The sequence below is a fragment of the Neomonachus schauinslandi genome, chromosome 10, assembly GCF_002201575.2.
Source record: "Neomonachus schauinslandi chromosome 10, ASM220157v2, whole genome shotgun sequence".
NCBI lineage: Eukaryota > Metazoa > Chordata > Mammalia > Carnivora > Phocidae > Neomonachus > Neomonachus schauinslandi.
Genome location: NC_058412.1, coordinates 39,407,385 through 39,546,759, shown reverse-complemented (window position 1 = coordinate 39,546,759; position 139,375 = coordinate 39,407,385). Strand labels below are relative to the sequence as shown.

The 139,375-nt window shown below is 49.8% G+C and overlaps 6 protein-coding genes across 12 annotated transcripts in view; 4 read left to right on the top strand and 2 right to left on the bottom strand.

The window, feature by feature from the left end:
- Positions 1-43,019, top strand: part of TCF7L1 (transcription factor 7 like 1) — a 151,521-nt gene extending 108,502 nt beyond the window's left edge. The window contains exons 2-10 of the mRNA XM_044918965.1: positions 22,643-22,726; positions 35,960-36,092; positions 37,117-37,219; positions 37,453-37,536; positions 38,283-38,414; positions 39,078-39,237; positions 39,322-39,429; positions 40,202-40,277; positions 41,625-43,019. Coding sequence (XP_044774900.1) covers positions 22,643-22,726; positions 35,960-36,092; positions 37,117-37,219; positions 37,453-37,536; positions 38,283-38,414; positions 39,078-39,237; positions 39,322-39,429; positions 40,202-40,277; positions 41,625-42,058 — 1,314 coding nt within the window. The 3' untranslated portion in view covers positions 42,059-43,019. The remainder of the gene's footprint in view (positions 1-22,642; positions 22,727-35,959; positions 36,093-37,116; positions 37,220-37,452; positions 37,537-38,282; positions 38,415-39,077; positions 39,238-39,321; positions 39,430-40,201; positions 40,278-41,624) is intronic.
- A 10,584-nt stretch (positions 43,020-53,603) lies between these two features.
- TGOLN2 (trans-golgi network protein 2) lies at positions 53,604-59,327 on the top strand. The gene is made up of 4 exons (XM_021697729.2): positions 53,604-53,666; positions 53,892-54,853; positions 56,042-56,125; positions 57,498-59,327. Exons 1-4 carry the CDS (start codon positions 53,621-53,623, stop codon positions 57,501-57,503), a joined length of 1,098 nt encoding a protein of 365 aa, XP_021553404.2. The 5' UTR covers positions 53,604-53,620; the 3' UTR covers positions 57,504-59,327.
- A 1,905-nt stretch (positions 59,328-61,232) lies between these two features.
- On the bottom strand, positions 61,233-74,071 carry RETSAT (retinol saturase). 2 transcript variants are annotated; one of them, XM_021697591.1, is made up of 11 exons: positions 73,764-74,071; positions 71,550-71,732; positions 70,985-71,226; positions 70,278-70,479; positions 69,618-69,815; positions 67,603-67,722; positions 63,746-63,884; positions 63,403-63,512; positions 63,156-63,322; positions 62,782-62,941; positions 61,233-62,525 (listed from the first exon to the last, which is right to left on the bottom strand). In XM_021697591.1, the coding sequence occupies exons 1-11, from the start codon at positions 73,930-73,932 to the stop codon at positions 62,386-62,388; spliced, it is 1,830 nt and encodes a 609-aa protein (XP_021553266.1). In that variant the 5' UTR covers positions 73,933-74,071; the 3' UTR covers positions 61,233-62,385. The 2 variants fall into 2 exon arrangements, with proteins under 2 accessions (XP_021553266.1, XP_021553267.1); XM_021697592.1 differs by lacking the exon at positions 71,550-71,732 and having other exon boundaries at positions 73,764-74,029.
- A 100-nt stretch (positions 74,072-74,171) lies between these two features.
- Positions 74,172-103,209, top strand: ELMOD3 (ELMO domain containing 3). 3 transcript variants are annotated; one of them, XM_021697593.1, is made up of 13 exons: positions 74,172-74,420; positions 75,037-75,094; positions 76,436-76,722; positions 80,350-80,427; positions 80,902-80,971; positions 85,268-85,336; positions 86,273-86,364; positions 87,766-87,889; positions 88,160-88,282; positions 91,280-91,410; positions 100,949-101,025; positions 101,356-101,483; positions 102,003-103,209. In XM_021697593.1, exons 3-13 carry the CDS (start codon positions 76,669-76,671, stop codon positions 102,203-102,205), a joined length of 1,149 nt encoding a protein of 382 aa, XP_021553268.1. In that variant the 5' UTR covers positions 74,172-74,420; positions 75,037-75,094; positions 76,436-76,668; the 3' UTR covers positions 102,206-103,209. The 3 variants fall into 3 exon arrangements, with proteins under 3 accessions (XP_021553268.1, XP_021553270.1, XP_021553269.1); XM_021697595.1 differs by having other exon boundaries at positions 75,037-75,203; XM_021697594.1 differs by lacking the exon at positions 74,172-74,420 and adding an exon at positions 74,701-74,783.
- A 1,763-nt stretch (positions 103,210-104,972) lies between these two features.
- CAPG (capping actin protein, gelsolin like) lies at positions 104,973-127,235 on the bottom strand. Of its 4 annotated transcripts, none has more exons than XM_021697439.2 (10): positions 127,167-127,235; positions 111,371-111,406; positions 111,015-111,187; positions 110,772-110,926; positions 110,401-110,568; positions 108,863-109,012; positions 108,444-108,536; positions 107,857-107,989; positions 105,943-106,031; positions 104,973-105,140 (listed from the first exon to the last, which is right to left on the bottom strand). In XM_021697439.2, exons 2-10 carry the CDS (start codon positions 111,391-111,393, stop codon positions 105,075-105,077), a joined length of 1,050 nt encoding a protein of 349 aa, XP_021553114.1. In that variant the 5' UTR covers positions 111,394-111,406; positions 127,167-127,235; the 3' UTR covers positions 104,973-105,074. The 4 variants fall into 4 exon arrangements, with proteins under 4 accessions (XP_021553114.1, XP_021553113.1, XP_021553112.1 ...); XM_021697438.1 differs by lacking the exon at positions 127,167-127,235 and adding an exon at positions 117,824-117,862; XM_021697437.1 differs by lacking the exon at positions 127,167-127,235 and adding an exon at positions 117,460-117,550.
- Positions 127,236-136,632: 9,397 nt separating this feature from the next.
- Positions 136,633-139,375, top strand: part of SH2D6 (SH2 domain containing 6) — a gene marked incomplete at its 5' end in the record, with an annotated part of 5,967 nt that continues 3,224 nt past the window's right edge. The window contains 5 exons of the mRNA XM_044918879.1: positions 136,633-136,660; positions 136,878-136,954; positions 137,045-137,156; positions 137,727-137,785; positions 138,441-138,507. Of these exons, the coding sequence (XP_044774814.1) occupies positions 136,633-136,660; positions 136,878-136,954; positions 137,045-137,156; positions 137,727-137,785; positions 138,441-138,507 (343 nt within the window). The remainder of the gene's footprint in view (positions 136,661-136,877; positions 136,955-137,044; positions 137,157-137,726; positions 137,786-138,440; positions 138,508-139,375) is intronic.

The window sequence follows — 139,375 nt, the reverse complement described above, 5'->3', positions numbered from 1 at the left end:
AATGATTTCCCTCTGAGTATTTTTCTGCCACGAGACTCAGTATAACATTCAAATCCTGCCTCTGCCCCTCCTAGCTGTGTGGCCTTGGTGAAATTAAAATCTCCTTAATCTCAGTTTCCTCACACGTGAAATGGGAATAATAACAATACTGAACTCCTAGACTTAACGAGAGGATTAAGTGAAAATGAATCTAACGTCGTATTCACATTTGGGATAAAGGTTAGCCTCCTAGCCGCATCGTAATCAAAACCACACGACACTGTGCCCCACGGTCCTGTGAACCCAATCCTCTGTCCACAGTGTCCCCCGTAGGCCTGAACTAGAGGGGCGTCTGCATTGGACCCCCACATTACTAACCCTCGTTCTCTACCTTCTCTTCAGAGTAGAGCAGCCATGGGGCCCAGGAGCCAAGAAGTGGGATTTTGAGACTCCCTCAGGGCCATCCTCCTGGGTATGTGGGCAGAGCCCCTGGTGTGCACACTGAGGGGGGCTGAGGTGTCCTGGCCGTTCCCACGTGTGGTCCTGAGACCTCGGGGTACAAGATAGAACTGGGGATGGGGGGGAAAGGAGAGGGCGCCAGGTCAGACTCTCCCACTGGTGCCACATTCTGGTCCAGAACTCAGAACTCTAGGTATCCTGAATTTGAGACTAGGGGCTCAAATATACTGGGAAGGTGGATCTGACAAGGTAAGAAGGTAGAATGTATTTAACGTCTTGTTAGCTTAAGCTGTCACTTTTAAATTCGTCGGCATATGGGCTTTCATCTACTCCTGTCCTGGGCCCCACAGATAGTAGGGGTGGGCCTCCTTGTGAACCCCTCCTTCCCCAGAGGCTGACAACCACTGACATCTGAGACTCCCTCCATAGTTGTCTTTAGGAAAACATTGCCCTAGATCCTTTCAGTTCAGAACTTTTGCTTGTTTATGAATAACGTGAGTTCTAGAATAGAGCCCTGCTCTGTGTAAATTGTCCAGGTGGCAACTTGGACTCTCTGTTCTTCAGAGGTCCAGGTCAAATCTCACCTCTTAGCTTTCACTCCCTACTCGAACACTCCATGGCATTTATCACTTGGGACACAAGTCCCGTCTTCCCTGCTGGGCTTAAGGCTGCCTCCCAAGCCACATGGGCTTTCTGTCCCCCACATCACCTCATGCAGTGCTCGAGGGCGCTAGATGCACAGTGAGTATTTGTGGAATGAGGGGTGAGCTCACTGCAGACTAATTAGTGTCCCCTGGGCCTGTGTTGATTTTCCTAAACTGCTGTGTCAGTAAGCACCCCCCCCCCCCATGTAAACCGTTTCAGACGCTAAAGAAAATCAGGCAGCCAGCCTTTAACAAGCCCAGTAAACCCAGCGCTCATTTTTATTATCTTTGGGGTGGGTTTGCATCTGTAGAAAATCTTAGTGTCTGCTGTTGCAAGGCGAATTTTTTGCATTCATGTATTCTTTCAGTGGTTTGGCCCTCTGCAGCAGAGGGCCAGCCTGAGGGGAAATTGTGAAAGAATCCGAGTTTGTCTTTGGGGGTAGAAATTAAACAGCTTCTCTAGGCCTTGCCCTCAAACTTCAGCCCAGTTTACTACTGAAAATTGGCGTCTCAAGGAGTAAAGAGCCGTGGGATAATGGAGACTAAAAATTTGTGAGATTTAGCCATTTTGTTTTCTTTTTTCCTCGGAGAATAATCTTTTGGAAAAAACTTGGATGGAGACCCTTAGAACCACATAATTTTTAAGATGAACTCAAGCCTCAAGCCATGGCTTGATTCCTTTCTTTCTGAACAATGGACAGGCAATGTCGGTGGAGAGCTGAGAAATACAGGCATGCTGAACAGGGCTGACAAGGGGAGGGCAGGGCTGGCTGAGAGCGTTCCTGAGGCCACCAGACTCCTGGAGGGAGTGTGAGGGAGGGGTTCACAGAGGGACAGCAGGTAGACCTCTCAGGGCTCCCCCAAACCGCGGGATTCTCTTGCGTCTCCCACTTCCTGGATGGCTCGTTGTTGCACCTGGAAGTGAGACATCCTTGGAGGTCAGACCTCGCAAACTCACCCCCATGCATTAAGGCAAACTGTGCTCCATAGTGTTATAACGGCATCCACAAGAAGAAATGATGGTAATGGCTATTGGCTCTCCAGCGCCTACAAGGAACCAGCATCTCATGTGCATTTCAGTTTCATCCTCAGCACCGCCGTGGACCCTAGGCACTGTTGTCACCCCCATCTTACAGGCAAGGGGGCTGGAATTTAAACTGAAGAAGAGAGATTGATGTTTCCGATTCATTATTTAAAGAAACCTGGTAGGGGGCGCCCCGGGGACACAGTCAGTTAAGCGTTCTGACTCTCGATTTTGGCTCAGGTCATGATCTCGGGGTCGGGAGATCAAGCCCCACATTGGGCTCCATGCTCAGTGCAGAGTCTGCCTGAGATTCTCTCCCTCTTCCCCTCCCCCTGCTTGTGTGCATGCATCCCTCGCTCTCTCAAATAAATAAAATCTTTAAAAAGAAACCTTGTCTATGAAGTTCAGACGAGGGCCTAGCCATTTGTTTATGTGCTGCCGAAGCGAGCACAAGGGCCTAGCCATTTGTTAACACCTGTTTGAAAGATGTTTCAGTGGTCATTTAGCACGCAGATGCAGGATACTGTGCTGTGGCCTGTTCTATGGATACAGAAGTAAAAACCATCATCATCTTTCTTGCCTTCAGGAAACTCAGGATCACCTCAACCTTTGCGGGGTAGAACAGGTCCATCCAAACGGCAGAACGTCGTCGACTCTGGGACGTAGCAGTAATTCTGCTGGGATTTGGGGATTTTATTCTAATCACTGCACATTTGCTCACCCTCGATGATCACATCTACTGTGACAGGCCCCACACAGGTCTGCTGAGATCCTTCTTGCCAACAACCTTTCTGCCATTTCTAATCACTATCTTTGTGGTTTACGGTTACTGTGTAGTAGTTGAACATACACTCAAAAGTAGTATTATGGTTTCCAACTACTTACAGAATTATTTCTGGGGGGTGTGTGTTTGTGTGTTCCAAAGCCAAAGCTTATAAAATTTACTTCTAGTAATATCAGTAGAATTATTTAAGCCCCTAAAACCCACCATAAAAGTTAACTGTAATACCAGAAGGCGAAACTTCTGACGAAACCTCTGGATTCCCCATGCCTGTGGCCACTCACTGCAGGCATTAAAGGAAAGAGCATTTTCAGTGGGTTTGCAATTATGGAGCACATGTGCTTGGGCCACAGAAGCAACCTGCTGAAGGATCTGCCATCAACACCTCCCAGACTGGTACAAGAGGACACTGTGCAGTGGGGGATGGCTGACTCCAGTACCCGTGTGTCTGGACAGAGGGCATAAGGACCAGAAGATAGGCTTCAGCTGTAACCAAAAGCCAGCCTAAGTGATCGGGGAGAGTAGAAGTAGCTGTTGTCCACGCTAAGAAGGCTGTGCTGTGGGCTCAGGGCTTCCTCTCCTGAGCAACTCTGTCAGTTTCCTCTGGCCTCTGACAAGCTGCATGGAGTGAGGGACAAAGCAGTCTGCAGGGTCAGGAGTTGTGGCTAGGAAGACATCGTGTGCCTCAGGTCTCCAGTAGAGATGCGGGTGGTTCCAGACACTTCCCTCAAGGACTTGTTAAAGGTCCGGGTTCGAAGTCTCCCAGAAAGATTTTCCCCCTATGATGTTGCAGAAAGAGAAAGAGCAAACTGCAGAAGGATGAGCCATTATGGGGGAGCCATATGGGGGATATGTGGCCACTGTAGGGTTTCCTAGGACCCCTGAAAGCAGAGAGCAAGAGTGTGGAGATGGTGCCTGAAGCTGTCCCTAAGCAAGCCTCTAGCACAGCCCCTGTGGATACTACTCGAGGACTGAGGGAGCCTTACTCCTGAGGGCGGGGACTGGTGAGGAACCTGGTCGTTTGTTCCTACTGTGCCCTGTCCTCGCTCTGGATCTCCAGAAATAGCAGAGGCCACTAGAAGGGTCTCAGTGTCTGTCTGTCTCTCTCTCTATGTACACTGTGTGGCTACACATCCTTCAGATGCACCTGGGGGAGAGCAGAGGTCCCTTGGGACCACCTTGCCAGCACTTGGGCCACTGGCCAAAGGTGCCCAGGATGGTGATCCAGCCCCTGGCAAAAGCATGGCACCCTTTTGCCAAAAGCTTGGGGCATGAACAGTGAGACCCTCAGAGAACCGAGTAGTGTGGGGCAACTAGAACATGGAGGGGAGGGTGTTGTGTTGTTGGAGGCTGGGGTCAGGTGGCTGGAGATGCCAAGAGCAGCCTGGGGCCTTCGTGCCCACTGAACGTTTCGTTTTGCCACATCAGGGAGCCACCAGAGGTTTTTTTTTTTTTTTTTTAAAGATTTTATTTATTTATTTGAGAGAGAGAGAATGAGAGAGAGCAAGCACATGAGAGGGGGAAGGGTTAGAGGGAGAAGCAGGCTCCTCGCTGAGCAGGGAGCCCGATGCGGGACTCGATCCAGGGACTCCAGGATCATGACCTGAGCCGAAGGCAGTCGCCCAACCAACTGAGCCACCCAGGCGCCCCCACCAGAGGTTTTGGTGACACAATCAGTAGCATGAACGATGGGCTGGTCTGAGGAAGGGTTGAGGCAGGAGGTCAGTTAGGAGTCTCTGCAGAGGCCCAGGGCAGCAGAGAGGAGGGGAATGATTTGAGAGATGAGCCAGAGTTAGAATGACGGGACTTGGTCCTCCTTCGGATGTGAGGGTGAGGGAAGGAGAGAAGAAACCAAAACTATCCCCAAGTTTGTACAGTAGTCAGGGTGGCTGTATTTGTGGTCTACATTGGTTGTCAGGTGTATTAGTCAGTGTTCTCCAGAGAAACAGAACCAGTAAGGGGTGTGGGTGTACACGTGCATTTACATGCAATTATGGAGGCTGGTAAGTTCCAAGATCCTCAGAGTGAGTCGACAAACTAGAGACCCAGGAGAGCCAATGGTTTAAGTCCAGTCTGAGGCCAAAGACCTGGGAAGCTTGTGAGCCAATGCTGTTGTTTCTGTCCAAAGGCCAATGGGCTCGAGACCCAAGAAGAGCTGATATTTCATTGCGAGTCCAAATGCAGGAAGAAAGCCCATGTCCCAGGACGCCTGGGTGACTCAGTCAGTTAAGTCTGCCTTTGGCTTAGGTCATGATCGCAGGGTCCTAGGATTGAGCCCCACTTCGGGCTCCCTGCTCAGCAGAGAATCTGCTTCTCCCTCTGACCCTCCCCCCTGCTCGTGTTCTCACTTGCACTCAGGCTCTCTCTCTCTCTCTCAAATGAATAAACAAAAAGAATCTTAAAAAAAAAAAAAAAAAGCCCATGTCCCACTTCAGGTTATCAGGCAGGAAGAATTTCACTCAGGAGAGGGTCCACCTTTTTGTTCTATTCAGGCCTTCAACTGATTGGACAGGGCCCTCCTAATTGAGAAAAGGCAGTCTTCTCTCCTCAGTCTACCAATTCAAATGTTAATCTTATCCCAAGACACCCAGAATAATGTGTTGAGCAAATGTCTGGGAACTTAATGTCCCAGTCAAGTTGACACTTAAAATTAACCTTCCCGGGGCGCCTGGGTTGCTCAGTCGTTAAGCGTCTGCCTTCGGCTCAGGTCATGATCCCGGGGTCGTGGGATCGAGCCCCGCATCAGGCTCCCTGCTCAGCAGGGAGGCCTGCTTCTCCCTCTCCCACTCCCCCTGCTTGTGTCCCCTCTCTCACTGTGTCTCTCTGTCAAATAAATAAATAAAATCTTAAAAAAAAAAAAAATTAACCTTCCCATCCCATGTAATTGTTGAAAATGTTCCCCTTTACTTCAAAAGAATGCAGGTTTATAGGATATGAGGAAACTGGATCAGTGCTAGGTTTTGAGAGCATGTGTGAGATTGACCTGCTGTGGCAAGGTATAGAGGAGGCAGCTGGAAATGAGGGGTGAGGGGCTCAGGAAGAAGGTTGGGGGCAAACCACGAGATGAGCGTGATTACCATGTGGCCGCTGACCAGCCCGGGGGTGGGCAAGAGGACACAGTGAGGACTGAGAACACCAGCATTTGAAGGGGTAGGCCAAGACACTGAAGAGCGGTAGGAGGGGGTGAGTGTAAAAACTAGCAGAAAGCGGGGGTGGGGGGGTCCCAGAAGATCGGGGCTTGTTAGGGAAGAGACCTGAGAAATGACATTGGATTTGGTAGTTAAGAGGTCAAGCAGCAACCTTAACAATAACGGTGTCAATGTTATGGAAGCCGGATTACACTGGACCAAGGCATCAGGAGGAGTGAAAAGGGCAAAAGTGGGTGTCTTTGGTTTTTATAAAAAGACTCTAAGGGTGAGGTGGGACCCTGGCCACCTGCACTGGCTTTGCTTCTTTGGGAGGACAAATAGAAATCGAGGAGAAAGAAATTAATGACCCACTCAAACCATGACTGTGAGTTTAATTTAGCATGTGTTTGAGTGACTCTGAGTATGCCTGAGCCTGAGGAATTATTAAGTAGTGTGGGATATTTAAGAATGCAACAGAGGAAATCAAGGTGGATCAAATAGAGAATTTGGCCAATTAGAAAAAAGTATTCGGATGAGCCACACTTACCTAGTCTGGCTCTGTGTGCATCATGGATCTTGGGACAGGGAGAGGTCGTTGTCACCCGGTTCAGTGTTTGCTTTTCAGAGCCAGCGTGAAGGAACCAGGGCCTCAGGAAGGAAGGGGCAGAGATGTGCAATCGTGGGGTTATCAGACGTGGGCCCTGAACAAGGCCTGACCAGTTCCCAGCCCTGCTCCCCAAACAGCTGCGAGAAAGTCAAGTTCTGTAAGCAGCTTCGTGCACTGGCTGTGCCTAGAGTTGGTGTGCTACCGGGTCACTTGGGAGATGACATGAGATTCGAGAAATGTTTTGAGGGCTTCTGAGCACTGAAATGTACCCCCCTCCCCAACCCAACTAGCCTAGCCTTGGATATTTGAAATTCCATTAAAGACCAAGCCCTCGATTTGGTTGGAGAGGTTGGGGAATGTGACACGGCCCCTCTCCCAATCCAGAAACGAGGCATGTAATGTGCTGACGCCATCCGGAATGTTGAAGGAATACAGCAAATTTGCCCAGTAACATCAGCAGGAATCACGGCTGCAGGCACTTCCCGTCTAAGCCCCCCAAGCAAGGGCCGCTCTCAGGTTTTGGATTCTCTGTATTTACTAGAAACTTCCACGTTGAGCCTTATCCACATAATCATTCCTCTGTAATAAAGATAGTTTTCTGGGCAAGGATGTAGGCAGGGTTGAGACCAGGGTACCTGGCATCCGGTAGCACTAAAAACCGCTGAGTGGGTAGGCGGGTGGATGCTTGCTCTGGGGGATAAGGAGAGTGTACAAGGGACAGGGCTGCAGATCCATGGAAGCCATCTTTGGAAGAGAAGCCCAAACAGTGTGTAGAACTGCAGAAAGTTCTGCGGTCTGGGGGGGGGGGGGGGGGTTGTTGGCATCTGGAGAAAAGCCCACAAGAGCATCACCTTAAGAGCTTTTAAAAAAACGGGATGCTCCAGCCCTACCCAAGAGACCATAATGGGGACAAGGGACGGGAATCCGTTTTTTAAAGCTCCTTCAGGCAGCTCTCCAGCACACTGGACTGTCTCTCCAGCCCTTCCCTTCTGAGCAGAATGGCACTCGCATCTTACCCCTTTGGGGCCGCCTTCTGTGTTCAGGGAAGGGAAAGAGCAAGAAGAGAGGCCCAAAGTGCAGGGCCTGCAGAGCAGACCCTTCCTCAGCTGAGGAAGAACGCGTGCAGCTGCTGGCCATCAAGCACCCCTGGCCCAGCACATCTTGTCCAGGGACCGGCAGAGATTCCTAAGTGGCTGAGATCACCCTTTTTCAGGCCCTCATGGGGATGGCTAGAAAGAATTGTCAGGGGCAGGACACCATTCAAGGGAAAATAGCACTTAGAAGTTTGGAAATGTGGGACTGGAGATTTGAGTATGGCTTCCACTGTTGGGTTTTTTTCTGATTAGTTTTATCTGTCTTTAAAATTTCTACGCAAAAAAAAAAAAACAAAACAAAACCAAAAACACATTGCATGTATTTGTTCTTACATTTGGAGAGCAATACATGTTTAGTCAAAAGAGGAAAATAAAAGGAACCCATAATTTTGTCATCCAGAGATCAGTTCAGTTCACCTTTTAGTGTATATCCTTCCAGATCTTTCTTCAACACATATATAAAGATATGTTTTTAAAAAGTGGGATTGTACATGTTTTGTATCCTGCTCTTTCACTTAACAGTATGTAGTAAACACCTCTCCGTGTCTGTAAACACTCACCTACTTCATAAATTCAGATATCATCATTGCAACACAATGTACTTAATATCTTTTGGCTGTGATAAACAGCGCCTCGGTGAGCTTTCTCACAGCTACATTTTGCTCAGATCCTTAATTATTTCCTTAGGATACATTCCTACGGGTGGCAGGCCTTTGGAAGACTTGATACATGCCTCCCAATTGCACAAGAAAGGTTTACTAATTTACTCTCCCACCAACGAGGTTTGAAAAATGCCCGTGGTAATTAAAAAGGAGAAAAGCCTTTGCCAATCTGACAGACTAAAAGGATTTAACTCCTTAGTGAGTTCGTCACTTCTTTATCTCAAATTCTGCACACAAATGGAAGTGGAACCCAGAGATTTTCCTTGACTGTTTGGGTAAGTGCCTGGCGCCGAAGGATCTTTCTGTCGGTCCCACTAGGTTTTCCAAGGCCTTTCCCTGATGTGGCTTTCAGTATGGCAGGTATCCCTATCCAGAGCCTTTATTCGTCCTACTCATTGGCCTCGCCTGCTTCCGGTGTTTGCATGGGAACCACCAGGGGGCAGTGTGGAGCTATGAGCACACTCCCCAACAGGGAAATCTGGACTAATACAATCGTTCCTTTGTTGGGTGTTATGACTTCTGCTGGTTGGCATTCATAATGTTGATTTGCTTAGAGTAATATTTTATCCCCTTCCAATTACTTTTATGTGTTCCCCTGTAGCTGATATGTTGGTTGCAAAAAATAACCTGATCCATACAAGCCCCCAAACCTGGGTTATCCTAATCCCAACTCTTCCAGGGGCCCCAGCGCCCTCATCTGACAAATGCCACAATGGCGCTGGAGGCGTGGTGTAGTTGTTTTGTTTTGTTTTTTGTTTTTTCTCTTCCAACACGAGTGTAAACGAGAGGGTTACTAAGAGTGTGGTTTTGGGGATGAGACAGGACTTGGGCAGGTTACCTAAGCTCTTGCTACCTTAGTCTCTCCATCTGTTCAGTGGGGAAAATAGCATCAACTTATAAGGCTGAGAGGGTCAAATGAAATAATACATGGAAATAGCTTGGGCCAGTGCCTGGCACAAGCTAATTCATCGGTAAATATTATCTTTAGAGGAATCTCTTTACCCTTCTACGCAGACAGTTTGCTGTCCTTGGCTCTTGCACCTATGTATCTGCTTGCCTGAAATGATACTGCTATCAGCCAGTATGATTTCAGAAATACGATAGCCCATGGCAGCACTGAGCAACACAGTCCCACTGCCGTGGCCCCCACTACAGAAGAGCTAAGAAATACCAGGTTATGTTTTATAATCAACATATACAGTATAGGGGAAAATATGAAAACTGTTGGAAGCAGATACGATAGCCGTGACTGATTTCATCAGTCTTACTGTATTAAGTAAATGGAGTCTTTATTAGCCAGTAGACTAGAGTGAATGGACAGCCATTGACTCCATCCATTGTGTTCCTAAAAGGTTGTGATTATCACTGCTCTCACCCTAGGCCAACAAGATTAGGGGCTCTGGCAACAACCCCAGGAGCAAGGCCAGTGACGGCCTTTGGCTTTTGAATACATTGCGCCGCGCTGCCCCCCCTCCCCCCACCTGCAACCGGCTGAGAAGCAACACTTGGAGAGAGAAGCCCTTGCATCCCTCATTAACTCTACAACATAGTGTGGTAGTGACCAAGAACCTCTCACAGATGATGTGCTGTGCCATGGGCTTTGAGGATCCAAGGCACAAATAAGTTTTGGTTCCTGTGCCCAAAGTATTTAGGAGGAGGTGATGCAGGATCCATGAGTCTGGCTACGGGCCGGGAAGTTAGTGGGGCAGGACAGTATGTGAATGACCAGGAGGAGGGACTGAGCCAATGCAGGGAGTGGGTAGGAAGCCAATGCAAGGTCAGGGGTGTTAGAAATGGAAGAAAATATACTGTGGCAGCTGGTGGACAGGGCTTAGTGACTCCCTTCTTCCTAGCCAGCGGACAGTGAGGGAGAAGGCGAAGGGAAAGATTTCTCAGGTCTTCACTTGGGAGTGCACTAGACGATGGCGGGTCTGGGTGAGGAGCATTTGGGAAAAAGATAGCGGTGTGTCTTGGAACATGTTGACTTTTGGGTTTGTGTGCAGAACCTCTTCTAGTTCCGAGGGATATCCTCACCCATAATTTGCTGTAGCCTCTGAATGGCCATAAACAGGTGATTCTACAACAGTGTTTCCCTGCTGGTAACTATATGCATCATCTTGGCCTCGTAGCACCTACATTATTTACCTAAGATTTTTCTTTGAGTTGACTCACTTTTTTCCCACATTTTAAAAATGGAGCTTCATTAAAAGCAGCAGGGTCCAAGAAATCGGTTTTCCTTTTTTACATCTACGATGTATATATATTTTAAAGCCTATTAAATTGAATAGTTTAAATACTAAAAAATGGATGTTATTTAGCAGATGTGAGATGGGACCTGAGAAGGAGGTGCAAACACGCTCTCAGGAAGTGAGGAGGAGGAGTCATGTGAGTTTGGTGCTGTGATGAGGTGTATAAACCATCTTTATATAGATACATGGTGTACCCACAATAAATGTTCATTTCCTCTAGCCCTTCCACTGTCCTATCCTAATTTCGGTCCCCTCGCTTCAGGACCAATACAGAATCATTTGGTGGTGCCCTGTGGGTGACTGAGCCATGTGTGCCCATGCACCGCATGCCCACCAGGCTAGGACACAGGAACCCATCCTGTAGGCTCCCTGATCAGGAGTGATGGCCCTGTGTCGGGGTGGCTGGCGTGGCCTTCTTCTTAGCATCCTCCCTGGCCTGTGGGGTCAGAGCGCTCCCCCAGAACTGCGCAACGGCGGAGGGACCTCCTCAGACATTTCCCACTTCCCGGTGCCCAGGAGTGGTTGGCTTTGGCCCGCGCTGGCTGCAGGAGTGCTGGAGAAGGGTTCTGGAGAGAGGCCGCTCCGGGCCGACTGGCTGTTCTTTTGTGTTGTGTGTGTTACTGACCCATGATAAGCACTTCCTGTTCCCATTGATTATACACAGATCCTGCTTCCTTTCTCCTCAATACCTGGGATGCTTTCCAGCTTCTCCTCCCACAGAGGAAAATCCGTAAACTTCAGAATTCCCAGGCCTGCTTCTTGGTCAATGGGCTTCATGCAAGTCATTATTCTTTTTGCTGTCCAGTCACATTCTTTGTGGCTCCTTCACCTCTGTCTGGAAACTTAGTTCCTCATTGTGCCAGCCTAGAGACAGATATTCCCGAGGCCTGGTTCCTACCCTCCCTTCTTACTAGCCAAAATATCTCTATCTACCTTCAGGCATAAATCAGACTGAATAAATAGACTGCACCTCCCAGATCAATTTTAATCAACTGGTGGCTGCTTGGTGTATTGGGTTGAAGATTCAGTGTCCACCAGGGCACAAGAGGGGGGTGTGTCAGCCTTCATGCTCTGTATTTGCTACCCCAAGATTCCAAGGTGAGATTGAAGCTTCTCGAAGACCAAAAGCATGCTCTTACACCCTTGGAGTCATGCCGTAACAGTCCAAAGCTCTGTATCCTGTTGCTTCGTGACCATGGGAAACCCTAAATCCAGAGGCTTCCAGCAGACTTGTTTTCCCCCACTGTTATTTATTTTTATTTTTTAAAGATTTTATTTATTTATTTGACAGAGAGAGAGGGAGGGAGGGAGACAACACAAGCCCGGGGGGAGAGGCAGAGGGAGAAGCAGGCTCCCGCTGAGCAGGGAGCCCAATGCGGGGCTCGATCCCAGGATCCTGGGATCATGACCTGAGCGGAAGGCAGATGCTCAACCAACTGAGCCACCCAGGTGCCCCAGTTTTCCCCATTTTTTAAAATGAGGTTGGTAATACCTGCCTTATCTTTATCTAGGGGTCATTAAGATGAAATGAGATAATTCATATGAAATGCTTTAAAAAGTAAAATGACTACAGAAGTGTATCTTGCCTGTGTGACCCAGCTCTCCTGCTACCTCCTGCGAGAAGTTTTCCAGTTTTTCCGTGAGCATCCTGCCCACCATAACCCATCTTCTGGGAGCCTGCCATTTGCTGACTTACGTTCTCGTTATTTCAGTGCTTAAACAAAATCTCCCCTGTGGCATATCGTGCCCAGAAACAGTTACCTTGTGCAGAAGGTGCCCATGTCAGATCAACGGAGTGCTCTGTGCAGAGCCTTCACGGCATCTCGGTCCGCTCTGTAAGCAGGCAGTTCTGGAAGAAGGGGAAGCCACCTGCTACCTTTAAATAGCTCAGTTTTATCTTTTAGAAAGATACTTCTAGGGGCAAGTGATGAATGGACTAGAGGAGATGGGGAGGGAGACAGATGCAGTGGTGACACCAGGGGGCAGGATTTGGGATACCTTCATCTCTATCTAGCACCCTGTTCTTTGATGTGGAGGCTGGACATTTTGTCAGTCTGAGGCAAAGTAACGTGCATCACCACCCCCTTCAGCCTGGCTTGCTACCGCCTAGCGCTTCCTAGACAGAGCCTGGAGCAAAACTGAACCAGAGCCAGGAGACCAGAAGCAGACCAAGGGCTCTGCAGTAGCCCCGCCACAAAATGAGGAGGGCCTGAATCCCTAAAATCTAGAAAGAGGCCTAGAATCCGTGGAACTTGTTGGCCAACAGGAGGTGGGGGAAGCCAAGGCATGAAGGCAGATTTTGAGCGTTCCAGTTGGGAAAACTGAAGGCAGGGGCTGGGGAAGGAAAATTAAGCAAAGATTAATTTTTAATAGCTTTGCTTGTTACTCTTGCTGTGATAAGCACGGTGCGTTGTAACTCATGAAGAGCCACGGAGAGGGATCTCTCCCCGCCCCCTCACCTCCCTCACCCCCACTTCCTCTGGGCCACACACATCTTTTGTCTATCCTTCAAATCATTACCTGTTCACATGACAATTCCCAGCCTCACTTAGCAAGAGAAATGCACATTGGAACTAGAAGGAGCTACCGTTTTTCACCTGTCAGTTTGGCAAAGATCAGTATGTTTGATGATACTGTGGGCAAGGCTATAAGCTCTCTCATATGTTCCTGGTAGCAGTGTAGGCCGAGAAATTTGATAATACTTCCCAAAACCCAAATATACGTACCTTTGACCTAGCAGTACCCCTCCCAGCTGGGAAAGGGTCCTACAGCTGTGTTCCTACGTGAGCAAAATGATGAGTGTTGGGGGACATTCACTGCAGCAAAGACCGGGAAGCATTTAGATGTCTGTGCATCTGGGCTGTTCGTAGATTATGGCCTTTCTGTACAGCGGATACCATGGAGCCGTTCCCCAGAATGACTCAGCTCTGCTGTGTTGCTAGGTGATCAAGATGGGGTGCATACGTGCAGGCCAGAGAACAGGGCACAAAGCTGTGCAGGGGCAGAGGCTCTTCGGGCCAAGTCTGAGCCCACCGTGGAGGCCGGGATGGATGATCTTCCCCGAAGGGAGGGGGTGCTGCCCGTGTACAGCAGAGATGACCATGATAAGGCCCAAGGCAGAAGGGGCAGGAGAGAGGATCCAGCAGGGTTCCGCTGAGGGGAAGGAGGGCCGGGTGTCCAAGGCCACTTCGTACCAAGAAGCTGCTCTGTGGTGTGTCACCATATATGTCAGGCAGGGAGCACAGAAGCTGCCCGGGCCCAGCAGACCCCAAGATCACAGGCAATGTGAGAAGCAGCCTAGACTGAGGAGGCCTGTGGTTCTGGGCTTCAGAAATGAGGACCCAAAAGCAGTTTGGCTTTAAAAAAAATAAAAAAAAAATCCTTTGGGGGCAGAGGTTCCCGGCTCCTGCATCAAGATGTCGGGTCTGCTTTAGCCGAGGCCCCCACATGTCAACCTGCCAGGAGTCCGTGGCCAGAGCCCCCCGCAGCTCCTGTCCGCTGCTGCCCAGCCAGCCCTTAGCCTCTCTTGCCAACGCTGCCGGCAGGGACCCACCGGGTGGCCTGGAATCAGCCCTGGTGGGAATACTTGCACTCCGGATACCAGCAAAGGCTACAAAGCAGGGTTTGTGTCTGTGCGTTTGCTCAGAGAGCTGGCTGTCACACATGTCCTAGCACACCCCTGAGCAGGACCTCTCTGCACGAAGCACCCAGAGAAGAGTGACGGTCAAACTCTCTGTTACTTAGCTCTTCCCTGGCCCTGGGTGGGTAAAGTGCAGGTGAGAGGCTCATTGAACAGAAGTAACTTTAAATCTTAAGGACCGGGCGCCTGGGTGGCTCAGTTGGTTGGGCGGCTGCCTTCGGCTCAGGTCATGATCCTGGAGTCCCTGGATCGAGTCCTGCATCGGGCTCCCTGCTCAGCGGGGAGTCTGCTTCTCCCTCTGACCCTCCCCCCTCTCATGTGCTTGCTCTCTCTCATTCTCTCTCAAATAAATAAATAAAAAAAATCTTAAAAAAAAAAAAAATCTTAAGGACCACACACATATTTCCTAAGAGCTCTCCATGTACTCAGCCCTTTGCTTGGTCCTTTCCCAAGTGGATGCTGCATGCAATAAAAAAATTCTGCCAGGTGGTAGGTGCTATTATTCCCACATTACAGGTGAGAAACCAGAGGTTCTGAAAGGTGAGGTAGCCTCCTCAGGTCCACTGCTTGTGAGCAGGGACCAGCGAGGACTCCTGAGTCTGTTTATTGAGTCTCTCCACACATCTCCACTCCCAGGAACCCACTGTGGTGTAGACAGACATTCCATTTTTTTTCTTCCAGGGGAGACCATCTGGCCAGGTCCCTGCCTTCAGGCCACTGAAGTAAAATACCCCCATTTTAAAGGTGAAGTGATCAAGGGGCGCCTGGGTGGCTCAGTCGGTTGGGCGTCCGACTCTTGGTTTTCGCTTAGGTCGTGGGATTGAGCCTTGTGTCAGGCTCTAGGGAGTCTGCTTGAGGACTCTCTCCCTCTGGCCCCTGCCCCCCACACTGTCTGTCTCTCTCTCTCTCTCTCCTCTCTCAAATAAATAAGTCTTAAATAAAGGTGACATGATCGAGTCCAGAGAGGTTAGAACAAGCCTGGAATCCTGGTCTCTTGCTTCCCACACTGTGTCCTTCCACCACTGGAAATCGGCCTCGGAGGGGAGCCAATTTTTAAAAACTAACCTTTGGTCAACTCTGGTATGCAGAATTGCCAGATTCTCTGAGTTGGAAGAGGAAGAGAATAGTTTAAGGCCCTCCAGGAAAGAAGGGAATGGGCAGGGAATAGGTGTTTATGGGAAAACTGAAACCTAACCAACCCACTCTTATTTTTGAGTTTACTCTTCAGTCATGAAATATCTTTAGAGTCCCTCCGCTGCCAGTGCACAGGAGGGACTCCAAAAATATTTGCTGACCTAAATGCTGTGACAGGTGCTTCAGAGAAAAGTCATTTTGTTGGTTTAAAAAAACACTGCAGAAGTGTGGTTCTAAATAACTTTTCCAAGGAAAATTATGTGTGTCTTATTACATGAAAAAGTAGCTCGTATTAAGACATTTTGGATTTATTTGTAACAACCCACCTATTAGCAAAATCTTAAGAAGGAACCCCACCTTCTACAAATGAGTGAAACGAAGAGGGTGACTGTGTTTGGGCTTTAGTGTCAGCTGCAGAACGAAGCAAAGGTAGAAGCTACTCCTCTTTAGAAAAGAAAATAAGGGATAAGAGTGTAAACTTTGCTTTTTATACTTCTGCTCTTGGAACTTCATCTAATCCATCATGTTTGGAAACCAGTTCTAAATACTTTCACTTTATCTTCAGTGATTTCCTGAAACGAAACATTTGCTCTTAGTTGGGAGAGTGTTTCTGTCTCCCCACTAATGAGCCCATTGCTCAATGTTGGTAGACTTTCAAATTTAGATCAACTTGTGTCCATTTTGACAGAAGTTAGAGGATCTTAAACAGGCCTCCAGGAACTGACAGGGTTGGGTGTCACAGCCTCCAAGCTGCATTTCCAAATTCTTGGCAAAAGAAGGCCAATTAACGTGAGAACCAATCACTCAAGGGTGAAAAGAGCGCCGTTATGTGTGTTCCACATCTCTAAAGGATTCAGAAAGAGACTGGACAACCCAGTGTTACAGACGTGGAATAAGTGCTTAAGCTCAAGATGGGACAGGGTCTGGACACATCGTGAATGCTGGCTTCTGGGCAAGGAACTGGGGATGTGGACGTGACCCTTGAGGAGCTTATAGTCCAAAGCGTAGACAGAATTTGCAAATGGATAACAACAACACAGCATGAAGAATGTCATGGGAATACCAAGCTCAGCTGAGGCACAGAGGTGAGAGTGCTTTACTAGTGCTCTTTGTGGGGAGCTGGGAAGGTGACCTTGGGACAGGGTTTTGAAGAAGGGGTTAGAGTTTCCTGCAAGTAAAGGATCCTCCAAGCTGGGGAGCAGCCACGCAAATGGCAGAGTTTAGTAGGAACTTGAGTGCAGTTTAGTGTTAGGGTTTAGGGGAGCCGTGAGGGTTGAAGCTGGAAGAGGATAGGTTGGCCCCGGATTGCTGGGGAGTTTGGGGGCTCTATCCCTTGACCCCAGCAGCCAACCAGGAAAGGATTTTCAGCAAAGAAGAGATCTGATGAGTTAGTTATATATATATATTTTTTTTGGTGTTTTGTGTGTTTATGTGCTCCGTGCCCAAAGTGGGACTCAAACTCACGACCCTGAGATGCAGGATCACGTACTCTACTGTCTGAGCCAGCCAGGCGCCCCCTGATGAGTTAGTTTTTAGAAGCTAAACTCTTAACAGAATTTGGGGGAGCCATTGCATTAGTCCTGATGAGGAATGATTAATTACATCCCCAACTGTGGCAGAATGGAGAGTAAAGAGAAACTCATCACTGGTTCACATTTTTTTTTCATTTATAATACGATTCTTCATGTTAAAATACTGCGTTTTGCACAATGTCCTTGTCACTGTGTGGTGGACAGCCGTGTGTCTGCCTGTGGGCTTGGCTTTCTAGCCTGTTTTCCTGGGTGGCCACACGCACCACACAGTTTCCTAAGAGGGAGGTCTGGGAAAGCCCTCTTCTCTATTCAGGGGGGCCTGGCTTTGGGGTCCCAGAGGGTCTGTTTATCACTGGAGACCAGAGAGGCAGGAAAGACTGGTCATCTAAACTGGGAGGCTTCTGCTGTGGAAACACAGAAACCGTGAGAGGGGAAAGCTCAAGGGAAGGCCCTTCTTTCTGCTGCAGGCTTATCGTGATCACCACGAAGTGGAAGGAGTTCTGTGGGGCGGGGTGTTCTCACCTGGGAAGCCTTTGGAGAGGACTGGTTTCCTTGCTTCCAACTGTAGCGCACTCCTTCTGGGAGCATTGCTGTTGATTGTGTAACCTGAAGCTTTGCTTCCTCTCTTGCCCGGGCCCTGCCTAAAGGGTTTTCTGTGAGAACGTGTGAATGGGAAGAATGTGGGCGTTACCCAGAGTCCTGTAGCGGCCTGTCCACACCAGCACCACAGCAAGCTTGGAACGGGACAGATGGAGTGGGGGGGTCGCTGCCTTCTGGGAGGTGGAGGGTTAATCTCCGTAGCTCATTGGCAGTTCTGCCTCTGTCCAGGGCATGCTGGGATTTCCTCCCAGCTGTTTTACATCATGAAGATTTGTATGTTGGGGAAATTCCAGGGCACAGCTGCAATTAATCTGCTGCACAGTCTTCAAGCTAAGCAGGGATCCTGTAGGACCGAACCTCTGCCTCCCTGCAGGAAAGGGGGTTCTGGCTGTCTGTCCAGTGAGAGCACCCTCCAGGGAGACCCTTCCCTGGGCCCTAGTCGAATGGAAATAGCCCACCTGGCCAAGTATTCACCCTAAGGAGGGCACTGAGGAGGGGCCAAGAAGGAGAAAGGGACCCAGAGCATAAAGAAAAAGAGGTTCAGTCCCCTTTATAAATCATAAAGCCAAAATAACACTGATAGCAACGCTTGATAAAGATAGCACAAAAAAGAAAACTTTTGCTCACTCTTACTTCGGCACGTAGAAGTAAAAATCTTAAGACACTCGTGGTTAGCATTCCACAATACAGTGCAAGAACGAACAAGCCACCATGACCAAATAGGGTTTACCTGGGGAATGCGAGGGCGCTTTCGTGTAAGAAAAATCTATCCCCGTGTATCCATATCACAACTGAGGCAAATAAGAGAAACCACATGACCGTCTTGGTAGATCGGAGAGCGTTCAACGACTATTCGAGTGAAAACGATTTAAAACCAGGAACAGAACCATCCTTCCTTAATGAGGCCAAGACGGGTTCTAAGCCACAGCCTCCGTCTGCTTAACTGTGAACCACGACAGCACGGTTTCCCCGAGTGTGTTCTGTGGAACCCCAACCCCCAGAAAGAGTTTCCCAGATTCAGTAAGAGTGGGCAACTGCGTCTCTGTTCTGTCTCAGAGTCACGACGTACAGTGGCATATTGAGCAGCCTATGTAACTCAAGAGTGGTTCTACTCACCATTTGGGTCTGGTTTTTTCTTCCTGTTTTGGGGTATCAGAAGAGAGACTTGTCCCACAGACAGCATCCCATGAGTGACAGCCGTTGCCATTGCTTGGTCATCGGTTCCCTCGATGCCGCCAGGTTCCATGTTCTAAACTCCAGAGAGCATCCCCAGCAGGGAGGTGGTTTCACTCTGCTGCAGCCTGAGCATGATACAGTGGGCAGGAGCCAGTTGGGGTCAGCCGGATGGAGCCTAGACTGGGCTTGGAGAAACCAGCATTTTTAATTTGCCCACATGCCATTACCATGCAAAGAACCTATGCTCGGCCACACCTCTCTCAATCCCTAAGGACATGCTCCCACCAATAACTGGCCCCAGGGTGATTTGTGGGGCTGGATGAGAAGTGCAGCCAGAGTTTTATTGCCAGTAGACATTGGGTTAGGCCTGACCAGCCTCAGCTGCACATCTCTCATGCTGAGGCGGGAGAGGAGCAGAGGGGTGCTGCTGGCCCCTGCTGGCCCCTGCTGCCCCAAGTCATGGTCCTGGGAAGCTCAGCTGTCCCTATTCAATGCTCCGTTCTTCAGAACTGCAATCCAGAGGCATTTGATAGCTAAGCTACAGCGGGTTCCAATGCCTTTTTATAGGTCTTCCCCTACCCCCACCCCCCTTCATCACTTGTTTCAAAATCTTAAAAAGGCAGAACAAGTTAGAATGGGGGGAAGGGACAGTCCTCCATTTCGCTGTTCCCAGACTGAATCCTTACTTGCACACCTGCACCCCTACGCCCCCCCAGATTGGCTGGTGAGGGAAGGGTCCTGGGCCAGATGTCCACTGTTCCCAGAACCGCTCTCCCCACCTGTCTGACCGATCTCTATGGGGCCAGACTTCGGTGGTGGATAAGGCTAAAGATCTTCACCCACTTCGAAGCTTCCAGGCCTCAGTTAAAGCCAATGAGTGAGAGGGAACCCTGCAGAGCAAAGAAGACAGTGTGGTCTCTTCCACCCACGGGCATTCCAGGCAGCGGGTAGGTAAGACACCAAGCCTGTGATGGACAACCGAAACCAGTAGCTCTTACTAAAAGCACTTGCTCCAAGCGTGTGTGTCTCTGTGCATGTTTGTACCTTGAGAGCCCCAGTTCGAAGGCAGACCCTCATGTAGCTCTTAGTATATGAGGTACCAGCTCCTCAGCCACTCAAGCAGGGACTCTCCGTGAGGGACCGTTTGGCCGCTCCAGGAGACATTCGGCAGGCTGGAGACGATGGTTTTGATGATCGCAAACGGGCAGGAGACTGGGAGCTACTGGCATTTAGTAGGTAGAGGCCAGGGAAGCTACTTGACACCCTGCCATGCACAGGGCAGCTCCCACCATATCCAGTCCCAAATGCCTGTCGTGCCGTGGTTGAGAAACGCTGCACTCGACTCCCACAAGCCTGCTCTGCCTCACAGCCTGAAAAGGTCGCTGATAATGTTCTCTCCCAAACTAGGATTCAGGGGGATTCCTCTTTGATCTAAGAACCTCCCTGGTAAGCCAACAAGAATGAAGAGTGTGCAGTGTGTGCCTTTAGGACTCCAGCTAGGAAACCAGATGCTGGTAGAGCTGGTGGGTTTCAGGAACCCTTCTACTGTGTTTCGTGTTGGGGTGGATTTGGGACACTTCTCTTTAGCACGTGATATTTGTGATTGTAGCTCACCTTCAGGAAATAAACAGAAATGTTCAGGGTGTTAGTGCTAGGGAAACATCCCTACGGGAGAACATTAATGTGTAAATATTCATCCAGCTTTGAGGTGGCCAGCCCTGTGTGAGACAGAAAGGGAGAGAGAAAAATCCAGTCTGGGATAGGGGTGGGGTTTCAAGAAGGTGATGCTATGGAAAGTGTTATGACTCGCGTTGTAGTGAACAGTGTGGGGTTTGAAGTCAAGGAACCTCAGCTGCAGCTCCCCTCATGAAGTCGGGCTAATCACTCACCCTGTGTTTACCTCCATTAGCGCCTCCGAAAATTTGGGACAGTCACCTCTACTTACAACAGCAGGGTTGTTGTGAAGATGAAACCAGTTTACATGTGTGAAAATGCTTTGAGGGGCGCCTGGGTGGCTCATTCAGTTAAGCATCTGCCTTAGGCTCAGGTCATGAACTCAGGGTCCTGGGATCGATGACGGTCTTCCCACTCAGCAGGGAGTCTCCTCCCTCTCCCTCTGCTCCTCACCACCCCCCACCCCCGCTTGTGCGCACGTGTGCTCTGTCTCAAATAAATAAATAAAATCTAAAAAAAAAACAAGAAAGAGGGAGAGAGGAAGGAAGGAAATGCTTTGGAAACTGCCCGCATGGCACAAATGTTATTCACTGAGGACATGAATTTTAACTAATGATTCCAGTATTTGTCCAGTCCTTTTAATTTGCCAAAGGCATTGAAATCCCAGTTAGTTCATCTAGAAAGTATAGGCTCTGCGTAGGGAAAGAAATGGGTGGGGGTGGGAAGGGTCAGCAGAACGCAGGGGCAGAATGATACTCAGTATGGCAGCAGGGAGGGAGGAAGGGGCAGGTACCAGAGGGCCTGGAGTGGAGACTGTCCTTATTTGTAGGGCCCCTTAAATCCCCTCTTTCGTTCCCACTTCCCAAGCCTCCCACAGCCAGGCCTGCTTGGCCCATCCACCTGCTATCTGTGCGGCCCACTGGCCCTCTTTAAATGTGTCCTAGGGTTATTATCCTTGCCTCTGGACATTGTTTTGAAAGCCCAGACCCTGCCTCTCAGTCCTTGTTTGTGGGTGATGAAGAGCAGAGGGGCACCACCCATCCTACTTTTCCAATTCTGGGCACTTAGCTCAAGGCCAAATCACGATTTCTTTTTCCCTGGAATTGAATGACCAGAGCAAGGGAAAACTCAGAGACTTATTTCTGTCTCTCTGTAAAACTCTTCCTGGAGGCAGCATTTCTTATTGGAGGTGTAACTTTCAAAGTAACCTCAAGAATTCTGTGAAGAGGCTGCATAGCTGGTCCATTGCCCAGAAGCACCATATCAGTGTTGACACCAAGACAACAGGTGTGCTTTTGCCCCTGGCGAAGACTAATGGTTTGCTTATGGAAATGATAGCTGCCATTTATCACATGTCTCCCACGTGGGAAGGGTTGTGCTCTGTACTTGACATTGTCCCTAATCCTAACAACTGGCAAAATTATGGACCTAGCCTTGCCTTACAGATGAAGAAACTGAGACTCAGAGTTGTTAAGACACTTGTCCAGGGTTGCACAGCCTGGCAGAGTGAGACCCTGAACCCATGAGCATTTGACTCTGGAACCCAGCTGGGCTCACCCCAGGGCCCCTCCCCTCCTCCCCACTCATCCTCTTCCAGGCCCTCGCCAAAGACTGCTGTGCCAGGGTTGAGGAGAGGCTTTTAGTTTAAAGAAAGTGTGTGAGCATGTGTGTGTGTGTAGAGGGTTTACTATTGGGTTTGGATTAGTACAGGGTAAGCTACTAGATAATCTTCTCAGGGTTAAGAAATGCTATAGCTAAAAGTTAAATCAGCATTGTTGAGTATGGACAGATATTACCCATGACCCTTCGAGTGTCGGGCAGATGGTTTTAATTCATTCACTCCCCAGATACTCCTGGAGGCCATGTCCTAGGGAGTATTGTGTGTGATGCTATAAGCGATGGGGATGAAGGGGGCAAGATCACCATCTGGGAGCCCTTGGTCCCTTGATGAGCCCTGCTTGTCCCATGACTAGAGCAGGCAGAACTTGACCCTCGGTGATCAGTTCTTTGGACACTTTGGCTGGTTGTGCTGTTTTGCGTGTCCCCCACAAAATGACGGGGGGGCGCTGGTGGTGGTAGGGGTGACTATAAGCATGTGCTCTCCCTGGAGATGATCGCCTGGACGCCGACCAGGGAGGAGCTCGTGCAGGCGCGGTGAACCAGCAGTACCCTAACTGCAGAGCTCCTCCTCTGCTCACTTGGGGGTGCTCGCGAGACCTCCTCTAACCAGCTGCCTTGTGTTTTCTGTCCCCTGTGCAGTACCTGCAGATGAAGTGGCCCCTCCTCGATGTCCCCTCCAGCTCCACAGTGAAGGACACCAGGTCACCATCCCCAGCACACTTGGTAAGTCTGTTTCCCCTTCAAGTGCCGGAGGGACACTGTCACTCACCTCAGCCCATGGCATTGCATCCCCTTGGCCTTCCCGAAGCTGATGGGGCCTGGCGGTGCTGCTTCAAGTGTGTGTGCCTCAGGTGGAAGGCTGAGCGGTCAGGGGTGGAGCGGGTTACCTGTGTGCTCTTCCGCCCCTCCCACCTCAGCACACACGCACCTACCACCTGGGATGGATGGTGTGTGATTAGAAATGCTGGCCCCGCCCTGCCTGGCAACCCTGGTCCTTCCCGCCACCCCCTCCCCCTGGGCCACCCAGGCAGCGGTGCTGTCCTTTCCCTCTGCTGGAGCTCCTTCTGCCTTGCCACTTCTCCTCATAGCTGCAGATGATTATGGTTGAAGAGGCTCTTTCTGTATAAATCCTCCACATACTGTACAGGATTTATAGAAAAGAATTAATTAAAACATATGCAAACAAGAACCCCAGCAGGGCCATGGAGGCCTTTGTGCCAAGCCCTGTGGCAACTCGGGCCCCAAAGGAAGATCGGGATGGTCCTGGGAGTGGGGGAGCAGTGGGGTCCAAGCAGGTCTCGCCTCTCCGGGGCTTGCAGGGGACTGACATCCAGAAGAGATGGTCCTGGGATATTGCATTCTAGGACTTTTTCTTAGGAGCTTGGGCATCCCTAGTCTTAAGACCCACATAACCCCGCAAGCTAACTGGTGTTATGCACTGTACAGTGAGCCTCAGAATCATAGAGGGTGCAGCTAGAAGGAAACCCACTGGCATGACCTACGCATTTTACAGACAAGGAGACGTGGGGAAACATGGTGTTGTTTATTTTTTTTTTTTTAAGATTTTTATTTATTTATTTGAGAGAGAGAGAGCACGAGAGGGAAGAGGGTCAGAGGAAGAAGCAGACTCCCTGCTGAGCCGGGAGCCCGATGCGGGACTCGATCCCGGGACTCCAGGATCATGACCTGAGCCGAAGGCAGTCGCTTAACCAACTGAGCCACCCAGGAGCCCCGAAACATGGTGTTGTTTAAAACATTGTTATGGGGCGCCTGGGTGGCTCAGTCTGTTAAGCGTCTGCCTTCGGCTCAGGTCATGGTCCCAGGGTCCTGGGATCGAGCCCCGCATCGGTCTCCTTGCTCAGCAGGGAGCCTGCTTCTCCCTCTCCCTCTCCCTCTACCGCTCCTCCGCTTGTGTGCTCTCTCTCTCTCTCTCTCTCTGTCAAATAAATAAATGAAAATCTTTTAAAAAAATAAATAAAAAATTGTTATGGAAAATTTCACCCGTGCCCTTTACCCACATTCCCCCTCGTACTACACTGGGTTGTTTTTTTTGTTTTTTTTTTTTTACACTGGGTTGTTTTAAAGTAAATCCCAGACATATTATTTCATCTCGTTCAGAACATTTTAAGATACCCTGACAGCTCTTTTTCATTAAAAGCTTAGAGTCTAGTTGAGGAGAAAGAAGATGTAAGTAGAAGATAAATAAAGGCTCGGTGAGCCCGTATGATTTGCAGTAATCGTGCGAACGGCTTACAGAGGCAGAGCCCTTGCAGGTTTATAAAGTACATCATGTGTAGTTCTCAGGTGATGGTCCCTGCCGTCCACTGGGGAGACAAGTGGGGAGAGCTGTTTCCACCATCTCTGGGAGAGACCAGCAACTGTGTTGGGAACAGTGAGCTGTGTGGTGCGGGCTGCCCCTGAGAGGCTCTGTGGCTGCACACCAAGGCCTGAGCAGCCCCAGGAATAGGCCAGGGTGGTGTCTCTGGTCCCCCAGGGTCCCATTTGGGACGGCCGAACGCAAGGTCCCAGTGCCCTCTAGTGGTCAGTCGCGGTGGCGGACATGGCACCCCACATCCACCCTGCCACAAACCTGGCCTGTCCCCTCCCGGCACAGCTGTCTCTCTACAAGTTTCTAGTCTTTGCTCATCCCCCACCCATCCTGCAGCATCGCCCAGCCCACTCCAGCGGACCCCGAGACGCAGGGCCCTCCCTCCACATACTGTCTCTGCACATTGTCTAAAATCTCCATCTACTTTTAGAGGAAGTGAGTTCCCTTTCAAACGAGCATGGGTACTCATTGAGCTTCCCATCCTTTCGGTTGCCCAGAGCCATCCATCTCTGAAAAATAAAATAAAAACCCTGGGTCCAGCCCTCCTCCTCCTGCGAGCATTATCTTATTTCCCTTGCGGGAGTTCACCACCGGCTTCTTCCATGAGAGCCCGACTCCCACCTCCACCACCGCATCCTTTGTTCTGCCGATCTCCTGCAGCCTGGCTCAGCTCGGCAACTGCCACCTCGTGCCCGAGTACAAGCAGTGCCCCTGCTGTTGCTCAGCGCAGGTGGGCATCTGTCAGTTTTTACAGCCCTCTGCTTCCTGGACTCCTCCTTTCACTCCACCAGGCTCCTGTACGCAGAGATACTAACAGTTCTTTGCCCTCTCCAAGCTTTCGTTCTCTTTCTAGACTCTTTTCCTTAAGGAATTAAGGTACCCATTCTCACTTAGTGAGTGACATAAAGATGTATGAAATCCCTAAACTCTCAACAAGGTTCCATGCCTGTAGCTCCAACAGCCAAGCAAACATTCATCCGTCGCAGGAATGTTCTCCGCAGACGCTAATTCAGCGTGGTGGTGGAGCCAGGGGCTCCTTACTTTGTCAGACTGGAGAAGCTTGAACAGTTGACACATTGCACTGTAGATAACAAAATGGCTCATTTTCTAGTAAATTGTGGATTATCACACTGTGTATTCTAATATAGAAAAACAGAGGGGCACCTGGCTGGCTCAGTCAGTGGAGTATGTGACTCCTGATCTTGGGGTCGTAAGTTCGAGCCCCACACTGGGTGTAGAGATTACTTAAAATCTTAAAAAAAAAAAAAAAAACACAGCACAGGGGCACCTGGGTGGCTCAGCTGTTAAGCGTCTGCCTTCGGCTCAGGTCATGATCTCAGGTCCTGGGATCCAGTCCTGCATCAGGCTCCCTGCTCAGCAGGAGACTGCTTCTCTCTCTTCCTCTGCCCCTCCCTTCTGCTCGTGCTCTCTCTCTCTCTCTCTCAAATAAATAAAATCTTAAAAAAAAAAAAAAGCTGAAACATACCTCAAAAGCTTAAGAAACATGTATTGGGGGAAACCTTAACGTTACCTTGCAATGCTACAGATACGGAGAAGACCCCCATTCTCAGTTTTCACGTCGGAGCGTCTCATTCCGATTCTGAGATATATGTGTGTGTAGGAGCAAAGCCTGACACAGCCAGGGAGCACCATCTATGTGTCGGAGGGTGTTAACACCGTGGGCTTGAACCCCAGCCCTGCCTCTTCCTATTGGTGCAGACTTAGCCAAGTGACTTCTTCTCGCATTGCTTTGGTTTCCTTGACTATAAAATGGGAACCAGAAGAGCACTTGACCTCAAGAATTGTGTGTAAGTGAGCCCATGCGTTGTGATGATTTTAGAATTGTGCCTGGCCCAAGGTAAGCCCTCGGTGATGGTCAGCTCACTGCTGTTGCTACCACCACCCACCGCTGCTCTTTTTAAGACAAGGAAAGAGCGATCAAAGTACTCTTTAATGAGCAGACCGAGAGGTGATGAGGGCCTGCATTAGGGGCCAGCTCAAGTGGACAGATGGAAAAGGTAATAGATAATGAGCCCTATAGAATCTCACATCTACTCTGCCAAGGTTATGATTTAATAGGTCTGGGGTGGAATTGTTATCTTAGTTTTTTAAGCTTCCCGGGAGATTCTAAGGGGCAGGATGGAGAATCATTGCCCTAATTGTAAATCAGAGTCGAACGGGAAGAAGGAGTTAGAGACGATCCCAGTTTACTAGGTGCTCGCTTCTCGAAGCTGGAGCTGTAAGCAGGACTTGGAGGTTTCCGGGGGTAGTTACGGAGGTCTGGACACTGGCGTTTTTATTAGAAATTTGAAAACACTCAATTAGGAGGTTTCATTTAGAATCACAAGCAAAATATTTTAAGATGAGGTTTGCCCTGAGAGAAGGGCAAATGAAGGAAACAGCCTGCATACTTGGCAGAGATTTAGTGAGTCATGTCAAAGCTGCCTGTCAAGGAAATGTGTATAAACAAGCCCTAACCGGGCCAGGGTGGGGATGGAGTTAAGTGTTATTACTACTTGGATTTTATGCTTTAAAAACAAGCTCTAAGAATGGAATAGCTGTGATATTTTATATGTAACGACTTGTAATATCTGATCACTGTGATCTCCTTGCATGTAGACTGTTATCCAGACCCCTCGCTGTGGCCCCCATGTGCCTGGCCCCCGTCTTTCCCTCCTCTCTCCCTGGAGTACTGTGCCCAGCCACACAAAACAAATAGATGCACTTCTAGAACATAACCAACTCAAAGATAGGAATCACGTCTGCTCTGCTCACGTTCGTTTACCCCGTGCCTGTTAGAATGCCTAGCACAGGGTAGGTGATAACGGAACCCCTATGGATGAATGGAAGAATAACTCATCAGGGGAAAGGTGATAGAGCCTATAAGCCCCTCTCTCTCTCTCTTGCTCCATTCCCTCTTCTCATATGGGACCTTTTTTTTTTTTTTAAGTCTTTTTTGAAACCATGAAGGTAAGGCTTGTGCTATGTAGAACACTTGGGAAGATGCCAAAGTGCCCAGAAAAAGACCTACACACGTTTTGTGATACAGCACTTCATTCTCTTCTGTTTGTGCATGCACCTGTAAGGTGCTTTCTAGAAGATGACCAAAATGCTTCCTTTAAATAGTAAATACCCCGTTTTGCCGTTAAACATCGGGCTACTCTCAGAAACAGGTTACCGAGCCTCGTGTCCAAGGTCCGCTTGTCAGGCCAGTGCCTGGAAGCCCTCCTTCTGAAGAAGGGCCGCCTTGCTGCTCTGCCTTTGAGCCGAGAAGTCTGGCTTTGCTGAGAATGCCAGTTCTCAATTTAAAACATTTATTGAGATGTCCCTTTTAAAATTGCACAGAGGGGGCGCCTGGGTGGCTCAGATGGTTAGGCGTCTGCCTTCGGCTCAGGTCGTGATCCCAGGGTCCCGGGATCGAGTCCCACGTCGGGCTCCCGGCTCGGCGGGGAGCCTGCTTCTCCCTCTGACCCTCTCCCCTCTCATGCTGTTTCTCTCTCGCTCGCTCTCTAAAAAATAAATAAAATTAAAAAAAAAAATAAAATAAAAAAATAAAATAAAATTGCACAGAGGTTCTCCATCTTCTCAACAGTACACCTGCTGTGGACCCAAAGCACTTCAAAACTCACCCCATAGCCTGTTGCTGCTCTGGTCTGCCTCCAATACCTATTTCATTCTACTACACAGTATTAACTTTTTATTTTGACTAATTTTTAAACTTGCAGAAAAATTACAAGAATAATACAAGGAACTCCCATATGCTCTTTATCCAGATTCGGAAATTTTGCCCTATGCTTTGCCCCTCTCTCTCTCTCTCTCTCTCTCTCTCTCTGTATATATGTGTGTGTGTGTATACATCCACATATATGTATGGATTTTTTTTTTTTTTAAACAATTTGAGAGTAAGTTGGAGACATTGTACCCCTTTACCCTTGAATACTTTGGATGTATTTCCTAAGAATGAAGATACTGTCTTAGAATGACCACAGGACAATTATCAAAATCAAGACATGAACATTTCATATTCCTCTCTAACCCACAATGTATATTCAGATTTGGGCAAATGTCCCTAATAGTGTCCATTACGGCCATGTGCTTCTCCCTGGCCAGAGCTCAATCCAAGATCACATGTGGCATTTACTTGCCATGTCCCTTGTCTCCTTTGCTGTAGCAGGGTTCCTCAGCCTTTGTCTTTCCCGACTTTGACATTTTTTGGGACGCACAGAGCAGCTATTTTGTAGACCATTCCCTCCATTTGGGTTTGTTTGTTTCCTCATGGTTGGACTCCAGTCATGTGTTTTTGGCAAGAACCCTACTGCACTGATGTCGTGTCCATTCGTCCCCATAGCGGGGATGTCAGCTTCAATCATTCAGTTAAGGTGGTGTCTGCCATGTGTATCCACTGTGACCTTCTCTCTCTCCGCTTGTAACTAATAAGTGCTCTCTGTGGGGAGAGGCTTTGAAGCCACGTAAGTGTCCTGTTTTTCATCAAACTTTGATGATTACCTACTTCCATCCCCTTGTTAGTTTCTGCTACTGAGCATTTAGCTTTGGGGAATTCTTCCTCCTATCTTCCCGCTCATGAATCTTACCGTAGAGCAGAATGGACATGGTGACAAGTCCAATCCACGCATTGATGACCCTCACAGAAAAGATGGCAATGGATAGAGAGGCACTAAAAAAACCAATCGACAAATAGTGTTCTTGACAAAGAGACCAAGCCAACGAAAACGATAAAAGGCAATAAATAGAAGTGAAACTGGGCTTTAAAAACAGACACTTGAATTTATAGATTGGAAGAGTTCACCTGAATTCTAGAAAGGAAATGAAAATTGGCATTCACCTATGGCATCCCGACAACGATTTGAATTGTGAGAGTTTAAGCATTTTTTCCTACAAGCATTTATGCAGGAAAAAAAAGGGCCAGTGTCAAAGAAACAGAAGTAAAGGTAACATCAGGGTTTTCTTTTGCCATTTGCGATGCCGGCAAATACTGGGACAGGGAGAGTTTTGATAAGGAGAGATTTATCCCAAGAATTTTATGTGCAACCCTATTTTCAAGGACCTCAAAAATATGGCCCTGCTTAGAAGGACCCAAAACACATTCCAGTTCCCTAAACATTCTCTCTCACTCATTGCCTGGCTTTGTCTTTACGTCTTCTGTGGCTTGCCACCTATGAGGAGCTCAGAAAGCATTTAATACGGTAGTAGAGACCCTCCTGTCCTCATTTTCTTCTCTGCTCCAGTCCACTGGCGTCCTTGTGGCTCCTCAGACATGCCAAGCATCTCACAGCCACCATGCTGCTATTCCTTCTGCCAAAATGCTCCTCCCCCACCTGTCCGCGGGCCCCGCCCCCCACTTCCTTCAGGTGTTTATTCAAAAGTCATTTTCTCCTCAAGGCTTTCCCTGTTCAACCCCTTGCCCCTGACTTAGTGTTTCTCCTTAGCGTTTCTCAATATCTAAGACATTATTTTTTAATTTTGCTTATTGTCCATCTCTCCAATTAGAACATAGGTACTATGAGAATCGGTATTTATGTCTAAATAGACGAGTCTCTAGAGCATTCGCAAGACCCGGAGCAGTACCTGGTGTATAATAGGTACAACAAAATAAACACCTGTTGCTCCCCACCCCGCCGTGGTGAGACAAGAAAGGAATTTATCTGGTTACTCCTATTGCTGTGATTAGTGTTTTCTGTAGGACCAGCTAGTTCAGCACTTCATCCATGCGATCAGAGGCCCAAGATTCTTTCCATCTCTGCTCGATCAGCCTCCAACCCTTTGGCTGCCCAACTCAGTGCCTGCTGTGTAGACAGTCTCCACAGACATTTATCCAATAAATAAAAGTGTGGGTTTCCATTTCTCTCAGCAGAGGAAAATTCTGTATAGGAAACATACATTCAGACTTCCTTTCTTTAATAAGATACAATGACAGAATGGTAAGGAGTGTATGTTTTGCCTTTCAAGTAGTATTTGTTAGAGTAGAGAGTGTATGTGTGTGTACATACAGAGAGAGAGAGAAATGAGGTCCCACCAACTTAAATTAGGTTCCTCTGTGGCCCTAGTTCTACTATATATAAATCTTTCAATCTTATTTTCTGTACTACCAACCGGCCATCTCCCTCTGGAATATTTTACTAATTTTAAGAAAGACATGGGGGTAATTTAGAGACAGATGGTCAGAAAATAGTGAGGAGTCCAGAGACTGTGGCCAATGAGGGAAACAAAGAGAAGACCTCAGAGAACAAGGTATTTCTCTTCCAACACTTGATGCGCTCTCATTAGGTAGAGGAAATATTTATTTAAGTGATATGCTGATGTATAGGGATAGGAAAGAATTGTGGAAGGAGCTTAAGGAAGGATCTCCTAGGACCTGCAGTGGGACATATACAAAGAAAATTGTTCTCTGTCCAAGCTTGAGCAATGAATTCAGTTGGTTATCTCTAAAAAGCTGTGCAGACACAGGATGTTCCACTGAGGGTAGGGGGTGGGAGTGAAAACACCGTCCCTTATGTCTTAATCTAAAATCATTAAGAAGAAGTTCATCTTTACTCTATGGATAATGTGAGGGGATCGACGGTAGGGATTTCACCTACTTGCTGGTTTTCAGCGTACTGCAGTTCACCTGAGCCCAGCTATGTGGATTTACACATTACTAACTTTTAACTAAAATAACCCATAAGGAAATATATAGGTAGCTTCAAAAGATTCCCGCAATATCCTTAAATTGAAAATATTACTGCTTAAGAGCACAAACCACCAGCCAGCAAACAAAACACGGCAGAACTGATACTTTTAGTTATATGACCAAAAAAATTTGGAGACCCCTCCCCCCACCCCCGGCCTAACTAATCATCTGTCACAGATAGAATCGGGGTAACACTGAACATTGCGGCCGGAGCCAGCAAGTCCTTGGAAACCCTCCTTCTTGGGCCATTGAATGTTCTCAGCAGATAGCCCTGCCTTGGGGGAAACAGGTCCCCTTCTGGCCCCCACAGAGAAGGTCGCCTCCAGCAGTAAACAGCAAATGGATGTAGGTAGAACAGATTTCTTAAATGTATAAAATCAGATACAGTCAGCAACCCAGAGGACTCTCAGTATCTTCCCTGGGCAGTCTGTTGGCGAGTCTGTGGCTGCTTGTGAGTGGTACCACAAAGTGAAGGCTCATCTTTGCCAGATCTACAAAACTTTATCCTTCTGATATCTGAAATCAGGATTGGGAAGAAAAGAGAATAGTGTGGGAACAGTAGGAGCCAGGAGGCTCTGTGGAGGCCCCCAGCAAGTTCCTGAGACAAACAGGAGAGGGATGGAGGAGAGGGGCCTTGTGGAGAGGTGGTTTCTCTGTCTATGTTGGAGCTGTGTGGTGCTAGCTTTACTTTGACCTTGAATTTAAGTCCTGAATGGTGGGAGACAAGGCATTGTTTCCTCGGGGACAAGGAATTTAAAGAAGGTTGGCTTGCACCAGCTCTAGAAACAGACTAAAATGTTCGAGAAGCACTTGAACTGGAAAAGGGTTGGGTCTGCGTGACTGCAGAAGGATTCAGGCCCGAGATGGCTCTGAGATGCTCTCCAGATAAATCTGGCCTCGGCTACAGTGCTGAGTGAACCCTGTGCCTCCGCCTGCGCACATTGTTTGTGCGGGGTTTTCCACTGAGAGGTGTAGACTGGTTCCCAGCATTCCTACCCTTGGCCTGAGTGTATGCTGTAGACATCCTGCTCCTGAGGGTAGCTGAGGAGAGAAAAGAACGGAAACTTTTACTGGAACGGTAGCCTCCAAGGAGAGCCTTCCCTGGGTCAGCTCCAAAGAGAGCAATTCTCGATTATCGGTGCCAGAGGCTGCCTCTTCCCAGACTGACTTAGGAAGAGTTTACCCTCCTTTCTCTTTCTGTGAACCCACCACCTCCCAGTCCATTTTCTAGACAATGATGCCACCTAATGGGAACGAAGAATAACTCACAGAGCATTTAAGTGAGGATACTTACACTTTTTAATGTAACTCACATTTCCCGGCCTTGTCTTTTGCTACCTATTCAGTGCTGTGCACCAGCTTCTGATGGGGCCAGACTCAACAGCACATGGGCAGTCAGGGTTTCATAATGCTAGAAAGTATGTTTAGATGGGTATACATACATACATTAAAGAATCACATTGTACACTTCAAATATATTACACTTTTATTTGTCAGTTATACCTCAGTAAAGCTAACAAACGGGGGTGCCTGGGTGGCTCAGTTGGTTGGGCGACTGCCTTCGGCTCAGGTCATGATCCTGGAGTCCCGGGATTGAGTCCCGCATCGGGCTCCCTGCTCGGCAGGGAGTCTGCTTCTCCCTCTGACCCTCCCCCCTCTCATGCTCTCTCTATCTCATTCTCTCTCTCAAATAAATAAAATCTTTAAAGAAATTTTAAAAAGCTGAAAACATTAATTTAATAAAAGATGGTTATAAATTATGTAAATCGATAAGTAAAAAACCAGATCTATAAAGAAGTAGAAATGAATGGAGATACACCAAAATGTGGGTTAGGCTAGTGTGATTATGTTTTCTTTTCTCTCTTTTTTTAAAGGTTTTATTTATTTATTTGAGAAAGAGAGGGAGAGCATGAGCAAGGGCAAGAACAGAGAGGGAGGGAGAGGGAGGGGGAAAGAGTCTCAAGCAGACTGCATGGAGGACGGAATCTGACGCCCAGCTCAATCCCACCACCGGGAGATCATGACCTGAGCCAAAACCAAGAGTCTATCGCTTAACTGACTGAGCCACCCAGGTGCCCCTGATTGTGTTTTCTAAATGCTGTATAATACAGTTTGTATTTCTTTCTTCTGTATTCACCATAAGTATCCTTTTTAATATAGACAGTAATTAAAGTTGGAAAATACAGAAATAGAAACAAGAAAAACAAAATTACCCATAGTTCCACCACTCAAACATAACCTACTGTTTACATTTTGGTGTGCTTCTGGTCTTTTTTTTTTTTTTTAGCAACTAGTCTTTTTTTTTTTAAACATAGAGTTTTATATATTTTTTAAAAATTGTAATCATTCTGGGGGCTCCTGGGTGACTCAGTTGGTTAAGCATCTGACTCTTGATTTCGGCTCAGGTCATGATCTCGGCTCAGGTCGTGATCTCAGGGTCATGAGTTCGAGCCCCACATCAGGCTCTGTGCTCAGCACAGTCTGTTTCTCCCTCTCGCTCTCCTCTCCCCACTCACACACACTCTCTCTCACACACAAATAAAAAAATCTTATTTTATTTTATTTTATTTATTTATTTGACAGAGAGAAACAGCGAGAGAGGGAACACAAGCAGGGGGAGTGGGAGAGGGAGAGGGAAAAGCAGGCTTCCTGCTGAGCAAGGAGCCCGAGGCGGGGCTCGATCCCAGATCCCAGGACCCTGGGACCATGACCTGAGCTGAAGGCAGACACTTAATGACTGAGCCACCCAGGCGCCCCCAAATAAATAAAATCTTTAAAAAAAAAATTGTAATCATTCTGTGTAATTCTTTTATCATTTATTATCACTTTAATAATAATTCTGTTGCTTTTATGATACTAAAAATCATCCTTTAGACAAAGCTGTTTCCAGGAAACCCAAATGCATCATTTAGATACATTAGGTTCCAAGAAATCTGACCTTAAAATAATTTCTATACTCTTATTTGCGCTATATGTTCATGTACATGGAGACACCTTCGAAAGCCAGCAAGGAAACAGGGGAAAAATAATTTTAGAGTTTGTAGGCAATGTCAAAGGAGCCCCCGGTGGTTGGGAGGTGATAGGAAGTTGTTCCAGTCGGGTCCCAAAGCGCCTGGTCATGTGCCGGCGCCACCTAGTGGTTACGGTTATGAACAGTCTGAATTCTCTGCCTCCCATCTGCGGGTCTGGGAGCTGGCATCCTGGTTGGGGACCTTGCTCCAGTACCCTGCCTCTTGTCTCTGCTTAACCGACTGGAAGTAGAGCAAGAATACTGTCAGCACAGATACATAAACGTACAGATTGGAGTTTGCGTTATGAACACCAAATGGGCACCATGAGAAAGGAAAAAAGGGTTCCCAGAATCTATGAAATGAAAAATTCAAATGGGAAGACAGCAGTTTGGAATTCTAGCCCTTGGGCTGCCTGCAAATCATTATCCATCTTGCAGATCTCTTTTTAGAGCAAATCTCTTCTCCACTTGTAACTCATTTACCTTATTATGCAAAAAAAAAAAATGTATGTCAGTTCTTTCTCTCTGACAGATATGTTTTGATTGGGCTCTTGGGGACGCAGGTATTACCAGAGAAAACCCTCTGGTTTGTTAGAGCCACAAAGGGCCGGTATGAATCCAATTCTGCCATTTATTAGCTCTGTGTTCTGAGCTAAGCCACTTAATCCTTCGGAGCTCAGTTTTCTCATCCCGCAAATGGGGATAATCATAGCTAATGTGCTAAGTTATAATAAGGAGCAGATGTATTGCCTAGTGCTGTGCTTATAGTGGGGTGCTCAATACATTGTAGCTCTTTTGGGGCGCCTGGGTGGCTCAGCCAGTTAAGCATCTGCCTTCAGCTCAGGTCATGATCCCAGGGGCCTGGTATCAAATCCTCGTCAGGCTCCCTGCTCGCCCAGGAGTCGGCTTCTGCCCCTCCCCCCTGCCTGTGCACTAGCTCTCTCTCTCTCAAATACATAAAATCCTTTTTAAAAATTGTAGTTGTTGGGCACCTGGGTGGCTCAGTTGTTAAGCGTCTGCCTTCGGCTCAGGTCATGATCCCAGGGTCCTGGGATCGAGTCCCACATCGGGCTCCCTGCTCGGCAGGAAGCCTGCTTCTCCCTCTCCCACTCCCCCTGCTTGTATTCCTGCTCTCACTATCTCTCTCTCTGTCAAATAAATAAATAAAAATCTTTAAAATAAATAAATAAAAATAAAAATTGTAGTTGTTTTTATAAGAAAACTCCTTATTGTTAAGTCAGATGAGATTAAAACAATTTAATCCAGTTCACCAATTATAGGACACACAGGTTTTTCCCATTTTCATATCTGAAATCAGGGTGCGTCAATGGCATGCCAGTGTTTTTCTTCTTCTTAATAGTTCTATAGAATAATGGTACTTCTTACATTCGCTGGTGTTTTAAAGGAAGAATGGTAATTAGGTAGCAGTGTTTGAAGTGCTACAGAGAGACCTGTTTTAAGTGCTCTTGGATTGTGTCTGAAAAGCCTGAACATGACAGCTGGTTCCATGAGGTCTGATGAGGACAGTTCCCCACTGGTCTGTTCCCAGTCTCAGACTTGAACTTGTGAGCTACTATTTCTATGAAATCTATTTGGAAAGGGTGTGTTGAACCTTTTAAACCTCACTGAGGTTACACAGAGCACAGCTGATAATTCAATAGCCTGGAGCATTTAGCACCGCACAGCATACATGAGGTGAATGTATGTTGTTTTGAAGAGGGGATTTTGGAGGGTGGGTGTAATCCCTCCTCTAATTCTGTTGGTTCTTTCCCTGATGTGTAGACTGCTCCTTTCTCTCCAGGGCTGTCTGAGGGCTGGATGAGCTGTTGTGTGGAAAATACCTGGCACGTATTGAACACAGTATATAACAGCAGGTTGGACTCTGTCTTCTTGGCAACTGTGCCTAGTCTTTTTCTCTCTGTCTTTCAGTCTAATAAAGTTCCTGTTGTTCAGCCCCCGCATCACATGCACCCGTTGACGCCCCTCATCACCTACAGCAACGACCACTTCTCCCCTGGCTCCCCTCCCACGCACCTCTCCCCAGAGATCGATCCAAAGACAGGTGAGTCATCCAACGCTCAGGCTGGCCCCCATGCAGAGCTCCAGTGGGCCAGGCTTGTCTTCTCGGGGAACATCACGGCCCTGGAATCAGGCAGCCCTGGCTTCAGGTCATGTCTCCAACTCCCAAGAGCCCATTACCTTGCCCACCAACGTTAGCCTTTTCATATTTTTCATCTGTGTTTCCTGTGTCCCTTTCATATCGTAGAGGCATTGTGAGGATAAAAGGAAATTATATGAGGCAATGCACAGGGCCTGGCTCCACAGTGGAGAATCTCTTAATACTTTGGGGGTGGACTGAGCTGGATGTGGCGGGAAATCTTCTGCATTGACCTTGAAGTCTAGCCCAGCTGTGGGCTGTGTCTCTGTGCCTCCCTTAACCAAGACCTTTGCCTTATACTGAACATTTTCAAAAGTAACCAGTCTGACCCGTCTTCTAAGTATAGCTGTAAAGCACTAAGGTTGAGCTGGCTTTTATTTATTTTTTTTAACTTGTTCACCAGAGCTGTCCATCCCAGGGAGACATAGCCTCATCAAATTCCCAGAGTGGTCATGGCTCAAAGCATTTTTGGAGCCCCTGTTTAAAGAGAAATCACAGTTACTGTAAGTTACAGATAATGAGGAGGACAAATGTGGCATAGAAATGCAAAGTTTACTTCTCCATGAATGGGGTAGGTTTTGAAGAGGAGGAGGAGTTAGCAGATGACTCTGGGGGATATCTTGGGTCTCTCAGTCCAGGATTTCGAGGCCCTTTCTTGGATGACTCCTGTATAAGCAGCTGGAAATTACTCCTAATGACAGAGGTGGGATCCAGGTAGCCAGAGAGAAGCCGTGTTAGTCCTGCCTTCCCTGAAAATGTCCTTGACCCCAGCAGAGCTGGGGAGGTGACAGGGCCAGGGTACTGAAAGAAAGGCCTTCCAAGCTCCAGCACGCCTGGGGACATAGGGCAAGGGACTTCCGGTTTGGTGTTAGTTCCAGGTGCTGTGGTAGGGCCAAGGAACAGACTGACACGTGTCTCTTTGAAGCAGGAATCCCCCGGCCCCCTCACCCATCCGAGCTGTCTCCATATTACCCACTGTCTCCTGGAGCTGTTGGACAAATCCCCCATCCCCTCGGCTGGCTCGTCCCACAGTAAGGAAACTCACCGCCTTCCTTCCTTATGCCGAGCTCTGCCTCCTGTACCTGCAGCAGCACCCCCACCCCCCACAGTGGGGTCCTCTCCCCAAAGCCCATGGCTCTTACTCGTACTTCCTCCTTCCTGCCCTTTATCATGCTTTCTTCCCAGCCCGCTCTCCTTCCCTGTCCTGAACAGTTCCACCATAGCCAGTGTGCTGACCAGATGTCCTTGCTCCTGGCCCTTCTAGGCAAGGACAGCCCATGTACTCCCTCCCTCCTGGTGGTTTCCGGCACCCCTACCCTGCCCTCGCCATGAACGCCTCAATGTCCAGGTGAGTCCCGGGACTGGGTCTGGGAGCATGACGTGGCCTTGTAGAGAATGGCCCTCTACGAGTGTCCTTGCCATTTCTGACCATTCAAAACGCTTTCTCTGGCCCTAAACTAGGAGGCATGGGCTCACCTTTCCTCCCCACCCCTCTTTGCTAAGGGACCTCCTCGTGCCCCGTGGTCGGAGTGGAGACCACAGACTCGGCCTCACTCCTTCCCCACCTCTCTCAGGGAAGAATTTCAAGGCCCTAGCCCTTAGCCTCCCACCACGTCCCCCCCACGTGCTAGGCTTTGTGGCACTGAAGCCAGAGGCTGGGAGAAGATGACTTTTTCCTGAAACGATGTCAGGAGAGGGAACAGTAAAGGGGGCTTCTGTCTCAGGGGCCAGATCTACGTGACAGTGGCACCTCTGGTGACAAAGGAGGTGCAAGCCCCAGCATACGCCCTTATTTCCCCATTGTGCCCCCTGGCCTCTGGCCTGCTCCACCTTCTTTTGCGTTCGGTTTTCATCCTACCCGCTTCCAGCATCAGATAGAGGAGGCCTGCGCATTTGTGCGGGAAGGGAGGTTTGTCGGGTGCTCGCGGGCCCGTGAACGCGCTCCCAGTCCTCAGAGGCTGCCTTGGCAGAGGTGTTTGCCCAGCTCTGCCGCCAGAGCAGGCGGCCACCACGTCCTCTGCCGGGTGACAGGCATTCAGCCCGAACCCCTGTGTCGTCCCTTGTTTCCCACATGGTACACAGCCTGGTTTCCAGCCGGTTCTCTCCTCACATGGTGGCTCCGGCCCACCCTGGTCTGCCCACCTCAGGGATCCCCCACCCCGCCATCGTCCCCCCCATCGTCAAGCAGGAGCCGGCGCCCCCCAGCCTCAGCCCTGCCGTGAGCGCGTGAGTATCAGGCGGCCGGGGTGCGGGGCGGCCAGTGTCTGAGCAGCAAACGCCGTGTACTTGGCCCCCCCGGGGGCCTTTAGCAGGCGGCCAGCAGCCTCCCTCCGCAGCATCCTCCTCTCTCCTGGGGATTGCTCCCACGCTCGCTGAGAGCCCCCTTTGCGCACAGTTAGGGGAGTTTGACGGGATTTGGGGGCCGAAAGAGAACCCGGGAGCGCTTTTGGCTTCCTTCCCCCTCCCCCACACAGGGGAAAATGTGAGCCCTGAAGGGAGGAATTTCGCCAGGTCACACTGTCACCAAGGCCAGGGCTTTGTCCGCTGAGCCATACAGCCAGCGGGGAAAGCCCAAGTCAGCGCCCCCTGGCCCAGGAGACCCCCTCTTGCTTCTGCCCCCTCCCTGTCACCTGTGGCCGGCGCCCCTCCCCACCACCTCTGCTCCTTCCTCAGGGAACTAGCCCCTCACAGGACACGCCTGAGGCCATCCCGCGGCTGGGAGCCGCTCGTGGGGGTGCTCAGGTGCTGCGAGCAGCCTGACCGGCCGAGCGCCCGAGCAGCTCCTGGCCGGTCGCCGGGGGCAGGCGGCCCTTGGCCTCAGCGAGGGGCGGGGGTCGCGGCCCGGGTGGCCACCGATGCGCGCTAACCGCCAGCTTTGTGCCTTCCCAGGAAATCACCCGTCACGGTGAAAAAGGAGGAAGAAAAGAAACCCCACGTGAAGAAGCCTCTGAACGCCTTCATGTTGTATATGAAGGAGATGAGGGCCAAGGTGGTGGCTGAGTGCACCCTGAAGGAAAGCGCGGCCATTAACCAAATCCTGGGAAGGAAGGTAAGGCCCGCTCTCGGCCTGGGCCGCGGGGGCGGCGTCCCCTGCACTCCTCGCTCCCTGTCACCTCTGACCCTCTCTCCGCAGTGGCACAACCTGTCCCGAGAAGAACAGGCCAAGTACTACGAACTGGCCCGGAAGGAGCGGCAGCTTCACTCGCAGCTCTACCCGACCTGGTCAGCCCGGGACAACTACGTAAGTGGCGCAGCGGGCCCGGAGAGCAGCCCCAGGGAGCAGGAGGCGGCCCCACTTCCGAGGCCTCTTAGGGCCCGGGAGGAGGCTGTCTTTCTCCTTCCGTTCTCAGGAGATCAGCAAGGACGTGGCTTTGGCGTCCTAAGGACCGACGTGAATTTGTACCCCTCTCATTTGAAGTGGACTCAGCCCTTGATTCCATAATTCAGGACGCCGCGCGAGCTGTGTCCGGGCTCTGGTTGGGGGGGGCGGGTGTTGCAGGCCCAAGGGCTCCGAACCTGGGGCTCAGAGAGCGATGTGGGAGCCCCGGCTGGCATTGCTAATAACTCCTCAAAACTAGACAGGTTTTTGTATATCTGTTCTCATTTGCTTTTTATTTCTGGTAAGGGGCTTCAGAGCTGTCTTAGATTTTCGGTGGGGCCTGAGTCCCCTCAGAAAAGATCAAGAACCACACTGTTCCAGGGCGGGAAATGGAAAAATAAGCCCGCGGGCACTGAAGGGATGAGGCCTTCCAAGAAGGCCAGGACCCCAGGTTGGAGGGAAGAATCGAGTGGGGACGGGAGGGCACCTTCCAGCAAGGCTCATTCTGCCTCCTCAGAGGCTTCCGTGGGTGCGTGACCTGAGCAGCTCCCCTCCGCCGCCGGCTCCCTCCCCCAGGGAGGGGCAGGGGCAGTATGGGCCATATCCTGTCCTCCCCCACTTCGTGTCTGGGAGTCCCCCCGAAAAGCCAGTTATTCTGCCCCTTGGTTACCCTTTCTGTGGCCATAATTTTCAGGGTAAGAAAAAGAAGAGGAAGAGAGAAAAACAGCTGTCACAGACACAGTCCCAGCAGCAAGTCCAAGAGGCAGAGGGTGAGTGAGTCCTTAGGAGGGCACCGGCTCTTCTAACTGCCATCACGGTGGCACCTGTCGTGCATCGTTCCGGGGTCTCTGTAGGGTTCAGCGACAGCGCTGTTTGATCGTAGCTACCATTCTCAGGGCCTCTGCCTCATGGGAGCCTCTTGCATACTCGGGTGGGTGTTATTATCGCCCCCTTTTATTTATTTATTTATTTATTTAAAGTTTTTTAAAATTTATTTGACAGAGAGAGACACAGTGAGAGAGGGAACACAAGCAGGGGGAGTGGGAGAGGGAGAAGCAGGCTTCCCGCTGAGCAGGGAGCCCGATGCGGGGCTCGATCCCAGGACCCTGGGATCATGACCTGAGCCGAAGGCAGCCGCTTAACCGACTGAGCCACCCAGGGGCCCCTATCACCCCCTTTTAGAGATGATGAATAAAGAGGCTTAGAGAGGGTGGACCTTCCCAGTCACTCTGCTTGTTAAATGGCAGAGGCAGGATTTGATGCCACCACTTTCCCACGTCAAAATGTAGGCACTTTTCAATTCATTTGAGTTGCATCTTATTTGAGGGTTCTAAAAATCGATGTACCGGGCAAAAATGAATGGTATCTGCAATTATCTTTGAAATTCCTTCAGGAGCGGGGCACGTGAGAGATGGACATGCCACCTATTCGTGAACCAAATAGAAGCAGGTGTTCCTCCAAGGTTGGGTTGGTTGAACACCCAAGGAAATACTTTGCTTGGTTTCGGGGTCACTTTGTGCCAAAATTATGTACTGCGTCTTTTCACACCGGAATCTCACCTAGCATGGTGACCTCTCATCTCGTGCTCACTCTGGACATTACAGAACTGCTGGTACCAGCTAAAGTGCTTTTAATCTCTTTTCTCTCTCTCCCTCTCTCTCCCTCTCTCTCCCTCTCTCTCCCTCTCTCTCCCTCTCCGTCATCGATGTGATTTGTATATTTATTTACGTAGGCGTACACATAAGTGAAGGATGTACGTGCTGCACGGTCCCTTGTATACCTCCCCGCTCCGCAGGTGCTGTGCTATCTCCCATAGCACCATAAGCCAGAGATTTTAAAGCAAATCGAATGGAGATCCGTCTCCAAAAGGCTGAGATTTAGGCAGGGAAGGGGATGATGTGACAGCCTGAGTTCTTTTCCCTCCTATCAGATACCGAATAGGTCTTTGGCATTTTGGCATTGCCCCTTCTCAATGCTCTAGGTGTCCCCCAGTGCGGCTTCCTCATCTTGAAAGCCTGGATTTCGTGCCCCTGCCCTTCCCTCCCGGTAGGCGTTCTTGTGTTCCGCCTCACTCCCAGTACTAGCTGCTCAGTCTTTCTTGTGTTTTGTCCCCATAGGTGCTCTGGCCTCCAAAAGCAAGAAGCCATGTGTTCAGTACCTGCCCCCTGAGAAGTCCTGTGACAGCCCTGCCTCTTCCCACGGCAGCATGCTGGATTCCCCGGCCACCCCCTCCGCAGCCTTGGCGTCCCCAGCTGCCCCCGCGGCGACGCACTCGGAGCAAGCCCAGCCCCTCTCCCTCACCACCAAGCCGGAGAGCCGGGCCCAGCTGGCTTTACACTCGGCTGCCTTCCTGTCAGCCAAGGCGACAGCCACTTCCTCCGGCCAGATGGGCAGCCAGCCCCCGCTCCTCTCCCGGCCGCTCCCCCTCGGGTCCCTGCCCACAGCTCTGCTGACTTCTCCCCCCTCCTTCCCGGCCACGCTCCATGCCCACCAGGCCCTCCCAGTCCTCCAGGCCCAGCCTCTTTCCTTGGTCACCAAGTCTGCCCACTGAGCTGCCCCCTGACCTATGCAGGCTGTCAAGTGACTCGTTGAGTAGTAATGATTCAGAAGAAAAAAGAAAAAAAAAAAGGAAACTTTATTGGTCAATATTTGACCACTCTGGACTGTTCTGTAAAGTGACTGGTAGCAACAGCACTTTACGTTTTGTAGATGTAACCAGTAGCTGATCTTAAGGCTTTTTTAAAAAACAAAACAAAACAACAAAAAAAAAATCTTTAAAAGAAAGAGAACTGAAAAGTAGTGTGTTATTCTTTTTCCTGTACGTGCAGTGGTGGATGGACCTGGGCAGAAGACCCCTTCCTCTCTACCTCTTTCCCTTTCTGCCCTGCTCCCCCTTCTCAGCGCTCCCACGTGCCCCCCTCCCCTTCCTGGTCCACATGTCGGCCATGGCTGGACTTCTAGCCTGTTACCTCTTCCTCTAGATCCCATTCCTGGACATTCCCTTTGACCTCACCAAGTTTTTCTCCTTCGCTCAACTGCCTTCATCTTCGTCCTCTGCCCAGTGTAAGACTGTCATCACATGAGAAGCCACCTTTGCCTGATTTGTCTTCACCAGCGTCCCCTTTCCCTCAGTGGGCCCTCACACAACAGCCTCCAGCTCTGGGTGGGCAAAGAGGTCCTCTGAAATGGTTCTTTACCACATTGAAAGGGATTCAAGGTGCCCGCCACTTTCTCGGTGAAGAAGTCTCTGTGCCACCCCCTCACCAGTCAAGACCTCCCCTCACTGTCCCAGAGTGGCAGATGGGACCCGGCCCCAAGGCCTGGCTCTTGTCCCCTGGGTCAGTGCTAGCACAATCTGCCAAAGGTCTAAACGCCCTCCTCCCTCCCCCTATCACCTCACATGCTTCTTCTGTGTGTATTTCTTTTTGTTTTTATGGGGTTTTTTGGAGCAATTTAAACTTCCAGTTGTTTATTTTCACAAAAGAAAATAAAATTGCAGTTGCAAGACCTTTTCTGAGTATTTCGATCCTTTTGTTGAATCAAGCCCCCATCTTCATAGCAAGCCCTGTGCTAGATTTTTGCAGGGGGTTGGAGAGGAGAATACGAAAACATGCCTGACAAAAATTCAACCCAACTTCCAGCCTCAAATGTACAGAGACCCGTCAATATCGATAACTGAGATCCAAAGAGAGTAATCTTTATTTTTCTTTGTTTTCTTATAATTGCCAAGATGTAAGGGGCATCCTTTGGTTGTTTTGCATGGTACCTAGCATGGCAGTTTCTTTTATAACAGCCTTACTGAGCTATAATTCACATAACATGCAATTTACCCATTTAAAGTGTACAATTCAGTAGGTTTCCGTATGTTCAAGTTGTGTATCCAGAATCACAGTCAATTTTAGAACATTTTCATCACCTTGAAAAGGAACCCCAGACCCTTTAGAAGTCACCCCCATTTCTTGCCTTCACACCCTGCAGTCCCAGGCAACAACTAATCTATTTTCTGTCTCTGGATTTGTCTATCCTGGACACGTCATTTAAATGGAATCATATAGGGGATGCCTGGCTGACTCAGTCGGAAGAGCATGCAATTCCTGACCTCTGGGTGGTGAGTTCAAGCCCCACATTGGGTGTAGAGATGACTTAAATAAATAAAACTTTAAAAAAAATAATAAATGGGATGATACAACATATGGTATTTGTGTGTGTGCATGGGTGTGTTGGGTTTTTTTTGCTTTTAGTAGGCGCCCCGCCCAACGTGGGGCTTGAACTCATGACCCTGCGATCAGGGTCATAGGCTTTACTGACTGAGCCAGGCAGGTGCCCCATATATGGTCCTTTCTCACTGACTTCTGTCAACCTACTATTTTCAAGGTTCATCCACGCTATAGCATATATCAGTACTTCATTCCCTTTTTTATTTTTTACTTATTTATTTTTAGGGGGGAGATGGGGGGTGGGTGGGGGTGGGTGCAGAGGGAGAGGGAGAGAGAATCTTTTTTTTTTTTTTAAAGATTTTATTCACTTGAGACACAGAGATACAGAGAGAGCATGAGCAGGGGGAGAGGGAGAAGCAGGCTCCCCGCTGAGCCAGGAGCCTGATGTGGGGCTCCATCCCAGGACCCTGGGATCATGACCTGACCCGAAGGCAGATGCTCAACCATCTGAGCCACCCAGGTGCCCCAGTGGGAGAATCTTCAGCAGGCTCCACACCTAGGGCAGAGCCCCACATGGGGCTCCATCTCACAACCCTGAGATCATGACCTGAGCCAAAAACAAGGGTTGGACGCCTAACCCACTGAGCCAACCCAGGTGCCCCTCCTTTATTTTTTGATGGTAAAATATATGTGACATAAATTTGCCATTTTAACTATTTGTAAATGTACAAGTCACTGGCACTCATTCCATTCACAATGTTGTATCACCACCACCACTATTTCCAAAACTTTTCATCCCCTTGAACAGAATCTATATGACCACTGAGCCATTACCCCTCCCCCCAGCCCCACTCCCCCCAGCCCCTGGTGACCTCATCCACTTGCTCATTCCATGAATTTGCCTATTCCAAGTAGTCCGTGTAAGTGGAATCCTAAACTATCTGCCCTTTTGTGCCTGCCTTAGCCCACGGTTCTCCAGCATTGTCCGCATTCTAGCATGGATTAGCATTTCATTCCTCTTTTTTTTTTAAGACTTGGTAAAATACTTCTGTCTTCGCTTGCCATTTTTACGAGTACTTGCCAGGTTTTTTTTACCCCACTCAAACATAGCTTTTTTTTATTGTGGTAAAATGTATGTATAATATAAAATTCACCATTTTAACTATTTTTAAATGGACAACCTAGTGGTATTAAGTACATTCACAACATCATGCAACCATAACCACTGTCAATTTCCAGAATGCTTTCATCATCCCAAACACAAACTACCTGTTAAACATTAACTCCCCAACTCCCCCTTCCCGGAAGACTTAGGAACCTCTAATCTACTTTCTATTTATGAATTTGCCTATTCTGGGTACCTCATATAAGTGGAATCATACAGTATTTGTCCTTTTGCGTCTGGCTTATTTCACTTAGTATAATGCTTTCAAGGTTCATCTACATTGTAGCATGTGTCAGAATTGCATTCCCTTTTATAACTGAATAATCCATTGTGTATATAAGCCACATTTTGCTTATCCACTCCTCTATTGATGAATACATGGGTTGTTTCTACCTTCAGGCTATTGAGAATAATACTGTCTTGAACATCACATGTAAGTATAATGTTTGAGTCCCTGTGTTCAATTCTTTGGGATATATACCTAGGAGTAGAATTGCTGGGTTATATGATAATTCTGTGTTTTAACTTCCTGAGGAATTACCAAACTGTTTTCCATAGCAGCTGCACCATTTTACATTTCAACCAGCAACATGTGAGGATCCAGTTTCTCCACATTCTCACCAACACATTTTTTTCTGTTTTGTCTGTTGTTTATTAATAGCAATCCCAGTAGGTGTGAAGCGGTATCTCAATGTGATTTTGATTTGTATTTACCTAATACCAGTGATGTTGAGCATCTCTTCATATGCTTATTAGACAGTTGTCCCAGACTATTCTATTTGTTGAAAAGACTATTCTTTCCCCCAGTGAACTGTCTTAGGACCCTCATTGAAATCAGCTGACCATAAATGTAGAGGCTTATTTCTGGATTTTGAATTCGACTCAATTAATCTATATGTCTTTATGCCAATACCACACTGTCCTAATTACTATAGCTTTGTAGTAAGTTTTAAAGTTGGGAAATATTGGGGCACCGGGCCAGCTCAGTCAGTAGAACATGTGACTCTTGATCTTGGGGTCATGAGTTCAAGACCCACATGGAGGATAGAGCTTACTTTAAAAAAAAAAAGTTAAGAAGGGTGAGTCCTCCAACTTTGCTCTTTTCCAAGCCTGTTTTGGCTCTTCTAGGTCTCTTGCATTTCCATATGAATTTTAGAATCAGCTTGTCAATTTCTGCAAAGAAGTCAGCTGAGATTTTAATAGAGACTGTGTTGGTAGATCAATTTGGGGAGCATAGTCATCTTAATAAAATTAAGTTTTCCAATCCATGAATATGGGATGTCTTTCCATTTATGTAGGTCTTTAGTTTCTTTCAATAATGTTTTATAGTTTTCAGAGTATAAGTTTTGCACTGCTTTTTAAAAAAAAAAAAACATATTTTACTTTTTTTTCTTCTTCTTTTTTTTAGTGTAAGCTTTATGCCCACCATGGGGCTTGAACTCACAACCCCGAGATCAAGAGTTGCATGCTCTACTGACTGAGCCAGCCAGGTGCCCCTGCCTCTTTTTTCTTTTTTTTAAAGATTTATTTATTTATTTATTTATTTGAGAGAGAGAGAGAGCACGAGCTGAGAGGGAGAGGGGGAGGGAGAAGCAGACTCCCCACTGAGCAGGAAGCCTGATGCCAGGACCCTGAGATCATGACCTAAGCTGAAAGCAGATGCTTAAACGACAGAGCCACCCAGGCGCCCCTCTTTTGTTTTTGTTTTTTTAAGATTTTATTTATTTATTTGACAGAGACACAGTGAGAGAGGGAACACAAGCAGGGGGAGTGGGAGAGGGAGAAGCAGGCTTCCCGCTGAGCAGGGAGCCCGATGCGGGGCTCGATCCCAGGACCCTGAGATCATGACCTGAGCAGAAGGCGGACGCTTAACAACTGAGCCACCCAGGCGCCCCTCTTTTGTTCTTTTTGACAGTAAATGGAATTGTTTCTTAAACAATTTCAGTTTCTAGATTGTGTATTCCAAATGTATAGAAATTGATTTTTGTATATTGATCTCACATCTTATAACCTTGCTGATCTTGTGTGTGTGTGTGTGTGTGTGTGTGTGTGTGTGTGTGTTTATTTTAAAGTAGGCTCATGTCCAACATGGGGCTTGAACTCATGACCCTGAGATCAAGAGTTGCATGCTCTACCGACTGCGCCAGTCAGGTGCCCCATTGCTGAACTTGTTTTAATAAATTTTTAGAGGGGCCCCTGGGTGGCTCAGTCATTAGGCATCTGCCTTCGGCTCAGGTCAAGATCCCAGGGTCCTGAGATCAAGCCCTGCATCGGGCTTCCTGCTCAGCGGGAAGCCTGCTTCTCCCTCTCCTACTCCCCCTGCTTGTGTTCCCTCTCTCGCTGTGTCTCTCTCTGTCAAATAAATAAATAAAATCTTAAAAAAAAAAGATTTTATTTATTTGACAGAGAGAGAGAGTTAGCGAGAGCAGGGACACAAGCAGGGTTGTGGGAGAGGGAAAGGCAGGCTTCCCGCCGAGCGGGGAGCCCAATGCAGGGCTCGATCCCAGGACCCTGGGATCATGACCTGAGCCGAAGGCAGACGCTCAACGACTGAGCCACCCAGGCGCCCCAATAAATAAAATCTTTAAAAAATAAATAAATAAATTTTTAGAAAAATCCTCAGGATTTTTATATGCAAGATCACATCATTTGCAAATATAGTTTTACTTCTTCCTTTCCAATCTGGGTACTTTTTATTTCATTTTCTTGCCAAATTATCCTGGCTACTCCCAGTACAGAGTTGAAGTGGTGAGAGCAGACATCACCGTCTGTTCCTAATCTTAGAGGGAAAGCTTCCAGTCTTTTACCACTAAGTATAATGTTAGTTGTGAGATTTTGGTATGATGCCCTCTTTCAGGTTGAGAAAGTTCCCTTCTTTTCCTAGTTTGTTAAGTGTTTTTATCATGAAGTGTTGCAAGGAAAATTTAAGATTTATTAAAGGTCCTTGCTACCACTCCCTTAAACCAAAATTGGTGTGAGTTAGGGGTTAGTGCTGAAATCTGCCTTCTCTAATCCTATTCCAGTTAGAAGCTCTGCCTAAAGAAGAACCACACAATCAACTAGGTACCACAATTGATTTGTGATGCCAAACATCAGCCAGACCTTCTGTGCCGCTCATTGGTTATTATACTTGACCTTTGTCAGCTCCTCTCCAAATCCCTTCAACAACTCCATGTCACCATTCTCAAACCCCCGACTCAATCCCTACCTTCCCACTCTTGAAGACTGCCTTGCCTCTTAGAATATCAAGAAACTTGAGGCTGAAATGCTCCATTTTGATCTCCCACATCCCCACCTAAATCTCTACTCACCCTCTAACCATTTTAACTGCATTTCCATGGGTCTCAAAGGTCAACCTGTGGTTCAATCCAAAGTCAATGGCTCTGCTGCACCCTAGACCCAACCCTTCATCTCTGGCCTTGTTCATCTCTGTACCTTGTAATCTTGGTCACTTTGTCTAATGAGTTCTTCCCCTCAGTCAACAAAAAAGTTCAATCCTCTTACACAACTTGAAACCCTCTGTTTCACATGCAAACTTCCAGAAAAGGGTAGTTACTACTTACCTTCCGTTCACTACTTATCCCACTGCATACAGGTTTTGCCCTCAACACTCTACTGAAATATCTAACTCCTTATCTTACTTCAACTCCGTGCTATATTTTAGTCTGTTGATTTCACTTTCCTCATAGAAACACTCAGTTCTATGACAACTGAAAGCCCTCAAAGGATGCTGAGTAAAGAAACAGTGTTAAACGTGTCCCAGAAGACAAGTGACATGACTTAGTTGTAGCACTAAAACTACAAAGAAGACCTGTAGGGAAGAGTTGTATGTATGGTTTTGCAACTTGCTTTATTTTCAGTTAATAATCTATCATATGTACATAGACACCCATAAAAAAGGAAAAACCAGCAAAATATTCATAACAATAGCTCTGGACTACAAGGTATTTTTATTTTCTTACTTTGGCTTATCCTTATTTTTAAAATTTTTATATAATGAACATATAATAATAATAACTTTGGGGAGTCTTAATTATATGCTAGATACTAGGTTAAATACTCCATATGAATTATCTAATTCTCAACACTTTTATTCCCATTTCATAATGAAGAAATTAATACTTAACACAGGTAAATTGCCCAAGGTCATGTAAACTACTTGTGCAATAAACATTAAAGAATAACAGTTAGGGACTTTTTCTCCTACCAAATTGGCAGATGAAGAATACTCACTGCTATTAAATGTTGGGTAAGACACCAGCACGACCTTAAGCAAGTTACTTAATCTTTTTGAGGGTCTCCCTCATCTTAAAATGTACCTAGCCAGTACCTGATAATAAATAATAGTTACTACCAGTAGAAAACTGAAAACAATCCAGATCTCCAGTAATAAGGGAACTGTCACAAAATTTATAATAAATTCATATATTATTATTTTTAAATTTTTATTTATTTGAGAGAGAGAGAGCAGGGGGAGGAGCAGAGGGAGAGGGAAAGGGAGACAATCTCTGGCAGACTCCAAGCTGAGTGTGGAGCCCAAGGCAGAGCTTGATCCCAGGACCCCGAGATCATGACCTGAGTGGAAACCAAGAGTTGGATGCCCAACTGACTGAGCCACCCGGGTACCCCTTATAAATGTTTTTATGAAGCCATTAACAGTCATGTTTTTTGAACAATATTTAATTAGGAAAATGATTTCCATATTTACCTTTGAATGCTGTGCTCACATTTCCAACTACCTCCCTGACTGCTTCATCTGTCTTATAGGCATCTTAAACATACCACCAGAAGCAAATTCATTTTCTATGCCTATCCCCACAAAGTTGGGCTCGCCACACCATCCTCACCATCACCCCTTGCCCCCATATCCAGTCCGTCTCCAAGGCCTGCTGGTATTACCTCCCAAATTTATCTTGAGTCTACTCACTTTTCCTTCCATTCTCATTGTCCTTGAGTTAGTCCTACTTGAACTGTTGAAAGTCTGCTGATTCTCTCTCCACTCCAAGAGTAGATTCTTCAACCTACAACCAGATTAATCTTCAAAAATTCACAACTTGGGGCACCTGGGTGGCTCAGTCGTTAAGCATCTGCCTTCAGCTCAGGTCATGATCCCAGGGTCCTGGGATCCAGCCCCACATCGGGCTCCCTGCTCTGCTCAGCGGGAAGCCTGCTTCTCCCTCTCCCCCTCCCCCTGCTTGTGTTCCCACTCTCACGCTGTCTCTCTCTGTCAAATAAATAAATAAAATAAATAAAATTTCACAACTTGATTATATCTTTCCTGTACTTAAACCTCTTTTGGCTTCTCATTACTGTTAAATAAAATATAAACCCTTAGGCATGGCCCCCAAACTCTGCATACTTTCACTTCTCTACTCTCCTGACTACTCATGTGGACACCAGGTCAAGCTTAACAATTCTATTCCCTTCCCTACACACACACTCCTGCCAAGCCAATATCCTGTAATGTTAGCCAAATATTTATTTGAGGGAGGTGAAGAGAATTTTCTTTTAGAAACAGATTCATTTACCAGTTCACATCCTTTAGCCAGAGTAGAATCATTTCTAAAATAATTTGGTAAAAAATTTCTCTGTGATCCTTTTTTTTTTAAAGAGAGAGAGAGAGCGTGGGCATGCGTGCAAGCAGGGATGCGGGTGAACGGGAGAGGGAGAGAGAATCTTGAGCAGACTCCCTGCTGAGCGTGAAGCCTGACTTGGGGTTCGATTTCAAGGCCCTGATATCACATTCTGAGATCACAACCTGAGCCAAAATCAGGAGCTGGTCGCTTAACCAACTGCGCTGCCCAGAAGCCCTACTTCTCTGATTCTTACTCTCTCCTCAGTAATGAGGATGTGTGTGAGATTTTCTTACAACAGAAAAACATTGGGAAGCATATTAAAGGGTTTTTAAATAACAAAATACTTGGGTCCTGGGGCGCCAAATAAATAAAATCTTAAAAAAAATAAAAACAAACAAACAAAATACTTGGGTCCTGAAAACTGTATCTCTATGCCACGTACTATTCCTTGAAATTCTGAAGAATTTCAATTGACTGGAACTGCATGACATGTAACCTAAATATTGTACTCAACAGACTACAGAGGAGTGTTATTTGCCCTGGCGGCTGTAGTCCTTTTTGGTGGGATTACATTTCAACCTGAGTTAACTGGAATATTTTCTTTTCTTTTTTTTTTTTAAAGATTTTATTTATTGGGGCGCCTGGGTGGCTCAGTCGTTAAGCGTCTGCCTTCGGCTCAGGTCTTGGTTCCAGGGTCCTGGGATCGAGCCCCGCATCGGGCTCCCTGCTCAGCGGGAAGCCTGCTTCTCCCTCCCCTGCTCCCCCTGCTTGTGTTCCCTCTCTCGCTGTGTCTCTCTCTGTCAAATAAATAAAATCTTTTTTTTTTTTAAGATTTTATTTATTTATTTGACAGAGAGAGACACAGCGAGAGAGGGGAATACAAGCAGGGGGAATGGGAGAGGGAGAAGCAGGCTTCCCGCGGAGCAGGGAGCCCGATGCGGGGCTCGATCCCAGGACCCTGGGACCATGACCTGAGCCGAAGGCAGACGCCTAACGACTGAGCCACCCAGGCGCCCCTGGAATATTTTCTGATATACTTTTGTGTCGCACAAAGACTTACATTCTGGACAACTCCCAGATCATTTACTCCTAAATGTAGCTTTGCTCCAGCCTCACTCCTTGCCATTTTCCTTATTCTCTGTTATCTGGCAATTCTGTTCTCATCTTTAGACTTCCAAAAAATATTAGGTTCCCACCTGCTTCCAGGCCTTTGCACATGCTGTACACTCAGCCAAGAGAGCTCATCCTCTTCCCTTCAACTTCACCTAGGAAATACCTACACTCTCTGCTCCTCAGCTCAAAGGCCCCTTTCTCAATAGAGCTCACGGTTTCTGCACTTTGCTTTCTCGGCATTTCTTAGAACGTGCACTCACACAGACACACACACACCACACACACACACACAATTTGCGTAAGTACTTGATTAATATTTGTGTTCCCCACTAGATTGCATGCTCCATTAAGTTAGGACCTATCATTTTTTTTAAATAAGATTTTATTTATTTGCAAGAGAGAATGAGAGACAGAGAGCATGAGAGGGAGGAGGGTCAGAGGGAGAAGCAGACTCCCTGCTGAGCAGGGAGCCCGATGTGGGACTCGATCCCGGAACTCCAGGATCATGACCTGAGCCGAAGGCAGTCGCTTAACCAACTGAGCCACCCAGGCGCCCAGGACCTATCATTTTTAAAACCAGTCTACAAAGCAGCTAACCTGGCAAATGATTATACAACGATTTAAAGCAGCAATTAATGTATAAACAGTACTTTAAACAGTGGGATACAAAACTGTTTATCCAATGATACCAATTTGGAGGAAAATGAGTATGCATAGAAAAAAGAACAAAGAAATACACCAATAAAGACGGAGGAAAAAATAAGTACATTTGTATTTGTTTAAAAAAAAAAAAAAAAAACACTAGGGGCGCCTGGGTGGCTCAGTCTTTAAGCATCTGCCTTCAGCTCAGGTCATGGTCCCAGGGTCCTGGGATAGAGGCCCACATCAAGCTCCCTGCTCAGAGGGAAGCCTGCTCCTCCCTCTCCTGCTCCCCCTGCTTGTGTTCCCTCTCTCACTGTCAAAATAAATAAAATATTTTAAAAAACAAACAAAAACACCAGTTGGTTAAGTGTCTGCCTTAAGCTCAGATCATGATCCCAGAGTCCTGGGATCCATCCCCATGTTGGGCTCCCGGCTCAGCCAGGAGTCTGCTTGTCCCTCTTCGTCTGCCTACTGGTGCTCTCTGTGTGTGTCTCTCAAATAAATAAAACCTTAAAAAAAAAAAAAACCCACTAGAAAATAAATAAATTATTTTTTAATAATAAACTGGGATTTCTCCTTGGCGGGGTCGTCTCCCGTGGGAGACGTCTCCCAATAAACTAAGTGGTAACCTGTAGAATGGTAGGGAGCAAGAACTTTCTGATGTATACTTTAAAAAAAAAAAATCTCACTTTGACTTCTGAACCACTAGGATGTATTACCAAATCAAAAATATTAAAATGTTTGCAAGACAGAAAACGCACTAAAACTTTAATAGTGATTATCCCGGAAGAGTGGGATAAAGATTTTGTTTTCTATTTCTATAAATACGTTCACTAAATCTTATACTCATGAATATGAGTAACTTTCATGACCAGAAAAAGGATGTACTTTTTAGAAAAGATCTTTGGGGACCTCGGAGGGCAGTCCCCCTGGGGTCGGGAAAGAGAAGCTGGAATGGGAAGGCTCCCGCTACAAAGATGACGGGATGAGTTTTTTTTCCAGATCGGAGAGACCTGAGCGCAACACGTTTGTGAGCTACGAGCAAAGAACAACGAGAAAGGGAGAAAGTTAAAAATGTGAAGAGGATGGAGCCGAGGAGCCGGGTCGAAGCGACCTCAATCCCGTGGGGCCATCCGCCGGCCAGGGAGCTCTGGCTCTGCCAAGACTGTCTCGGAAGTACAAGGGAAAAGAAGGTAAAATGGAGTGACGTTTGTGGCGGCGGCTACGCAGCGAAGAAACCTGGAAAAGAAAGAAACCGTTTGACGCCCGAACTGAGCTACGCAGCCCCAGCCGAAGCGAAAGAGCGGAAACACCGTCCAATCCGGCCCTTTCCTAAGCCCCTCTCCTCGCCTGGGCGTGCGGCGGAAAGACGCGCACAGGAAGGGGCGGAGCTATGAACACTAAGAGTGCGCGGACGGATCTCGCGAGAACAGTGGGGGCGGAAGCACAATCAGTGCAGGATGCGGTTCCTGGTTGCGTTGGTCTTGCTGAGCGTCGCAGCGGCGGGTAAGACCCCTACCCACCCCCAATAATCCTACTGTTACCCTCAGGCCCACCGTCCTCACCGCGGCCGGGTCGCTCTCTGAACTCGTTTCTTCCCTGCCATAGCCACCCCTCCGCTTGCCATCACTCACCTCCCCCGTTCGCTTGTTGCCTCGGTCTCTTCTAGCTCTGAGGGCTCCCTTCTCCTGGCCATCCTTTCTTCAGTACCAACTGGTTTCTCTATTTCAGTGATCCGAACACAAGAACAGTCTGGCAAGTTAAAGCTGCAGTCCACGGGAGACGGCCCTGCCAAGAAGGCCGAGCCGCAGCCCACGGGAGACGACCCCGCCAAGGAGAAGGCCCAGCCGCAGCCCACGGGAGACGACCCCACCAAGGAGAAGGCCGAGCCACAGTCCCCAGGAAAAGGCGCTGACAAGGAGATATCCCGGCCGCAGTCCACGGGAGAAGGCGCTGACAAGGAGAAATCCCGGCCGCAGTCCACGGGAGACGACCCCGCCAAGGAGAAATCCCAGCCGCAGCCCACGGGAGACGACCCCGCCAAGGAGAAGGCCCAGCCGCAGCCCACGGGAGACGACCCCACCAAGGAGAAGGCCGAGCCACAGTCCCCGGGAAAAGGCGCTGACAAGGAGATATCCCGGCCGCAGTCCACGGGAGAAGGCGCTGACAAGGAGAAATCCCGGCCGCAGTCCACGGGAGATGGCCCTGACAAGAAGCTCAAGCCGCAGTCCACGGGAGAAGGCCCTGACAAGCTGGTCTCCAACCCCTCCTCTGATAACAAGGAGCCCACCAAGCCTGACTTAAACATACCAGCTGACAAAGATGCCTCTCTGCATGCTTTTAGAAGTGAATCTGGGGAGAGAGTATTACTAGACTCGAAACCCACTTCTCCACAGCAGGAGAGAGAAGGCAAGTCTTCAGAGCTTACAGATGTGGAGCCCAAGAAGGCCAAGGAAGGGGTTACAGAGCCTGAAGAAGATTCACCATCCAGAGGAGAGAAAGAAATGCCTGGCCTTGCCTCCAGTGAGAACCGTGAAGGGACACTTTTGGATTCCAGGGGTAGAGGGAATGATTACCATTTTAAGGACAATCTTGGAAGTGCTAGTGCAGAGAGCAGCCACTTCTTTGCCTATCTGGTGACTGCAGCCATTCTTGTTGCTGTCCTCTACATTGCCTATCACAACAAACGGAAGGTAAGTCAAGAATTGCCTTAAGAAGAGGAATGGGATTTCCTCCACCCTGAAAGTTTGGTGTGTGGGCCAGTATCTCTCACTCATCTGCCTGTGAGCACTGGGGATTTTAAGACAGACTTCAGTTTTTCCTCAGATTCTGCTAGGGCTCTTTACTCTCATTTTATAAATCAACTTCTTCCATGTCAGATTCCTTTGAGTACCCTCTGCTGCTGCATTAGGTGCCAAGTGAGGACATTATTATGATCTGACCTAAATTGGGATCTCCTCCCATAATCTTAAATTTAGATCGTTTACTGCCTCAGAGAACCTGAGTACCTGACAGTTTGTAAGTAGAGTACTTATCTTCCTGTTTCCACTCTGAAGATTGTGCATCGTCTCTAGTTTCTTTTCCCAAGCTTTTATCTTCCATCTGCAATGGCAGAAAGAGTGGTTACATAGTCTTTGACATCAACAGCAGAGAGTCCAGAAACTATCTTCTACAATCAGTTGAGTTTCTGATTAGAAGAATGGCCAGAAATTGCATGGATACACTCATCTTATAGCAGGGTTTGATGTGGAGTAGTATCTGTGTTGCTTAGCAACCACTCTGATGACAAAATGATTGCATTTCTTATTGAGCCCTAAGAATTTAGTAGTTTCTATAGCCTGGTTAAAATTGGAGAGTTCAATTCATGATGTCAAGTATGCCTATGGCTGTGAGGAATGAGGGAAGACATTTAATAAGAATGGTGTGTTCCTTATTCTACATCCAAGTGCTCATCACACAGGAACCTCAGATGTGAAAGTGGTAAGGTTAAAATGAAACAAGGTGTGGGGAGAAAAAGTACATTTGCAGATAAGAGATAATTATTGCTTGTAAGTAAAAAAGGAGTGTCTTATCCTAGAGCTGTCGGGCGCAGTTGGCAGATCTTTGTGCTCTTGAGTAAATCACACAGACTCCCACAAGCTAAAGCCCAGAACAGTCTTCCTTCATCTGTCATTTCCTGTTTGGCAGTATAAAAGATTCTGATGTAACTGGAGGCCCTGTCCTCCTGAAAACTTATCATTTAAAGAGGCCTCTTTGTGGTTGTACTGCTCTTTCACTGTCAGGGTCATTAACAAATGTACTACTAGGTGGTGACCTCTGATTTTAGAGACTGAAATATGCTATTGTAGAATCACCTGTTAATTTCTTTTTCCTTTCCCCAGATTATTGCTTTTGTCCTAGAAGGAAAAAGATCTAAAGTCATTCGGCGCCCAAAGGCCAGTGATTACCAGCGTTTGGACCAGAAGGTAAGGAAGGGAGCCCCAGGTGTGCGGGAGGGATATGCAGTCTCAGGCCCAGCAGTGCGCTTGCATTTGACAAAGAGGCAGCAGCTGATTCTGGGGTGCTGCCGCCATTGCCCCGCCCTTTGCGGACCACAAAGCAGAGACATCCATTATATACATGTCTGCAACATGAGAGCTAGAAGAGGCCTTCATGTGTTCTACATCAGCTCCCTCCCTCAACAGATGAGGAAAGTCAGGCCCAGAAACATGCTTTTTCCCCCCGAAGTTCCTACTACAAGTTTGTGGCAAAATCAAGACCTGATGGCAAGTCCCTAGGCACCTGTCTTGTGCTTTTTGCACTGAACCAGCACTATCACAAATTTTAGTAGGCACATTAACCACCCTGGGAATTGTGATGAAAAAGCAAAATCTGAATCATTACATATCGGTTGGAATCTATGTTTCTACATTTCTAGGAAGTTCCTAGGTGATGCCAAATGCTGAGGAATGATGCGTCAGGTAGCGAAGCATTAGACTACACTCCCTGCATACAAATGAGTCCAGAAACATAAAGGCCTCCAACTCCCCAGATCAGCCCGTAGCACCATGGACTAGGTTTCTTGAGTGCGGCCGACCCAGGCCTGCCAGAAAGCAGAGGCTTCCTTCCGCCCCACAGTGCAGGAGCTGAGCAAGACTCCCCAAAGGCAGCCTGTCTGAGTGGGAACAGGGTACTTCCACTGCCTTTTGCTGCCAGCATGCACCCCTCCTTTCCCCTGCTGTGTGGGGACAGTCAGGACATTGGTAAAAAGTGGTTGGTGGCCTGACTGTGAGTTGTTCCAAGACTTCTACAGGGAACACAGTTCACGTGTACAGTCCATGCCAGCAACAGAATAAGCCCCTCTGAACACCTTTGCTAACTAGCCCAGTAGGTCAGCTTCACAATTTAGCCCTGGCCTAGTACCTTTCCAGATAATTGACTTTAAGCATTTATTTTCCTTTCATTTTTTTTTCTAATTAAAAAATGCACATGTAAACAATTCAAAACAATACAGAATGGTACAAAGCAGAAGCCAAGATTCCTATATTCCTTCCACCAAGTGTGCATCATTCTAGTGTATGTTTGATTTCAAACTGACTTTTTTTTTTAAAGATTTTTATTTATTTGAGACAGAGCATGAGCAGGGGGAAGAGGGCAGAGGGAGAGGGAGAAGCAGGCTTCACACTGAGCAGGGAGCCTGATGCAGGGCTGGATCCCAGGATCTCAGGCAGACGCTTAACCAACTGAGCCACCCAGGCGTCCCGATAAGATCTTTTTTCCCCTAAGATCATAGCAGTGAGGTGTATTGCTCTGGAAAGAGATTAATGTTACCAATGAATTGTGTTGCTCTTGTTTCAGATTTGATTTTTCCATTCTTGAGAACTTTGTCCTCCCTGCTGGTTTGTTTTTAAATCAAGAGAAATGAAGAAAAAAAGTACTGTGACCTAAGAGACACCCCCTCCTCTAGGATTTGGTGGCAAGTCTGGGCAGGCAGAGGCGGGGGGATTGCTTTGATTTTTGCACCTGCACTTTGGTGACCTTGTATGCCTGTGTCCCCATTATCTCTCCTGGTGTCTTCTATCCTTTCCTCCTCTGATTGTGAATAGAGAGAGCATGTGGGAAGCCAGCTGTGACCAAAGGGAGATCTCAGCCCCAGGCAGGCTACTGCTGCTGACTGCCTTCCCTTGGGCATTGGCCATTTAGTAGTTATCCCTTGAAAAGAGCATTGTCCCACCACTATTTATCTTTGTAGACCTAGGAAAACTCTCTGCAGGATGAGGTGTTCTTGTACCAAGGCCTCTTACTTTGGGGGGATGTGCCCTTTACAAAAGATGAAGAGGTGAATGCTGACGGGCACAGGGCTACTTTAACACATAACTCTCTTCAGAGGCTCCAGCAACAAACCAAAACAGCTTTTAAAAAGTGCTTTATTGCCTGTAAGTCCAACCTGTCTAGCATAAGTCCTTCACATTTTTCCGATATTTTCATATTAAGACAAAGTCAATTGCCATTTGGTTGTCCTGACTGAACTTGGGGATTCTGGGAGTAAAGCTGTAAAGCCATGGTTCCCGTTATAGATTTTTTAAAAATACAGTTATGATTATTGAAATACTTTGTTCTTCTATACTCATAATTGTAACAAACTTTTTAAAATAGGGTAAGCTCAGGCTTCGCATAAGATGTGCAGGATGGTTTTTGGTTTTGATCTGCATTATTTCAAAGGGCTTTTATGGAAGGTTTCCCACAAACTCTGCATTGCCTTTGTTGCCTAAAATAGACAAAATAGACTTGTAATCAGAAACGAACTGTACTCTCTTTTACCTTAATCTAGTAAATGGTTCTCTCATCCGATATAAAATGCCAAGGGTAATTAGTAAAAATTCTCTTCCCACCCCATGTCAGACGTTATTAAAATTTAAGAAATTCAGGGGTAGCTGAGGTAGTGTCTTGGATCCTGCTGTGGCTTGAAGTTTTCCTTAAATCTGCTCTAGTTGTGCTACCCTATTATAGCCTAGAGAGAGTTGTTTCTGCAAAGAAAAATGGAAATCAAATAGCTGATCTCAGGGAAAAACAAAGAATGTGGGAAGTGAGGGCAGTGGGATGAATTCTATGCTGTTGAGGAAGCCAGTCTGTAGAAGGGACCAGCCTGTTGTCACATTATCTTGCACCTTGCTTAAAACAGAGCATGGCTTTGACTTGAGATTTATGGAGATAAGGAATGAATGAATGCTCTTGGCATCATTCTCTCTACCTGTGCACCAACCTCATAATGTTTTCCTCTGTCTAGGGAATTTTCTCGCAGGCTCTCCTAGCATTCCATAAAATCACGGTTCCCCTGTCTACCTCTCATGGCCTAGAGAATCAAGCTTTTATAGACTCCAGCGTTCAGGCCTCTGTAGATCTGCGTCCTATCCAGGCCAGAGGCTCCTCTTGTCAGGCCCATCTAGGCTTCCGTGCCTTTTTGTTCTTGCTGTGTCCTCCATTCCCTGGCTTCCCATGACTGTTCTTTGGTTAGGGTACACTCCCTTCTCTTCTCTCACCTGTCTCCCCCAATGTTCCTTCAGGGCCCAGCTCAGGTTTTTCCAGGCACCTTCTTCACTGCCCCCACCACACAGGGTTGGCTCTTTCCATTCTACTCTTTTTTTTTTTTTTTTTTAAAGATTTTATTTATTCACTTGAGACACAGAGATACAGAGAGAGAGAGAAAGCATGAGCAGGGAGAGAGGCAAAGGGAGAGGGAGAAGCAGGCTTCTCGCTGAGCCAGGAGCCCAACGTGGGGCTCAATCCCAGGACCCTGGTATCAGGACCTGAGCCGAAGCCAGACGCCCAACCATCTGAGCCACCCAGGCCGCCCCTCCATTCTACTCTTTAACTTAATAATGCCAGTCACAGATTTTGCAACTCCAGCAAGAAAAAAAGGGGGGCAGACATTATCTGATGTCTCTACCTGGTCTCTTCCCCAAAAAACTAAGCTGCTTACAGGAGTGCCCTTGGCACCATCTGCGTATCTGCCTACAGTATAGTGACATTCCTTAGGTACTTCAGGAGTTCAGTGTCAAGGAGACATTTTCTTTGTTCAGGACATAGGAATGTGACTTAGTTGTCTCATACAGCTCTTCCTGGCTACTGGTTGCTGTCCCTTTTTGATGGATTTTGCTTGTAGGGAGGAGAGCAGAAAGGTTGGTTTCAGGAACCAAGAGGGTGGTTTGCATCAAGTGGATGCAAAATAAGTATTCTGTGGAGTCCACATAGTTCCATTTTTTTGAGCATCCGAGAAGTATTGTATCTTGTGCTAAAGAAGTATGATAGAATTTAAGTTTCGCTTTAGAAATTACACTGAAGGAAATCTCTCACACCAGTGGAAAACTTGTTTTCTCCGTAGTTGTCCTTTTGAAGATAAACTATTGGAAGCTGGTTTTCTAGAGATGATGTGGAGGAGGATGAGCTGGCTAAGGCATCTCTTGGTGGGGGGGGGGGGTGGGGGGGCAGGTAAGCACATGGAGCCATGAGAGGCACCCCTATCCAGACAGCTATGTGCTTGCTTTCCTGCCCCAGCTTTTGGTTGCAGGGTGATTTCTATTAGGAGGAATCGATGCTTTAGTCATGGATGTCAATAGAGGGGTTTGTTTCCCCTCTGCAAAGAAAAAATGGAAATCGAATAGCTGATCTCAGATTACTGAGTAGAAGAATTATTTAAAGAATCCACTTCTGGACTCTGTGGGGAGTGAAGGCCAGTCTATCTAGAAAGGCTGTAACAACTCAGAAAGACCTGACAATCAGCTATATGTATATGCTGACATTTCTTTTCCCATGATGGCTTAATGAAACATTTGGTGATAGAATTATAAACCTCTATAATTCCCCTGATGGTGATTCTCATTTTTTTCTCTACTTCATGTCATTTAAATCAAAAAAAGGAAGCCTGCTCCTTGTTTTTACAGGGTAACATGATACATAATGCTGTTATTTATATGTGATGAAAGCTAGCACGCTTTGCACATGTTCTGAATCTTTTGAACAGGGAGGAGAGTATTTTAGACACCAGACACCAGACCCTATAGTTCGGCCAGCTGTTTTCTGAAAAATCTTGCTGGGAAGGTTGCCTTTGACACTGCCTTGTTTAAGGAAGAGGGCTGGGAAGAGATTTTTAGGTTCCATTTAACTGTTCATCCAGAGAAGGACTGAATCTCAATTCAGCTAGTCCCACAAGTCTCATGTCAATTTCCTAAATGTTCCTAAATGTTGAGAAACTCCTCTGTAACGGTGTTGGGTCTGAGCGGTGTAGTTTCAGGCTGCCAACAAAGCCAGGCTCCTCACACTCGTAGATATTCCTTTAATTCAGAAGTTTCTCATGTTAATAAATGATTGTTGAATGTGTTTCCCTTTTTTGTTTACCCAATTAGTAGAGTGCCACTGTTTTTGCAATGTTTTATATTTTCAGCTTTAACTTAACTATATAATTACTTTTATTTTTTTAAAGCTTATTTGGTCTAATAAGTATTTTTCAGTACATAATGTTTTACTGAGCTTCTTTGAATGCTATTTCAATGTAGTTTTGTATCATTGCACAGAAACCAAAATAAATTTCAAATATTAAAGCTATAAAATCATTAAATTTATTAAAATGGTAATAAGATTGACAGAAATAAGGTCTAATATAAGTGAAAAAGCCTTTGTTCAGCTTCCCATCTAATCCCTACATATGTACCAATAAACAGGAACCCCATCCCAGGCCTCTGCACACATTCTGTAGCTTTCCACATTCTGATCCTGATTTCCAGCCCCACTCCTTCCTACCTCTGGGTCTAGGAGGTAGCTGGCTGATGGCTGATTTGTCTTCCAGTTACCTCTGTGATTGTCCTCTGCTATACCCTTGGCCAGGAATGCTCTTTCAGCCTGCTTCAACCCCAGTGAAGTCATCTTTTCAGTCCTGTACCCCAACTGCTAATGTCACCCTTTGGTGTGGATTTTTGGAAGATAAACCTTGAGGCTCAGTACTGAGCTCCATGAGGGTATCTTGGTGCTGGCCCACTGAAGACCCAGCGTCACCTTGGAAATAAGGAAGACCAACCTAGGGCCTGTCTGTATATGAATTGGATATTCTAACATATACTTGGCTGACTAATGTCTTCAGTCAGTCACACTGAGCCTGTCATAGGCATTTCCCCACCCTCTGAAAGAGCCCTTGGAACCAACAAAAATGGGATCTGGGGGCCTCTGAACCTATGGGACTACAAGCAAAACCATGCCCAGGTTTTGACAAAAACCTCTTCAGGCACCCTTTATCCTCAGTAGCGTGGAGCTGCTGCAGCACAGCGTGGAGAATGGAAGAGGAGAAGCCTCGAGACGGCTGGACCGAGCTGCTGCAGCTGGCCAACACTGAAGGTTCTGTCCATCTGACCAAAAGGATACTTGACTTCTGACTGCTCAGAGTTGGGAGGTATGGGAGTGTGGTATGCAAAGCACTGCTTGACAAGACAGGCTGTCCAAGTCACTGGCCCACACCGGGCCTTTTAGCAGGGACAACATGTTAGAGGTCTGAGAGCTCACCACCTGCCCAGCTGGAAGAGCTGCAGCTTGAGAACTGTGATCTAAGGACTGTGACCTGTGTGTCAGACCTCTAGTCAGAAATCAGAAACAAATTAGAGTGCTTTATGTGAGGAGGGAACCGGTACAGAAAGACATAGCTAAATCAAGGGCTGTGCCAGAGATCCGGCGGGATTCCTCAAACTCATTGCTTACTGAACTAATTCTTCTTCTTCTGTGCCTGGATCCTTGAGTAAAGCTTCTTCAGGTCTAGGTACAAGTTCCGGTTCAGGATGGCGCTGCTGCACAGCATGGCCCCTTGCAAGGCCCCCATCAACCCACAGGTGAAGATATCCTGGCCTAGGAGACAAGAGCAGAGGCCCATGAGCATCCTTCCACGGGGGGTGGGGGGCAAGGGCTCCTCATGTTCATCCCTCCAAGCTAGGCCACCCAGAGATGACTTTAGATCGGGACCAGGGGCCACAGCCTGCTGGGGCAGCCCATCCCCGTGTGGAAGGCTGCAGGGGACAGTAGGACGTGAGGACAGAACAGAGTACTTGGGGTGACAGGGAAGCCCAGGGTCTCAGGCCCTGGAGAAATGGGGCAGTCTGTGTACCTGTCAGGTAGAGGTTGGGAATGGGGCTTTGGGCCCTCATGGAGGCTATCACGTGAGGATGTAGGCGGTCCAGGTCATGGTCCGCCCCGTAGCAGGCACCCCGGGGAGCAGCCAGATAGAACTGGTAGGTCAGTGGGGACCCTCTGGCCACACTGTCCACCTGAGGAGACAAAAAAGGCAGCCAAAGGGTGGGAGCGGGGCCTTGTGAGATCCTCATGTCCTCCCTTTTCTGCTCTCCCTGACAGCTGTCTGCCGGCACGGGTTCCTTGCCCTTCCCTGAGCTTCGCTGTCTCCGGGCTTTATTTCCCTCCCCCAAAGTCAAGGAAATGTCACCAAGAGGTTTGTTGCCACTAGCACACAGTCTAGCCGCCTACCTTCCCCTGTAGCTGGGGGAACAGCCTCATGACAACCGACAGGGAGGCTTCGACAAAGGAGTTTTTGAGGGTCTCATAGTCGCTGCTCCGCCTCCCTGTCGCTTCCTCCTGCCACTCTTCAAACCACTCATAGCAGGTGGACATCAGCACGATCATTGTGGACTGGTCTGGGGACACAGAGCCAGGGTCACTCCTGCCAGGCCCCTTCCCTGTTCCAGCTCCCACCCCCCAGGACCCAAAGCCCCACCTGGGAACCGGTCCTCCCAAGTGGGATCCTTGGCTGACGAGGAAGTGATGAAGAGGAAGGGCACGTGTGCTGCAGCCTTTTCGCTGGGCATCGAGAGGTAGTGCTCCATTCTGGGGGCGAGGAGCGTGGCTGCCGACCCCCAGGCCTCGCTGTCACCGGCACTGCCTGGAGGACAGGTCACCCCCAGGGACACCCCCCTCGCCCCCCTGCCCAGGGATGAAGCTAAGGCCTAGTCCATATCCTGCTGCTGACTGTCCAGCGTCAAGGGAGGGAGCAAGAGCCCTGTGGGCTGTGGGCCCGTGCTGACGCCCTGTCCCCCCATGGGCACACACACACGCCTTACGCTTTGTCGAGGTCTGTGTCGAAGTAGACAAAGTAGTTGGTGGACTGCAGACCCAAGTCCTCCTTGGTGCCTCGCAGACTGATGAAAACGGCGAAGACGCCCAAGCCAGGCCGCACCATCTCTAGCTGCTGCTTCACCCCTGCCAAAGTGTCAGGGCTGCAGGAACTGTGGCTGCGGCGGCCGCTCCCTGCCCCCGGACTTGCGGATGCCTGCTCACTTTATCCGCAGCCTTGCCCTCGGCGGCCGGCTAGCACCCGGGCCGTTTTTACAACTGTTATTTCAACACTGACTTGGCGGGGGGGGGGGGGGGGAAGGCGGGGGGCTGCTGCTCTTCCGTCTCCTGCCTGTGAAGAACCCAACCTCAGCCTCCTACTCATCTGCCTCCTCCCACCTCTGCTCTAAGTGTCCCTAGAAGCCCAGGAGGCCCAGCTTCCCTAAGCTGGCCCAGGGCTACAGCACGGTCCCAGGCTCACTGCCTCCAGTCTTCCCCTAATGGCTTGAAGTTATGAGCGGATTCCTGGGCTCCACGCTATACAGACCACCTGTATGAACACTACTTTGTTATAAGCCTTGATTTCCGTATTACATTTAATACGGGCCATCTAGTGAACGAATATGTGTAATTTCTCACGCTGTACAGGGAGTACAAGACCTCAAAATGGTAAGCAATGCAGATGAATAAATGCAAACCACATTACTGACACCTGGCATTTAGGATTCAGGTAGGGGAGGAGGGAAGAGCACGATGGAGGAAGGTGACAGCCTCTCTGAGGGCCATCTGATGTCCCCAGACAAGCAGCTGGGCTTCCCCACCTCTCAACAAATGACCCCAGACCAATTTTCTGGAAATGGCTCCCACAAAGTCTTACCCTTCGTTCCCATTCCCAGCACCACCACCTGCCTGAGGCCACTGGGTGCTCTGCTTAATTTGTTGAACTAGTATTTGTCGAGGACCTAAAATGTGCCGAATCCTTTGCTAGGCCTTGGGGACACTACAAGGAATCAGATACGACGCCTGTCTACTGGAAAGGCGGCTTTCCTGAAAGAAGGTGACTTTCCCCATAGAGGCTACAAAAAACTGAGTGCTCTGTGTCGGGTGAGCATAGAATTTGTCGTGCCAAAGAGGCCACTTGTGGGCGGAAAGTGAGGCAGATAACTGGCCCGCAGGCGCGTGCTGACAAGGGAAGGGAACGCCGGCTTCCGGAGCCACAGGAGGGCGCCCAGGGCTGCTGTGGAGCCGCAGGGGCAGCCGTGGCCTGCTGTGGAGCCGCAGGGGCAGCCGTGGCCTGCGTCCCAGCGTCTGGGGCTGACCTCACTGCCAGCTCCCCATTGCCAAGTGCAGTGGGGGTGTTCATGGGGAAAATGGGGGGGGTGCCCGGGAGTGAGACCCTGTAGGTCTTCCGAGGCCCTTAAGAATAGCAACTACCTCCACCCAGCCCCTCCTTTCCTTTTTCTCCAACTAGAGGGATGTGATCCGGGAACCACATCCCTGGCAGAACACCAGAGCCTTGAGCCCCAAATCAGGCACACAACGATGATATCAAGGCTTTTTTCTCTACACCAGCCTTAGCTTCCCTTGCTGATACCGTCGGACCAGTCTTCCCCACTCAAACAACTTCCCCTCCAAACCATCCCCAGGAACCTCCTCGAGGCTCAGCAGCGGAATTAAAAGTGCTCCCATTCATACAGGCTCCCTCTGCCTGACCACCCCTCCTCCACACTTGACGGCCACTGGCACTGCCTGCCCCAGAGGCCCCCAGATACCTGGTTCTCGTCTCTGAGAGGGAGACAGACCCACGAGAATCCCTACCCCCAAAGCAGCTGGAAACAAAGGAGTCCCAGCACCTGGGGTCTCCTGAGTTAAGCATCCTCACTGCCACTGCCTGAAACGTTCTCAAACTGGGATTCATCTGAGGCAGCTTCTAACTCCCCATCCAAGCGGGACAATTGTTTTTTTAGCCAGGTGGGGCTGGTGCCATTAAATAAGAGACATAAAAGCAGTAAACGTTGTAACCGGAACTGGATAGTGAAGGGAGGGCAACATGGCTTCCGGGGGAGGAGGGGTGGAGGGATGGGGAGGGCACTGGGACCGCATCAGAGGACAGGGCCAGGGTTCAGAGGTCCTGGGAGATCAGGAGACAGGGGGGCAGGAAGTACCAAAGGCAAAGTCTGTCAGTCCACATAGCCCTGTCCAGCTGCCCTGCCACCAGCCAGTCAGCTTCACCTCACTCAGCTCACACAGTGTGAGGGAAGGGAGGCCTTTGCTGGCAGCGGATGCTGGCTGAGGCCCAGCTAAGTGAGGCAAAGAGATGAAAAGGCTGGTTTTCGGTCAAACACAGCTCATATCTTAGAGATCATCACAACTGCCACCTGCCTTCTCCCCCGTGAAGAAACCTAGGACATCACTTTTCTACTGAACCTACTCTGCTGCCCACCTTCCTCAGCTCCTCCAGAGCAGCCACAAGCCTACCCTCCGGAGTGGAGAGCTCCTTCCCACTGCTCTCTGGGCTCCTCCATGTACTGCTGAAGGCCATGGTTTCCACCCCAACTGCATCTGGAGCTGTTCCTCACTCTCCACCTCCCACCCCAGCCAGAGGCCTTTATCTAGAACCATCTCTTACCCTCCTAGCCAGCCAGCCTCCTTTATCTAGAACCGTCTCTTACCCTCCTAGCCAGCCAGCCTCCTATCCTCAGATCATACCAGCAGCTTCTGGTTATGTGATATCCTAAAGTCCATTTCAAAATGGTAACATCTCACTCAACTCTGGCTCGGCTACTCGGTTCCCTGTGGGCTGGCCTGCTCTCCTGCCGTTTTTAGTGAGGCCTTTTCTCTGGAAGCTCCATGTTCCTTAGTCCAAAGGGGGCCAAGAGCCCAGACTTTCAAGTCAGACACACCAGTGTTCTCATCTCCGCTTTGCTACTTTCACCTGGGTGGCCTTGGGAAGTCACTTCACCTCACTTCTCTACCTCCTGCATAAACATTAGGATGATGACATCTCTCTCCCAGGCGGCAATGAGGATCATGTGCAATGACAAAGGGAAAGCCTCTCACACAGACTTACCAAGGAAGCCCTCACCCATAGCTATGCCTCCTCACCCCCCCAAATCAGACTTCTATATTTTTGGACACAGCCTAGCAGAGGAGATGACTACATTAAGTGTTATCTGGGCCCCAGATTTCAAGCGCAAGCCCAGAGCTCAAGGGACAGAAGAAAGCCAGAAGGGTACTCCTCTTGCAGCCTCAGCCTTAATAAGGAGCTGGTTCCTGAAAGAGTAAAAAAAAAAGTATAACCTTGGGTCCCAAATAAAACACAACAATTATAGCAAGACTTTCTTCTCCATGCTGGCCTTAGCTTCCCTTACTGATACTGTCAGAACAGGCTTTCCCACTCAAAATAAGTGAGAAATTAAGGAAAAAAGCAGGATTCATACCACAAACTTCGTGAAAACCCAAGAAATATTCCTTTAGGATGCTACCGACCATCATGAACTATTAGATGATTTAAGATCTGGAGAAACTAGAAATGGGCAACCTGGAAGGGAGCCTTGAAAGAGGAGAGGGCAAAGTGGGTGAGGTTACAGGGGAGAGAGGGTAAATATGCCAAGAATGGAGTGAGAGATAAGGACCAAGGGCTCTTTGGGGGTGATACAATACAAGGGAAGCTGCTTCCCAACCCCTAAACACAGAGGCCTTGCTGGGAACAGATGCTGGAGACGGCGTGCGCGTGCTTACCTGTTCTGCTTAAGGGCGGTCATAGGGCAGCCAGGAGGAGAAAGAGCACCAGCCTGGCTGGGCAGGCTAGCCCCAGAGGGGTGCTGTTGGGAGCTCGGAGGAGCAACACAGCCCGGTCTTTTACCTGGCAGGCAGCGGGCGTTCTCAGGCAGCAGGTACTTATAGGTATTGAAGAGTCCTGCATTGGAGATCACGATGGGGCAATAGATGTTCACCAGCTCCTGACCCTTCTTCACAGTGACACCTGCAGGCACAAGAGCTTGGCTGAGGCTCTGTGCACTCCAGGAGGAAGAGGAAGGTCCAGATTTCACACAGTTCTCTCCCCCAGCCTACACTTCATGTTCTCAGACCTGGGCATCCAGCCCACCTAGGGCCAGGCTCTAGGCAAAACTGCAAAGCAAATGCAACATCTTCGAGCACTCTCTGCCTATCCCAAGTCGCTCCTGCCCTTACCTTCCCTGGCCCTCTCCCCGTCCCATGGGAGCACCCTTTTCTTTAGTCAAACCTGACAACCTCCACACGAACCCCGACAAAGCTCATGGGCTGACACCCTTCCACTGGAATCCCAGGACCTTCTTCACTGCTGCCAGAGTTCTATTTCCAAAATACTCTGAAAGCCTCTGGCAACACCACAACCTCTGTAAGATAAACTCCAAAGTCATACCGGCCTTCCAAGGTCTGGGCCCTTCTATGTCTCCAGCGTCATCTCTGGCCGCACTCACTAAACTATTAGGGGGCAGCATATGAAACAGCTGATAGTCAACCATTAATTGACCTATAAAAATGGCAGTTTCTGGGGCACCTGGGTGGCTCAGTTGGTTAAGCGTCTGACTTGGATCTTGATCTCAGGGTTGTGAGTTTGAGCCCCACGTTGGACTCCTACTTAAAAAATAAAGAAGGCAATTTCTTAGGGTTCAACCTACTACTTCCAGATGCCTAAAAATACTCAGCTCTTTCATACATCTGTACCTTTGCACATTCTGTTCCCCTTGCCTGGAATAACATCCCAAAGCCTCGGGCTAGCTTCTTCTCACCCTTAATGAGCTGGTTCAAGCACCTCTACCTTCCTTCCTCCATTCTTAGGATGTACCTCTATCTGACACTTTAAATTATATCTCAGTGATCTTCCCTATGAGGTTGGAAACTTCATGAGTTACAGATTTTCTTTATAGCCATCTTAGGTTTTTATCTCCATCTTTTATCGTCTAGCACCTGAAAAATACAATATTCTGAACTGATCTAATTAATCTGATCAACCCACCTTGCTTCATGGACCTCTTTCAGCTGTGAGGAGAACTTGCTCTGGACATCAGAGAAAATCTCACACAACTGACAGCCACCTCTCCCTTATCACCCGACAACTTCCTGGTCTCTTCTACACATGCATTCTCAGAGATCACTCCTGGCCTTTTCCCCCTAGATTTTTTTTTTTTTTTTTTTGTGCACTGGGCCATCCACTCCCCTCTTCCTCCTTGCAAGATTCTTCTGGTGAGTTCACTGTCACATCAGCCCTGTTCTCTCAAGCCTCTCTGTGTCTCCTTCCCGGATGCTTCTTTAAGCAGCCCCTAGTCATGGATGGCCTGTTCATTCTGTGTACCAGAGTCCTTCCCTGCATACACCCTCTCACGAATTCATCCACAGTGCAATTTTGACTCTCTGTGCAGGTAGCAGTAAAGACCTGAGCCAGGCTAATGAGATTCTCGGCTCCACCTGCCATTTACAGGTTGAGGGTAGGGCATCTTGCTGGTCTCCACACTGCCGTTTGGAGTGCCCAGGTTACATATTCATTCCATCACTGAACAAATATGTGTTGAGCCTCCATTATGTGATAAGATCTACAAAGATAACAGAGACACAGCCCCTATATTCAAGGAGGTTATGGATTACTAGATAACTATTTTTACCTACTGAATAAATGATTAAATACTGTCCTTTGGGGGAAGAGTCAATCCTTTATCCTTCCTGCCTCCTTTCTACCTCCAGACTAATCCCTCTCCCCAAGCTCCTGCTCTGGGCAGTTTCAGCCTTGAACTCCCCGTCAGTTCTTCCACCTTGTGGCCGCAGTGCTTGATTGTCTCTGCACCCCAGTTCTGTCCCACCCCAGCCCGGGGACCGGGAAGCATGATGCAGGGCTCTCACCACAGGCTTTCCCAGCTGAGTCCAGCAACACACACTGCACAGTGGCACTGGTCAGGACAGCGCCCCCGGCCCGCTGAATCACAGGGATGGTGTGGAAGGCGATTTCACTGGTACCCCCTCGGGGATAAAAGGCCCCTTCTATGTAGTGGTCAACCACCAGAGCATGCATGGAAAAGGCACTGTGGCTGGGGGTCACACCTACGGAAGGAAGGAAGGGGCGATGAGGCAAGAGCCAACGGCAGCACCATTTAGAAAGGAACACAGTTTCCTGTCAAAAAGGACGCAGCCTGAGTCTACCCATCCCAGGATCCAAATGATCCCCAGGGCTAAGGGCAGCCAGAGGGCCTGTTTCCATCCAAACACAGGGCACCTGACAGATCCTGAGGCCAGTGGGAATGTCCTCCCTGCAAAGTGCCATGCTGCCAAGATGAGGGAGGACATTGTTGGTTGAAAAGGAAAACCATCCAGGGCACGGATGAAGGGAAGTTTTACCAGGGAGTCCAGCAGGTAGGTGGCTAGACTTCTCATCCAGAAGCTCCAGCAGGCCTTGGGTATCTACTGCTCCATCTCAGTCAAGCAGTCTCAGGAAGAAAGACTGAGAACCAAGAGGGCAGCCCCTCCTCCTCCAGGAGCCGCCCAGGACCCAAAGCCAGTACCCACCATAAGTGGGGAAGATGTAGCTCAGCACTGCCCGGAGCTCCGGGGAGGCTGGCAGCTGCCGCAGGACGTCAGCCAGGCTCTGGGTGGACGCACGAAGGAATGGAAAGAACCGGGTAAGCGGCCCACACTGGCTGAGGAGTTGAGCTATGCGCAACGGGAGCATCTTCAACAAGATGGCATGGATGACTCCACGGGACACCACCTGAGGGAAAAAAATGAGCCGTGAGAACAGGTCCCATCTCTAGAACGCTGTAACAGAATCCCCATTCCAACAGCCTGCACCAGCCCAGCACCAGGGCCCAGCACCCCTTAGCCCTGGCAGAACTTGGATTTTTAAAAATTGTTCCCATTCCACATTCAGATAAGTCCTTTTCTCCTTTTCAGTTTCCTGCCCAAATTCCCTTTGAAAAATCCCATCTGATCTCTGAGGAAGTAAAAAAGGGTGTGATCTGACCACATAGGTAGAAGCCAGCCTTGTCAAAAAGGAGAACAGGGTGCCCCCCAGAGGCCAGAGTGAGAGTGGCAGCTGCCGAGTCCAGGCTCCAGAGACAGGGCCCAGCTGGGCACCAAGGCCAACTAGGGGTAAGGGCTGAGTTCAGGGCAAACTTGACTGTTCCTCCCTTCCCGCCGTGCCTCCCAGTCACTCCACCCATGAAGAAGGTCAGCCTTGTCAGGAATAAACGGGGTCCTCAGCATGTCCACGTTACCTTAACCAGCTTTACATATTTGTCAAGGGCAGCTTCTTCCTGGGGAAACTTCTCCTTGAGGCCCTGAACATAAGCTTTCTCCCCACTGTACATGGGGAACTCCTTTCGGCCATTGGGCCCTTCTAGTACCATGATGTCAAAGGGAGAGGATAAGGCAGCCCACTCCAGCTGCCCCTCTGTGATCTGATCCGAGACAAAACGGCAAATGCTGTCCTCTTGCATGGACCCAACATAATGGATTCCTATTGGGAGACAGAAAAACAAGGTGTCATAGGGATAAGGGGACTGACCCCTGGAAAGGTGGATAAGGAAGCAAGGTGAAAGAGGTAGTCCTGCCTGGCTGAGTCCATGCCCAGAGGGCGCTGCCCACCCTTTCTGTGGGGAGGAGTTGCGACAGAAACCACCAAATCTCTGCACAGTTCAGCACCCGGTAAAGTTATGGCTGTCAGGCAAAGACAGTGGTGCCTCCAAAACAACAGAAATGTCCAGGATCCTCCCACAATGGCTGCCCCCAGCCTCCTGAAGATAGAGCCATGCTCCTAAGCCCTTCCCACATAAGCCTTACCTGTGTCAAACTCAACGCCTCTCTGTCCAAAAGTATGACAGCAGCCTCCTGCCTTGCTGTTTTGTTCCAGCACCAGAACTCGCTTGCCAGCTTTGGCCAGAATCGCAGCTGCAGCCAGACCCCCAAAGCCACTGCCAATCACCACTGCATCCAGCTTCTCAGGCACTTGGCTGGCTGAGAAAGCTACCGCAGAGGGAAGAGATGGAGGGTGAGCTTCTCAGGCGGGGGGGCGAGAGAGCAAAGAGATGGACACCAAGGAAGACTCCGCTAGCTTATACAATGCAAGTAAACTCTAGATAGAGTTCGGCATGGAGCAACTGACTAAAATAACTCCACCCATTCACCTGGGAAATTCTCAGGACCAGCCAGGCAGATTAAAGACAGCGATTTGGTTTGAGTTGAATTGATGTAATCAAAACCAGTATGTACCTGGAGATTTTCCCTACTATCAAAAAGAGTAGGAATCAGTAAACCACGACACAAAATCAGAAAGCTGACAGTAATACAGGCTGAGAAACTTACGTGTGGATAGAGAGCTAGGAAAGAAAGAAAACGAGGAGATGGGGGACAGAGGAGAGTGTTGTGGGCAGACTGCCGGCTCATGGAACTGTCCATTCACAAGTTGGTTATCTAGGAAAATACAGGGTCTGTTGGCACGGGTGGAGCAGCCTGGCCCTATGATGGTTCGTCAAGATCCTGAAGCAGAAGCTTGAGCAGGACAGAGCTGAGAAATCATAGTACCACCCCTTCATATCTGGGAAGTCTAGAGGCAGAACTAAGGGGCCAGCACCTAAACAAGATGAAGCCGGACAGCGCATTGTGCTACATGGGCATTTCCAACAAAAAATCTGTTCTTTAAAGATCACTCGTGAATTACTGAAAAAAAAAAAAAAAAAAAGATCACTCGTGAAGAACTGAGATTTGGAATTTTTCAAGCTGCAAAAGAACTTGAAAAACTTTTCAAACACTTTCAGAAAAACCTATAGTGAAAAACACATTTTTTTTTTAAAGATTTTATTTATTTATTTGACAGAAAGAGCACAAGTAGGCACAGCGGCAGACAGAGGGAGAAGCAGGATCCTCGCCGAGCAGAGAGCCCAATGCGGGGCTAGATCCCAGGACCCCGGGATCATGACCTGAGCCGAAGGCAGTCATGTAACCGACTGAGCCACCCAGGTGCCCCATGAAAAACACATTTTATATCACAACCCAGGTTATAAATAAGTATATAATATAAATACCCGAAACAGAAGTTTCACAATACAATACTTCCCAGAACTATGTATGATGACTCATATTTTCTATTCTACATTTTGAAATGCAACCCACTAAATCGATTTCATTACTTACTGATAAATCACAACCTGGTTTGAAAAACAGTTACACTAGTCATCTCTTTTTTAGAACAACCCAAGATTAGTGGAGTGACTTGTGAATGGTTATGCAGTAAATTAGTGACAGAGTTCAAGCTAAAACCCTGATCTCAGAAGTTCAGACTAACAGTCTTTCCACTTAAAAGAGTATTGTCTCCGCCTGTGTCACAGGATGTGTCACACAGAATTCTAAAATTTACAAGTAGGAGGGACCTTGGAGATCAAAGAGGGAATTTAATTTTTTTTAAAGCACAACTCTTTCTTTAAACCTTCTGAGGAACCCCAAAATATGTCCTAAAGATGAGTGTGGAGATACTCTGGTTGACTAAGGAGCAGCTCTGAGCCTGAGGCATCCTGCTGAGGTTCTCCCAAAGTTTTAGAACCAGGGTTCAACCACATGATTTGGGAGGAAGCATAACTGGTCAAATCACCTGATGGGCAAAATACAAGTTCCCACACAGGTTGGAAGAAATGTTAAGGTCCTCCACCCCTCTGAACCATGGGGGAGGGCAAGTGAAAAAGGTAAGGTCCTATAAACCAAATGGGGCGAAGGTCTGTTGTCTATCCTGCTGGTCGAGGACCTGTTCTTGGCAAAACCATGACTTTGGGATGCAGAGGACGGGACCGCGCCCATGGGGCCACTATGGCCCGGGGCCTGCCAGGGCATAGGTTCTCACCGGTAGCAGACAATAAGGCGGGGCGCCTGCCGGTGCAAGGAAACCCTCCCAACACTTTACATATGGGGAAACTGAGGCCCAGGTAGACAGCAGCTCTCCCTCTTGGAATAGGGATGCAAGCCGCCCAAGTGCAGCCTTGGAGCCTAGGGTCCCTTCCCGCTGACCTCGCTTGAGAACCTTCTTCCTAGCCTCCTTGTCGGTCACCAGCGGCGCGGGGGGACGCCTGACGTCCTCGGAGAAGGGGTTCGGGGAGCTGCCTGCGGACAGCCGCAGCTGCCCTTTGCAGAGGACCGTCAGCAGCAGCAGCAGCAGCAGCAGCAGCGAAAGCCACATGGCGCTGGCGGGGTCCGAGGACGGGGCCCGCTGCCACCGCGCCCAGCCTCTGCGGCAGGGGCTCCGCCTCGCTTCTGAGTCCTTCTGGGAGAGGGTGGGGTGGGCGGGGAGGCGGAGGCAGCCTCGACCACTGATAAGCCAGAACCTTCGGGCCGAGACCGTCCCTCCCGGCGGCTCGTAAGGCTCTGGCGATACTAAGCGTCCCGGGCGGCCAGAAGGCGGGGCGCTGGGGGCGGAGAGGCTGCGTGGGGACGCGGTGCGCACGCGCGGGGAGGCGTGGCCGGCGGCCTGAGCCCGACGCGACGGCTCCCGGGTTCTGGGCCGCGGCCAGCGAACCCCTACCTCTGCGGAGCGGGCGTGGGGTGGAGATGGTCGCCCCCGGCCGAGACGAGGCTGAGAGCTGCAAGCCTGAGAGAGAATCTCGCCCGGGACCCAGGAGGCCAGAGGTGTGGTCTGCGCTCTGCCTTGGGCGCGCCCAATGACCCGAGGCAAGTTGCTTACCTGTTTTTCGCACCAACTGGTGAGGAGGATTCCGTCCGGAACCCACACAGCCCCAGTCTGGCGGGGTACCTTGATGGAGTGAGTTTCCTGCTGAGATCCGCCCGTCACAGCCGGCGAGCGCCCGGCCTCGTGCCCCCGGGTGGCCAGTCGTTTTGCCCGAGGCCGCGGCGCTCGCCTGGGATGGCGTTGCCTGCGGCGGGGGCCTGGCGGCGCCCCCAAGCCTCTGCCTGGGTCCTCATGGCACCTGCCCTCCCTGGGGGCAGTGAGGGGCCGGGGAGCCGCCCAGCGACAAGCCTGATGAAAGGATCAGAAAAGGACTGTCAGACCTACGTGGGCATTTGGTATTTAAAGTATGGACCCAGTGTCTGGATTAAATACCTATTCAGAGAGTTGAAGCTCCAGCAAGAAGTTTGAAAATCATATGTAGCTCCTTGCCTAGAGTGGGTGTACCATACTTAATTTGAAAAAGACCCATTCTTATGGGAAGGCCATTTCTTTGGGCCCAACTATAAGGAACTTGCCTAATGTTGGTGGGCATGACTTCATAACTTCCGTTACTGGCTTATTTGATGGAGTTTTTGCTCTTTTCTTTCTCTATTACAGACAGTAACTGTCCCTGTTGAAGTCCCCAGAGCTCCAGTTGGAACTGAGGCACTAGCAGGTGTGTAAAGTTGGTCATGCTTCTGTGCTGCGTGATTTCATTTCATACACAGAAACAGAAGAGGGTTCCTGAGATCACTGGTACCATCCCTGCCTGTCACCTTCCCAAGGTTGGCTGTGTGAGTTTTGTTATATGGTGTTATAGAGATCAAGGAGGAGGGCAAGGAAAGGGAACCAGATGCTGAGGTCCCAGAGGACACAGTGAGGGAGAGAGCTAGTTCCTGAGGTACCATGACCAAGGTAGGACAGGTACTGTCCTCCCCATTAAATTACAGTGACCCAAATGTCCAGCCCAATAGCCAGGAAGTATTCCCATTCTGGGTGCTTGGAAATCATCTTACCACCTGACAAAGATTCCAGTTTGTTACTGGCAGCCAATTCTTAGGGAATCCAGATCATGTTCCCACAGTCCAGGGCTGACCTCAAAGAGAGGCCACCCTCCTTCCTAAGTTATCCAAGTCTGTGAAATATGGCCGTCAGTTGTGTGTGGGCTTTCTGCCCACTTATGATCCAGACTGTTGTAACAGTCATCCATGTTGTACAGTTCCTCCACAATAAATTACGGGCCTGTCCAGCCCTCTTCCCAAGGTGGGCTCGTGGGATGACTGTCTTAGAGTTAGCCAAACTGACTAAACAGCTGCAACATGTGCAATATTGGTGCTCACCAAGGAAGGCTAGGCAATGTGTTGCATTTTGATTTTCTATCATCATAGGAACCAGGCCTAGTATTATTATAAGCCCCCAGACCCAACCTGTGTCTGAGACCTAAGCAAAGTCTGAGCACTTCAGCTAAGACCACCCACCAGGATGCCACTTATTAGCTTCCTCCCTTTGATAAGCTGCCCCCAGATCCCAGTGACTTCATTGTCAGAACCAGACCTCACCACTAAACAGTGGTGCTGCCGCTGCCTTCTGGACACTGAGGATCCAACCCTCAGACCTCTAGCATCCCCTTCGTTCCATCCAATGGCATGGAAAGTAAGAATTAGGCATTTGACTAAAGCAGCTGATTTATTCGGAATAAATTTATAGCTGCTTAAAGATTTTTATTTATTTTTAAGATTTATGTATTTATTTTGAGAGAGAGAGAGAACAGGGAGAGGGGTAGAGGGAGGGAGAGAAGCAGACTCCGGCTAAACACGGAGCCCTACTCTACTGGAGACACGATCTCACGAACCTGAGATCATGACCTGAGCTGAAATCAAGAGCGGGGTGCTTAACCTCCTGAGCCACCCAGGTGCCCCTGGATGTTGGCTGTTTTTGACCATTTATCATCCATTCCCATTTTTGCTTAACTGAATGACGAAACTAGTTTTCTTCCGTAATTTTTTTTTTCTTATAGGACTGAGACTTCAGAGACCTCAGGGACTTCTTTCAGTACTCACAGAAACCTCCTAGCCTTGGTGATGGCACATGGGGACTGTTTACTTACTCTTAGTCTGAATGACTGCCACGAAGGAAGGCAAAGGTAGAGCAGTCGGATCGCTGGCTCTCCCCATACTTCTAATCTCAGACTTTATTAGACTCCTTTCTGAGCCCAAGGACAAAGCTCACTTGAACAAATGACCTTGAATCATGAATGAAAACTCTTGCTCTTTCCATAATGAGAAAGGATTAAGAGATGGACAGGTAAGCAAGCCCTTCTATTTGAGAAAGAAGGTGTTCGTTTGGGATATATTGTTATTAGTAATAACACAGGATATATCAAGAGAATGTAGAACTTTCAAAATGTTTTGGGAAAACCCTCATTATAATGCTCTTTGTAGGAGAAGCTTCTATTCATATACCTCTGAGTCAGTTGCCTTTGCTAGCAGCTTCTTTTCTTTTTTTTTTTTTTAAGATTTTATTTATTTTTTTGAGAGAGAGGTCTAGCACACATGCCTGCACAGGAGGTGGGGAGGGGCAGAGGGCAAGGGAGATGAAGAAGCAGACTCCCTGCTGAGCAGAGGTTTGATCCCAGGACCCCGAAATCATGACGCAAGCCAGAGACAGCTGCTTAACAGATTGAGCCACACAGGTGCCCCTTCTTTTTTTTTTTTTTTTTTTAAGTTTATTCATTTAAGTAATCTCTGCACCCAATGTGGGGCTCAAACTCATGACCCCGAGATCAAGAGTCACATACTGTTCGGACTAAGCCAGCCGGATGCCCCACTAGTAGCTTATTTTCTAAGTGAGTCATGGGATTTTTGTTTCAGATTTACCTGGGTGAGAGGAGAATGTCAATGAGGAATCCCCCAAGATATTTTTAATTTATCAATTTGGACTGTTTACCTTATTGACCCTTGTCAAACACATGCTTTGGCTCGATTATCCTCAGGACTCTGGGTCCAGTGTGATATGTCTTTGTGTGAGCCTGGCAGCTAACCCTACCTTCCTTGCCTTTCTCCCTACCTGGTCCACAAGTGGTCTTAATGGAGCTTGTGGGACAAAGCCTTTGCTTTGGGAGCCCAGGGAGGTTTTCTTCACTGTACTAAGACAGGTGAACTGTTCTTCCAGGAGAGAAGTCTTCGGCCACTGGAGGGGACTGAATTGGAGAGGGAAAGGAAGGATGGAATGAATCATAAGCACACAGACCCCTGCAGGGAGTTGTTCAGCATAGTGAATCATCAGAATTTTTTTTTTTTTTAAAGATTTTATTTATTTATTTGGCAGAGAGACACAGCGAGAGAGGGAACGCAAGCAGGGCAGTGGGAGAGGGAGAAGCAGGCTTCCCGCGGAGCAGGGAACCCGATGCGGGGCTCGATCCCAGGACCCTGGGATCATGACCTGAGCCGAAGGCAGACGCTTAACACCTGAGCCACCCAGGCGCCCCGAATCATCAGAAGTTTTGAGAACATATTTTGTGCCTCGTACTGTGCTAATGGGTGTCAGAAATAGAAGTGTAAAAGAAATTTCCTCCACTCAAAGCCGCAGGGTCTGATTTAAAGATAGGCTGCATTGGGGGAAGTGAAAACTCTAGGGCCATTTTGATTGACGGTGCAGTTTCAGCACACTCACAAAAAAGAAATGGAGTCACAGGACTTATTACTTGCAGATCCCAGAAACGTGGCAGGGGTGAGTGTGTGGAGGGGGCAATGAGCCAAGGTAGGGGCAGTCCTCAGTCCCAGATCACGAGCAAGCACGAGATAGGGAGTAGAGGAGCAAGCACCCCTATTACTTGTAAGGGGGAGGTCACTAGCTTTTCTCAGGCTCAACTCTAAGTGATTATTTTAAAAGGTGCCCCAGGAAAAGCAAGGCAGGACCTCGTGGCAAGAATCCTAAGCTCAGGTGCTTATCTAAATGTCCAGGTTCTGGCTGTGAGCAGGGTTGTCGTACTGTAAACATGTAGGAAGCAACTCCGAATAGCTGTTTTCTTGTCACATAGGACTCTTGCAGAGGGACTTGTCCTCCCCGCCGAAGGGCTGGCTGTAGGACTGAGAAGGGAAGAGACCCTTGTAGCCCCAGTGGGGAAGGCAGGCCACCTTGAGGAGGCAGAAGGGGTGGTGGTAGGGGTGTCTTCCGGAGGAAGACCACATGACCCAAGGGATGGAGGGGAGAGGATCTGCAGCAAGTGTGTTCACTGGACTGAAGTGGGAAATAGTCGTGAGGAGGCATCACGAGGCCAACAGTGGAGGAGTTTGCTCAGCTGTGCCGTGTTCAGGCATTCATTCTTGTGTCCTGGTCATAAAGAAATCAAAGCTCTGTTTAAGGAGTAAGAGTTGGCAAAAATGTGTAGGAGGGATTAGAGTAACAGGATCAGCTGGGATTCTGGGGCCTTGACGTAGCACTGATTTTTTTATTAGTTATTTTCTTTTACTTAGTTTTTTCCTCTTATTTATTTTATTTTACTTCTTAAGATTTATTTATTTGTCAGAGAGAGAGAGAGAAAGTGAGAGCACAGGCAGGGGGAGGAGCAGAGGGAGAAGCAGGCTCCCCAGTGAGCAGGGAGCCCGATGTGGGACTGGATCTCAGGACTCCAGAATCATGACCTGCGCCCAAGGCAGACGCTTAACCCACTGAGCCACCCAGGCGCCCCTCCTCTTATTTATTTTAGAGCAAATAATACATTCACATGGTTCAGAATCCAAAAAGCAGGGAGCATGTACCTATAGTGAAAAAACTGCCTTCTCTTGTCCCCTAGCCACCCAGTTTTCTTCTGGAGGCAAAATCACTGCTTCCTTGGGTATAAGTCTAGAAATAGTCTCGGCAGAGACAAGCAAATATATTTGTGTATTTTCTAAAAATATAAATGGTAACATACTGTATATACTTTGCCCTTTGCTTTTTCCACTTAATATATCATGTGGAGTGTTCCATATTGTCCATAAAACACTTTCTTATTCTTCTTTATGGCTAGATCGGAGCTCATTGAGTTAATATGCTTTTATTTGTGGAACTAGTCCATTAGTGGGCATTCGGGGTTTTTCTAGCCTTTTGCTATGACAAACAGTTCCACCACGAATGACGCTCTAAGCATGTCCTTTTGCACACGGACGAGTATATCTGTTGGATAAGTTTCTAGAATGCAGTTGCAGGCCCAAAATGGACAAAGCATGTACAATTTTGTCAGATATTGTCAAGCTGTAGAGGTGGGAACAATTTACCCTTCAGTGTGTTATAACACTTGGTTTTCTAGCCAACACAGTGTGTTATCACTCTTTTGAAATTTGCTCATATGATAAGTGACAAATATTATCTCGGACTAGTTTTATTTGACACGTCTCTTATTACGAGTAAGGTTGAGCATTTTTTATTTGTTTCAGAGCATTGCATGTTTCCTTGTCTGTAAGCTGTCCATATCCATGCCCGTTTTTCTACTGGGCTGGGTTTCTTTTCCTGACTGATTTGTAGGATTTTTTTAAACACATTAGGAAAATTAGTCCTATATTGGTAATCTGAATTGCAAAAGTTGGTCAAGTGGTTTGGTTTTGTTTTGTTTTGTTTTGTTTGTGTTTTTAAAGTTGGTAAGTGGTTTTTTTAAAGCTCTAAAGCTGAACAGAAAGGCCAAAAGTAAGGAAACTGCCTCCCTAAACTTACTCAGAGTCCTGAGACCTTTTACAGAGCCAAAAAATCTGAGATAATATTAACTAAGCTTTTTGCAGTTTCTCTTAAGACTAGATTAAGCAGAAGTTTTCCCTTACAGTAGTCCTTACAGTTGAGTTCTCAGGAGTTCATCCATTTTTGTGTGTGTGGTATTGGGAAAAGGTGTGACATTTAAGCTGTCAACTTTGGAGGACTGATATGTGCCCAAGAATCTGACCCTGCTTTGTCTTATAGGTTGAAAGTGTGTGTGCTGCGTATCCTCCACCATATGACAAGGACACCAGTGCTCTTCGGGCTCTCAGAGGAATTCCTGTACATGTCACCCACACCCCAGTACCTCCCACCCATACAAGCTTTTGTTGCATGCTGCTCTGTGGGGCCAGACACCAGGGAACTCAGGACAGCAGAGACCCTGCTTCCAGGAGCTCACACTTGGGGGCGGAGTTGTGGGGCACAAACTTGCAAAACAACCTCTAGCTAGTAAGGTAGTTGCTCCAGGGAAGCAGAATACAAAGTGCAGTGGGAATACCAAAGGCACACCACAGTCTCAGTTGAGTTGTGTGAATTTTTGTTTATTCTTCAAGGAAAGCATATGCTTGTCCCCACGTCACCTGACTTGTACATGGTAGTTGGAGTTTTCCACGTGCCTCTCTTTAAGATGGACTTTAATCAACCCATCCTTCTGACCTCCAGTTCCAAAGACATTCTCTTCTGTGGGTGGGGCATGTTTGTGTGGATGGGAGGGTATGGATTCACCCTCACACTAAAGGTCAGCTGCCCCTACAGATCTCAGAGTTGAAGAACCATGGCATCCTCCGGGCCCTGACAGCAGAAGCAAATGGATGGGAGCCACGTGGTAAGGTCCCCTTCAGTGCCCTAGGAGCCTGGGTGGGAACCAAGTTAGAGGTCCCCGTGGTCTACTTTTCATCATTTGAATTTCTCTCAGTACTTGTCCTATAGAATTTGACGGATTTATCATTCTTCAAGGAAAATTAGAATCAACACTGGATTAGAAGTCAAAAGACTTGAGTCCTAATCTAGCACTCAAAGCAGCTTATTACGTGCCTTGCGCAAATCATATCATCTCCATATCTGCTGTGGAGGTTGATCAATGCCTTCTCTGTCCTCAAAGGGATATTGCGACAATGATACGAGACAGTGTATGTGAAAAGGCTTTGAAAAAGTATCCTATTTTATCTGCTTTACATGATTCTTTCGTATACTTTGTTTAAAGTTCATTTCACTTGCTGATTTATGACACAGAAAGGCCCACTCACCAGGTGAGAAACACCTAGAGTCCCATATCTCTGGTTTAAATCCTGCCTCTTTCACCCACCAGCTGTATGACCTTGAGCAAGTTTCTTAACCTGCTAACCCTTACTTACTTCATCTATAAGACAGAAAGTGAGTCAGAACCTGTGTGATGGGAATTGTGTAAGGACTATATGAGCTCAGGTGAAGTGCTTTGAGCACAGATTATAAATCTATAACGAGTGCTCATTGCTATGTATTGTTATCTTGAAATTCTGCAAACTGAAAATATAATCTCCACAAATATGGGGCTTGTTAAAAATATTCTAATGTAGAAAAATTATTTGGAGATCTGTGAAGTTTCTTCTAATAGATTTTTATCTTTGTGTGGTGACAAACCTAACATTTATTAGAGATTTTGCCTTAAATGCCAAAATATTTTATATTTCAGTACAAGTAGCATTTATGTGCCAGATTTTTTTTTTAAAGATTTATTTACTTATTTATTTGAGAGAGAGAAAGCAGGGGGGAGGGGCAGAGGGAGAGGGAGAGTCTCAAGCAGACTCCGAGATGAACACTTGCTGAGCCCATGGAAAGCTCAATCTCACAACCCTGAGATAATGACCTAAGCCGAAGTCAGATGCTTAACCGACTGAGCCACCCAGGCGCCCCTGTGCCACATATTTTTAGTCGTATTAAACAGTTACAGTTTTCTTCCAGATTGTTCTCAGCTCATTTAAATTGATAGGCTTATGAGGCACCTGGCTGGCTCAATTGGTGGAGCATACAACTCTTGATCTTGGGTTGTGAGTTCGAGCCCCACATTGGAGATTACTTTAAAAAAATAAAATCTTTAAAACGGGCGCCTGGGTGGCTCGTCAGTTAATTGTCTGCCTTCGGCTCAGGTCATGGTCTCAGGGTGCTGGGATCGAGCCCTATGCCAGCCTCCCGGCTCAGCGGAGAGTCTGCTTCTCCTTCTTCCTCTGCCCCTCCCCCCTGCTTGAGGTCTCTCTCTCTCCCTCTCTCAAATAAATAAATAAAATCTTTAAAAATAATTAAATAAACGGGGCTCCTGGGTGGTGCAGTGGGTTGAGCATTGGACTCTTGGTTTCCGCTCAGGTCATGATCTCAGGGTCGTGAGATTGGGCTCCGTGCTCTGCACAGAGGTCTGCTTAAGACCGTCTTTCCCTCTCCCCCTCAAATAAATAAATGTTTAAAAATAAAATAAATAGGTAGGTAGGTAGGTAGATAGATAGACAGGCTTACTAATTCAGTGATACTGTTCCCTGTATGGTTAAGTGGAAGAGAGCCCAAATGAAGGCAGTTGAAAAAGGAAGAAAGGTAGGGAACTGTGCTAATGTGAGCTTCAGTTGCTATCCTGAAGATTTGTGCTTTGCCTCCATTTTCTTCTGTTGGGGGAAATTAGTATTTATGTCAGGGTCATCTTCAGATGAGGAGGAATCTCCCTGGTTCCAAGAGGAAGGGGAAGAAGTGCTCTTGTTATGCCTTGGACACTTGTCTCCAGTTTTTAGGGACCAGATTGCAACCGCTAGTTGAGACTTGTACTTTGTGTTGACTAACCTACAGTCACAGCAGATTCCCAGGTGCAGCTGAGGTTTCTGCTCCTGGCTCACAGCCTTCTGCCAAGTTGTTTGTAGGTGAAAGGTTGAGAGGTGCCTGGGTGGCTCAGTCAGTTAAGTGGCCAACTCTTTTTTTTTTTTAAGATTTTATTTATTTATTTGACAGAGAGAGGCACAGCGAGAGAGGGAACACAAGCAGGGGGAGTGGGAGAGGGAGAAGCAGGCTTCCCGCTGAGCAGGGAGCCCGATGTGGGGCTCGATCCCAGGACCCTGGGATCATGACCTGAGCCAAAGGCAGACGCTTAACGACTGAGCCACCCAGGTGCCCCAAGTGGCCAACTCTTGATTTCGGCTCAGGTCATGATCTCAGGGTTGTGAGATGGAACCCCGCCTCGGGCTCCGCGCTCAGCGGGGAGTCTGCTTGAGATTCTCTCTCTCCCTCTTCCTCTGCTCCTCCCCCTGCTCAGGCTCTCATTCTCTCTCTCTAATAAATAAATAAATCTTTTAAAAAGAAAAGAGGGGCACCTGGGTGGCTCATTTGGTTAAGCATCTGACTTCAGCTCAGGGTTCTGGGATCGAGTCCTGCAAGGAGCTCTGTGCTCAGCAGGAAGTCTGCTTCTCCCTCTCCCTCTGCCCCTCCCCCTGCTCATGCTCTCTCTCTCTCTCTCCTCTCTCAAATAAATGAAATCTTTAAAGACAAAAAAAGTTTGACCAAGTTGCTTGAAACGAGGCCCTGCAGGGTGAAGAGTCCGTGAAGCCGGGCGTCAGTGAGGGTAAGGGGTGACACAGCCCTTGTCAGCACCGTAAGAGCAGTCCCTGCTGCCGCCCCACTCTCTTCTTTGTTCAGCCGCTTTCTCCCTCTTCATCTCCCAGGGGCCAGCATGCTGGAAGGAAGTTTTATTCTCTTCACCATCCAAGGCCAAGCCGTCTGTATCCAGTGAAGTTATCTAGCTTGGAAGCCCTGAGGCTCGGGGTCTCGGTCCACCCCAGATGGGGCTGGCAAGATTGAATTTCCCAGAAGTCCAGACCCATGTCACCTGCTGCCACTACCCTCTGCCCTGCTGGACCCGAACCCAGGCCTGTGTCAGTGATGCTAGCTAACACGTATCGAGTACTGACTGTGGGTCATATACCCCTCTCCCCGCCCTCCCTCGCCCCTAGAAGCTGAAGAGTTGCACCATCCTCCAGCAGTCCCATGAGTGATGACACGGGCTACAGTGTCATCCGTGTGCAGCTGGGGAGTGTGGACAGGAAGTGCTCACCAGCAGTTTGGCTCTGGAGTTGCTCTCAGCAGCTTTCTCTGCCTCAGTTTCTGTTAGTGTTTTGAGTTTCTGGTAGTATTTTATTTTATTTTAGTTACAAGTATACTCTCAAAACAGGTCATTGCCCTGCGATATCCTCAGTCAAGACTGCATGGCCAAGAGGAGCTGCCCTCACTCTTACCACTGGGGCTGGAGGCTGGAGGGGTCACGATTTGGGGTCTTGGACTGAAGTTTCTCCGTTTTCTCCATGTTGTGTTAATTTCCTCTCTAGCAAATGGGAAAAGCCAGCAGCAGGGCGTACCGCCAGCAGTCCGGGTTGGAGTGACAGTTGTGGTTTGGAGAAAGGGCTGTGTGGTGGCTACAGAGAACCTGTCTCACTGCTTTTTCTCTCCTGCTCCCCCCCCCCCCCCCGTTTCCGGTGCTTTCATTCATTAGCAGACATTTGCTGAACACCTGTCCTGTGTGGAGCATTGCGCTAGGTTCTGGAGAACGCTGTCCTCAGGTGGCTCCCAGTGTAGTGGGAGAGACAGTCACGACACTGAGGAGCCTGAGTATCAGGGGTTCACAGAGGCCCACTGGCTCCCTCTGCAAACTTAATGAAGTCAGGGAAGGTGGCTGGCTGAGGGTGACGTCAGAGTTCCCTGGAGGATGAGGAACAAGAGCAGCACAGGGGTTGGGACCAGAAGGTGCAGGCACCTGGGGCAACTGTAGGGGGAGAGCTGTCTGAGCAAAGGCACAGAAGCTGGGAGGGGCTAAGGAAGTTCTGGGAGTTCTGGATGCCCTAGGGCACAGCTACGGGTGGAAGAAAGATCCAAACTGTGAAAGTATTTAGATGCTGTGCTGAAGAGTTTGGGTTTTATCTGGAGAGTTATGGAGAATCCCTGGAGGGTTTTGAGCAGGGTTGACATCAGATCTGCCTTTTCGAACGCTCACTCTGGCAGCCTTGTGGAGAGGGTATCTGAGGGCAGCGGGACCCAGGGTGGACAGACAAGGCTGGGGCTGCAGCAGCGATCCGGACGTCCCTGGGTCTCAGAGGGTCTCCTTTTCTCACTCTTGCAGTTGTGAGTGCGGAGGTGCTCAGAGCCCAAGAAGAATGGGAAGCTGTGGACAACATCCGGACAGAGACAGGTAACTGCAGGAATGGCGCTGTGCTGCTAAGAAAGGCACCATCCATGTGTGGCTAACGTTTCTGTGACCCTGGGATTAGAATTCCTGAGAGTTCTCATTTTAGCTCCCTGACATAGAATAAAATATCTTTCCAAATCCACCTCTGGAGGAAATGGGAATGAACGCCATGGGAAAAGGGCTGCCACCTGCTCAGACCTGAGAGAAGACAGGGAGGACCTTGGTCAGGGTCTGCTTCCACAGGGTGATGAGGTTGAGCAGAAGGATGAAGGCAGGCAGCCAGGGAGAACAGGTTGTTCACCGTACAAGGAAGTCTCTGGAGATAGGGGCTGAAGCCATGCTAGAAGGCTCTGAGGGCTGGGTAAAAATTCTCACTCCCTTTTCTGACAGGTTTGGACGGAGCTATGGGAGGGTAGAGCTCGGACCCATATCTAGCTTGAGCTCTACTTGGGCTCCTGGAAAGTCATTACAGTGGACTGTGTCAGTCATCCCCGAAATTGATGATACGTTCATTCCCTGTGGACTGTACCAGAAGATGGAGAGGGGGTCATCCATATACAGGGTGTGAGAAAGGGCAAAGTGGAAGTGAGGAAAGGCCCCTAAACAGACCTTGGCATGCTCCCACATGGGGACCTACTCCAGGCAGTGACTTGCCTCCTCACAGATGAGTGGAATGGGACCCCCTGCCGGGCAGATCTGTCCCTACTCACTGCAGAGGTTGGCCTAGCAAGCCTCTGAACAGCCCGGTCTACGAAGGGGCCTGGCCCAGCAGAGAATGCCAGCCCCTTAAAGAAGAGTGGTTTGAGCTGTAGATATCTGATGTCTGCCACTGAAAGCCAGTGTCTGGCTTAGAGGTGACAACCCGAAGGCCCTCAGTAAATGTTCGCTGACAGAATGACCACCGTTACAAGTCTGAGTGTGTCTTCCCTTTTGCCACAGGGAGCCAGGCCAGCGCAGACCAGCCTGGGCAGCTGATCTCCTTCAGTGAGGCTCTGCAGCATTTCCAGACCGTGGACCTCTCTTCCTTCAAGGTGTGGCAGTAGGGAGGTTTGGGGTCTCAGGCAAAACACCTTTTTCCCAGGAGCCAGGTTTCTATCCCACCAGCCTAGGGCACTGGGCAAGCAAGGTGGAAGCTTCCAGTTGAAGACCTTACCTCATCTAAGAAATCTTGGAGCACAGAATCAGCGGTAGCCAAGGACCCAGGCTTCATGCAGGACCCCAGTGGCCTTTTTGGGACTGTGTCCCCAGAGCTCTTGTGGCCCTGCCATACACAGGTCTGTGTAGCTGCTCCCTCCTCTTCCATCTTAGGGATGGGGAGGTCTGGAATCAAATGCTAGACAGTTCCTTAGGGAAGCAAGGCATTCTGTCTAGAAAGCTGAGTAAGTCATGGCCATTCACTCTTCCATTCCTTCAGGGAACCAGAAATTATTTGGGAATTTTTAAAATATGTGGGGTTGGATAAAGAAGAAACATTGAGGACAATAAAAGCTGGTGGGCTTTCTGGGGCATCTTGAGTGACTAAGAGTAGTTTTAGAAGATTGTGATTTCAGATCTTCAACCTAAAACCTGGTTCATGGGTGATTTATGGGACTCAGAGGGCCAGAAGCTACCAAAATCAGAATATTCTAAGACCTGCAGCAGTGGCCCTTGAGCAATAAGTCAGCATGACCTGGTTTAGGAGGTGCCCTTGTGGTATGGACAGAATGCTCCAGCAAACCCTCAGGTATCCAGCTCCAAAAAGTCCCCACTAACCTCCCCTCCTCACTGGCTCTCTCACCCTGGAAGTTGAGACGACTGCTAGGCTTTATCATTTATGCCCTCTGCAGAGAGAGAGAGACCTACGAAAGGTAAAGCAGCCCTGCTGGGAAACCTGACCTGGCTTTGTCAGACCAAGCAGGGGTCCCCATGCCAGCCATCTCTGGCAGTCAGTGGGAAGTAGCTCTGGAGAAGCCCAAAGGAGCAAATGCGGACAACGGGCTAATAATGCCTATACTTGGGAACATCTCTTTTCTTTTCTTTTCTTTTTTAAGATTTTATTTATTTATTAAAGAGAGAGCAGGAGCGGGGAGGGGGGAGCAGAGGGAGAGGGAGAAGCAGACTCCCCGCTGAGCAGGGAGCTGGACATGGGGCTCGATCCCAGGACCCGGAGATCATGACCTGAGCTGACGGCAGACGCTTAACCAGCTGAGCCACCCAGGCGCCCCGGGGACATCTCTTCTACTTACAAAAATCCTGGGACCCAGCAGAGCCTGTCTCTAGAGATGGAGCAGGTGCTTCACAGTTCCTGCCCCCTTCCAAGGCCCAGAGACCAGCCAGTTAGTTGGCGGAGCTACTTCTTTCTGTAAGAACAGTCCCTGTACTGACCCTGATGGTAAGTTCATTAGAGCAGGTGAACCCAGGCCTCTGCCCATTGCCTGCATCTTCCTCTCCAGAAAAGAATCCAGCCAACTATTCGAAGGACGGGGCTCGCCGCCCTCCGGCACTGCCTCTTCGGGCCTCCGAAGCTCCACCAGGGTCTCCGAGAAGAAAGGGACTTGGTCCTGACCATTGCTCAGTGTGAGTGCACAGGTGCTGCCCCGAGGCAGATGCTGCGTATGTGGTCAAGCAGAGAGCACTGTTTGCCCTCCTGTTGCGGAGGCTAAGCCAGAGGTCTTGCATGTACCGTGCTGGCAGGGAGAGCGGGAGCCACGGGGTGAAAATGTGGGAGAACACAGTCTCTTGAGTACAATCCAGATCTATCTTGTCTGAACCATTCTCTGAGAAACACTCAGTCCCCCCCTGAGGGGCAGGCAGTCCGACAGAGAGTGGGGATGTGTTTTCGGGCAGGTGGCCTGGATAGCCAAGACCCAGTGCATGGCCAAGTCCTCCAGACCATCTACAAGAAACTGACTGGCTCCAAGTTTGACTGTGCCCTCCACGGAGACCACTGGGAAGATCTGGGCTTTCAGGGTAAGAGACAGCAGTTGTTCATCTTTTTTTCCTTGACCCCTGAATCCAGGACTAGAATGAGAGCCCAGATAGTCCTCTTCCTGTTGTGCTAGCGCCCTGAGGTAGGATATCCAGGGGAGAGGGTACAGGAAATGCAAAGGCCCTGAGGTGAGCATGTTTATCATGCTTGAGAAATAGCGAGGAGTGTGGCTGAAGTGGAAAGGTCCCTTGTGGCCTTATACAGGCCATTGTCGGACATTTACTCTAAGAGAGATGGAAAGCATCAGAGTGATAGGATTTGGTTTTTTCTTTTTTTCTTTTTTTCTTTCCTTTTAACACAGATGAAAATTTTGCTTTATACTGTTTTATTTTTTGAGTGAAACAAAATTATTTCAGCTGTCTTTGGATTATGGCACTCTTTTTTCAAAATCATACCAAGTTACATTTACGTGGAATAGGAAAATGTCCTCATTTAAAAAGGAAATTTTCTGTATCCATAATTAATTGGTCCATTGGTATTGACAACATGTTTAAGTCCCTCATCTATAGTATAATTATCTTATTTTCCTCCATATGCAATGAGAATCATGTCAGTGTTACGATTTTTGTTTCAACCTTCAAACAATTTAGAAAACTCAAGAGGAGGAGCAAAGTCGGCTGTATTTACCCATATGCTTACTCTTTCCACTGTTCTGTTTTCCTTTCTTATTAGTCCAAGATTTCTCCTTTTATCATTTCCTTTCATTTTCAAGAACTTCCTTTAAGCATTTTCTAAAGTAGGTCTGCTGGTGATAAATTCTCTTGGTTTCCCTTCATCTAAGGAAATCTTGATTTCCCCTTCACTCCTCAAGGATCGTTTCTCTGGACAGAGAATTCCAGGTTGACAGTTTTTTTCTTGCAGCTCTTGCAAACTGTGCTACTTGCTTCTGGCCCCCATGAGAAAGCTTCTGTCATTTGCATTCTTTCTCCCTGAGAGGCAAGGAGTTGTTTCTCCCTCTCTGCTTTCAAGATCTTTTAGAGTTTGCAGGAGTTTGACTGTGTTGTGTCTTAGTGTGGATTTCTTTGGGCTTACCCTACTGGGTTTGCTCAGCTTCTTGAATCTGTAGGTTTAATGTCATTTGCCAAATATGGTCTTTCTTCAGCCATTATTACTTCACGTGCCTTTTTTCCTTAATTCCAGTGTAGTTCACATACAATGTTACATTAGTTTCATGTGACTAATATAGTGATTGAGTAATTCCATACATCATCTAGTGCTCATCAAGATAAGTGTACTCTTAGCCCTTCACCTATTCACCCATCTCCCCACCTGCCTCCCCTCTGGTAACCATCTGTTCTCTATAGTTAAGAATCTGGGTTTTTTGTTTGTCTCTTTTTTTTTTCCTATTTGTTCATTTGTTTTGTTTCTTAAATTCCACGTGAGTGAATACTTGAAGTACTTTTCTCAGCCGCATACTTTCTCGTCTCTTGTGGGACTCAGATGACAGATGTTAGATCTTCTGTGCTGTTCCACAGGTGAGAGGCTGTGTTCATTTCTTTGGATCTCTGTTCTGTAACTCATAGATCTCCAGGGCTCTGCTCATTTTGTTTTGTTTTGTTTTTTCTCCCTATGTTCAACAGATTGGATAAGTTCTATTGTTCCATCTTCTGTTTCACCAATTCTTTCCGCTGTTGTCTCTATTCTGCTCTTGAGCCCATCGAGTGAGTTTTTAATTTTAGTTATATTTTCTGGTTGTAAGTTTTTTATTTGGTTTTTTATACCTGATATTTCTTTGCTGAGACTTCCTATTTTTACATTTTTTTCAAACTGTGTAATTATTTATCAAAGGCATTTTTATGATAACTGCTGTAGTAGTTTTCTATTGTTGCTGGAACAAATTACCACAAATTTAGTAGCTTGAAACAACACAAACTTATTAAAGTTAATTTATTTATTCAAGTAATCTGTACACCCAACGTGGGGCTCAAGCTCACAACACTGAGATCAAGAATCACATGCTCTTCCAATGGAGCCAGCCAAGCACCCCACAAAACAAACTTACTGTCTTACAGCTCCGTAGCTCAGGGGTCTGACTCAGGTTCACTGGGGTGAAATCAGTGTGGCAGAGGGCTGCATTCCTTTTTGGAGACTCTAGGGAAAACTCCATTTCCTGGCCTTTTCTATCTTCTAGAGGCCACGTTCACTCCTCCTCCTCCAAAGCCAGGAACAGAGCATCTCCCTGAGCCTGGTTTTGTCCTCACTCTCTTTCTCTGATTCTGTGCTTCTGCCTCCTTCTCTCACTTTTAAGGACTCTTCTGAATACCTTGGGCCCACCCAGAGAATCCGGGATAATCTCCCTATCTGCAGATCGGCAACCTTAATTCTACCTATGATCTTAACTTCCTCTTGCCATGCAACAAAATATATTCCTAGGTTCTAGGGATTCGGACAAGGACGTCTTTGGAGGGGCCATTATTCTGCCTATAACTGCTGCTTTAAAATCCTTGTCAGGTAATTCCAACATCTGTGTTATCTCAGTGCTGCTATCTATTAAGTATCTTTTCTCATTCGAATTAAGATTTTCCTAGTTCTTGATGTAACAAATGATTTTTTTTGTTGTTGTATCCTGGACATTTGGGGTATTACGTAATGACACTCTGGATCTGCTGTAAACCTTTTATTTTAGCAGGCATCCTCTGACACTGTGCCAGTGGGGGAAGGAGGGTGTCACCTCATTACTGCTGGGCAGGGGTAGAAATTTAGGTACCCCATTTGGCCTCTGCTGGTTCCACTGGCTAAGAGGGGGCACAGGTGCCTCATTACATGACTCATTACAGGAGTCCCATGGGGACTCCACTGACATCACAAGGATGTGGGGCTCAGTCCAGGCTCCCCAATATGCTCACACTACCTTGGTGAAGCTAAGGGGCACCTCATTACAGTCAGGCAGGGGTGGCCAAGCCCTTGAAGCTCATGGGAGAAGGGACTTCATTTGGCATTGCTCACCATCACCCTTCAGTTACTCATCTCGGTTACAGGAGCGAATCCAGCCACAGACCTGAGAGGAGCAGGCTTCCTTGCCCTCCTGCACCTGCTGTACCTGGTGATGGACTCAAAGACCTTGCTGATGGCCCAGGAGATTTTCCGCCTGTCTCGTCACCATATCCAGGTGGGGCTTTGCGGGGAAGCCAGAGGAGAGGGCTGTGGAGACTTTGTGGGTGCAGGGTGCTCCTAAGCAACCAGGAGGGCCTCACGGGGGCTGTCCATAGTTGCTCAAGGCTCTCAAGACAGCCGAGGCAAACCAGGACCAGGCTTCCCCCGCTAGCCTGACCTGCGCTAGAATCTGAGCTCCACCACTTGTTAGCGTGTGTCTCAAGCAAGTGCTTCAACTCAGAGCCTTGGTTTTTTCATCTGTAGGATGGAAATCATGGACACTTCAGCTGGACAATTAGGAAAATTAGATGTGTCCAAAGACACTAGGCATAGCTGTGATGCTAATGTGTCAACTCACTGTCCTCCCTGAGGACACCCCTTAAACAGTACTAATAGGTTCTCCTAACCCTGAAGGAGGAGAGGTCGCCTGTATGTGCCCCAGAGGAGATCTACCTGTGAGGGTCAAGGGACACATGGTCCTACTGATAGGCCAGAAGTGGCTTCTGTAGCCTTTGGTTTGTCCAAGCCTTCTCTGGTGTTGGGTTTAATGGTTTTCCCAGGCAGTAAAAGGTGGTAGTCCTGCTGTTTTAGAAAACAAATCTGTCCCATATCCTGCCATTCACCTATGCCACATGCTGGCACCTGGAATTCATCCACTAAACAAATTTCTATTCAGCATTCCCTATGCTAGTTATTGTGCTTAGTGCTTGGGGTACGTCAGTGAACAACGATCCTTTTACCAGAGAAGACAAGGCAGTGAGCCTAACACATAAATGATAGAGTACATTCAAAGGTGGTGAGTGCTAAGGAGAAAAAACAAGTAGGGTAAGGTTAGGAGAATATGGAGAGTATTTTATGGGGTGCTCAGGGTAGCTCTCACAAGAGGGTGAGAGGTAAATCAGACCTTGAAGGAGGTGAAGATGTTAGCCCAGTTGGTGTCTGGGAGAGAGCATTCCACACACACGGAGCAGCTAGAGCAAAGGTCCCGAGGAAGGAATGTGTCTGGCCCTTGAAGGGGTAGCAGGGTATCAGCTGGAACAGAAGGAGCCCAGGAGAGCAGTCAGAAGGGAGGTCCTACGGCTAACAGGGACCAGACGGCAGAGGGCCTGGTAGGCTATGATAAGGACTTTTGATTTTACTCTGAATAAAGTGAGGGTTTTCACAGCCTGGAATACATGATCCAACCTAACACTTTTAAGTGTATCGTATCAGCTGCTAGGTTGAGAATAGTCTATAGTGAGGGCTTTTATAATCAAGTCAGAGATGATGGGTATTTTCAGAGGAGGTGGTATGAAGTGGTCAGATTCCAGATGTAGAATCTTGAGCTTATGGGCTTAAGAAAATAGAGCCAATTGGGGTGCCTGGCTGGCTCAGTTGGAAGAGCATGTGACTCTTGATCTCGGGGTCGTGAGTTCAAGCCCCACATTGGGAGTAGAGTTTACTTAAAAAAAAAAAGAGAGAAGGAAGGAAGGAAAGAAAAAAGAAGGAAGGAAGGAAGGAAAGAAAGAAAAGAAAGAAGGAAGGAAAGAAAGAAAGAGGGAAAGAAAAAGAAAGAAAGAAAGAAAAAGAAAAAGAGAGAATGAAAAGAAAGGAAGGAAAGAAAGAAAAAACCAGCATCTTTTTCTCATGGATTGATGATGGGTGTGAGAAAAAGAGATTTTTAGTCTGAGTAACTAGAAAGATAGAGTGGCCATTAACTGAAATGGAAAAGAAGGAGCAAGTTTGGGTGGGGTTCAGTTTGCCATACAAATTTCAGATTGAGGTTTTGCATTTTTGGCAAGAACACCGGGAGTGATGTACCCTTCTCTGTGCCTCAGCTCGGAATGTCTTACTACTGGGGTGGTTGGCTTGGGTCGTATGGTTAAGGTGATGTCTGCCAGGTTTCTCCACTGTAGTTATTATTTTTCCCTTTGTAATTAATGAGTATCTTGGGGAAGATACTTTGAGACTGTGCAAATATTCTGTTTTTCCTCAACCTTTGTTCTAATGGTGGATTTCTGTTTCCTTCATTTTCTCTCACATTTATTAATTGGAAGAATTCCAATTGTCTGTGTTCTTCTATTTATTTATTCATTCAGTTACTTTTTATATCAATGTGGGCTCCTGGATATTTATTTTATTCTATGGGTTATAACCCAGTACTATTGTTACTTATTTTGTTGCTCACATTGTTTCAGCTTTGGCCATTTTAGAAGCTCCTTCAGGTCAGCACTTGCGCCCTTTCCTATGCCCTGTTTTGTTTTGTTTTTTAATAAAGATTTTATTTATTTAATTTAGAGAGACAGAGACAGAGATAGAGAGAACATGAGCAGGGGAGGGGTGGAGAGGGAGAAGCAGGCTCCCCGCTGAGCAGGGAGCCTGATGCGGGGCTCGACCCCAGGACCCTGAGATCATGACCTGAGCCAAAGGCAGATGCTTAACAACTGAGCCACCCAGGCGTGCCCCCCCACCTCATACCCTGTTTTGAGCACTTTTTGGCTCTCTGGACACCAGAAGATGCCATCTTATATTTTCCCTGTATGATTTCCAGCCCTGGAATTAACCACTTCTCCAAGGAGCTCTCTCGCTCCTTTAATTCGAGAATGACATTTAGAAAGTGTGAGCGGAGGGCCAGGTATGCACGCTGCTCGTAAGTTCTCACCCTTCTAGGCCCTCTGAGTGGACAGAGCCTGGAATCTACGTCTGTGGCAGCTCTGGTAGGAGCGGCCTGAGGTGGGGAGCTCGCCTGTCCCGCCCCGGCTGCCCGGATACTGCCTGAGGGAGAGGAGTCCGCGAGTAAGGGGCTGAAGGTCACACCTGCAACATCGTAGTCAGATCATTTTACCTCAGAGGGCTGGAGTTGGTCAGGCTGGGGTTGCCAAACCAGACTGTTGCAGTAACAGCGTTGTTGGCCACGTGACGTAGTTCTCACGGTGTCTGCTGCTGCTTTTGTAACATGGGAAAATAATTCCAACCCTGCAGAATTATTCTGGGTTGGAGATAAACTATGTGAAGTGTCAAGCGCATCAGTCATTCGGTGAGTGTCAGTTATCAAGGTAACTTTTGATTTTCAAGAGTAAAAATACAGCACACACACACACATACACAACACACGCACACACGCATGCACGCAACACAACCGTTGGTAAGGTAGATGCCTTTTTTATTTTTTATTTTTTTTTTAAAGATTTTTTATTATTTGAGAGAGAGAATGAGAGTCAGAGAGCACGAGAGGGGAGAGGGTCAGAGGGAGAAGCAGACCCCCCGCTGAGCAGGGAGCCCGACGTGGGACTCGATCCCGGGACTCCAGGATGATGACCTGAGCCGAAGGCAGTCGCTTAACCAACTGAGCCACCCAGGCGCCCGCCTTTTTTATTTTTAATTTATTTATGTGTGTGTGTGTATCTTAGGTGGATCCCTTTTTTTTTTTTTTTTTTAAAGATTTTATTTATTTATTTGAGAGAGAGAGAATGAGAGACAGAGAGCATGAGAGGGAGGAGGGTCAGAGGGAGAAGCAGACTCCCCACCGAGCGGGGAGCCCAATGCGGGACTCGATCCCAGGACTCCAGGATCATGACCTGAGCCGAAGGCAGTCGCTTAACCAACTGAGCCACCCAGGCGCCCGGATCCCTTTTTTTTAACCCAAAAGTTCTTGAATACAGAACAAATAATCATATGGTTCCTGCCACTGGGGCAGTTTTTCATTTCTAATGTCTACTCAGTATCTCTGTATATTTTTGGGAAAAGCACCTATTAAATCTTAAGGCTCGGGCGCCTGGGTGGCTCAGTCGGTTAATCATCTGACTCTTGGTTTCAGCTCAGGTCATGAGATCGAGCCCTCCATCAGGCTCTGCACTCAGCATGGAGTCTGCTTGCCCCTCTCCCTCTGCCTCTCCTTGCTCATGCTTTCTCACTCTCTCTCTCTCAAATAAAATCTTTAAAAAAATTTTTAAATAAAAATGAAAAAATAAATCTTAAGGCTTCACTTATGCCTGTCTATTCCAGGAAACACTGGAGGAGGCAAGAGTGGGACTTCATGAGTATCTGGTCTTGAGATATATTGAGGCCCCACAAGTTGAGAATGTGGGCATTTTCTGTGGTCTTCATGATGCAGGGAGGTAATTTCTGGGTTCAGTTTGAGAACTGTACCTGTTAGCTTCTGCAATGATGCAGTCTTGTGCAGCAACACTGCTTCACCATAATAGACTCCCAGAGGTTGAGGAGTACCTCAGCAATCCAGCCCCTCGGAAGTGCTTATAGTTCAAGGAATTATACAATAAATCTTATTTTATTTTATTTTATTTTTTAAAGATTTTATTTATTTATTTGACAGAGAGAGAGACAGCAAGAGAGGGAACACAAGCAAGGGGAGTGGGAGAGGGAGAAGCAGGCCTCTTGCGGAGCAGGGAGCCCGACGCGGGGCTCGACCCCAGGACCCTGGGATCATGACCCGAGCCGAAGGCAGACACTTAATGACTGAGCCACCCAGGCACCCCTATTTTATTTTTTAAAAGATTTTTTTCATTTATTTGAGAAAGCATGAGCATGAATGGGGGGAGGGGCAGAGGCGGAGGGAGAGAGAAGCAGACTCCCCACTGAGCACAAAGCCCTATGAGAGGCTCCATCCCAGAACACCGAGATCATGACCTGAGCTGAAGTCAGACGCTTAACCCAGCTGAGCCACCCAGGCACCCCCAGCCCTTCATTTTAGATGGAGGCCCAGAGAAGGGAAGTGACTTGCCCAAGGTCTTACAGCTAATTAATATTTCCTATAGGTCGTCTCTGACCTCAGTGTCTCCCTTCTTGTGATTTATGAAGGCTCTCTTATAAGAGCTTCCTGCAGAAATATGGAAGCCAGGATAGAGGGTTATTGCCAACCCAGAATTCCTCATTTGAATGAGGGGAGGGAGCAAGCCATTCAGATACCTGTGGGAGGAGCATCGCAGGCAGAGGCAGCAGCAGGATGAGAGAAGATACTGGGAACTTGATCAGCAGGGACCCAGACTGACCAGTTTGACCAATCTGTTTCTCATCCCTTCACCTTCTGGCCTCTGTGGGATTTACTGGGGATTTATGTTTACTCCTCCACAATATGCATGTCAGACAAGAAGATAGAATAGCAGCTTAGCCTAATAGAGTAAGAGGGTTGGCACAGGCAGCAGGAAGCTAGACGCTAGTTCCATCTGTGTTATTGAGCTATGATTTGAGACAAGTCACTTAGTCTCTCTGGGCCTTAGTTTGGCCTAAACAATTCCAAGGTCCCTTCCAGATTTATTGTATAATTCCTTGAACTATAAGCACTTCCAAGGTTTTATTTATTTATTTATTTATTTATTTTTTATTTTTTTAAGATTTTCTTTATTTATTTGAGAGAGAGAATGAGATAGAGAGAGAGAGCATGAGAGGGGAGAGGGTCAGAGGGAGAAGCAGACTCCCCGCCGAGCAGGGAGCCCGACGCGGGACTCGATCCTGGGACTCCAGGATCACGACCTGAGAGCACATGAGAGGGGGGAGGGTCAGAGGGAGAAGCAGACTCCCCGCCGAGCAGGGAGCCCGATGCGGGACTCGATCCCGGGACTCCAGGATCATGACCTGAGCCGAAGGCAGTCGCTCAACCGACTGAGCCACCCAGGCGCCCACTTCCAAGGTTTTAAAGTAACACTTGACCTCGAGCCCTTATGAATCTTGAAAACACCATTTTCCAGGAGGCGTGTGTGAGATCAGAGGAGCAGCTGGGGGACACCACCCCTGCCCGCAGCCAGTCCTGTTCTCTCCTGAGGGGAGGACTAAAGTTCAGGTACCCGTGGTACATCCTGCTAAAGGGGAACTGGCCAAAAAATACAAGTGCCAGGGTGGGAGGAGGGCAGACTCCCATGAGTCCCAGCAGGGCTTAGCCCACGCCGTGCTGAGAAGTGGAGCTCTTACACAAACACAGAGGCACAGGGCCCATCGGGCTACTTGCTGGTGGGTGAGGAAGCACCTTCTAATTGTGCTTAGTCACACACACACACTTCTGTAGCCTTCTGAGCAGTCTCCATCCATTGTTTCATTCCGCCGACATGACAGGCCGGCGAAGAGATAGGGCAGCGATGATCCTTGCAAATCTGTTTTCCAGCAAAGGAATGTGAGGGTCAGAGAGGTAAAGCTAGTAAGTGGTGAAGCTGGGCCTGGGACCCGCCTCCTGACAGCAGGCCTAGCAGTGGGCTCCTTACAGCAGCCCACTTCAGAGGCCCAGGCCCCTCCCCAGAACTACTGGGTCGAAACTCCAGGGCTGCTGAAACCGTATCAGCAGCCCCCACAAAAGATGACTCGGTCTTCCTTGCTTTAGGATTCAAAGGTGGTTAAGCCCGAGTGTGAGGAATGAAGAGAAATGAAATCTTAAATGGAAACTCAAAATGGTCCAGGTCTGATGTTCTCTGCTGTCCCTCAGTCCATTTCCTAAACACAGCCTCCAGGTGGTATTTTGGTTCCAAGCAACACTTTTCAGGGCCAGTGGAACTGCTGGAGAAAAGGAGACGTTTAGATCTGAATTCCAGTTTTTCCCTACTTTTTAATAAGTGGGCTTGGTAAGAATGTTCCCAAGAGTGAGTGAATGCTAGTTTTAGATCCTCTGTTAATTATGTTGCTACCATATTCTTGTTCCTATATTTATTTTTAGACTGAGAAAAGGCAAGGGAGGGGGCAGTGTTATACAAGGATGTGGTCGGTAGGCAGCACGTGAAGGCGTGACTGCGTGGCTGCGGACCTCAGCCACTCACGCTGGGGCAAGGGTAACAATGGTGGGCAGTTGTTAGCACCTCCTCGGGCCAGCCCTGTGCTTAGTACTGTGCATATGTGATCGAAATTACTTCGGACAGGAACTCTGGGAGTGGGTCCGGGGAGCGATAATAGAAAATGTGAACTGTAGGTAATGAAACCTGTCTTGTAGAGTGTATGTGATGTTAGTGACTTGACCCCACCCAGCATGGCACGTGTGTCGGTGTCCCCAGGACCACGCCCAGTTCAATGATGCGCTGGGAAGACTCACGGGACTTGGCCTGTAGTCGTACGCATAGCTGTGATTTAGTCCCGCAAAAGCAAAACCAGCAGAGGGAAGGAGTGCATGGGACAAATCTATCGGAAATCAGGCATGGCTTCCTTCCAAGAGTCCTCTCCCAGTTGAATCACACGGAACATGCTTAATTCCTCCAGCATCGAATTGTGCAGCACGGGAAACGTTGTCAGCCGGGGGAGCTCAGTAGAGAGAGTCAATGCCTCAAAAACTCAAAGGTTTTTATGGGGGGCAGTCGTGCACACACCATCTGTGTAGCACATACCCAAATGCCAGAATCACAGAGAAAAGGCAGATATTCAGCATAAACCATATTGTTTGTACAAACAGCTGAGGCGCATGAATCATCCTGAGGGAATGGTGGGAACCCTCCTCAAATCCAGGTTCCCAGGTGCCAGCCAGGGGCCACCCTTGCAAGCAGGCCTTTCGTTAACTCTCTCCTGCACAGCACTCAAAGGTACTTCCTTTTTGGTTTTAAGAAATGGAAAAGCTAGGGCACCTGGGTGGCTCAGATGGTTAAGCGTCTGCCTTCAGCTCAGGTCATGATCCCGGGGTCCTGGGATCGAGTCCTGCATCGGGCTCCCTGCTAGGCAGGGAGCCTGCTTCTCCCTCTGCTTCTGCCTCTCTCTCTCTCTCTGACTCTCATGAATAAATAAATAAAACATTAAAAAAATTAAATTAAAAAAACTTTAAAAAAAAAAGAAATGGGAAAGCTAAGTCTCATACAGTGCAGGTGGCCTTCCTAAGGACACAAAGCCAGTAGGTGGTCAGGCCAAGATCTGGAACCCAGATGCCACAGAAGACCCCGAGAAAAATCTTTATGGAGCAGAAGACCCTCGACAGTTCAGTGCTGTCAGATAGAACTTTCTGCAATGAAGAGGCGGTAATATATCAGCACTGTTCGAAATAGTAGCTACTGAGCGCATGTGGCTATTGATCACTTGAAATATGGTTAATAGGACTAAAGAGCTGAGGTTTTTTCAACTAAGGAGTTGAATTTTTTAAATTTTGCTTAATTTTTTAAAAACAATTTTATTTATTTGAGAGAGAGCGCGCACAAGCAGGGCGGTGGGCGGGGGGGCGGGGGCAGAGGGAGCGGAAGAAGGAGACTCCCCACTGAACAGGGAGCCTGACACGGGGCTCGATCCCAGGACCCTGAGATCATGACCTGAGCCAAAGGCAGACAGTTCACCGACTGAGCCACCCAGGTGCCCCAAAGTTGTTTAATTTTTAATTAATTTAAACTTAAATGGTTCTCTGTGTCTACTTGCTGTCATACTGGACAGCACAGTTATGCATCATAATGTAATGGCTTTTCTTTCTTTTTTTTTTTTAAAGATTTTATTTATTTATTTGAGAGAGAGAATGAGAGACAGCACAAGAGGGAAGAGGGTCAGAGGGAGAAGCAGACCCCCCGCTGAGCAGGGAGCCCGATGCGGGACTCGATCCCGGGACTCCAGGATGATGACCTGAGCCGAAGGCAGTCGCTTAACCAACTGAGCCACCCAGGCGCCCTGTAATGGCTTTTCTTCTCAGGGGAAGCAGATGGGATAGACTTTGGCTCTTGCTCTAAACTAATGAGTGCACTGATCTGTGGGTCCCTCTCAGTGGGTGTCCTTGGGTATGTGCAGCAGTGGAAACTAACATGTAATATATGGAAATGCCCTGGGAAAAGCCCCTGTTCATTTTCTTAGGTTTTGTTATTAAAGAATAGGAAGGATGGGGCGCCTGGGTGGCTTGGTGGGTTTGGTGTCCGACTCTTGGTCTCAGCTCAGGTCTTGATCTCAGGGTCATGAGTTCAAGCCCCACTTTGGGCTCCACACTGGGCATGGAGCCTACTTAAAAAAAAAGAGAAAAGAAAAGAAAAGAAAGGAGCTTGCCCCTCCAAAAATAAAGCATTAAAGTAGACCCCACAGCGGATTCTGAGGCCCCTCCTGGGGAAGCAGCCCCGGTGAACCCCATGCTGCCCCTCTTTGACCCGCACAGCTAGTTCTCAGGCCTCCATTATTGACAAATGGGGTGTGCCAGCAAGTCAGGTTTTTACCTGCTTTGTGCCTGTGCCGTCTCTACTTTTGAATGAAGTGCTTATGAGCAGTCAAATAAGATGCCTAGGAAAGGGGAGAAGAGATTGTAGGCACCTGTACGGCCAGATAACCGAGCCTCACCCCGCCTGTGTTCAGCCTGACCCCAGGGGGTGGTGTGGTCCTTGGGCAGCACCACGGTGGGTCTGGTGAATGAAGGCCAAGGACAGCCCATGGGTCGGGATGGTGAAGAGGCTGGAGAGCTTGCATGGGGTTATGCCCGCCAGCCTGCGTGTGAATTATCCTCAGTTGGAATCCTGGTTCCAGCTCCTCGGGAAGCTCATTTCGGGTCCCTGAGTCCAGTGTGAACATCAGCAGTGTCAGCTGCCGCCTCCCGGCCATGGTTGTCACTGCTGCCAGGGGGCCTTGCTGGGTTGTGGATGGCGGGCCCAGAAGCCAAGAGCCAGGGCTGCCACTGACCCTCCTTGCCCGCTCCATTCCAGCAATTCCCCTTCTGTTTGATGTCCGTGAATATCACCCGCATCGCAATCCAGGCTTTAAGGGAGGAGTGCCTCTCCAGGTGAGTCCCCTCTCCAGGTGAGTCCCTGCACTGCGGGCCAGCCCCCCCCACCCCGCCCCAGGCTGCTGGCTGGCTGACCAGAAGGACGCAGCAGAGCCTGGTTCCCTCCCACTCCCGCCGCATTCTCCCCGCTCGTTCTGGAGACCCGCCGCCCCCCAGGGGGCCAGGACAGAGCCCCCCCCCCCCCCAAAACCAGTCTCCCAACCCTGCCCTGGAGGCGAAGGCTGCCTGCGGAATGGCTCCCTGGGGGAGTCGGGCCGGCGGAGGCACCCAGCTGTCAGCCATGGTCCGTGGTCCGCTGCTGAGCACACTGCCCCCCTTGTGCCGTAGGGAGTGTAACCGGCAGCGAAAGGTGATCCCAGTGGTGAACAGTTTCTATGCCGCCACCTTCCTCCGCCTTGCACATGTCTGGAGGACGCAGCAGAAGACCATTGCTGACTCTGGCTTTGTCCTCAAAGGTGTGCTCTTTCTTCTTGGAGAGACCTGAACTCCCTAGCATGTCCCCACTCCCCACCTGCCCAGGTTCAGGGACCCCAGTGTGGTTGCTAGACTGGTTTGGGCTACAATTCCCTTCCCCCTAACCGCCCTCCCCCACTACTTTCTCAAGCTCCAGCTTCTCAAAGTCTCCATCAGCCCACCACCCTCTGGGGCCTGCTAGCTCCCCTTTCTCTGCACCCCCCTCCTCCCTTCTGGCCTCAGACCGAGGGTGGTCATATTTTCTGAATCAAAAGTTGGGTCCAACAGTTGGACTGGCCATTCAAAGTTGAGACTGTCCTGGTCAAGGTAGAAAGTGTGGTTGCTGTGGCTTTATTTGGTCCATCATCCTCCCTCTCTGGTGAGCTCTCCACCTTAGAAGACTCCTTCACCCTCCACTCCACAGGGTCTGGGATGGGCGTACTGCCTATGGCTGCTGGGCCCGGACTGGTGTGCAGTCCAGAGCCCCGTCAAGCCTTTTGTTCTCCAATCCTCTGTTCCAGACTTGGAGGTGTTGGCCAAGAAGAGCCCCAAGCGGCTGCTCAAGACCCTGGAAATCTACCTGGCTGGAGTGTCAAAGGGACAGGCCTCGTTGTTGGGAGCACAGAAGTGCTTTGGGCCACAAGCCCCTCACTCCAAGGATCTCACCTTCACAGGCGTGTGTGACCTGCCGCCACATTCATCCGAAGGCATGTGGCTGATCTGACCAGCCCAAGGCTGACAGAGACTTAAAAGATGGGCCACAGGGGCATTGGGAGGGTGCACAGCGCATTATGCCAGGCGTACCCGGGCTGGGCCTGGTCAGGGAAGCCAAGGACCCTCACCCATGTGAGACATTAGGGATAGTTAGACCCACCCTGCTCCCCACAGACCCGCCTCCAGGGCAAGGATTTGCCAGAATTGGAGTTGAGCTAGTTGAGAGTTGGTTTCCAGGTAATCTCGACGAGTGGATGGATCATGAGGTGGGAAGGCCCTGCCTGGATGTTCCCCGTATGCCCACGCTGAGAGATATTCCCACGCTGAGGTGCCAGATTCTGGCTCGCTGGGCAGCTGGGCTCTCAGGCCGTGGGTGTCCACAGGACAGGGACCCTGGAGCTAGAATTTGAAGGGAGAAGGTAGCCGTGGCAGCAGCCAGCAGGGGGCAGCATGAACCAGGGCAAGAGGCCTTCTCTCCATCCTCTCCCCATCCCTCAGCCCCGCTGTTGATGACACAGAACCGGCTGTCCGGTAGGTGTCTCCATTGCTGCCCATCCCAACTGCCCACCAGCTGGGCACCCCCTTGCTCACACTCCCCACCCCGTGGAGGTGTGTAGTTCCCATCAGGGATGGCTTTCTGGCCTGGTTGAAGGAAGGAGGAAATTCACACACCAGCAGTTTTTGAATAAAAGAATTGTTCCAGGTCAAGGGCCCCAGTGGTTTTCCTCCAAGACAAGCCTTGCCCTTTCCTGTGGCCCTGTTGTTCCAGGGCCTGGTGAGAGCCAGGGGCTCCAGGAGAGAAGGTTGCTCTGCCCTGGCCAGGCTCCCACCGAGTGTATATGGTGTCCATCCTGCACTTAGAGGCCAAGACTCCTTGTGCACTCTAGCCAGGGGGCAGGGCGGCCCTGGCTCTGGTTAAGATTGCTGTGTTTTTTCCTACATTGGCTTCTGGGGAAGCTAGTAGCTCTGTTGCTCCATTCCTCCAGGCCAGGGTATCCTGAGCTGGGGAGACCCCACTACACCGCTCTCCTGTCCTCTGTACTCCATCAAGTAGACCCATGAAGACCACGGTTTCGCCCCTGCACGATTCTCCAATTCTAACCCACCAGAGCTGCGGTGCATTGCAGAGGCGGGATGACACATAGCCACCCTGGTATGGCAGAGGACTCCCCACTGCTGTTAGCAGGATGCCTCAAGGGCAGGGCGGTAACAGATGACAGTTTGCCTGCGCCATCTTGGCCCAACCTGAACTCCTCCTTCGTCCACTTTACTTCCTCCAGCCTGGGTGCTTAGTGGGCCTGCAGGTTGGCCAACAGCTTCCTGGGCTTGGTGAGGCTGGGACGCAGAAAGGCTGTGGCTCAGCCTCCACTTCAGAGTGTCTGTTCCGTAGCTCCTCCCCTGCAGGTTCCTTCCGCTTGCTCTCAGACCAGGCTAACTCCGGAGACCCGACCTTGAATGCCCAGCCTGCACTCTGGCCGGGAACTAGTCCATGTGGACTTCTAGCTGGAGGGGAGGCCAGTGGCCTCTGCAAGAGCCCTTTCTAACCAAGTCACTCCCTGTGTAATGTCCCCAGAGTGCTCAGCTTCAGACCTTGGGACATTAGCAACAACGTTGTCCAGGGATTAAGTTGTGGTTCTCTTGGGGAAGGGGGAGGGGGGCCGAAACCCTTTGAAAGTAGATGCAAGAATCTTAACCTGTGCATTTTATTTAGGAAGGGCCTATCTAGGCCTTCCATGGGAGATGTAAAATGCTTCACAACCCTAGAAAGTCAGGATCTGGTGCCCCCTTCTTCGCTCTCCTTTGCAAATCATCCCTGGCACATGCTGTCTGTGGAGGCTGTCGGGTGGACCAGCGCACAGCTCCTCAGAGAGAAGTCGGGGGGGTACACAGAGAAGCTGACTTTCCTGTGCTGTTTTGCACAAAATCAGGATGAACGTGGTTAGAGTATGTTGGGGATTGAAGAAGCCAGCTGATCAGAGCTCAGAAGCTGCATCGCCCTTGGGGCCCAGGGGTGGGAGTGGGTCAGGACAGCTGCAGCAGCTCAACCTGGCCTCCTGAACTCCAGTCCAGACTTACCAGCCTTGCTCCTGCCCCCGGATCGTGCCCTCCTGGGTGGGAGCACTCTGAGTTACTCCGTTCTCCTATTTGGCTCTCTAGCCTGATATTCCAGCCACCGCCCCATGATACGGGAGAATGAACTAAGGCCTAGACAAGGAGCAACTTGCCCAGGAGGACACGGAGGCAGGGTAACATCCGATCCAGACTCCGTGACTCTCCACACTCATCTGGGGCTTTCCCCGGCCCTACAGTGGCCCCCGCGCTCATCGGCCTAACATGATGTGATGTGCCCATGCGGTGACAAGCCAGACTTGCGCGCAGCGGCAAGAAGTTGTCCTCTTGGTCGGCAAGCGTGTCGTTTGGGAGCCGCCTCACAGTGCTTTCTCAGGGCAGCTGAGATCCTGGCTCAAGCAGAACGGTGTCCCAAGCCTGCTGCCCCAACCTCGTCCCAGCGGGGTGTGTGACTGAACTGAACCCTGGCTGCAAGCAAAGCCGGGGCCCGGTGCTGTGCCCCCTCCCCACCGGTTCCCAGCAGTCCCCGCCAGCCCTCGGGGAGCTCCGGGCCTCACTGCCTCGATGGTGCCAAGTCCGCTCCAGCCCCTGAGCTGGGCAGCGGGCGGCCACCGGGTCCTCCTCTGCCCCAGCCCGTGGATAAGGCCCGGTGACTAGCGGGGGAGTGAGGAGTAGCTCAGGGCAGGCAGTGAGGGCAGAGAGCGGGGTAAAGCACTTGTCTCCTTTATTGAACAGCCTCGGGTCCACCTCCGCAGGGGCCAGGCAGCCAGAGGAGAAGAAAGCGGGCAGGAGGCGGGGGGCGCCCCCCCTCATTTCCAGTCCTTGAAGAATTGCTTGAAGATGGGGCTCTCCCGGCCCTGGGGCAGAATCTCCACCTGCAGGGAGAATGGGGGAGAAGTCTAGCCCACGAGGTTCCCACTTCTGCCTCCACCAGGCAAGGCCGGAGCGGAGCCACGGAGGAGGGTGCTGGGCGCCGGGCCCAAGTCCACATGGCCGTCCCGGCCAGGTATGCCCCTGGCCAAGAAATAAGCCAAGAGATGGGACACGGGCTGAGAAAACAGATTGCTTCAAGCACTGGGGTGCACAGTTAGAGAGACGCACCAGTCATCGATAAGCCTTATCAGCTCCCCTCGGAATGACTCGTGGAGTCGCCATGCTGGAGCAACGGGGGCAGGACGAGCCGGGACAAGGGCCCAGAGCAGGCACAAAAGCTGCCCACACCAGGCTCTGGGCTGCCACGTGAGTGCTGCCCAACATCCTCTCAGGAAACACCGCATACTTTTGGGGCGCCTGGGTGGCTCAGTCAGTCGAGCATCTGACTCCTGGTTTCGGCTCAGGTCATGATCTCAGGGTCGTGAGACTGAGCCCCGCGCTGAGCAGAGTCTGCTTCTCTCCTTCTCGCTCCCTCCGCCCCTCCCCCATCTCGTGCTCGTGCACAAGCGCTCTCTCTCTCTCTCTCTCTCAAATAAATCTTTAAAGAAGGAAAAGAAAACACCATGTACTTTTAAATGTTGAAGGACTAAAAAGGGCTTTTGCACTGGAGGGGGGCGGTAGCAAGGCCTGACCGTTCCTGACTGTGCCCGGGGATTTGCTGCCCTTCTTGTCTGGTCTGCAGGGGCAAGAGGCCGCAGGAGGAGCCCCAGGAGGAGGGGGTGGGGCACCCAGGTATCTCCTCACCTGAGTGTTGGGGGCATATCGCATGCGGGAGATGAAGTCCTCGGCCACTTGGAGAGCCGCCTGCCGCTCCTTCTCATTAGCTTTTCGCCCTGGATTAGTTGGAAGGGGATTTATTTATTTGTTTGTTTGTTTTTAAAGATTTTATTTATTTGACAGAGAGAGACACAGCGAGAGAGGGAACACAAGCAGGGGGAGGGAGAAGCAGGCTTCCCACAGAGCAGGGAGCCTGATGCGGGGCTCGATTCCAGGACGCTGGGATCATGGCCTGAGCCCGAAGGCAGACGCTTAACGACTGAGCCATCCAGGCGCCCCAGAAGGGGATTTTTTTAAAAAAGAGAGTAGGGACCTTCTCTAGCCCACATCCCATTTTCTCAAGGAAACTTAAGGGAGGGGTCCATAGAATAGCCGGCAACTTTTAAAATAAACAGACTAGGAGATGCTAAGATGCCGAGGAGTCTTTGGAGGTGTGAAGTCAGCCCCTGGAGACTTCCACCCCGGCAGCTCCGTGGGATGAAAACTGTTCTTTCTGCCTGCTCTAATCAAAACCTCCTGCTTGGACCAGGGCCCCACGGATATTCAGGATTAGTGTTCCCAGTGGCCTGAGACTCTAAATCAAGAGCCCCACCCCGGGACACCTCACCAGGGGAGTCTGTCAACTGTACTGCTGACAAGTATCAACAAGTATCAGGCCTTTTGTGTAAAACGAAATAGGACAAAAGGGTGTGATTTACTATAATCTCACTCCCATAATGCCAGACAGCCATTAGGCCTGCCACCTAAGAGCTTATAAATAGGAAGACCATACAGTTATCCATTCCCTCCTGTGGGCCGTCCCTCTACTGCAAGATGTGCTCCAGTTTAAGGCAAGATACTTCTCTTCCTGGCTCCCAATTTTCTTGTTGTTGTTGTTTATTTTTCCTCTGGTTTCTCTTTCCAAAATGGTTCAGTTCTTTGCTTGGGGTTAAATTCCCTCCCGTGGGCATCTGGGAACCCCTCAAGCTCAGAACCGGTTCCATGGGAAAGGTACCCTGTGGCAGGAGGGCAAGGGCAGCCCCAAGGCCCCATCTCCAACCACCCCCACCCCAGCTCGTAGAAAGCTGCCATGCTCCTTGCTGCTCTGGGCCTTCCTTGAGCCCAGAGTATTACTGGCCAGGAGCAGCTACCCTGGGAACGCCTAATCCTTCCGCATCTTCCTCACCAAGCTAGGGCTGCGGGTTTCTCTTGGCTTTGGTTGCCCCCACAAATATTTACTGAGCAAGTGCTATTTCGTCACGACACCAGAGATGATATGGTTCCTGCTTTCAGGAAGGTTATAATCTGGTCAGGGAGGTAAGACATGCTCGAGAAAAGACAAGCATGGAGAAGAGGTTCCCAGGGTCGGTCAGAGACTCAGAGCTTTGTTTCACCATTTTCAGAGTTAGACCAAGCGAACAGGCTTATACACAACAGTGTTTCTATCTCCAGCCAATACAATTTCTTGGAAAAATGAGTTCTACTAGTTCATTACCCAGGGCACAAAGTGAGATTTAATTTAAAATCTCTCCATCACACCCCAAGGCAAAATGGCAAGACTGGGGTCCCAGCAGCCCCGAGGGCTTACGGGTGCTGTAGGACAGCAGTTCTCAAAATGTGATCCTGGACCTCCAGCAAGGCCTGGGACCCAGTTGGATATGCAAATTCTTTGGTGGTGTTTGGGGGGTGCGGGGCGCCCAGCCATCTGTCCTAACAGGCCCTCCGGGGATTCTAAGGCTTGCTGATGTTTCAGAAACTTTGCCTGGAATTTAGTGGGGGGAGCAGCAAAGAGAAAAGGCTCAGTGGCTCCCTGAGGCTGTTTTTGAAAGCAGTCAGGCAGGCTGAGCCCTTCAGGGGGAGCAGCTGCAGGGGCCTCAGGCTAGAATGGAGAAGCCACTGTACCCTTCCAGATGTAGATCTTGCCACAGAGCCCGTTGTCCAGCACGAAGCAGTCATCCGAGAGCAGCAGCTCAAGGGCAAAGGGACTGGAGTCGGCCACCCTGGTCAGGTTCATCTGTCCGGTGGCATCAGAGACCTGGGGGATGATGGGCAGTGCCAGATCCCATGCCCTGCCCCCAGCACACAGCCCCAACCTCCGCCCCTAGACCACAGCCCCCATGGTCCCCACTCACGGCCCCTGCCCAAGGAGCAGAGAGGAGACTGGGCACCCCTCCCCTCACGTCACCCTCAATCACTGCAGCGCCGAGACCTTGCATCCATTTGGAAATTGTGTATTCCAAATTACAAATGAATGCAAAGAATCCAAAAAAGTCAAGCTCAGCACTGGCTTCACACTTCCTTCTCCAAGAATGGGCTGGAAGTGAAGTGGTCTTTATCTCCTCAGGAGGGCCGGACATCCATCCATTTCCCAACCTCACCTCGCTCGAACCCTGGATAAACCACCCTGCTGCCCAACCCAACCTTCCCCGGGGTTCCTCCTCTCCGTCAGCATGCCCTGCCCCAGCCCAGGGCAGGCCCAGAGTGCCCACCTTATACAGAGCCGCGGCCTGGGCGTTTGTCCGGTCAGCTGTGAGGTCTTCCTCGGGGTTGCCCTCCTTCAGAGCTGGCTTGGGGCCCAGGACCTGGAGGGGCCAGGGCGGGCCAGGTTTCCAGGGATTCCTGGGCACCTGCCCCAGACCTTCCCAGCCCATCATGCCCAAGGCTACCACGTCTGGGGAGGCAAACCGTGTCTTGCACAAGGGCACCCAGCAGAGGCGAGTGAGGGCTGGGTCCAGCCCAGTCCACCTGCCAGGCCACTGGTCCATCCGCCCAGAGGGGCACTTTACTCTGAATCACACGAGGGCACCCTGTGAGCTAGCCACAGCCCTAAGCAGTACCCCAGACCACCCACCCGTACCCCCCTCAACCCCCCAGCTCCTCCCGGCTGCCCACCCCAACGTCCCCCAACCTGGATCATCTCGGCGGGCTCTTCCCCATCCGTGACAATCTCCACCTGGGCCTTGCCCTGCCGCTCACTGTCCCGGATGGCCAGGGCCAGGTCCCGGGCCTTGTTGCGCTCCAGGATGTTGGACTTTCCACCACACCAGGTGAAGATGTTCTGGAAGGAAGTGGGGAGGCTCAGCTGCCTGCATCACGCCTGTTGAGTGTGTGTGTGTGTGTGTGTGTGTGTGTGTGTGTTGGGGGAAGGGGCCTGAAGAACGGCCCCTGGAGGCCAAACCATCTAAGACAACACGACACTCGGCGGGAGTGTTTCCCTGGCCAGCCCCGTGTCCCTCCAGCTTTCTCTCCACAAGGCTCACCCGCATGTACGTGAAGGTCTTTTTTCTTTTTTTTTTAAAGATTTTATTTATTTATTTGACAGAGAGAGACACAGCAAGAGAGGGAACACAAGCAGGGGGAGTGGGAGAAGAAGCAGCAGGCTTCCCGCGGAGGAAGGAGCCCGATGTGGGATTCGATCCCAGGACCCTGGGATCATGACCTGAGCTGAAGGTAGTTGCTTAACCGACTGAGCCACCCAGGTCCCCACATGAAGGTCTTTTATCTTGTCTGTAATCTCTCTCTCCCGACTGGAAAGCAAGCTTCATTAGGGCCTGAGCATTTTGTTTTGTGTTGCTCTGCTTTGTTCACAGCCGCGTGCCCAGTACTTCAACAGAGACTGGCACGTATTTAGACACATATCAAGCACTGAATGAATGAATGTACGAGTGAGCGGAGGGGAGAATGGCATCCGTGAGGCCCGCACCTCACAGGGCTGCCTGCGCCGCACTGCACCTGTCGGCCCCCTTCCTCTGCCGCGGGCTGCCTCCCGCCTCCAGCCTTCCGCACAAGGCTCCGTCCAGACCCTCCAACAGTCTCGGGACCTGACTCTCAGGCCCCGCAACAGTTTTTGCTCCCACTGCTCCCGTCCCCACCCAGGGTCCCCGTCAAGCTAGTCCCCTCCGTGCTGTCCGCATGCCTGTCTGCACCTGTCCGCCCCCAGTGCCTCAGCCTCAGCCCCCCTGTGCCTTCACCCGGAAAGGCTTGTCCCCCTCCATGAAGGTCTAGTCAGAGGGCACCGGCCCGGGGCAGTGGCGCCAGCGCCCGCTAGGGGGAGCCCTGCCGCCCCAGGGCCCCTCAGCACAGGCCCCTATCACATCCTACGGAGCATCGCGGCAGGTGACAGGCCTGTGTTGGCTGCCTCCCCGGGGCAAGCCATTTGTGGTCCCCGAGCTGGCTCAGAGTAGGCACCAGAGACTCACTGAGTGAATGGCTGAGCGGACAAACGAACGAGAGGTCTGGCTGGCCGCGAACTCAGAGCTACTAAGGCTCCAAGGGAAGGAGAGAGTAGGCTGCCGTGTTAGAGACAGTGGCCGGACGGCAGAAGGAGGTTGCCGTCTTTTTGAACGTAAGATGTTTTCCTAAAGGCTGGCGCGGCTTCCCGCCTGCTCCCTGGCCTCTTAAAAGCCGGGTGCCCACGCAGCGCTCAGCCCCGCCCTGCCTGCTCACCTGGCCCAGGTCCAGGATGAAGCAGTCCCCGGTGTTGAAGCTGTCCCAGCTCAGTGCCCGCTCAGTGGCCCGGATGTTCTTCTTCCCCTTCACCTGGTACAGTTTCTTGATGGCAGCTGGAGCGGCCCCTGGGGAGGTCTTGTGAAATGCGGACTCCACTCCGCCTTCCTGCGGCCCAGACCGGCCAACCTTAGTGGGCTGACAGGAGGCCTGCGGCCCTCCGCACCCTGTGCCCGCGGGGGCTGGGCAGAAAGGTGGGGAAGACCCAGGCCTGAGGGCGCCTGGGCCTTCTGCAGGGTGCGAACTGGCTGGAAGGAGGAGTGGCTCCGAGAGAAGCCATGGGGTAAGGGCGCTGGGGGGCGGGCTCTGACCTGGTACTTGAGGCCACGTGGGAAGTAGCTCATGAAGAGGTCGGACTCATTGCCCTGCACCTCTCGGTGCTGCACGGGCCGCTCCCCAAGCAGGGTGTTGAGATGCACGGCCAGCACAGCGCAGGCCCCTTGCTCATCCCGGGAGGACTGCCGGCCTGCGGTGGCGGGGAGGGGCAGCGCAAGGCCCGTGAGACCCATGCCAGCCGCAGCTCCACGCCCCAGCTGGTGCCCCAGCCCCCTTACCTATCCACAGGTGCAGGTGGGAGAGCTCCTCCGGACCATTGTGCAGCACGAGGTAGGAGTCCCCCGAGAAGAAGACGCCCTGGTTCTCACGTGCTACGGGCACTGGCTTCAGTTTCTCCACCCGCCAAACATGCAGGCCGGGATCCTGCGCCGAGGCTGGGAACGGGGAGCCACTGCAGGAGGGAAGAGGGGGGGGCAGTGCGGGCCAGGGCCCACGAGGGGTGGACCCAAGCAGACACCTGGGAGGACCGGGACGGGCGGGGGACTGTGGTGTGGGGATGAGGGAAGCTGTGAGGAGGGCAGCCCTTGGGGGTGAAGAAGGGGAGTGATGAAAGGGAATGGGGCACACAGCCTACCTCTGGGGGAGGCGTGTGTACATGCTGTTTCCAGTTCTGGAAAGACAGAAGAAGCCATTATGATTACAGATGTTATGACAACCACCCTTCACACTGGTCTGGGGAGGCCCTTCCAGGTGTCAAATGCTATCATATTCATTAACCACTTCATCTCCAAGAGCCCAAGAGGAGATTACCCTGGCTCCATTATGCAGGCAAAGAAACCGAGGCTCAGAAAATCTAAGTCCAAAGCCACAAAGCTTGTGAGTGGCTAGTGAAAACGAGGTTTCTGACTCCTGGGCCAATGCCTTTCTCTTGCTGTGACTTCTCAGCCATACCTCTCTTCTGCTTCCAGACCCCTAACTCTGGGCCTTACACGAGGCTGACTGACACACAGCTCTTTAAGCATATTAGAAAAGTCAAAAATCAATAACTTAAGTTTCCACCATAAAAACACCAGAGAAGGAAAAGCAAATTAAGCTCAAAACAATCAGAAGAGGGCGCCTGGGTGGCTCAGTTGGTTAAGCAACTGCCTTCGGCTCAGGTCATGATCCTGGAGTCCCGGGATCGAGTCCCGCATCGGGCTCCCTGCTCAGCGAGGAGCCTGCTTCTCCCTCTGACCCTCCCCCCTCTCATGTACTCTCTCTCATTCTCACTCTCTCAAATAAATAAATAAATCTTTAAAAAAAAAAAAAAAAACAATCAGAAGAAAAGAAATAATAAAAATAAGAGCAGAAATTAATAGAAAGAAAAATATATATACGGAGAGAAAATCAATGAAGCTGGTTTTTGAAAAAAAAATCAATAAAACTGATGAACCTTTAGACAAACTGATTAGGAAAAAGAAAAGACAAATTTCCAATTCAGAAATAAGAGATGATTCACTACAGATTCTACAAATACTAAAAGGATAAAGACAATATTACAAAAACTGATGCCAATATATTCAACAAATGGGCAAATTCCTTGAAGGATACAAATAATGAAAGTTCACTCAAGAAAAAATAGATGACCTGAATAGTTCCAATATCTATTAAAGAAACTGAATTGGTACTTAACTCCCCCTCCAACTCCAAGTCATGGTACATTCTTTTTAAATTTTATTTTCTTAGATTATTTATTTATTGAGAAAGAGAGAGCATGAGTGGGGGGCGTGCAGAGGGAAAGGGAGAAACGGCTCCTTACTGACCAGGGAGCCCCACCCGGGGCTCAATCCCAGGACCCTGAGATCACAACCAGAACTGAAATCAAGAGTTGGATGCTCAACTGACTAAGCCACCCAGGTGACCCCCAAGTCATGGTACATTCTACCAAAAATTTAAGGAAGACATAGTACCAATTCTATGCAAGCTTTTCCAGAAAATAGAAGAGAACAGCTCCCAATTCATTCTATGTCACCAGCATTATCCTGATATAACAAACCAGATAAATATATTATAGAAAAGAAAATTAGGGTGCACCTGGGTGGCTCAGTCAGCTGAATGTCTGACTCTTGATTTTGGCTCAGGTCAGGAGTCTGCTTGGGATTCTCTCTCTCCCTCTCCCTTTGCCCCTCCCCACTATGCTCACTCTCTCTTATTCTCATAAATAAATAAACAAATAAATAAATAAAATCTTTTTAAAAATTAGGCCAACATCCCTTATGAACATAGACACAAAAAATATTATCAAAATTTTAGCTTATGGAATTCAATATATAAAAAGGATAAAACACTAAATGGCATTTAACCCAAGAATGCAAAGTTAAACATCTGAAAATCAATCAACGTAATCCACCTTATTTCTTTCTAAGTCAGCATGACTGTACATAAACTTTGTTTAAACCAAAATCCTGATTTATGTTGCACCAAACATACATTGTACACGTGCCTTGTAAATGAGTAGCCTGAAGGAAGCCATCTTGTTCTTAAGATATTGACCAATGCTCCTACTTCCTGCATTCCTTGACGTTGAAACTCATGGTTCCTACCTATATGCTAATCTATAATCTCTGGAGCTTTTGCAAGATGTAGCAAAGTATATAACCTTGTAAAAACTGTCCATTCTCTGGAGAACATTCTTCCCTGTGAAGAGCATGTTTCCCGGGCAACTGTCCTAACTTGGGCTCAAATAAAACTCTCTTTCTTTCTTTTAGAGATTCTAAAAGGTTTGTTCATTTTGCATCAACTATATATATTGCATTGACAATATATGTGTGTATATACATATATAACCATCTCAATAGATGCAGAAAAAGCATTTACTAAAATTCTACATCCGTTCCTGACTAAAAAAAAACTTTCGGCAAACTAGCAATAGAAGGGAACTTCCTCAAACTAATAAAAGGCACCTACCAAAAACAAACACAGAAACACAAAATCCCTAAAGCTAACATTACACTTAGTGCCTTCCCTAATTCTAAACTCCCGATTCCCAGGCATCAACAATCACTTGCGTATGACCAGCTCTCCTCAAATGCCTCTGTAGGGGACAATCGCAGGCACCCCAAGATAGGCCACTTTGGCATGAACATTATTTTGACTTAAAAGCAATCAAAACCCAACTGGTTCAGTAAAGGTGGTTTACCTCCCCTTTAACTGCCTACTTAGACTAGGAAGAGAGCTCTTAACAGATTCCTCTTTACCTAAGAAACTTCCCTGTATAATGGGGCGACCTTTGTTTTCCAAGCATCTCCTCTCACCTTCCTGTTGATGGTCTTTCTCCCCTTTGTATCCTCAGACCCTACCCCTCTCCTTAGCTCCTATTAAGAGTCTTGCTGCTTCACTGTCTTTGGAATTTCCATGTCTGTGTGGATTCCCCATATGTATGCTATTAAATTTAATTTTCTCCTGTTAATCCGTCTCCTGTCAATTTGATTCTAAGTCCAGCAAAAAGGACCTGGAGGGGCAGGGAGTTTTTCCTCCCCCACACCTCAAACGTCATGTTATTCTATAGGCCACCAGTGAAAGCAACCTTTTTTGGACAAGTTACTCAGGGGAAAAATGGTCAAGGCAAGTATTTTAAATATATATATATTTTTTAAAAATTCAGCAAATGCAGTAGTTACAGCTTCACTCACCATCTCTTTCCTGTGTGCCGATTACTACACAGCTTCTTCTTTTTTTTTTTTTTGGCTTAAAATGCACAGCTCACACACTAGCAAGCACTGTAACACAGTTCACGCTGTGCAGGTGAACGGCATTTTTGTAAGGTGAGCCTCTATGACTCAGAGCAGGGGCCTGGGGAATTTCAGGGTGAAGAGGCAAACTGGCACCATGGGGAGCTTCTTGGGGACCGGGGAAGCAGGAAGGGCGAAGGGCCATCTTTAGGGGATGGGCGGAAGAGCAGAGGGTCTTGGGTCTGAGCAGAAAACGGAGGGAAAAACAGGAGCAGTGGTTATGGATGTCAAATACCACGGGAATCATGACTTCTTTTCCATTCCTAACTCACAACAGAGCTGAAGGCATTTTTTGGAACCACTCTTTCCCAAAGCAGGAGGTGGTGAGGGGAAAGTTTGGGGGAGGGAAACTTTAATGTTCCTCCATTCCACGGAAGGTCACACGCTTGCCCACATCCCCTGCCACAGGCTACTTACTCAGCCTGTGACTCAGGTCTGAAATGGTGAGGCGGCTGCCCTGTGCCCAAGCCAGCGGAGAGATGGTGTGAACAAGAGGGTCAATTGTTAGCTTTACTGTTTCTCCTTCTGTGTTCCTGATCTGGGAGCTCAGGCCATAACTCAGAAGCAGGCAGCCCCCTCTTGGGACTACAGGTCTCTGGGAGCCATTGCAGGGTTTTGATGAAAGGGGTTTGGCCACCTGCTTCTTCATCATCCTGGCTGCCTGTTAAAATTAGCTTGGGGTCTTATAAAACGCAGAGGCCCCGGCCCAGGCCTGGAGATTTTGATCACAGAGGCGTGGAGTGGGGCCTGTGCATCTGCATTTTGAACATATGTTCCAGTGGATTCTCTGCTGCCAGTTAACTGTCCAGAATGGCATCTCACACCTGCCTTACATCAGAATCATCAAACTCAAAAAAAATCCCAATGTCCAGGCCACACACCAGAACAGTTAAAATCAGAGTTCTGGGGGTGGAGCCTGGATAGCGTGTGTGAGCAGTCCCAGGCGACTCTAAAACTCAGGTCAGGGCGGAAACCCTTGCTGTCCCATCAGGTCCCTGCCCCTTGGCCTTCTGGTCCAGGTTCTGCTCCAGGGGCTACCTGACACCTCTCCCTTCCAGCCGCTCTGCCCAAGCCCACAGCAGCTTGAGCTTTCTCAGCGTGCACGCCCACCCTCAAGTCCAGTATGCACCCTCCAGGCTCAGACCAAACCCCAGCTGTCCAAGGAGCCTTTCAGGGCATTTGGTAGCCTCAGCCTTTTCTGGGAGTGCTCCTGGCCCTCTCACTCGGGAGCAGACACCTCAGTCTCTACTTGCAGGTGGTCTATTAGGATGACCTGACAGCTTCATGTCTCAGCCAGAGCCACAGACTTGCCTGACACTCCTGCGTTCCTCTAGCAGCCCACGCCAGGCTCTATGCAATTCCATACAAAGTCTACGCTGGGAGCTTGGCACTGGGCAGAGTGATGGTGGGGGCACAGAAATGAGAAAGAACAACCCATGTCTCGTGGTCTAACTGGAGGAGGCAGAGAAGGAGGGAGCCATCACACCCAGTGGGGCCAAAGACAAACTTCCCCTAGGTGGGGAATGTCACAGAATCACAGATGTCAGCGTTAGAAGGAGTCTAAATACTTATCTAAATCTGCTCTACATCTGCCTCCCAACACATGCCCATACGCACACAGTGCAGGAATCCCTTCTATAGCATCCCTCACCATCCTCCTCTTGAACACTTCTGGTGATGGGGAACTCACCACCTCCCAAGACAGCCTCTTCCATACATACCTCTTACATTAAAACCGTTGCTTCTTCCCACTCTGCCACAGTACTCTGAGTTATGGATCTGCTCCCTCCCCTACTAGACTATAAAGGCCTATTGGGCGGGGACTGTATTTTGTCTCTCTGGACCTAGCTGGAACCTGAAGGGGAGCAAAAGATACCACCCCGAAATAAGCCTCTTTGCATGCTGATTCTTTTAAACCGGCTATTTTTAAGAAGCAGCAGACACAGGTGACATTCTGAAAACCAAGTAGAAGTTGTCCTTCGTAAGACACATTTACACTTACAAGGGAAATCTCCCTCTGTAAGGGTGTCTCCCACTGCATCAGGAAGGGAGGGGGAATGACTGTAGCAACTTATCAGAGGGGAAAGCAGCCACTTAAATCTGCATAACAATCTTACCCTTGTTCACCGTGCTTTTCCTGGTAACCTCCCCTAACGGACCCCCAACATCTTTTTTCTTTAGCATAAGATGGTATTTAAGGTGATGGCTTCGACCATTTCGGGGCGTTTTCCTGGGTCTCTCCCAAGTATACAGCAGGTATACACGTTATTAAACTTTCCGGTTTTGTCCTGTTAATCTGTCTTATATAGATTTAATAGACCAGCCAAAGAACCTAGAAGGGAAGGGAAAACTTTTCCGCCGCTATAAACCCCACCCTGTGCCCGGCACCCTGCAGGCGCTCAGAGGGTGCGTCGGATACACAGGACTTGTGGTGCTGCGATTCCTAGAGCAGTTGGAGCCCGAGAGAGAGAGAGAGAGAGAGAGAGAGAGAGAGAGAGAGAGATTTCACAGGCTGGGACAGGTTGCAGCAGCCCCGGAGGCAGAAAGCAGAGGCTGAGGAATCCAGTGAGACCGTCATGGGGCCAGGGGTGGGGGAGGATGCACACGGGACTGGCTGGACTTCGGAAGGAACCTGCCTTTGAAGACAGCCTGGGGGACCTCCTCCACCCTCCCTCCCTCCTCCTTCCCTTCCCCTACCCCAAGCCCAGGACCAGACCTTCAGCTGAGGTCTCGTTGGATCTGCAAAATAATGGGCTGTGCTAGGTTGAGTTCAAATGCTGTCCCCTCCCCCAACCACTGCAGCCCACCCGTCTACAATCACTCCAGTCCAGTCTTTGGGATGGGCAGCCTCAAATCTGTCAGGAGGTCCGCACCACCTCTCCCGCCAGCCAGGACACGCCTGACCCAGAAGTCCCCGGGGCCGACGCTCCCTCAGCCACCCTGCCACTTTCACCTTTCCGCAGCTCTTCTTCCTCGCCCTTCTGCTTTTCAGGTTCTTCCTCCCAGCCCGCCGCACCCAGCCTCTCACTTCCCCAGGTCCCGGCCCGGGCTGCCCCGCCCACCTGCCCCGCCTGGCTCTGCCCCCGCCCCCCCGGAGCCTGGTCCCCTCCCGCTCCGGGGGACAGTGCTGAGAGGCCGGCCGGCCTCGATGGAGGAGGGCGAGCACCGGCGGCCAGCAGGGGATGCGGGCACCCCCCGGGGGCTGAGGTCCACCCCGGCTTGGGGCCTCCCCGTAGTGGCCTCAGCTGGCTGCTGGCCAGGGTCGCCTCTGAGTCTGGGACCTGCGAGGAGAGCCCCAGGAAAGCCACCACACTCACCAGCACTGGGCGGCCGTGTCTGCCAGCCCCAGCCTCAGCTGGGTTAGTCATATTTCCTGGGTGGGGTCACTGCCTCTGCAGTGACTTTTTCCTCCTCCCCCAGACTTGTCTTTCTCCTTGTCCTGAATGCATACATTTGATTTTTTTTAAGCTCACTAATGAGGGAGTGTCTGGGGTCTGGAAAACATTCTTTGCTGTGTCCTGCATTCCAAATGCCTCTGGAGTCTACCCTGGGTGATCTCCTCGTTCACTAGATGTTTACTGACACACAGTCTTGGCCCTGGGTGCTCTGAGGGACAGCAATAAAAGGAAGAGTTGTTCAGGGCGCCTGGCTGGCTCAGTGGGTAGAGCATGAGACTCATGATCTTGGGGCTGTGAGTTTGAGCCCCACATGGGTGTGAGTTTGAGCCCCACATGGGTGTAGAGCCTACTTAAAAAAAAAGGAGTGGTTCTGGCTCAGCCCAGGGGCCATCTTGCCTACATCACATCACAGGACCCTAGAACTAGTCTGGCCAACTTGCTTGCACACTTTCTAGAGGAGGATGCTGAGGCCCTGAGAGCACAAGTGGCTAGCCCACGGTCCTGTGCGAGATCACACAAGAATGGGAGGCAGAGGCAGTGTAAGGGAAGCTTCCATTTCTTTCTGAATCCATGCAGAGGGATGCACAGTCTGTGTGTGCTCCAGGAGAAAGTGAGCCCCCAGTTACTCAGCCACACGTGCGGCTCCTCTGCCCAGGACTCTGGCCTGCCTGTTCTGAACACAGGCCTGCCCTGGCCCAGGGCTGGTCAACAGGCTAATTAAAGATAAGGTTCAGCCTTTAGGGTCAAGGCTCCACCCAGGAGATGGCAATTTGGACAGTAGAACTAAGTCAATCCATGTGTTAAAATTTCTGGACCAGGGGCACCTGGGTGGCTCAGTTGTTAAGCATCTGCCTTCGGCTCAGGTCATGATCCCAGGGTCCTGCGATCCAGCCCCACATCGGGCTCCCTGTTCGGTGGGAAGCCTGCTTCTCCCTCTCCCACTCCCCCTGCTTGTGTTCCTGCTCTCACTATCTTTCTCTGTCAAATAAATAGATAAAATCTTAAAAATAAAAAATTTCTGGACCAGAGCAAGATGATAAATTCTCTTTGGAGAATGCAGACTAGCTGGCATCTGAGTGTCTCCATGGTCAAACTGCTGGCCTTAAACACAGGGTAATCTGGGTTGTAATACCAGCAAGAGCCTTGTCCCCCACAAGAACCAGAGGCTGGGCAGATAACCTGGCAGAGTGAAAAGAGTTGAATAGTTTGACTACTGACTCACTGTGTTTAATCTGGAGCCTCACCAGGCCCAATCTGTAAAATGGACAGAAAGGTAAAGTGAAGATTAAATGAGATCATAAAATTAACAAATAGATGCTTAATAAACCTAGACTTATTTTTCTTCCCAACAAAGGGAATTTACTAGGGGACCCCAGTACCTATGCTGGGCACCTCAGGAAGTAATGGCCCTGCCCCCTCCAACCATGAGCTCCGTGTAGCTGGCAGGGGGATGGGAAGTTACACCACACCACACCGCCTCTTGTCCCTCGCCCAGTACTCCCACCCTAGCAAGGTTTCCCTACTCTAGTCTGCCCCCGTGCATAACTGGGGTTGACTCTTAGGTTCTGGACTGACTCTGTGCATTACCGAGGACACATAATGAATGGGAGTCCCTGCTCTCCACATTTGAGCCTCACTTGGCGAAACGTGGCCCCATCACCACAAAAATAAAAAGAGGTTTGCGAATTAACAGCGAAACAAAAGAGCAGGTCACTCAGCCTAGGAATCCCAAGCGCCTTGGCACTCAATACGCGCTAAAAACATTATCTCGTAACCAGACTCTAAAACTTGTTTTTTGTTGTTGTTTCGGCTGGTTTGTTTTTTAACCAGACCCACATTTCTCCTCTCCCTCCAGGCTCCCCCAGCAGGAATGCTCAGTTTGTCACAGATGGAGTAAAATAAAGCATTTCTTTAGCAAGGATCCGCCCTCTCCCGCCCCTCCTTTCCGGAAGCGGGGAGACACGACAAGGCAAGCGGGTGTGCCCCAAAGAGAGGGGGAGCGAGCGCCCCGAGGAGGCGCCCCGGGCCAGCTGAGCCCCTCCGACCCCTACAGGGGAGCGGGGCGCCGGACGGTCAGACCCCAGAGCGCTGCTTGCCTGCGAGCGCCTCGCCGGGCGCCTCGGACGGCGGCCTCCGGGGAGTCAGAGGGAGGGGCGCGGGCGGCCGGAGCCGGCGGGGGGCGCTGCTGAGCCCCTCTCGCCCCTGACCCTGCCCGGGGGCCCGGGACGCGCACGCGGACCGAGAATTGAGGCGGGTATTAGGGGGGCTAACGACAGCCCAACAGCGCGGGGAAATGCCGCCAGGGATGGCGGTGTCCACAGCCCAATCGACGGACAGGTCCTCGGCCTCGGTCGAGCTCCGACAGCTGCTGTCTGTGCCTCGAGGGCCTGCTATGTTCTCAGTGCTCTGCACACGATGTGGTTCTATCCTCAGACTTACTACCCCCATGATTATGCTTCATGGACGGAGAAGAGTCAGGGAGGCTCAGAGGGGGTGACTGGTCCAGGGTCACACTCCCAGTTCAGCCGCAGAACCAGGATCCTAGCCCAGGCTGATCTGGCTTCAAAGCTGGTGCTAGACCTGTGATACCTCTCCCCTTTCTCTCTACTCAGAGGAAAACAGGCCAGCCAGCCTATGCACCAGCCAGCCAGGCCCTCCAGGAAGTGAGTCAGACAGCACATGGGCCATACTGCCACTTTGGATCTTCAGTGGAGAGTCATGAGCCGCAGGCAAACCCCCAAAGATGTCAGCTGACAAAAGGCATTGCGATCAGGGTATGGACCTGGCCTCCCGACACAGTGGTAACGGGACACTGTTCTCCTTTCTTGGAAAGCAGCTTTAAAATTTCCAACTAGGGACGCCGGGGTGGCTCAGCTGGTTGAGTGTCTGACTCTCGGTTTCAGCTCAGGTCATGATCTCATGGGTCTTAGAATCGAGCCCTGTGCTCTCTCTCTCTCTCAAATGAATAATAAATCTAAAAATAAAAAAACAAAACCAAGAACTTCCAACTAGCTTATGGGTGCCTGACTAGCTCAGTCAGTAGCGCTTGGGACTCTTGATCTCCTGGTCATGAGTTTGAGTCCCATGTTGGGGGTCGAGTTTATTTTAAAAATTAATAAATAAAATTTATTTTAAAAAATTCTTTTAGGGGCATCTGGGTGGCTCAGTCGGTTAAGTGTCTGCCTTTGGCTCAGGTCAGGTCCTGGGAGGGAGCCCCTGTTCAGCAGGGAGTCTGCTTCTCCCTCTCCCTCTGCCCTTCCCCCCACTCGTGCACGCTCTCTCTTGCTCTCTCTCAGATGAATAAATAAGGATTTTATTTATTTTATTTATCTGAAAGAGAGCACAAGTAGGGGGAGGGACAGAGGAAGAGGGAGAGAAAATCCCAAGCGGACCCCACACTGAGCATACCCGACATGGGGCTCAATCCCAGGAGACCGAGATCATGACCTGAGCTGAAACCAAGAGTTAGATGCTCAACTGACTGAGCCACTCAGTGGCCCCAGTAAAATTTATTTTTAAAAAAATATTCCAACAAGCTTGAATTTCTTTTTCTTTTTTTTTTGAAAGATTTTATTTATTTATTTATTTGACAGAGAGACACACAGGGAGAGAGGGAACACAAGCAGGGGGAGTGGGAGAGGGAGAAGCAGCCATCCCACGGAGCAGGAAGCCCGATGTGGGGCTCGATCCCAGGACTCTGGGATCATGACCTGAGCCGAAGGTAGACGCTTAATGACTGAGCCACCCAGGCGCCCCACAAGCTTGAATTTCTGAGGCCTATGATGGGGCTTGGGGTAAGGGAAGTAGTTCAAAGTCTGGTTCTACCCCTTTCTGTCTGGACCATGCTAGGCAACCACACTTCACTGAGCAGTGCTTAGAAACCACCGTCCACCTGTCCACCCTCCTCTGGCCAACTGCTCACCCTGCAGACTCAGTTGAAATATCCGTCTCCTGAAACATGCAGTGATCCCTGCCTCCCTCCTCTGTAGTCCCCAGGTGCTCTAGGCATCAAGGCTACTAGGCCATCTGGGTCTACAGCCTCCATGGGAAAACTTTTCAACCACACCCCACAAAGGAAGGTGGAATTGTACCCGTGGGTAACCTAGTTTGCCTCTCTGGCCCACTTCCCAACAGTTGTGCCCTGCCAACGCCCGGCTAGACATAGTCTTCCCAGAGCATTCCCATTTTCTACATTTTTAGGTAAAATTTACAGTGAAATGCACAAAGCATAAGCATAATGAGTTTTGGCATTTGCAAACACCCATGTAAACTTATATCCTACCAAGATATAAAACACGTCCACCCCCCCTGGAAAGTTCCCTTGTCATCACTTTTTATCATCTGCTACACGGGTGCCTCTCCCACCACACTGTTGGCTCCTCCAGCCAGGAGCTACATCAGGTTATCCTTGTGAAATGAAGAGTCCAAGGGCAGGCCATGCCAAGATGGGCCACCTTGGCATGAAGGTCATATTGAGTTAAAAAGCAACCAAAACCCAGCAAATGCAGGAAAAGCTCTTTACCCCCTTCCCCTACCAAATGCCTAAAAGAATTTAAGTAGAGGAGCTGCTCCAGGAAGACAGCTATCACCATCAACAACTACATTATACTATGAACAAGGTATGGTAGCCTGGAAGGAACCTACCCCAGGCCCATCTGATCAAAGTCCTCTCTGTCCCATTGTTTCTGAGTGGCCTAGAAAACATTTGTCGACCAAACATTTACTCTTGTTCATACTCCTGTGAGTTGCATTCTTTCCCTTTGAAGTCCCAAAACCCTACCCCCTTCTCCTTAATTCAGAATGACAACTGGATCTCATTTTGCCTGACTGTCTCTGGAATTTCCACATCTATGTGGGTTCCCCATATGTACGCTATTAAATTTGATTTTCTCCTGTTAATCTGTCTCACGTCAACTTGATTCTTAGTCCAGCTGGAAGGACCTTGAAGAGAACAAGAAATACCTGCTCCCCACAGACGCCAGCACCCAGCAGAGCACCTAGCAGGTAACAGACACTCAAAAAACATTTTTTTAAACTAGATTTTTACTCTGATTAGCAGATTACAGAACAAAATCCCCACATTCTAGTGCATCCCCAAGGTACTTTGTCACCTTGGGAAAGTCACTTAAACCTTTTGAGCCACAGGTTCCTCACCTGTGAAGGGAGGACAATAACCCAGTCATCCTACCTTGGGGAATTGTGGGCATCCAATGAGATGTCCCGGGGGAAGCTCTTTGAAAAAAATAAAGGCCTCGGGGCGCCTGGGTGGCTCAGTCGTTAAGCGTCTGCCTTCGGCTCAGGTCATGATTTCAGGTCCTGGGATCGAGCCCCGCATCGGGCTCCCTGCTCCGCGGGAAGCCTGCTTCTCCCTCTCCCTCTCCCACTCCCCCTGCTTGTGTTCCTTCTCTCGCTGTGTCTCTCTCTCTGTCAAATAAATAAAATCTTTAAAAAAAAAAAAAAATAAAAATAAAAAAATAAAGGCCTGGACACATGCAAGGTGCTATTACCATTATTATTAATAAACCACTTCTAAGACAAACGTCTGGCTGGGAAAAAAAAAAAACAAAACAGGAGAGAGAGGCATCCGACACTGACTTCTGGGTGTGGCTACTTGGGCTCTGGCCAAGGTCTGGAGCCATCCAAGATGGCCAGCTCTCTGCTTCTGTGTCCATGGACCCAGGCTTATGAATTGATTTCCAGGGCTAAGGATTTCTTGAAATTGCAAAGGATTCTCCCTAATTGAGTTCCCAACCTGGCTTCTAACTACCCTGCCATATGGTTCTCTCTGAGTCTGTTTCCAATCTGTAAAATGCAGACAGCAGACAAGGAGTCCCTTCTGGGTCCTCTGACTCCAATCCAGAGGCACGGCTCAGGCTGAGCTGTTGTATTTCCTCAGCCTGGGAAGCTGGCAGGGATCTGTTGCAACACTTAAAAATTCCAACATCAAAATTCCCCAAAATATTCCTTTGAAGGCACTGACTCAGAATGCATCTAGCCTTTAAATTTGATCCGTAATGAATTTTTCTAGATCTTTTCAACCAGCTCTGAGGAATGGCCAGGGGTCTGGACTGCCATATTTTCTGAATAAAGCTGTTGGGTCCTCAGAGACATTCTGGGCAGACATGCTGGAGTTTCTTGGCAACCTCTGGGAAAGTGGGATTCGTCCAGTACGGCAAGAATGAGCGGGCCAGAAGGAGCTTCAGGGGAGCACTATGGTGACAAGAAGGGCACTGGATGATCGGGGCAGGAGGAAGGGCTGGTTTATCCCCTCAAAGCCAGGGTCACAGTGGATCCTCAACACCGCTGTAAGCTCATCATAAGAGCTAACAATCTTAAGGGCTGGCACTATATGCCATGTGCTGTCCTTTTTATGATTTTCTCCTTCAGTCCTCCCATTTATTTTCTAAAGTAGATCATTTCATTATCCCCCTTTTACAGATGAGGAAATGGAGACCAAATGAAGTCAAACCAAACTAAACCAACCAAACAAACAAACAAACAAAAACTTGCTCCATGATCCCTTTAGTGAGTGGCAGAGGGTGGATTGGGAGCCTGGCGGCGGGGGGGACCTCCCAACAGTCACAGCACACAGCCTCCTGAGGCAGGGCTGGGCTGAGTCAGGCGCCCCCTCCTCCCCACCAGGCCCTGCTCCTCCCTCCTTTCCCAGGGCCCACCCTCCTCTCAGCATCAAATGCTAGTCCCAGCTGGGAGTCCTTTCACTTGCAACAAGTTACCTCTGTTCACCCTCCAGATACTTGGCTTTAAAGAAGTTGTATTTCACAATAATTGTAGATTCACAAGAAGGTGCAAAAAACAGTATAGAGTACTGACACATGCTACAACCTGGATGAATTTTTAAAACATTATACTAAGTGAAAGAATCCCATCACAAAAGACCACGTATTATATGATTCCATGAGATGTCCAGAACAGGCAAATCGGTAGAAATAAATAGTAGATTAATGGTTGCTTAGGACTGGAGGAGATAAGGGGGTGTGGTTTAGGGGGTGGCTGCTAATACCTAGGAGTTTCCTTTTGTGGTGATGAAAATGTTCTAAAATTAGATTGTGGTAGGGGCGCCTGGGTGGCTCAGTCCTTACGCATCTGCCTTCCTCTCAGGGTCCTGGGATCGAGCCCTGCATCGTGCTCCCTGCTGGGCGGGAAGCCTGCTTCTCCCTCTCCCACTCCCCCTGCTTGTGTTCCCTCTCTCGCTTTGTCTCTCTCTGTCAAATAAATAAATAAAATCTTAAAAATATAAAAAATAAAATTAGATTGTGGTAATAGTTGCAGAAGTCTGTGGATTGTACTCAATAAAGCAGTCAACGAACAAACACCCAAAGGGCTTTGTAACCTTTGAGCAGTAAGACCATCCTTGATTCATTTGCACCCCACTTAAAAAAAATATTATACACAGGTCCCATGTCTCTACCACCCAGCTTCTCCTGATGGAGACATCTAAGATAACTATAGTAAGTGTACGTTCCCTTTTAAAGTGAGGGTCCTGAAGGCCCAGAGCCTTTTCTCCAGTGTCTCAAGTTCAAATTCTGACGATGGTAACTCCTCACCCATGCCCTGGACTTTACAGTTTACAAAACACTCCCACCCCCAGATGGTAACTATACTTAATGATAACGATACTTATGGTGGTGTTCCCTAATATATGTAATTGTCACTATGTTGTACACCTGAGACTAATATAATATTGTATGTCACCTATACTTCAATTAAAAAAAAAAAACAACCCACCCCCCAAACCCTGTTTATGTAATCCTCAAAGCAAACCTGTGGACTAGGATTGCCCCATTTCTTGGTTTTCTTCCTCAGGAGAAACTTCCTTCCTCCCTGAGCTCTGTCTGTAGGGTTGCCAAATTTGGCAAATAAAATCTTATCTGTCAACCCTATGAGGTGGTCAGCTCTAATGTGCTCAGCCAGTCCTGGGCGAGCTTGTTCATCATTTTGAGACAGCACTGATCACAGATTCTTAAGAACTGAAAGGGCCCTGGACCCTCCCCTTGCCCAGCATGGCCCACAGGCCTGGGCTGGGCTTCCCAGGCCAAGCCCTCATTCTGGCCTTTCCTCTCCCACGTTTACACTCAGCCCTGACTCGGCCTGACACCAGGGCAGACCGCAGCCTGAGCACGCAGTTCTTTCTGCCTCAGTTTGCCCATCTAGAGGCTGGTCTTGCAGGTGCCGCTGGGGCGGTGGGCCGGCTGCAAAAAGGTCCACAGGGAGCCTGGCCGGAGCTGCGAGTCCCGGGCCAAGTCTACTGTCCAGATCCAGGCCAAAGAGGAACAGGATGGCACTACGACACCTACCCCCCTACCCCCCTCCCACCCCTGGCCCTACCCAGGACCGAACCCCAGCCCGAACTACAAGTCCCGGTAGGACTGGGCCACGGGGCGGGGCCTCGGGAGCTGAGGCCTGCGACCTCAATGCCAACCCCAGATCCAGTGGGCCCTCGGGCATGAGGTCACGAGGACCGGAACGCCACAGCGGACCTCGGGACACACAGACCCACCCACGCCAAGCCGTGCTAGCCCCGCCCTCAGGAACTACAAATCCCAGCATGCAGTGGGCTGCGGGGCGGGGCCTCAGGGACGCGGTCGCTCAGGACCGGAAGAGTGACCGGCGCGGTGGGATCCCCATCGCGGAATGGGGGCTTCCCTGCTACAGAGAAGAGGGTCTTCTTTCCCCGCCAGCCGGGCTCCTCGCCCCTGCACACACTGCTCGACCGTAGGGCCGCGGGTCCGAGCCCTGCCTCTCCGCTGACCGGAGCCCTGGCCCGCCCTTCCCGCGAGCCTGGGCTGCTGGGGAAAGGGGATGGTGGGTGGGGGCTTGGCCCCTCCGCGGTAGAGGGATGCAGAGTGCGTCTCCCTGACTTCTCCTCCTGCGCCTGGAGCGAACTCCCTTTCCCAAGAGGTGGGGAGCAGCCTGGACCCTGAGGCGGGACTGAGCCTGTTAGGGTCCTTGTATGGCCTGCAGGTCTCCTGGAGAGGCTCGGGGAAGGCCTGGGTTCTCCGGCTCCTGGGATATGTGTCCCCGTTCGGGCCGCGGTGTCGGACCGCTTTCAGTGCCCTGCGCCCAGGCATCAGCTTTACATGACAGACCCTGATAAAGCTGAGAGGCTGCCAGGAAGTTAGAAGCAGGGCATTCTCATTTAGTATGCTCTCTCTCTGCTCACAGTTCAGGGTCAAGCGCCAGACTCTTGTCCTAACTTTCAGGCTACCCAAGGATCCTCTGAGGCGTTACAGAAGAGACTTACCCAGGCCCTTCAGTACAAGTCAGGAACTCAGTCCAGTCTGCTGAGTGGGATGAGCTGTGCGGAGGCCGCACTTCATCCACCCTCCAGGACCAGGACAGTCTCGCTCCAGAGGCCTCTTCTCAGCTGATTTCTGGCTCCCAAGTGGGGATTCAGGTTACACCTGTATCGGGAGCAGTGACACCACAGTGGCCAGCAACATATTGGACTTCCTGTCTCCAACCCTATTTTCAGCTTATACACTTTCTGATCTGATCATGTACTGCTGTGTCCCTGATCATCAAGGTTGATAGGAAAATACCTAGTTTATGAAGGTATAGTCATGACCCTGTAATGTCAGTGAGATTTTATTCTTCTGTAGTTAGCTCGAGACCAGTATTTCCTAGAAATATTCCATTTATTTTTGGAACAATTAGAAACAACTTCAGAAATGATATTCAAAGTAGGTCGCCTATGTTCCCTTGGTGGCAGGAGTGGGGGTCATATTAACTAGTCAGGTGGTCTTTAAGCATACCCATTTCTGTCTGGGAAGTTCTCAAAGGCTTGGTTTTCCAAGTACTTTTGTTGAGACAACCGGTCTTTTGTTGACTAGTCCTCTGCCCCGAGAGACGAGAGACGAGAGATAGATACCATAGAAACTTGGAGACAGCCTTGCCCCAGGCCCTGGAATCTTAAATAAGAGCCCATTCTCTCCTGTAACAGCGACTTCTGCATTCCAGGGCTGAGCACCAGACTCTTGAATCAGTTAGAGCCTGTGTCACTTGCCTGGGAAATGCCAAGAGCCATTTAATGCCTATCCCTGCTTCCTGAAGATCCAGCTGACAGGATGCAGGTAAAGTCACAAGGCAGTGTTAATTAGGTCATTACGGGGAATGTGGCTAAGGGTAAGGTGCACCAAAAGTTGGGCTCTTTCCCCTTCAGGGCCATGGGAGAGACTCGGGACCATACATATTGTATACAGGACAGTCCCTGCGCCTACACTGGTTACACATCCCAGTGCAACTGCAAGATTCTCATTTTGATGGAGTTATCCTTGGCACATGAATGTTTTATTTATTTATTTTTTTTAAAGATTTTATTTATTTGACAGAGACACAGCGAGAGAGGGAACACAAGCAGGGGGAGTGGGAGAGGGAGAAGCAGGCTTCCCGCGGAGCAGGGAGTCCGATGCGGGGCTCGATCCCAGGACCCCGGGATCATGACCTGAGCCGAAGGCAGGCGCTTAACGACTGAGCCACCCAGGTGAATGTTTTAAATAAAAGTTTGTTAAAACCATCATTTAAAATCAAAACAGGGGCACCTGGCTGGCTCAGTTAGTAGAGCATGTGACTCTTGATCTCAGGGTTGTAGGTTCCAGCCCAGCGTTGGGTGTAGAGATGACTTAAAAATAAAATCTTAAAAAAAAATCATAAACAGGGGCGCCTGGGTGGCTCAGTCGTTAAGCGTCTGCCTTCCGCTCAGGTCATGATCCCGGGGTCCTGGGATTGAGCCCCGCATCGGGCTCCCTGCTCTGTGGGAAGCCTGCTTCTCCCTCTCCCACTCCCCCTGCTTGTGTTTCTTCTCTCGCTGTGTGTCTCTCTCCGTCAAATAAATAAATAAAATCTTTTTAAAAAAAATCAAACACTCGTTTTTTTATTTTATGTTAATCACCATGCATCACATCATTAGTTTTTGATGTAGTGTTCCATGATTCATTGTTTGCATATAACACCCAGTACTCGTTTTAATAACACCTTCCATCTTATTTGTACATATTTTTAAAATCTTTCATTTGTATAGGACTTCACAAATTTCTGCCCGTTTTCAAAGCAAGGGCCTTGCATCAACAGCAGGTGGTAAACCTTTGTCGGTAGTCCTGCAGGCCACGCCCCTTCCTGTCGGCCTGTCCTGCACCTGAGGACAGGCAGCCACGCTTCTCCTCACCACCAGGGGCCGCCCTTTCCCGTAGAACGACTGCTGTGGTCCCTGTAGCCCACCGGGCCGGGGTGAGGGGATGAGGGCTCTAGTCCTGTGTATAATACGATTGGATGGCCTTGGCCCAAGGCCCAGCATCCATCCCTGCCCGAGTCTCAAATTTTTCCGTTGGTAAAGGTGGGGAGGGTGATCTCGGGGCCCTCCACGCCCATCAAGGAAGGATGTGGGATGGTGACACATCCGTTAGCGGCAGTGCCTGGTCTCTCCCAAGGGGGAGGTAAAAGGCCTGGCCGGTTTTCCATCATCTCTCGGCTTACCAGTCAGTGAAAGGAAAGAGGAAGCCACGGGAATAGCAGATATCTGGCTCTCTGGCTCTGAGCTGAAGAGGGAAACCTAAGTCGGGCCATATTACATCCGCCCAGGGAGATGCGGGGTGGGGGAATGAGAGGGTGGAGCGCAGAGGTAGGGGGGGAATAGGTGCCTCCCCCCCCACACACACTCAGGAAGGTAAATGGAGGAAAGGACCCAGTAGGGTAAGGGCACAGTCAGTCACAGGTGCCCAGAGAAGAGTCCTTGGTAGTCCATCTGCGTTTAGGGAAGGGAGTTGTTCGCAGATAAACAGGGAAAGGGCCTCAGGACACTGTGCTCAGTCTAGGCCTAGGGGTTGGTGTCCACGGGGCAGTAAAGGAACAAGCTATGGCCTTTCAGAAGAGAGACACCAGAGATGTTTGCAGAGACGCAAGCTTTTTTTTTCTTTTTTAATTCTTATTTATTTGTTGTCTCTCTTTGTAGAATGTAAGGCTCCAGCGGGCAGAGATTCTTTTCTGCCATTCTGTGCAGTATTTCCAGTGCCCAGGCCAATGCCAAGCATGTAGTAGGTGCTCACAGAGAGGCAGGCTTCAAGGGAGATTTGAATATGTAGCGACAACAAATATTTATTAAGAGCTGGCTAGGTGCCAGGCTGTGGGCTGGGCACTTGGAATTGGGCCCTGAACTGAACAGATGCAGTCGCTACCCATTTAGAGTGCTTCCGGTCAAGTGGGAGTCTGTAGTCTAGCTCTGAAGTAAACCTCTAGATTTAATGATGGCGGGAGCCCCAAGAGAGAATGTGTTGTGGGGAGAGACAGACGGCCCTGGTCTGGGACCCCTGCTGAGGGGTCACATAAGCTGTGGCCTGAAGGAAAAGGGAGGAAAGGGGCCGGAGTGTTGCAGCAGAAGAATGGCAGGTGTGCAGCCTCTAGAAAAGGAGCCCGTTTGGGGCTAGAAAGGGATGAAAGGAGCCATGTAACATGATAAGTGTTTGCAACCACCCTGCCCCCCACCCCCACCTTCCCCAGGCTTCCCGAATCCTGGGACACTTCCCGAGCTCTCTATCCAGGTGCTCCTTCTAGAATCTGGGCAGGGGGCTGATGGATCAAGTTTAAAGGTAGCTAAAGAAGCTCTGGTAATCTGCAGAATCAGGCCCAGCTGGAGGGGAGAGGGCTGGTGTCTAGGGAAGGAGAATGTGCTTCCAACATCTGTGAAGAGAGTGTTGCCCCTTGCAGAGCTGAGTAAAATGGATGGGGGGGGGGTTAAATTTTTTTAAAGTATTACATACATAGAGAAGAGTCCTTTTTTCTTTTTTACTGTGTTTTGCTATACATGAAGAGCGCCCTCCCTCGGTTATATTCTCTAAGGACTCAGTAAAGATCTAAATTTCTTCCAACTGAAATGTCCTTAAGTCAACAGGGTGCAGAGGGGCAATACCCGTTCTGTTGTAACCTCAGAGAGAAGGTGAGTGTGAGTCCGTGCGGGAAAATGGAGGGGCTGGGGGGGGAGAAGCAGATAGGGGCCTGACCTTACAAGGCAACAAGAAGCATTTGGCTCCTTCATTCAAGGAGCCGTGGGGAGTCACTCATGGGTCTTAGGCAGAGCTGTGACATGGCAAAATCTGCTATGAGTAAAGGCTCCAGAAGAGGGAAGGGCAGGGTGTGTGGGACAGAGGCGTGCCAGGGGCAGGCTGGGGCAGGGTGCTACCAGCTCGTGCTCTTCACCCTAGAGAACCAGGAAGCTGGCATCAGCCGTCAGCCCCCACCCTAACCCTTGGAAAATCTGAGGGAAACTAGTGTTCTGGCCTCCAGAAAAAACACAGAGACCTACTACACACCAAGCTTGGTATCACCTCCATTTTCCCCCACGGACTCACTCCCCTTCTCTCTGAGGTTACAAAAGGACGGGTGTTGCCCCTCTGCACCCTGTTGACTTAAGGACATTTCAGTTGGAAGAAATTTAGATCTTTACTGAGTCCTTAGAGAATATAACCGAGCGAGGGCACTCTTCATGTACAGCAAAACAGTAAAAAAGAAAAAAGGACTCTTCTCTTTGTTTTAGGGAGAGAGAGGGCGGGTCCCTGACCTTCGCTTTAACCCAACCCCAGAGTTTGATTGGCCTCAGGCTCCACCTGCTCAGGTAAAAATATCTTAAGGACTCATTCTCCCTGACCCCTCCCAGGACCTTGTTTATCGCTTGCAGGTCTCCCCTCCCCAGCCCTGCATGTTCGGGCCGTCCCATGCCACGGTCTCACCTCTACCTGGTCTCGCCTTTCTAGGAGACACCCACATCTGGCCTCGCAGTTGGGCTTCTGCAGTTTCAACTCTAGAGTTCTTTTTTTTTTTTTTTTAAGATTTTTATTTATTTATTTAACAGAGGTAGGGAGAGAGCACAAGTAGGCAGAGCAGCAGGCAGGGGGAGAGGGAGAAGCAGGCTCCCCGCTGAGCAGGGAGCCCGACGCGGGGCTTGATCCCAGGACCCCGGGATCATGACCTGAGCCAAAGGCAGACGCTTAACGACTGAGCCACCCAGGCGCCCCTCAACTCTAGAGTTCTTAAGTGAAAGTAAGACAAACCCACCCTAGCTAGTTTAGGCTGAAAAATAATTTATTAAAAATATTCAGTAGCTCACAGCGTCTCCGGGAGGACCAGAGAAACCCCCAGGAACAATGTCCCAAAGGTCATGGCCAAGTTGACCTGGTGGAGGCACCCCTGGGCACAGACACCTCTCTTTGCCAACACCGCTAACCTGGGCCCTGGTCATACTACTAGCATCTCAACCCCCAGCGTCTGGAAATAGGATACAGCTGTCATCCCCTCCCCAGGGTGGGTTCCTCTTGGTGCCTGCTTCAGATACAAAGTCTGACACGAGGGCATGTGGCTGGCTGAATGCCTGCACCCCAGCTGCAAGGGAGGCTGGGAAGGCCTCATGGGGCTCCTACGGCTGGAACCAGGATTCGGAAGATGGAGAATGCCCCAAATGCAGGACATGCTCACCAGTCAGAAAGAATGGCACATGTCCCCTTCCATTCTCCAGGAGTCCGGCCACCCCATCTCAGGGCTCCTGCCCCACATGCTGCCCTCCCTCACCCCTGAGACCTCTGGCCATAGCCTGCTTACCTTCCTCCTCCGGGTCCTCGGGAACCACGCCCTCCTCCTCACAGTACTTCCCGCTTCGCCACACCAGGGATCCCGGCTAGACCTCACCACCCGCCCTGTCAGCTGGCAACAACCTCGTGAGGCACGACACCGCTGTCTCAGGGAGAGCTGATATTTTATGGTGCGGCTGCGGTGTGTTTCTTGTGCCGTCCCCTCATTTGACCTCAGAAGCTCCCCCGCCAAGAGGACTGCCTACTGACATCCCCATTTACACAAGAGGAAACCGAAACTCAGAGATTGGACATCTCCTTGGGGGGTGCCCTCTCCATCACTCGGAGGGGCCCCTTGAGAGCACTGTCTGTGTCACGTTCTCTCTCTGCTGGGGACCCCTGTGTTCTGAACGAGCAAAAGTCCATATGGGATTCTAAAAATGTCCTAGAAGTCACATGTCCTCAGACTGTTTCCTGTGGACAGCATTTCCCAAAAATGATCATAAAATTAACCTAGGATGTTTGTTAAAAATAATATAGAGTCCTGGGCACCTAGGCGGCTCAGTTGGTTAAGCATCCCACTCTTGGTTTCGGCTCAGGTCATGATCTCAAGGGTCATGGGATCAAGCCCTGCGTTGGGCTCTGCACTCAGCTCAAAGTCCGCTTCTCTCCCTCTCCCTCTGCCCCTCGCTACTGCTTACATGTGTGTGCTCTCTCTCAAATAAATAAATCTTTAAGATAATAATAATATAGAGTCCCAATTCCCTCCTGGAGCAGACAATCCTTAAGATCTCAGGCAACATTCCGCCTGCCGCTCCCCCTGCTTACGCACGCACACACGCACTCTCTCTCTCTCTGTCAAAAAAAAAAAAGATCTCAGGGAAGGTCTGGGAACAAGGGCTTTTAACAAGCTCTCCAGCGATGCTTGTGATCATGCAAATGGGGGGGGGCACTGCCCCAGAGAGCTGTCTGTTTTCTTAGGGTGGATTTACCTTGGGCCTGCAAATTACAGTCTGTTCTCATTGGAGATCAGCAGCTGAGGCCCAGAAAATGTGGAGCATCACTGCGTGCCATGGAAGGATATTAAAACAGGCACTCAGGGGCTACCCGACAATGGAGCCTTGCAACCAAAATGTGAGCTTCCAGCAAGTCCACTTCTAGGGATTCATCCCAAGGGAAGAGCTATGGTTCTGCACAGAGCACTCCTGTACCAGAGGAGAAAGAGGTTGTCCAAATCTGCCTGTGTACTTAGGAAGAAGCACAGTCCTCACCCCACAGAAGGCCGGTCAGGGTGAGACAAAGCCATGAGGCAGACCTCCTTCCGCGCCCCCCTTCTCCCTGATCTGTCCTGGCGAGTGCCCCCACCCAGATGGCACAATTCCATCCTCTGTGCTTGGGGCCCTTTCACTCACTCAGGTCCTAGAATTTGCCTATGCAAAGCCCAGAATGGGGGGGGGGGTGGCAGGCATCTGGGTACTGACTGGAAACCCACTCAGTTTGGGTATCTAGAGCAGTGGGGTGGTGTCTAGAGCCTCCTGCTGACTTGGACCTGCTGACCCTCTCCCATAGGAGGTCCCCTTGGTAAGGGAGCTTGCCCCTTGCATTACGGTCCAAATGTGGAACAAAGGTCAAATGTGGAGGGGAGGTCAGGGAGGAGCCTGCTGTCCTTCCTGACCCAGGCCTGGATTGTTTCTCTGTTTCTGTTTTCTTTTTTTTAAAGATTTTTTATTTATTCATTTGACAGAGATAGATATAGCGAGAGAAGGAACACAAGCAGGGGGAGTGGAAGAGGGAGAAGCAGGCCTCCTGCAGAGCGAGGAGCCCGATGCGGGGCTCGATCCCAGGACCCTGGGATCATGACCTGAGCCGAAGGCAGATGCTTAACAACTGAGCCACCCAGGCGCCCCCTCTGTTTCTGTTTTCTCAGTGTTTCCCATTCTACCACATGGGCTCTGTGTTAAGCCATCCCAGTGATTTTTCATAGCTTCTGAAGTGCCCATTGACCCACAGGTCCCAGGAATCATCTGGTCTTCCTCTCTGAAGGCTGTGGCCAGCTCCAACCGTGGGGCTTTCTCCCTTGTGTCCCAGCCGCGTGGCCTCCAAAGGTGTAAGCACCTGGCCTTCACTTCTTTCTGCCAACAGCCAGAACATCACCAAAATAACAGACATAGTAAAGTTACAGTGCCCTAGAAAGGTCTTACGTTCATGATCCTCACCTGTGTTTCCTTAGTCCCTGTTTTAAACAAAGTCAGACCCCAGGCCCTTCCCCCAACACTTCTCAGATAGTAAAGTTCCAGAAGTCACTCGAGTAACAGAACACCTGGAAGTCATGGGCTCCTTCAGGCTTCAGGAAGCCATGTTTCCTGCTGTGTCTAATTCCGTCATAGGAAAGGAGGGTAAGGACTCAACCCCAGATGCGATACAGGAGCGCCCACTGGTTAGTGCACAGGCTGTGGGTTGGGCAAACCCTGGGTGGGATTGTCTGACCTTGGGAAAGCCACTTAATTCCTCAAAACCTCTGAGATTTGGACTGCATTTGTCCCTCCTCCACGCATCTGGTGAAGCCCTACTGCCCACTGTGATTGGATTTGAAGACAGGCTCTTGAGGGAGGTCACTAAGGTTAAATGAGGTCACAAAGGTGGAGGCCTGATTCCATCAGACAGGTGTCTTTCTAAGCAGGGATCAGAGACATCTCTCTCCAGGCCTGCACAGAGTCTAGGCCATGTGAGGACACAGCGAGAAGGTGACCGTCTGCAAGCCAGGAAGCGATCTCTCCCCAGAAATGAATCCTGATGGCACACTGATCTTGGGCTTCTGGCCTCCAGAAGAGAAAAGACGTTTCTGTTGTTCAAGCCACTGCATCATTGGTATTCCGTGATGAGCCTGCTCTGACTAATACGCTCACTTCCCTCATCTGAAACACAGGGATAAAACTAGCATTTGCATCATGAGGCTATTGTGAGGATCCAGCAGGAAATACACATGCCTCCTTGGGTTTTTCTATAACATCTTCAGCACCTGGAACAGTGCCTGGCATAGAGAGAATATTCAATAAATACTTACTCAATGAATAAATACAGCCATCCACAAAGGAAGCTGTCAAACTAAATACACATGCATGTTACTGAGCCTTTCACTAACCTCTGTTTCTTTGATCATTGGTCACCATTCACCAGGAAAGGACAGCAAGCATAAAGCGTTTAAGAAAAGTGCAAGGACAGTCTCCCATTTTCAACGGGACCTGCCCCTTCATGTCCTATGTTCTGTGAGTTGGGAAAGGACAGTCTGGCTGATCGCGGGGCAAGCGGGAGCCTCTGGGATGAGGGGGCACCGATCAGAGAGCTGCGGGAAGCCTCTGAGCACCGGTCCAGCCCTGTGGCCCTGAGACCCTGGAGCAGAGGGGAGAGCTCTTCCTCCAGTGGGGCAGAGGGGTTGGAGACGGGGGACCGCAGCTGTGGGAGGCAACGTGGGGGAGCTTATGGGAGCCTCATGGGGCAACTTGGTCCAAGGTTAGAGGCCACAGCAGACCCACCTTCCTGGTGCCTGTGAGATGCAAATGATGAGAATAATAGGGCCTCTGTCCCCAGGCCATCTGTGGTAGAGCCTAGGCTCCCAGGAATCAGAGCTCCTTCAGCCCGGCCATGGTGAGAGTTGGTTCTGGGGCAGCCCCAGGTGCACAGATCACCCCTGGGGGCCCAGGATGCTTCCCAGAGAGAGGCATCCGGGGAGCACTGACTACCCCCTTATGTCCCCCCCCCCCCCCCCGATTCTTTCCAGGACAAGCTCAGGGGAAGCAAGCGCGAGTGAGTACTCTGGCTCCTCTCTTTCCTCTGCCTCCTCTCTTGTCTCTACCTCGCTGCCCCTTTTCCTGGGCACAGCCCTACTTGCCCAGTGAGACCATCCTCCTACCTCCCCCCCACTGTGAGCACTAGGGCTCCCTCACTACCGGCTTCACTGGGGCACCAGCTCACCCAGCTGTGTCCCCACCAGGCACTAGCTCTGCCCCCAGACTGTTCTTCCTGCTGCCCTGGTCCCAGGCTATTGGCACACAACTCCAAGGGGCACCACTCACATAGTCGCTGCTGTGAATGTCCTGGGAGCGGTGCAGTGTCTGGCCCCTTGGGCAGAGTTGACTAGAGTCTGGTTGCAGGTCGGGGCCACCCCCTCCACCCCCCAGATGTGTAGGTAAGTGACGGTGGCCCCCTTATTTTCAAAATGCCGACTTCACTGGCCCTGCTGCCGTGTTGGAAAGGCTCATCATGAGTGGCTCCTCAGAGTCGAATGAAGAAGCGAGGCCCACTGTAAAAAAGCAGATGGTTTATTATAGCAGGGAAGGAGAGTAAGTCATTGTGGGGTGGGGGGCGCTGGAAGGTGAGGCCAGTCTCATCAGTCCCCTGTCCAGATTCCCCAGCCTGGAACAAAGATGCCCCCAGCCCATCTCCTCGGCCCGCCCCGGGGACCTGGAGACTCAAGGTAAGTGCAGCTGCTGAGCCTGGGGTGGAGGGAGGTGGGCCACAGTGGCTACCACTGGTCCTGCCCCTCTTCTGTCCCTTCTGGAAAGCCCAGGAGGAGGAGGAAGATGAGGAAGATAAATATGAGCTGCCACCCTGTGAGGCTCTGCCCTTCAGTCTTGCCCCAGCCCACCTTCCTGACACCGAGGAAGAGGACTCTTTGTACTTAGGTAAGGGCTGGGGAGCTGAGGCAGGGAGTTGGGTGGTCAGGCAGGACAGAGGGTCCCCACGAGGAAAGAGGGCGCAGGCCTTGCCTCTTCTCCCTTTGTCTGTGCTGGGGTGGCAAGGGGAGGCCTCAGCTGGCAGCTGTGGAAGCTTCTGGGCTGGGCAGAGAGAGAGAAGGATGAAGGAAAGGCGGAGGGAGGAGGGAGAAAGGCAGGAGGAAGAGTGAGAAAGGGAGAGGAGCCTGGAGGGGCACTGTAACCAAGGCAACCGTGGGAAAGCAGGAGGCCCCACAGGGTCCCTGGGGCCTCCTCTGAGATCCCTCACTTCTCAGAGCAAGGGTAGGGATGCCAGGAGAGCCCCGGCTGCTGCTGGCATCCCACCCCCAGGGCTCCTCCGCTAGGCCAGGTGGGGGCAGGAAAGCTGGCCGCCTCCAGTTGCCATGGAGACGGGGCTGGGGGAAGCCAGTGAGGGGGAGAGGGGGATGGAGGAAATAGAGGCTAGGGGGGGGGGGGGAGGAAAATGGGAACCGACATGGGAGGAACCCACCGACCCACGATGCCCGGGGCCTTTTCCAGATCACCCTGGCCCCCTGGGCCCTTCCAAGTCGCCACCACTGCAGCCCCAGGCCACAACGGTGAACAGCATCCCACCCCCCCAAGTCCCTCCTTCCCCACCCACCCTACCCGGCTACCATTTCCCAGGGAGTAAATCTAAGAGGCATCTCATTTGCAAGATTCCCCCATATTTGCATTCAAGAGGCCCCTGAAAAATAAGATGTGTGAGAAGCGGAGCCCAGTTAGCCCTTGCTGCTCCCACCTGCCCGACCCTGCCCTCCCCCAGCCCTGCCTGTCAGCATCCCCCAGGACTCACCCTTCCTCTGGAGCTGGAGCTGGGAAGGCCGGGCAGGCTCGGCTACCCGTCCCTGCACCCTGGGGCCTGAGGACCCCTCCCTGCCTAGAGAGTGAAGAAATCCCCCACTCTGCCACCGTCGCTGCCAGCTCGAGAGCCCGCTGTGCTGAGAGAAGCTTACGGCCTCGGACGTTACCACTTTCATCATAGATTTTACTGGAATAAAAAGAAAAACAGGGAGAGACTCACAACAAAGGAAGAGCCACAGGACAGAGGCCAAGAGTCACCTCTGCACATGAGTTCTTGTGCTGCGGTGGTTTCAAGGCTGCTCCGACATCCATAACCCCGCCGCACCCCACCCCGCTTGCCCTTCCCCTGCCTCAGTTCCCCTCCCCCCCCACCCCTAACCCTATTCTCCCTCCCGCCCCTTGTGCCCACAGCTGAAGGTGGTCCTGAGCCTGCGGGAGGCTAGGAAGCAGGGACAGCCCTTCCCCGTGGGGAAGCAAGGTAACGAGGATGTCCTGTCTCTTTCCGAGGCCCGCTCAGTGCCCACCCTGAGGTGGGGAATCCTGGCCCCCTCAGGGTAGACCTGAGCTCAGGCTACTTGGTTTCAGGCTTTGCCTGGTCACTGCACTCCCCCCCGCCGGGGGGGGGGGTCCTCGTTTTTTTTACCTGCTGATTCCCCATCCCCGCTAGGGCAGACAGTTCAGGAGGAGACTGAGGGCTGGAGCCCGGAAATGCTTTGCCTGAGATCACAGAGCAGCAGAGTCCCTGACTCCCAGGTCCTGTTGTGCATCTGCTGTGGTCTCCGGGGCAGGCAAGGGACACTCCAGGATGAGGAGTTCTGAAGGGCAGCCTTCACTATTGAAACACATTTGAGTGTCAACCCCCATCAAAGGGGCCCTTTGGCCACCAGTCTCTGATTCCAGCCTTGTCATTATTGCTATCACTGTCCAGAGACTCTGCCTGTGCTAAGTCCCTGAGGCCTGTGAACCCAGAACCCTGGGATGTCGGGATAGTGAGGGACCTCAGTCAGTGTGTTTTTGTCTGGAAAGGGCCCAAGAGGGGCAGTCTCCTGCCTCAGGTCAAACAGCTAATCGGAGGCACGTTCGTGTTTACTGTGCTCAGTGGTTAGTAAGCCTTCATGAGCTTGGGGGTAGTTTTGACTTTTGGAACAGCCTGAAGTCGTTTGGAGCAAGCCTTGCAAATGGTTTGGGAGGTCAAGCCGGGCAACACCCCCGGGGTTGTGAAGTGGGGCAATCAGAGCTCAGGGTGGCTTTCTCCTGGGGCTTTAACGCTGGCTCGGAGGATGCCCTCAGATAGGATCAGAGGACACTCCACTCCTCCAGCCTAAGTCTCACTGAATTCCTTTCTC

Excerpts from the sequence above, each read along its gene's own strand:
- TGOLN2 (XM_021697729.2), top strand. The coding sequence starts at position 53,621 with ATGCGGTTCCTGGTTGCGTTGGTCTTGCTGAGCGTCGCAGCGGCGG. Across the intron at positions 53,667-53,891 it reads GCTGAGCGTCGCAGCGGCGG|TGATCCGAACACAAGAACAG; the intron begins GTAAGACCCCTA and ends TCTCTATTTCAG. Across the intron at positions 54,854-56,041 it reads CCTATCACAACAAACGGAAG|ATTATTGCTTTTGTCCTAGA; the intron begins GTAAGTCAAGAA and ends TCCTTTCCCCAG.
- RETSAT (XM_021697591.1), bottom strand. The coding sequence starts at position 73,932 with ATGTGGCTTTCGCTGCTGCTGCTGCTGCTGCTGCTGCTGACGGTCCTC. Across the intron at positions 71,733-73,763 it reads GAAGAAGGTTCTCAAGCGAG|CTTTCTCAGCCAGCCAAGTG; the intron begins GTCAGCGGGAAG and ends CCTCTGCGGTAG. Across the intron at positions 63,323-63,402 it reads TTGGGAGGACCGGTTCCCAG|ACCAGTCCACAATGATCGTG; the intron begins GTGGGGCTTTGG and ends CTGTGTCCCCAG.
- ELMOD3 (XM_021697593.1), top strand. The coding sequence starts at position 76,669 with ATGAATGAAAACTCTTGCTCTTTCCATAATGAGAAAGGATTAAGAGAT. Across the intron at positions 76,723-80,349 it reads AAGGATTAAGAGATGGACAG|GTTGAAAGTGTGTGTGCTGC; the intron begins GTAAGCAAGCCC and ends TTTGTCTTATAG. Across the intron at positions 80,428-80,901 it reads GGGCTCTCAGAGGAATTCCT|ATCTCAGAGTTGAAGAACCA; the intron begins GTACATGTCACC and ends CTGCCCCTACAG.
- CAPG (XM_021697439.2), bottom strand. The coding sequence starts at position 111,393 with ATGTACACACGCCTCCCCCAGAG. Across the intron at positions 110,927-111,014 it reads CCACCTGCACCTGTGGATAG|GCCGGCAGTCCTCCCGGGAT; the intron begins GTAAGGGGGCTG and ends CCGCCACCGCAG. Across the intron at positions 108,537-108,862 it reads AGCCCGCCGAGATGATCCAG|GTCCTGGGCCCCAAGCCAGC; the intron begins GTTGGGGGACGT and ends TGGCCCCTCCAG.